Raw genomic sequence first — 144,179 nt, 5'->3', positions numbered from 1 at the left:
TTCGGAAAATATGGAATAACCAAAACTGTAAGTTATAAAGGTGGTCCAGTGGTTAAGAATCTGCTTGCCAATACAGGAGATGCAGGAGACCAAGGTTCAATCTCTAGTTCTGGAAGATCCCCTGGAGAAGGGAATGGCAACCCACTCCAGTATTCTTGCTTGGAAAATTCCATGGGCAGAGGAGACTGGTGGGCTACAGTCCATGGGGTTGCAAAGTGTAGAACACAACTGTGCAACTGAACACGTACAAGCTCTAAAGGAGTTAAAAGATAATTTGGTCCACTGTTCTCATTCTACCTGTTTATAGAAAAGTAGCATGAAGGGGAAATTATCTGCTACTTCAGAGTATGATTAACTTCTTCATGATAGGATTGCTCAAGTTTTTTGAGTACCAGTCAATGAGCATTTGGCTCCTCATGCTACATAAGCTAAGTCTCTGATGTGTGTGTGTGTGTGAGTGTGTATGTGTGTGTGTGAGTGTATGTGTGTGTGTAGGCATGTATTCTTTGGTATATAGAATAACTTCCCCCATATGTTTTTGAAGTTTTGTGTTCAAAATAATAAGTTCCATTTTGTTTTGGTTCAGAACAGTATCACTTGAATTTTATAGCTAAGAAACAAAAACTAATAAGGACATCTCTTTTTATAACTACAACTTAGAGTAACTTTCCACGGCATTTAGTTATATAGTTTATATATTGTGAGTTTGTCTAAAAGATATTCAGATATCTATTATTAATATATTCACAAGCTAATTACTTGTGAGCCTAAAATTGGTGACCCAAGTCAAATGGATCACATATTGAAAATAATGTAAAGGCTTCTGATTGGAGAGGTCTTAAAAGGTCGAGCTCCCCTTGAGACTAGAAGCATTGTGATTTTCTTCAGGTTGCATAGTATCTAATAACTACCTCTCAATCAGAACTCATGAGGCAGCTTGTCTACCTAAACATTTTACTTTCTACTATGCAACCTGACCTTTCATATTCCAGAAGGATGCAATATAAGAAGTGAGAGGGAATTCCTTAACTATTCATACAACATTAGGACTGGGAATGAGACTAATTTATTCTTGTATTTATACAATGCATATTTATTTAATATTATGTACCATACTATATGTTTGGCTCACCTCTCTGAGGACACGACAATGGAAAGGACACAATCTCTATATTAGTTGCAATAAGACATTTATTAGAAAAGGAACACATGCAAACAAATTTTAAAAGAAAAGTTGTGTAAGCATTCTAAAAAGATAAGGATAACGATTTTTGTCCTACATAAAATGAATCATCAGTGAAGGGATCACAGAAGAGAAAAATTTTAAGCTTGGTCTTCTAAAGACTTCATACAAATGATTTAAGTTTCTAAACAGCAGAATGGGTAAGGTAAGTTAGGCAAAAAGAAAAACTTGGTCAAAGTCGGAAAACTTTGGAAGAGTATGACACAAATGAGAAATAATTAGAAATTAAATTATAGATTGACCTCCTGGAAGAAATGTCAATAGACACTTCTAGAATCCTTTGGCATGACATTGACATTATTTGGGACAAATTGTCTAGTGCCCCATGTATAATACTTGGTCACTCAGCCATGTCTGACTCTTTGTGACCCCGTGGACTGCAACCTGCCAGGATCCTCTGTCCATGGAATTATCCAGGCAAGAATACTAGAGTGGGTTACCATTCTCTGTTCCAGGGGAATCCTCCTGACTCAGGGATTGAACCTGAGTCTTCTATATCTCCTCCATTGGCAGGCAGATTCTTTACCACTGAGTCACCTGGGAAGCCCTCTGGTGCCCCATATACCTCCTTAAAAAGTATAGAATACTTAACAAAATTTTTAATGACTGATAAGTGATAGTATGAGTTAAGTCTACTTAGGTTAATTTTCTCAGAACTTTTGGTTTAAATATCCCATGTTTCATATTAGAAACATGAGGGAGTTTTCTAGGAATGAGGTCTTAATCACATTCACTTCTTTGTGTAGATTTCTTCCCTTCCCAGTGAAGTGACTCTCATATGCTACACTGTATCTGCATATGTACTGTGAGACAGCTCTTCTGATAACACTGACATTACTCAGTTTTGCTACTTCATTAACTTATTCAGCTATTCTGGCTCAAAGATTCTCTACTCAGACTTGTGGTTCTTTGATGGTTACACAATGTGAGCCCACACAGTGTATTCAATTGTATTCTGCTCCTTTGTTAGAAAAATCCCACTCCTTCTCTGACTCCATCTGTTTCACCATCTTTTGTCACCTGTAATTCATTGCCGATAGATGAGAGACTTCAAGTAAAAAATAATAATAATAAAATGAACATAATTCTCTCCCTCACTGTGCTTCATCCACAGTATAAGGATATATGATGTGTCTAAGGTTATAGATTTCAAAATGATGGACAAATAAACTAGTATCACAAATATAAATTGCTGGAGGGCTGGGATGGGGAGGGAGAAGGGAGGGAGGTTCAAAAGGGAGGGGATATATGTATACTTATGTTTGATTCATGTTGAGGTTTGACAGAAAACAGCAAAATTCTGTAAAGAAATTATCCTTTAATAAAAAAGTACATTAATTTAAAAAACAAATATAAAATGCGGATAGCATGATCCTTCCTGAAAATTGCTTTTTATATACTGTCATGCTCATTTTGGTTGATATTGCTAGAAGAACCTTGAAAATACAATACTTCTTGGGAAATGCACACATATACTTCAGTCATTTGTTCTTTTCCACACATCAAAATGATCTCCATGAGGCCAAATCACCTGGATATTTAGCACAATTTAGTCAATAGTCTGTCTGTGGGTAGAAGTAGCCTTTTGCTTAAGTATAGATGTTTATAAGAAGTATATTTTTACTTTCAGCAATAAGGAATATTTTAGGCAGCAAGTAATTTCTACTCAATGGCTTATTTCTTCAATGGCTTATACTAGCTACTAACATAGACAGTATATCTGGGGAAGCCCTTCAAGGAAAGTTGTTTCATACGTAGCACTGTTTTCTTGGAACTCATGCGCCAGGGAAAACATGTCACTTTTCTAAACAGCTAAGATATAAATAGAACATTAAAAAAAAATGATTGCAGTCATACTCATGTATCAGGCACTACCTTTTCATAATTCTACATGTTAACTATTTCCTGTTTCATCACTCCATTAATTCAACTCTGCTACTAAAGACTTTTATATTACTTTTTCTACTTTCAATCAGTCATTCTGGATAAAGTACATTCACAGTTAATATTGCAGTTCATATTAATTCAATTTAAGACGTGCCCTCCAGATATGCTTTGCAACTAAAAGTGGTGACAGTCATTTCAAAAATGTTAAGAACTCATATTAGGTGAAAGAAGTTATCTTTGAAATCTCAATTCTTTCCCTTGTTACCTGCCTCTCTTCTCACATAACTTCTCTTGTTACAATCTTTTCTTCCAACTCTACTGGGTAATACATGTCTCTTAGTTTAGGAATCATGTATGAAATAATTAATTTCTCCACCAGAGTATAGCTCTAGATGAAAGACTAGCATCTGGGCTCTAATGCACCTCATGGCCACTTCCTCCAATTAATAGCAGTAAATGTTCATAGACTGTGTTCTAAAGAACTCTCAGAAGGTATATTTCTTGTAAATAATCTCTTATCTTCTTATTATGTTTATTATTTGTATTATTAAACCTCTTGAATGGAGAAGGCACTGGCACCCCACTCCAGTACCCTTGCCTGGAAAATCCCATGGACGGAGGAGCCTGGAAGGCTGCAGTCCATGGGGTGGCTGAGGGTCGGACACGACAGCGACTTCACTTTCACTTTTCACTTTCATGCGTTGGAGAAGGAAATGGCAACCCACTCCAGTGTTCTTGCCTGGAGAGTCCCAGGGACGCGGAAGCCTGGTGGGCTGCGATCTATGGGATCGCACAGAGTCGAACATGACTGAAGTGACTTAGCAGCAGCAAACCTTTTGAAAAGTCCTCAATCAAAATTCAAAAGCCTCTGTGAATAAAACTTAGATTAAATACCTTAAAGGACATTTTTTTTTTTTATTCTTCCAATTTTATTTTATTTTTAAACTTTACATAATTGTATTAGTTTTGCCAAATATCAAAATGAATCCGCCACAGGTATACATGTGTTCCCCATCCCGAACCCTCCTCCCTCCTCCCTAAGGACATTTTTTATAAGGTTTCAGAGAAAAGATTCTGTTCAAATAAGCATACTGTGTAGGTCTGAAGAGATTAGGCCATCTGAGAATTAATGGGAGGCTGAAGAACTTTGATGATATACACAGTGCAGCTTAAGCCACTCCCTCTGTTTATTAAACCTGAGATACTGAGTTGAAAATTACATACGTGTCAATAAAAATGACTTTGGTGTTTTATTGAATAATACTGATGTAAACTATGGAAATTTTGTTACCACATACAAGGTATACATATAAATATAGTGTCAAACATTGTTAGTTGTCTTAATTTTAGAAGTTGTCAATGGTCAAATTATGACTTATTTTAGGACAAAACAAACAAACAAACTTAAAAACAGAGAAAATGGATAAAAAACAAAAATTAGAATCAGGAGCATAATTTGAAATGTCTGATCATAACATAAGAATGACTGTTGAATATTCTATTTTCCTATTTCCAGGCCATATGAGATTTAGTCTAGTGATATACCCATAGCCCAGGTAAATGGTAAGTTAAACTACTGGAACTAAATAATCCACCATTTAGATTTCATTGTTGTTCAGTCATTGTGTCTGACTCTTTACGACCTCGATATTCTGTAGCTTGTAAGGCTTCCCTGACTTACACCATCTCCCAGAGTTTGAGCAAGTTTATGTCCATTGAGTTGGTGATGCTATCTAACCATCTCATCCTCTGCTGTAATCTTCTTCTGCCTTCATTTTTTTTCCCAGAATTATGAGTCTTTTCCAGTGAGTTGACTCTTCACGTCAGGTGGCCAAAGTGTTAAAGCTTCAGCTTCAGTATTAGTCCTTCCAAATGAATATTCAATGTTGATTTTCTTTAAGATTGACTGGTTTGATCTCCTTACTGTCTAAGGGATTCTCAAGAGTCTTCTCCACCACCACAGTTTGAAAGCAATAATTCTTCAGCACTCAGCTTTTTTTATTGTCCAAACCTCACATCTCTACATGACTGCTGGAAAAACCATAGCTTTGACTATATGGACATTTGTTGTCAAAGTGATACATTTGCTTTTTAATATGCTGTCCAGGTTTGTCATAGCTTTCCATCCAAGAAGCAAGAATTTTCTAATTTTATGGCTGTGTCATTATCTGCAGTGATTTTGGAACCCAAGAAAAGAAAATATGTCACTGTTTCCACTTATTTCTTTTGTTAGCCACGGAGTGATGGGACCAGGTGTCATGATCTTAGTTTTTTGAATGTTGAGTTTTAAACCAGATTTTTCACTCCTCTTTCATTCCCATCAAGAGGGTCTTTAGTTCCTCTTCACTTTCTGCTATTAGGGTGGTATCATCTGCACATCTGAGGTTACTGATATTTCTCCCAGCAATCTTGATTCCAGCTTCTGCTTTATCCAGCCTGGCATTTCGCATGATGCATTCTGCATATAAGTTAAATAAACAAGGTGACAATATACAGCCTTGTCGTACTCCTTTCCAAATTTTGAACTAACCTACTATTTCATGTCAAGTTTTAACAGGAGACAGGTTTCTCAGGAGATAGGTTACTTGATCTGGTATTCCCATTTCTTTAAGAATTTTCTACAGTTTGTTGTGATCCACACAGTCAAATGCTTTCTCATAGTCAAAAAAGAAAAGTAGATGCTTTTATGGAATTTTCTTGCTTTCTCTATTTAAATTACATTATATAGCACTTAGATAACCATTTGGATAACATTTCTCCAAACTTTTTCTTTACTAACATTTTCTGGTAATAAATTCATCTATAAGATATTAGCATGCATGCATACATATTTATACATATATACACACAAATATAAACACTGAGAAATAATTCTAGGAGGTTGTCAAGGCACTTCATGCAACTAATGAGGAGGAAGGTGAAACAAATGTTAATTTGAGATAATCTATGACCATTAGAAGCTCAGAGTCTTCTTACAGAGGGTTACACATAAAGGAGGTACAAAATATGAGATCACTTAAATAAACTGAGGGAATTTTTTTAGCTAGTTGAATTATACTGTCATTATCTATAAATATTAATTAATACTCACTTTGATATTAAGGATATTAATACTCACTTTGTTATGGGATATCCCTTGGTTGTCTGGTGGTTAGGGTTCCTGGCTTTCACTGTCGTGGCCTGGGTTCAATCGCTTCTCAGGGAACTGAGATCCCATAGACTCAGTAGCCAAAAAAAAAGAAAAAAAAAAAAATTACTGGTACAGCATGCTAGAGTTAAAATAGATAACCAACAGGGACCCAATTTATAGTACAGGGACCTCCGCTTAATACTCTGTAATAACCTAAATGGGAAAATAAATGGAAGAAAAATAGATAGATGTATATGTATAACTGAATCACTTTGATGTACAATATATATGACTGTACACCTGAAATTAATACAACAATCAATCCTCCTCCAACATAAAATAATATTTTTTAGAAAAGAGATTGTTATGAAAATCTGATCAATTCCAAGTGAAGTACTACTACTAAATAATGTGTTATAAAGTTATCATGAATGACTGTAGGCAAGGCATACTATAGAATTTAAACATGGTACAAATATACAAACAAGCAAAGGATGTTGAGATGACTTCTTTGGTACAGGGTCTTTGAAGATAGATATGAAGAAAGTTCTAAAGTAGTTACCACATTTCTGTTGTAACTTCATCTAGCGCAGTGTTTCCCAAAGTGAGTTTTGTGAACCACTACCTTCCCAGTGTCTATTTACAGATAAATATTTATCTATCTATATGCTTCAAGTCTTCTTTGAACACAGAAGTTGGATAGCACTGAAATAAATAACACACAACAGATATCTTCATAGCAGGTCTTTGAGACTTTAATTTGCATTTGGGGACTAGGAATGTGTGTGGTGGTGGAAAACAAGGCTGGAAGAGAAAGTATGCAGGTTTCACCACTTAAAAAAAAATGGTTCCCTAAAGTGATACCCTGGTAAAATTGAATGGCACAACATAAGTTTTCAGTTTAGAAAATGCTTGTCTACACCTTTGCTTCTGGAAAATTTGGCTATGTAGCAAAGGACTTTGAGTTCATGATTTTTTTGGGAGGGGGCATTTGAAGATGGCGTTTCTGGTACACAACAGGTAGGTAAAGAGATTTAAAATGTTGCAATGAATTATTTAAACCCTTGCTCAAGTCCCTCTGTACAGCAGTAAATAAATCTAAGACATTAGTTTGGGGTGGGTAAAGCCCTATTTGAGAATGAAGCTTTAAAAGTAAGCTAAACTACCAGAATCAAAGATTAACATTAGGTCCCTTATTTGAAAGCTAAAAAATGGAATGTAAATCAGTGGTAAGGTCTTGCTATGACTGTTACTGAAAGGTAGGGTGGAGTAGGTAGGCAGCTAGTAGTGGCTCGTGTGCCACATAATTGTCAACCTACCAAAGATCTTCGCAAAAGGAACCGCCAACCATAAGCCCCACCTTAAGGGATACTGACACACTTTTTTTCCTGAAGTAGGTATTCGTTTAAATGTTATCCATAAATCTCCAGTGGCTCAGGCAGGTAAAGAAACTGCTTGTAATGAAGGAGATACGGGAGATGCAGATTCTATTAGTTTGTCAAGAAGATCCTGTGGAGAAGAAACTGGCAACCCATTCCAGTGTACCTGCCTGAAAAATCCAATGGACAGAGGAGCCTGGTGGGCTACAGTCCAAAGGGTGGAAAAAGGTTAGACACAACTGAATGAGTAAGCACACATATATGTCATACAAACAAAGCTGACACTTCTCTGAGCCAATAAGTGCTCACTAACACATGATTGTTCCTATGGGTTTTGTCCCCTCACTTTTAATTTAGATGTTTTTCATGCTACCTTGTAGAATTACAAACATATGTTTTTTCTTAAAAAATTAATCAGGGTGGTATTTAAGTTGCTTTTTCTAGGTATTTTAATTATTTCCTAGTGATCTGTGACACACACACAAACACACACATAAATATACACAATGAAACAAATTAAAATATTTTAAAACATGAAGGCAATGAAGGGGATATATCCAGAGCTAAGGAATGTGTGTTTTATATAGTATTTTGGGTTTTTTTCAGGCTTTTATGGTGAAAACTATTTGACAGTAATGTTTAAAATAAGACAAGAAAACTCTAAGAACATTACAGGAGGTCACAAATAGAGAAAGACAGGCAAAGGGGAGAGAGACAATCTTTCTGATGATGCAAAGTACTACTGATGTATCCATATGACTAGATTGCCTTGCTTTGGTTCTTTGATTCTGGTAATCAAAGAGGTGATTTATCCATTGCAATTATTTGGCAATACTAATACAAATAATAATTTGAATTCACTTTCTAACTCAGTCAATTTATGTTCAACATGCCATTCACTAATTGTTTTATTTTATCTTCTAAGGAATGAAATGATCTGGATACCATAATGTTGCTTCTATTTAATTACTTCATTTATTTATCTTATAGGTGAATATTCACTCTCAGGCAATATATTAAGTATTGGACATAGTAAGCAACAGAAAAATTACTTTTCCTCGTTTTACCCAGCATAATGGGAGAAATATTGTACTAGATTATAATCCTTGTGGCCCTTTGAGATTCCGATCACTTCTCATCTTCTTGTTCTCTTGGAATCCACCTTCACCAAGTGGAGCGTTGTTCTTTCAGATTTTCATAAACAACACACCCCTGCAGTGTGTGACCACACTTATACAGTGTTACCAAAGAGTCAGATGATTCAGCACAATGTGGCAACCAAGACAAATAGGGAGGGGGTTCAGGAAGGATCCAGGTACATAAATATCCTGGTAAAAGACTACCTCAAGTAGTGCTTTTCTCAACCCATCCTGTCTTGAACATTGATCCATCTGCTGTATCTCATCCTTACACAATATGAAATGGTAATCAGAACAAGAAGGAATTGCTTGCATTGATTGCATCATGTCTTCTGTTCTTCACTACTCCTTTTCCCTCACTTGCATCATCCTGGGCTTGCACCTCCCAGGTATTATTTAGTCCTTCTTTCTTATTTTATTTCTAATGAGCATGGGGTACTGTACAAACATAGAAGCAAACAGATCGACTATAAAAATAGGAAGAAAACAATTAACAAGTGGGAAAACTAACTAGTAATGAAAAGATGACCAATTATTGAGTGATGAATATTTTAGGCCTAGAGTTTATAATTTTTCAAATGACCTTGCAAGAGAAATATTCTTCACATTAGACATTTCAGGAGAATGCAGTTCAGGTAAAAAGAACCTGACAAGGTCTTGCAGCTAATGTTGATAAAAGAAAATTCAAAAGTGTGGTTTTCTTTCCTCACAGACCATGTTCTTTCAGCCCAGTGTTTAAGAGATTGGGGTAGACTTCTATAAATATGCAGCTTTATGTAGTTAAGGAGTTCATAAAGGGAAAAAAATGACCTTCCATTCTGAGAGAATAATACAATACTAGCAAAAGGGCATATATTATGTATCACAACCCAAGTGCTTAAATCATAAAGCTGGAGGTTTCTCTTTGCAACTCTGCTTGCAAATTGAGCAATTCAACAGATCACTCCACAACAAGCAACATCTTTCAGGGAAAATAAAATGCATCTAAATTGAGCAGTGAATCCCAATTTTGGCAATAAATAATAAATATAGAATAAGGAATGGCTTACAACCACCTGCTGATTTCATAAACTTTTGCTCAGTGTTTATTTTCATTTTCCTAATAATGTAAGAGAATGTACAAAAATGTAACCCAGAAAGATTATGTAACCTTTTAATTAAGTTTCTCCTTAGATTTAAATTTGCTCTATAACATGGATATTGACCTAATGGACTAGTATGTTGTTCTGGGAATGCCAAGGTCACTGCTGAAAAGATATTTACATGCTGATGAATGATCTGTAGATTGCTGAGCTCAGAAAGTCTCAAAATTGTCAATGCTTGAATAAATAAATAAATGAATGAATAACACGACTCAGAGGCAATGATTCAGAAAAAATGGAGCTGGGGTGAGTGTAGTAGGACAAGAATAGAATTAAACTGAGGGGAAATAGAAGAGGAAGAAAAAGAAACTTCTGGTAGAGCCATTCTTTGCTTAAAATTTCACTTACTGTGTTATTTTTTACTTATTTTGATTTATTGTTGGAGTGGAAGAATACTTGTCTTTTGGAAAGTGTTTTCCATCATAGAACAATTTTTTATTATGTTTATGTTATGGAAATACCCTTTCTCTCTCTTGTTATTTTTTAAAATTTTCATGTCATCATTTTATTTTTGGACCTTTGCTTTGCAAATCCATTATCTATAAAATATAACAATAGTTTATTAGCATCTAATACATGAGGCTGTATTATGTTTATCAGTTAAAATATAGTCATATATGCATTCCCAGACTTTAAAAGAAGATTGTGATTCATAAATGAGTCTGCTGAGTAGGAGAGATCTAATGGGAGCAGCCAAAGATTTACAGGTGTACAAGTTGCTCATAGGAAAGCAAAATCAGTAGGCTTTACAAATGTTTGAACTATCTAGGGGAAGGATATCTGGCCTCGGGCTGCTCCACTTATTTTTGGAAAAAAAAAAATATAGAAATAATAAAGGTTAAAAGGAATAAAGAAGGAAAGGAAGAGGTAGAAAGTGTAAATGTCTTCATGCTGCTGCTCATAGTAATTCTATAACTATTACATAATAGGTCTATGATTTTGGAAAAATCACTAGCACTCTTTATCTCTCATTTTCTCACCTGAAAAATGGAAATGTAATGTCATATAAATTAGAGCAGAGTACTGATGTAGTTGATTCTCAATTCTATAACTCTTTGAAAGTTCCTAGAGATAGCATGCTGTATTTGGAAAAGCAGAGAAGTGAATTTGAAGAAAAGCAGATATGAGTGTGAATCTTCTCTGAATTTCTTGCTGAATTAACATGAAAAAGTTATTTAGATGTGTTAGGATGTTTTGATTCTATTAAAAATTGAACCAACTGCTATAGAAGGCATTAGGATACTGTTTTGAAAACCTTTCAATAAATAAAACTTTGACTTACTTTTTACACCTGACATTAATCTTCTTAATTTTATATTTTTAGAAACTCCATTTTGACAATCACATAGTCTTTCTGGCCTGCTCTTTTACCCTTTTCCAAGATTTAAGTACTTTTAATTTTCTTCCATCACTTCATGGAAAATAGATGGGGAAACAATGGAAAAAGTGGCAGACTTTATTTTCTTGGGCTCCAAAATCACTGTGACACTACCTGAAGCCATGAAATTAAAAGATGCTTGCTTCTTGGAAGAAAAGTTATGACAAATCTAGACAGCATATTAAAAGCAGAGACATCACTTTGCTGACAAAGGTCTGTCTAGTCAAACCTATGGTTTTTCTTGTAGTCATGTATGGATGTGAGAGTTGGACCATGAAGAAGGTTGAGTGCCAAAAAATTGATGGTTTTGAACTGTGGTGCTGGAGAAGACTCTTGAGAGTCCTTTGGACAGCAAGATCAAACTGGTTAATCCTAAAGGAAATCAATCCTGAATATTCATTGGAAGGACTGATGCTAAAGCTAAAGCTCCAATACTTTGACCATCTGATGCGAAGAGCTGACTTGTTGGAAAAGACCCTGATGCTTGGAATGATTAAGGACAAGAGGAAAAGGGGGTGACAGAAGATGAGATGGTTGGATGGCATCACTGACTCAATGAATATGAATTTGAGAAAACTCTGGGAGATAGTAAAGGAAAGGGAAGGCTGACGTGCTGCAATCCATGGGGTTGCAAAGAGTCAAACAGGACTCAGTGACTGAACAACAGCAATTTTCTTTCAGCATGCTGGGGATTCAGATGAATAAACTTGCAATAGAAACTGTCTTTTACCAAGATATGATAAAACTAATTTATTAAAAAAAATGCCAGAACTACCAATCGGTCACACACTTTCTGAATAATTTTGGTCCCATGCTATCTTGTCGACTTGTCCTTGGCACATGGAACCTTATGGGAGCTACTACAGAACAAGTCCCAGCAGCCTTGCAAAGGCAAGAGAGGCCTTCAGGAAATGATCTTAACCAAAGTTATTGTTGTTGTTGTTATTCAGTCACGAAGTCATGGCCAACTCTTTGCAACACCATGGACTGCAGCATGCCAGGCTCCCCTATCCTTCACTATCTCCTGGAGTTACTACTGTATGATCCTTACTATGTTATGGCCCAACTCCTCTCGGTTACCACCATGACTAATGAATAATATTCACATAATCTCATTCTTAAAATTTGAAGTTACTATTCACTTATGAAGAATTTATCGCTGCCTTTGACCTCCTTAACTTCAGCCATTCTAATTCTCTATGATTAAGCATAATGATGAATGGTAACCATGAAGCTGATATTGTAGGAAGGTCTAATTATTGATACCCTTCGTAGTTAAGAAAGTCTTAGAGAATTAATCTTAGAGGAAAGGAAGTGTAGTGTAGATTCTAGAGAGGAACAGACAAAACTAAATTCATATTTTAGGAAGATTTCTCTTTGAGCCAAGATAATTATCAATTGAATGTGAGAGGAATTAGGTTTTGAAAGAAGCAAAGATACCAGCTATACAACTTTTGGACTAACATAAGTGAAGAATTTATAGAACACCATGCTAAAGTAGTGGAGAAGGAAATTGCAACCCATTCCAGTATTCTTGCCTAGGAAATCCCATGGACAGAGAAGCCTGACAGACTACAGTCCATGTAGTCACAAAGTGTTGGACACGACTTAAAAACTAAACCACCACCATGCTAAGACAGTGGGTAGGGAAAGAAACAAGATTAAACAAAACACTGAAGTAGTATAATCAGCATGAAGTGGAATTTAATTAAATATAAGAAATGAGGGACAAAAACAAACTAAGTATGAGTCCCAGGTTTTTGGATTGAGATATTTGGTAAATAAGGAAAACACAGATTTGAACAGAATTTTAAATTTGGTTTTATGTATAAGGAATGTGATGTTTCTATGAGTAATACAGAACACACTGACAGTGTTATGGAAACCAAGATTGGAAAGGGTTGAAGAATGGAGACGTTAATAGTTTCATAGCTTCAAGAGTGTCTGCGTCTGAGATAATACAGGGAGGTCAAGTCCATGAGGACTGACCATTTCTAATTATAATGCATTTCTGTTCATATCCATGTTTACTCTTTTTTAAGCATTTAGTTTAACAACTTGTTAGATCAAGAGAAGACAGTAGGACACTGTGAACTAATGCCATGCAATATCTTCACAAATTAGCTTATTCCCAATAACTAACATTTTCATTTCTCACTGGACCCACAAACTATGTAGCCAGTTCTTGCATTGAGGATGTGTGTGTGTGTAGATGTATGTGTATGTATATGTATGTGTATTTACTTCATGGAATTTAGTAATGTGCTACCTTATAATGGAAAGTCATATACCTAGGATAGTTTTTTAACAAGTAGACACAAATTAAAGAAGATTTTACTTTTAAAAAATTGACATATTAGGTCAAAGTAATTGAACCTGAATAGCCTGTGTGATTTGAAAGGAACACCAATGAGGTTACCAAGAACTTAATCACAACTAAGGAGCCATAGGGAGAAACTGAATTTCGGTCTTTGCACATTCTCTTTCATTTTGCAGAATAAATGATGTCCCAAAGGACAAATTGCTCATTGGGATTCTTGTAAAATATCATTTATTAACTCAGAAATTGCTTAGCATTAGCTCTTAAAAGGAGTTGTCCTTTTTTTTTTTTTTCCTTGAAAGTATCATTTTTATCTAGAAAGGAAAAATAAGTCAATAATAATTTTTTTAGCTACAGTCCAAATAGCAGCGTGAATAAAAACAATATACAACCATTTGGGGCTTCTCTGGTAGCTTAGCTGGTAAAGAATCTGCCTACTATGCAGGAGACCCCAGTTCAATTCCTGTGTCAGGCAGATCCACCGGAGAAGAGATAGGATACCCACTCTAGGATTCCAGCATGGAGAATTCCGCGGACTGTATAGTCCATGGAGTCGCAAAGAGTTAGATACCACTGAGTCCCTTTCATTTTCACAACCATTTAGTTAATTGCCCCAGGATGGTACCTGTTTAAAAGACAGTGTCTGTGCCTTTGCTATCATGTAAGGCCAATGGTTAAGAAGGAGATCCAGATTTGGACAGTTAAACTTTTATTTAATAATTAGCCAGAAGAGGGTTCACAAGGAGATTAGGTGTTAAAAATCTGCCCTGTATTCATTGTCAGCCTTTCTATTTCTAGGTTCAATCTCTGGTCAACATATCCTTACTCTTTACTTGCTTTGTTTCTATATACTTTTCTCTAAGTTTGCTGCTGCTCTTGTTGTTACTGTCATTTTTAAATTTCAGTATCTATTAGACACAGGTATGTACCTTCATCCTCCTGTTCCCAGCCATTTATCCCTCCCACAACTCCATTTGGGGGCCAATCAGTAAGGTTCATTTTCATGAGATTAAATCTCCTTTTTCTGTAACTTGTTTCATTAGGATTATTGTGGGAAAGTGGAATCTAACATGTTCACATATTAACTTTTAAACGCTGTTATTGGTGTGGTTACCAGTCCAAACTACCACTGCTCACAGCACAACAGACCAATAAATCAAGAGACAATTTGTTGGGGCAAAGGATAGTGACTTTCTTTGGAAAGTCAGCAGACTGAGAAGATGGTGGACTAATATCCCAAATAACCATTTTACCCAAGTTAGAACTCAGGCTTTGTGTAACTAAAAGGGGAGAGGGGAGTGGCTGGTTGTTACAAACTTCTTGGTGCAGGAATCTTTTGTTCTTGTAGTTGCCCAAGTAGGTCTGTTTATGGTCCTATAAAACTCCAACAAGACAAATGCTGTTCTCTGTTCCAAAATTTTTAATCTCTATATGAATGGAAACATTTTCAAACTGTAAAAGTCAGAACTTTGAGAATAGGTTACTTTTAATGTTTCAGGCTATAGGCAACATTCCTAAGCAAAAGTGGAGAACCAGCATGACTAACCACAGGCAATAGAGCAAGGGTTAAAATTAAAAGAATTTATCCAATATAGACTCATGTTTGCTCGCTATTACAGCACTATGTTTCATAGTGCCTGATATTGAAGACTTTTCTGAGTCTGCAATTGTCCACCTCATTCTATAGGCACCTTAAATTAAGTTTTCATTCACAAAGACTGTTACTATTGCTCTATTTGATTTTTTTAAAGTTTGATCTCATGTTCATTACTATTTCTTGTTTTTATTTGTTTTTGTTTCATATTTTTTTTGTTCCACTTTATCTTTCCTGATTCCATAAGGAAGTGAATGCATGTAGCTATTTTACTGTGTTTAGGTTGTCATTGTGCAGCTACACCCTGAACTTGCACATTTTTTCACCCTAAGTCAGTAATCTTTTTCACCCTAAATCAGTAAACTCTTTCTGGCATGGGAAAGAAATATAATTTATGTGGTGATCAGTCTGACACTCTCTCTCTCACTCTACCCTACCCCCATATATGGATGTGTGTGTATGTGTGTGTTACAGTCCCAGCCTAAAGAATGTCACCTGATCTCAATTTTTTTTTGTTTGTTTGTTTAGTTTTGCTATTCTTGATCTTGTGTTAATTAGATATGCCAATATTACCATGATTATAACAATTACCACCTTTGGATTCATTATCATCATTTTCACATTATCAACTATCCAACACTAGAACAAAATAGTTTAAGCTTACTGTTTACCACATACTAGGCTGTATGATTCATATTGGAAACTCAGAAAAACACAATAAGGTACAGATAGTTATCACAGCTAAATTACAATTGAGAAAAATAAGGCAGGAAGGCAAAAATAAAATTCCCATGAATATATAACTAGAAAGTGCCAGTGCTGGTGTGGGAGCGATGGATTGAGATTTGAGGATTAGCAGATGCAAACTATTATATATAGAATGGATAAGCAACAAGGTCCTACTATATAGCATAAAGAATTATATTTGATATTCTGTAATAAGCCGTAATGGAAAAGAATATGAAAAAATATATCTATATGTATAACTGAATCATTTTTGTTGCATAGTAGAAATTAAAACAATGTTGTAATCAACTATACTTCAATAAAATAATTGAATGAAACAAAGTGGCAGTGCTTGTATACAGATCTGGGTCTGTTTGTATATTGTATTTTGTTTTTAAATATATACTTTATTTTTGTCATGATAATACATTATTTTGATGGAAAAAAACACATCAATTGATTTTGATACAGATTTTTATAGAAATAAAATGCATCATTTTAAGTCTTTAAATCTTTCTATTACAATTAGTATTTCCTTAATAAAAAAGAAGTTATAGAGGTGTTCACTTGGCACAAAACTAGTACATACATCCATTAATCTTAGGTATTACCTTAACAGAGATTTTAAATTAGGATAAACTTGAAGGCAAGCTTCCCAAATTAGTTCTATTTGGTTTTATGGATGCATTTATTTATTTATAGTTCTCAGCATGGTTTACACATGAACGCATCTAAAATGGCAGCTGATTGTCGAAGAAGGAAGTTTAATCAGTAGTCTGTTCCTTCTGTGGACAAAGATAAGTTGAAAAGACGACTGCCTGTAGTAACACTAATAACCACAGAACAGACGGCCTGTAGTTGAAATGTTAGAGAGATCAGTAAGGAATCTGTTGTTTTTCTTTTGCTTATTATAGTCTCAACATGTATTTGTGAGTCAGCTTCTCACCATACCATATGTAAACTGATTATTGTTTCACAGGATCTGAGTATGAGATTTTATGAGAAGAAGTAGAAAGAAAATTGGTTTTTAAGCATGAAACTCAGTAAAGTAAATAAGGTCATGTTTGTATTCTTCGACAGTTGTGAAAAGACTGTGGTTTGCAATAGACAATGAAAACACAACCAGCAGATTGACCTGGAAGACATATTTGGGGTAAAATCAGAAAGAAATGACTGAGATTCCCAGAATTCAAATTATCTCTCCATGACAGAAAGTATCAAGAGGAAACTGCATAGTCATTTGTTAGAGATATTTGAGTATGGATACTTCCTTTGGGTGGATAAATAGACTAGAGTCTCTCAGAGGCTTCCACAAACACTAAGACCCTATGATCTTATTATCTCCTTGTTCCCGCAGTGTTCCAAGGGCAGGCTACCATTACAAGGCTGGGATCTCAACTCCTCCAGCGGCTCTGTGTGCTGAGAGCATAGCAAAAGGAGACGTGCTGGGAATCTGTGGGGTCTGAAACATGGTATATTTCAGGGAAAGTCTGAAGGGCAGATGTGCCCTGAATATGAAATTACCAAAATCAGTTTCAAGCCTTTTTCTATGCTCAAGTCCCAGCTACTTTTGTGAGCCTAGTGCACTGTTTGCAGGCAGGCCATTTTACTCTGCATGCACTTACTTTTTGGAAAATTGTTTCTTTCTTTTAAAGCAGCAGCCACTGTTAAGAATCAAAGTCCATTTTCATGGTACAGTGCCAGTACAATGTAGTTTATTGGACAATAAGCCTTGCTGACACATCCATTTGAAATCTTAATCCAGGAGCTCTGCTGCATTTCTAATGTTATGACAACAGGGCTAAAGTAAGGGATTTTATTCAATCATGATTTTAAATTTATCACTCATTACTTAGGATAACTGAATGGAGAATTAATTTGAATAAAATAGTAAAAGCACTCCAAGTGTTATGAAAGTTTTGACACTGCCAGAACAAAACACTTCTCTTGATCTGCTAAACATTGCTTACACCATAAAAGTACTCTTATTACACTGCTCAAACTAGTTGGAAGTACACTATTATTTTCTCCAAAGCTGGATCTGGATCTCTGCCTAGAGTATATACAAATGCCTTTATCATTGGAGTGCTTAAGAAAGAATGTTCCTTAGGAGGAAAAAAAAAATTATCACTGAATACAAACAAATAAAAACTGCAGTTCACATTGGGTGTGGGCGGAACAAAGTAAATAGACTAAAACCTGGAAAAGCACACATTTAAAAATAAGACGAACATCTGACAATGACACCTGGAATATGACTGACATGTCAATAAGGAATTGAGTATAAATTATACTATTTAAAGTGAAATATTTTCCAATTAGAGGGTTTAGAATAGGGAAGAAATGAGGTAGAATTAAGAAAGATAAAAGAAGTTTTTTTCCTAGCTGATTGGATATAAAACAACAATAGAGCTTCAATAGAGCTATTTATTTATAACTTTAGTTTGTTGAATTGTTTATTAAAATTATAGACTTCTAGGTCTTGGGTCAATTTTAAAGAACATAGTAATAGAAGATAGAGGAGTTGGAAAGAATACTACAATTCACTAAGATCTAAATCTTCATCCTTAGGGTAAGAAACAAAAAGGCAAGATGTGTGAGTAATGTGCCCCAGTTCATGCAGCTAGTAGATGGCCATGATCTGGTAATCTCTCCACCCCACACCATTCTGCCATTATCTCTACCACCTCATTGATTCTCATTCCTCCTTACACTTTTAAAACCCGGAAGGTATGTAATATGCTCTGCTAGTAACACTAACGGTAACACTTGACATATGTGTGCATATGCTTGAGGGGGAAGATATAGCAGGGTGGAAGAGCAGAGAGGTATGCTTTGAAAAGTATCCAGAGAAATCCTGGTATTTCTGCACACAAACCTCTCTTACTACTTCTCCTCCACTAATAACCCCTTTCATTTCAAAGTAAAAATTCCTTTCTAGAATTCAGTGTATGTCCATATAATATACTGATTACATAGGCTGTTCACTAACCTACTATAAATCAGTTTCACTGTCTTTCAGAATCACATAAAATTGCTGAATATGGATCTTTCTTTAAAAGAATGTGGAACAGTCGAACAGTGGGAGCACTAAGTCACTTCAGTCATGTCTGACTCTTTGTGACCCTATGGACTGTAGCCTGCCAAGCTCCTCAATCCATGGGATTCTCCAAGCAAGAATACTGCAGTGGGTATTGCCCTTCTCCAGGAAACCTTTGGTACATTGTATTAAAGAGCCCTGAAAACAACTCTTCAGACTATTCATTTCAGCCATATAATTAATTGGTTTGTTTATTTTCCTAGTTTTTACAAAGCCAAATTTTCATTTGAATGATTTGACCAATTATATGGTCAAATTATGTAGACATTGAGGTCTTCTCTGTAGCTCAAACAATAAAGAATCTGCCTGTAATGCAGAAGACCCAGGTTCGATCCCTGGGGCCAGGAAGATCCTCTGGAGAAGGGACTGGCAGTCCACTCCAGTATTCTTGCCTGGAGAATCCCATGGACAGAGGAGCCTGGCAGGCTACAGTCTATGGGATTGCAAAGAGTCAGACATGACTGAGCAACTAACACTACTACTATACTCTATAAACATAGGCTTAGGACAAGATCTCAAAAGTAGATAGAACACTGTCAATTACCACATACGAATAGAACAACAGTAACAACATAGGAAGAACACCATGATACAAATAGGCCAAATGTCCAGATACCTAATTTTTTTCAAACTCTTACTTATAACTGGGAACACTCATGGTCACTGATTTAAGATATTTTCACTTATTTATTTTTGACTTTACAATAATGTGAAAGTGATACCAATTCAATAGAAACTGTAGTTCAGTTTTGATTTTTGATCTTTCCCCAGAGATACATATTCTTTTGTGATATGAGGCAACATCTGTGAACCAGAGTTCCCTGTCAGTCACACATCCTTTAGGTAAACAACTGCTACACTTAGAACCATTTTGTACACAGACAATTATTCCTTTTTTTTTTTTCTTTCAGTACCATATTCAATAAAATACATGGGATAGTCAACACTTTATTATAAAATAAGCTTTGTGTTAAATGATACTCAAACATATGTAGGCTACTTTAAATGTTGTGAGCACATTTAAGGTAGGCTCACCTAAGTGGTGATGTTTAGGAATTTATTAAATACATTTTTAACTTATGCTATGCTCAACTTAGGATGTAACTGTTGGAACATAACTCCATTGCAAGTTGAGAAATATATATACTGCAAAATGTGTCAGTCTCTTTATTATCTGCAGGTTCCAGTCATTAAAATTGAAATATTTTATCTGATACACAAATCTGTCTATATTACAATCATTTTCAAGAGTTTGTATTACTAAAAAAGTAACAATATCTCAAAATATATAAATATTCAATTCTTCACATCATAGTTTTTATAAGATAAATTCATCTATCTAGTATATAAGTAAATTTAATATGATATTTTAAGGAAGAAAATGCATTTCGGGTAAAACTAGCATAGAAGTATGAATTGCAAGTACTTTACAGAGAAAGGGGAAAATTATAGAAACTCTGGAATCATAAAAATCTGAGATTTAATTTCTGCATTCATTACTTTGATGATTGTGTGGCTTCGAGCATATATTTTATCCTCATTCTCAGTTTCTTCTTCTATAGAGTAGTAGCAATAATATACTTTTATCACAGGGATCTGAGAACAGAAATGGGGAGCCTTGCACAAAGGCCACAGAAGTGGAACCCAGAACCAAGATCACCTCTGAGTCTGACTGAGCCCCTATCTTACTATTGCTGAAACCCACTTGATCATCACTGGAAGGCTTCTTGACACCAAATTAGGCAAAAAAAATGCCCACCCTATTCTCATCCTATAGCACACTAACCAGTTGACAAATGCGAGCCTTCCAGCAGGCATTTTCTTTGTTTTGAGGCTATGAAAACTGGCTATTAGATGAGTCTAGCTATGGCTTGTGCATTTTATCTTCTGAAAGAACCAACATTTAGTTTTATTAATTATTGCTGTTGCTTCCTTCATTTCTGTTCCATTTATTTCTGCTCTAATCTTTATTTTTTCTTTCCTTTTACTAATTTTGGGTTTTTGTTGTTGTGTTCTTCTTCTTCTTCTAGTTGCTTTAGGTGTAAATTTAGGTTGCTTATCTGATATTTTTCTTGTTTTTTGAGGTAGGCTTGTATTGCTATAAATTTTCCTCTTCAGTCCTCAGTTCAGTCACCCAGTCATGTTCGACTCTTTGCGGCCCCATGAACCACAGCACGCCAGGACTCTCTGTCCATCACCAACTCCCGTAGTCCACCCAAACCCATGTGCATCAAGTAAGTAATGCCATCCAACCATCTCATCCTCTGTCGTCCCCTTCTCCTCTTGCCATCAATCTTTCCAGCAACAGGGACTTTTCCAATGAGTCAGTTCTTCTCATCAGGTGGCCAGAGTATTGGAGATTCAGCTTCAACATCAGTCCTTCAAATGAACACCCAAGACTGATTTCCTTTAGGACGGACTGGTTGGATCTCCTTGCAGTTCAAGGGACTCCCAAGAGTCTTCTCCAACACCACAGTTCAAAAGCATCAATTTTTTGGTGCTCAGCTTTCTTTATAGTCCAACACTCACATCCATACATGACCACTGGAAAAACCATAGCCTTGACTAGACGGACCTTTGTTGGCAAAGTAATATCTCTGCTTTTTAATATGCTGTCTAGGTTGGTCATAACTTTCCTTTGAAGCAGCAAGTGTCTTTTAATTTCATAGCTGCAATCACCATCTTCTGTGATTGTGGAGCCCAGAAAAATAAAGTCAGCCACTGTTTCCACTGTTTCCCCATCTATTTGCCATGAAATGATGGGACCAGATGCTATGATCTTAGTTTTCTGAATGTTGAGCTTTAAGCCAACTTTTCAACTCTCCTCTGTCACTTTCCTCAAGAGGCTCTTTAGTTCCTCTTCACTTTCTGCCATAAGGGTGGTGTCATCAGCATATCTGAGGTGATTGATATTTCTCCCACAATCTTGATTCCAGCTTGTGCTTCTTCTAGCCCAGCATTTCTCATGATATACTCTGCATATAAGTTCAATAAGGAGGGTGACAATAAACAGCCTTGGCATACTCCTTTTCCTCTTTGGAACCAGTCTGTTGTTCCATGTCCAGTTCTAACTGTTGCTTCCTGACCTGCATATAGGTTTCTCAAGATGTAGGTCATGTGGTGTGGTATTCCCATCTCTTTCAGAATTTTCCACAGTTTATTGTGATCCACACAATCAAAAGCTTTGGCATAATCAATAAAGCAGAACTAGATGTTTTTCTGGAACTCTCTTGCTTTTTTGATGATCCAGCAGATGGTGGCAATTTGAACTCTGGTTCCTCTGCCTTTTCTAAAACCGGCTTGAACATCTGGAAATTCTCGGTTCACATATTGCTGAAGCCTGGCTTGGAGAATTTTAGGCATTACTTTACTAGCGTGTGAGATGAGTGCAATTGTGCCATAGTTTGAGCATTCTTTGGCATTGCCTTTCTTTGGGATTGGAATGAAAACTGACCTTTTCTAGTCCTGTGGCCACACTGAGTTTTCCAAATTTGTTGGCATATTGAGTGTAGCACTTTCACAGCATCATCTTTCAGTATTTGAAAGAGCTCAACTGGAATTCCATCACCTCCACTAGCTTTGTTCATAGTGATGCTTCCTAAGGCCCACTTGACTTCACATTCCAGGATGTCTGGCTCTAGGTGAATGATCACACCATCATGATTATCTGTGTCATGAAGTTCTTTTTTGTAAAGTTCTTCTGTGTATTTTTGCCACCTCTTCTTAATATCTTCTGCTTCTGTTAGGTCCATACAATTTCTGTTCTTTCTTGAGCCCATCTTTGTGTGAAATGTTCCCTTGGTATCTCTAATTTTCTTGAAGAGATCTCTAGTCTTTCCCATTCTATTGTTTTCCTCTATTTCTTTGCATGGACTGTTGGGAAAGGCTTTCTTATCTCTCCTTGCTATTCTTTGGAACTCTGCATTCAAATAGGTATATCTTTCCTTTTCTCCTTTGTTTTTCACTTCCCTTCTTTTCACAGCTATTTGTAAGGCCTCCTTAGACAGTCATTTTGCTTTTTTGCATTTCTTTTTCTTGAGGATGGTCTTGATTCCTGTCTCCTGTACAATGTCATGAACCTCCATCCATACTTCATCAGGCACTCTGTCGATCAGATCTAGTCCCTTAATCTATTTCTCACTTCCACTGTATAGGCATAAGGGATTTGATTTAGACCACTGAATGGTCTAGTGGTTTTCTCCGTTGAGCGTGGAGTTTCGATGGTGCAGGAGTGTGGCAGCCGCGATGGTGCACTAGTGCAGCCAAGAGGAGCTACCCGGCGCCTGAGGTCAGGAGCAGTGGCTGAGAGGAGCTACCCCACATCTGAGGTAAGAAGCAGCGGCTGCGCTTTGCTGGAGCATCCATGAAGAGAGACCCCACGTCCAAGGTAAGAGAAACCCAAGTAACACTGAGAGAGGGGATCAGAGGGCAGACAGACTGAAACTACAATCCCAGACAAGTAGCCCATCTGATCACATGGACCACAGCCTTGTCTAACTCAATGAAACTTAATCATACCGTGTGGGGCCACCCAAGATGGGCAGGTTACGGTGGAGAGTCTGACAGAATGTGGTCCACTGGAGAAGGGAGTGGCAAACCACTTCAGTATTCTTGCCTTGAGAACCCCATGAACAGTATGAAAAGGCAAAAAGATAGGACACTGAAAGATGAACTCCCCAGGTCGGTAGGTGCCCAGTATGCTACTGGAGATCAGTGGAAAAATAACTCCAGAAAGAATTAAGGGAGAGAGCCAAAGCGAAAACAACACTCAGTTGTGAATGAATGGGACTGGTGATGGAAGCAGGGTTTGATGCTGTAAAGAACAATGCATAGGAACCTGGAATGTTAGGTCCATGAATCAAGGAAAGTGGTCAAACTTTCTTCATAGCACTGCTTTTACTACATCCTATAGGTTTTGAGTTGTGGTTTTGCTGTCACTTATTTCTACTTTTTTTTTTTTTTTTCTCTTTGATTTCTTCAGTGACTCTTGGTTACATTGCAACATTGTTTAGCCTCTTTGTGCTTGTGTCTTTTTAGTTTTTTTTTTTCCCCCTGTAAACACGTTTAGGTCAATAAAAAATATATATATGATATAATTTCAATTTTCCTAAATTTACTAAGGCTTGATTTGTGATGCAAGAAGTGATCTATTCTAATGAATGTTTCATGTGCACTTGAGAAAAAAGTGTATTCTGCCATTTTTGAATAGAATATCCTATAGATAGAAATTAGGTCAATCTCATCCAATGAGTGGGGTGTTAAAGACCCCCACTATTATCCTGTTACTATTCATTTGCCTTTTATAATATTAGCATTTGCTGTATGTATTCAGGTGCTCCAATGTTGGGTGCATATATATTTATAATTGTTATTTCTTCTTGGATTGAACCTTTAATCAAAAATGTAAAGAAAACCTAAACAGACATTTCTCCAAAGAAGACATACAGATGGCCAAATAATGTTGTGAAAAGACGATCAACATCATTCATTATTAGATAAATGCAAATTAAAACTACAATGAGTTATCATCTCACACCAGTCAGAATGACCATCAATAAAAAACATATAAACAGTTAATGTTGGAGGGGATGTGGAGAAAAGGGAACACTCTTGCACTGTTAGTAGTACCGTAAACTGATACAGCCACTGTAGAAAACAGTGTGAAGATTCCTTTAAAAATTAGGCATAAATCTACCATGTGACCCAGCAACCACACTAGTGAGCATATGCCTTGAGAATATCACAATTTTAAAGACACATGTATTCCAATTTTCATTGCAATACTTACAATAGCCAGGATGTAGAAGCAAACTAGATATCCATCAACAGCTTAATGGATAAAGAAGTTGTAATACATTTATACAATGGAATATTACCCAGACATGTAACTAGGTGGAGCTAGTGGTAAAGAACCTGCCTGACAATGCAGGAGACAAGAGATGGGTTCAATCCCTGGGTTGGGAAGATCCCCTGAAGGAGGGCAAGTATTCTTGCCTGGAGAAATCTATGGACATAGGAACATGGTGGGCTACAGTCCATAGGGTTGCAAAGAATTGGACATGACTGAAGTGACTTAGAATGAACAAATGCATAAAGAAATGAATTTGAGCCAGTTGTAGTGAGGTAGATGAACTCAGAGCCTCATATACAGAGAGAGGTAAGTTAGAAAAAGGAAAAGCAAGCATTGTATATTAACACACATATATGGAATCTAGAAAAATATTACTAATCAACCTACTAGAGAACAGATTGTGCATTCAGAAGGAGAAGATGAAGGCAGGACTTACTGAGAAAATAGCATTGATATACATACACTATCATGTGTAAAATAGATAGTGGGAAGATACTAAATAACCCAGGGGCCCAGCCTAGTGCTCTGAGATGACCTAGAAGGGTTGAATGTGGGGAGGGAAGGGAGGCTCAGGGGGAAATGATGTACATACAATTATGACTGATTCACTTTGCTGTATGGCAGAAACCAACAAAAATTTGAAAGCAATTTTCTACCAATTACAAAAACAATCATGTAAACATGTATAATATCATAAGAAATGAATCGCCAGTGCAGGTTTGATACAGGATCCTTGTGGCTGGTGCACTGGGATGACCCAGAGGAATGGTACGGGGAGGGAGGTAGGTGGAGGATTCAGGATTGAGAACACGTGTACACCCGTGGTGGATTCATGTTGATGTGTGGCAGAACCAATACAATATTGTAAAGTAATTAGCCTCCAATTAAAATAAATAAATTAAAAAATGTATATTTAAAAATGGCTACTAACCCATAAAAAGTGTCAGCTCTCCTTGGCCTGTCAGGAGGTCAGGCTGCTACATTTGCAGTGCCTTCATTATCTCTGCTTCTTGTCTTCAATAAACTCACTCCCTTCTGAAATGAAATGTGTTTGGAAGTTATTTTCCAACCCACACCCAGACTGCAACAAGAAGGAATTTTTATATATATACTTAAAAATATATATATATATATATTTTATTTCTTTATCCAGAGTGTTCTAAACAATATATAAACAAAAGTACTGATGATTATTGTTGATTCTGGTCACAAAGTTAGAATAATTCCAATGAATAAAATGTGTCCATTGCATTTCCATAAAGATTTTAAGTTTCACATCTTAGAAGTGATTATTTGCGTATGGCTTTTCAGAACCTGGCCTGTGTGAGTCTGTGTGTGTGTGTCTGTGTGTGTGTGTGTGTGTGTGTATGTGTGTGTGTCTAAGCAAGTGCATATGTTAGGCCCCAATTTCTAACATATCTATTTAAGTTCCACTGTCCCTACTTCATTTATGTTATTTTTTTCTCAAAGTCATTTTAAAGATTATTGGAAACCAGACAACATAATGACCTCTTTCATATTCACCAGACATATTATCTCTTATTTATCGAGTATGAGTTTTCCATTTTTAGTATAACACCTTTTTCATCTTACTCTATGTCTTAGGTAAATCATCCAGCTTTTATCTACTCAGGAATATTGGAAGGTGTTGCAAAGTCATTATCTGGTAAATTGGATCCATATAAATAACTCATCAGGATCATTCAGGTCAACAAAGTAAGCATTTTGCTCAAAAGATCTGTGTAATTGCCTTAACTATTTTATTTTTTAATGTAAATATATTATGTGTTTCTTACCAAAGTAAAGTCTTTTTGAGTTCTGAGTTTTTAGTCATATACCCCACAAAAATTGCAAATATGTGGAGACACAATATAGTTATCCACAGTTTATTCAATACAGTGGACTAATGGATATGTATGCTCAGTCTCTCAGTTGTGTCTGACTCTTTGTGAACTTATGGACTGTATTCCACTATGCTCCTCTGTTAATGGTATTTTCCAGGCAAGAATACTGGAGTGGGTTGCCATTTCCTTCTCCTAGAGATCTTCCTGACCCAGGGATTGAACCTGTGTCTCCTTTACTGGCAGGCAGATTTTTTACCACTGTACCACCTGGGAAGCCCAAAGAATATATTTAACATTTATTAAATGAGGAATGAGGTAAAGACTCAGTATTTAATCAGAATAGATGGTTGTTGAACAATGCTCAGACACACATGAGATGTGCTTATCCTATTATTCAATCAGAATGAAACAGCTAAAGTGAACTATAAATTGTCCATAAACATTAGTAGATTGTTTTATCATTTGAATGTTAAATTCAGTGACATTTAAAATAGCCTACTTGTCATGAACTAATCATCTAACAGGGAAAATAAGATGTGTTTCTTCCTATACTTACAGGTTATATTTAGATAACATTAAAAAAATAATAAAAAATCCAAAAGACTGTTCTAATCCAGCATCAAGTGTGGGTCTTTCTAAAAACAAGCAAAAAGACTGTAATGTCAATCACCTCCCTACTACAACCCAACTTAAAACATTCCAATGTCTTTCTGTTAGTCTTAAAATAGACCAGATATTTTTATGAGGTTTAATAACTCTCAACATAATCTGACCTTGCCTTTCTCTCCAGTGTCATTTCATGCCCTTTCCTTCTCAAAACTCCTCATATTTTCTCAATCACTTATAGTCAACACTCTCCTTCTTTCTCGGGGCATACTTTGTTCCTTCTCTCTGATCCCTTTTGCTCTTTGACTCATTAGCTTCTATTCTTTATTTATTTTTTTCCTTTTTTTTAAATTTTATTTTTAAACTTTATAATATTGTATCGGTTTTGCCAAATATCGAAATGAGTCCACCTCAGGTATACATGTGTTCCCTATCCTGAACCCTCCTCCCTCCTTCCTCCCCATACCATCCCTCTGGGTCTTCCCAGTGCACCAGCCCCAAGCATCCACTATCGTGCATCAAACCTGGACTGGTGACTCATTTCATATATGATATTATACGTATTTCAATGCCATTCTCCCAAATCATCCCACCCTCTCCCTCTCCCACAGAGTCCAAAAGACTGTTCTATACATCAGTGTCTCTTTTGCTGTCTCGTATACAGGGTATTGTTACCATCTTTCTAAATTCCGTATATATGCGTTAGTATTCTGTATTGGTGTTTTTCTTTCTGGCTTACTTCACTCTGTATAATAGGCTCCAGTTTCATCCACCTCATTAGAACTGATTCAAATGTATTCTTTTTAATGGCTGAGTAATATTCCATTGTGTATATGTACCACTGCTTTCTTATCCATTCATCTGCTGATGGCCATCTAGGTTGCTTCCATGTCCTGGCTATTATAAACAGTGCTGCGATGAACGTTGGGGTACACGTGTCTCTTTCCCTTCTGGTTTCCTCAGTGTGTATGTCCTGCAGTGGGATTGCTGGATCATAAGGCAGTTCTATTTCCAGTTTTTTAAGGAATCTCCACACTGTTCTCCATAGTGGCTGTACTAGTTTGCATTCCCACCAACAGTGTAAGAGGCTTCCCTTTTCTCCACACCCTCTCCAACATTTATTGCTTGTAGACTTTTGGATCACAGCCATTCTGACTGGCGTGAAATGGTACCTCATAGTGGTTTTGATTTGCATTTCTCTGATAATGAGTGATGTTGAGCATCTTTTCATGTGTTTGTTAGCCATCTGTATGTCTTCTTTGGAGAAAAGGGAAGGCTTTCCTTAGCTCCCATTCACATTTCCAGAGCATCATAAAACCTACTTGAAATTGTATTTATTTTGTATGATTGATTACTGTCCATTTTCTTTACTAGAATATAGAATATGCACATGACTCTTTTTGGTCCTCAGTGTTTACAATAATGTCTGGTAATATAATTCCTCAGTAAAATTAGTTGAATAGATTATATTAAATTTAATACCAAAAAAAAAAAAAAAAGAAAACAAACACATGTTTCTCAATTTTATTTATGAAATATCCAGAAAAGACAAAATCTATATAGAGAAAGTAGATTAGGGTTAAGAGTAGGAGAAGGTGATGGACCCCACTCCAGTACTCTTGCCTGGAAAATCCCATGGATGGAGAAGCCTGGTAGGCTGCAGTCCATGGGGTCGCTAAGAGTCGGGCACAACTGAGCGACTCCACTTTCACTTTTCACTTTCATGCATTGGAGAAAGAAATGGCAACCCACTCCAGTGTTCTTGCCTGGAGAATCCCAGGGACGGAGGATGCTGGTGGGCTGCCATCTATAGGGTCGCACAGAGTCAGACATGACTAAAGTGACTTAGCAGCAGCAGCAGCAGCAGGGTTAAGAGTGGAAATGGGGATTAACTATTAATATAAACTGAAATGAGGAATTTTACTGGAAGAATGAAAATGTTCTAAAATGGGATTATGGAGGAAGTTGTACAACTCATTAAATTTATTTAAAAAAAATTGAATTGTACTTTTAAAATAAGTGATTTTATGGTACGTAAATCTGCCCATGTAATTCTCCAAGCAAGAATACAGGAGTGGATAGCCATTTCCTTCTCCAGAGGATCTTCCTTAATCAGGGATCAAACCCAGGTCTCCTGCATTGCAATCGGACTTTTCACTGTCTGAGCCACCAGAGAAGCCCCATATTATACTCCAATAAAGATGTTTTTAAAAAATGTTCAATGTGGCTTGACTTTTCCGTTAGCTGTGATATAATTCCAGGTAATAGTTTAACTTGTGTTTATCTGTGAAGAAAAACATGTCATCATTCTTCATGGATTCTTGTAAATATTTTTATTTGTTTTTATTTGTCTCTTCACAGCTTTTCCAGGCCTTTGCTTTAACAGTTTGTATCTGAAGCTTTCTCTGGAAGATTGTCCGGGGTTAATGCAAACACCTGGCAGGAGCCTGGAGTGCTACAGTTCTCATGGAGGACCTTAGCCAATCACTGACTGATAAAGGAGGGCGCATGGACAGATGAGTCTTGTGGGTTACAGTCCATGGGATAGCAAAGAGTCAGACGTGACTGAGCAACTGAGCATGCACAAAGGAAATGAGGTCTACTCTGGTGGCTAGGTGGTAGAGAAAACTATTGCTTGCCAATGCAGAAAACCTGCTTGCCGATGCAGAAGATGGTAGTTCAGTTCCTGGGTCAGGAAGCTCTCCTGGAGAAAGAAATGGTGACCCACTCCAGTATTCTTGGCTGGTAAATCTCATGGAGAGATGAGACTGCCAGGCTACAGTCCATGGGGTCGCTAGAGTTGGATATGATTTAACGACTAAACAACAACAAAGGAGGATAGAAACTGAGCTTCCTTGCCTCCACTGAGGGCACACTCTGAGCTGTAACTTATGTCTCCTATAAGGCTGAAGTCAACTTTCTAGGACCTGTGTCTGAATATGTAGCCTCCCTAGTATTAGCATGTTTCCCTTTCCTCTCCTAGTTCCTGAATATAAGATGTGTCAAGTTCTCAAATCTCTTTCTTAAAGTCCTTGCACATAAACCCACCAGAACCCAAGACACGGACTCCACTGAAGTTTTAAAATATCAGAAATAATGTGGGACAACTTACAATTAACCTTATACATCATATTCTGATATGAGCCCCAGACTTATTCCATCTTCTAGGGGTGCCCTGAAGTGCTTATCTTTCTCTTCTTCTTACAGATACATTTCAGATCCAGTTAATCATTATTATAATGTAGGGAGAAAGAAACTCAAAGGGTGGGTTTAATTAAGAACTTATAGGCATTACATGTGGCCAAAATGTTGTTGTCATTGGTGATGATTTTGTGTGTTAGGGGAGAAACAAGGCTATAATCAGGACAAGTTTTATCTGAATATGAAAGAAAATGCCTTCTCAGCTTAATCATAAGGCTGACATTATAATACGTATTTTAGTTATCATTAAAGATATAGATGAATAAAATCAATTTTTAAAAATGTTTCAGACAATTGCTATAAGTTTTCACTGGCCAGGATCTTATCAAAGTGTTAGAATGACTATGGAAATTTTACTTTCTTTTTCCAGGCTTTATAAAATAGGCCATTTAGCACTAATTCAGAGATGTGTTTGTGACTGTAGGTATGTGTGTGCGTGTGTGTGTGTGTGCGTGTGCTGCTGCTTATATGTATGTGCAATATCAATTTATAAATATTTAAAATTATTGGTAATTTGATGAGTCAAATTAATTGTAATATAAGTAATCATTGTTTTGAAATATTTCTATTATATTTGGTAAACAACTGAGTGAAAGAAGCTAACACAGAATCACAAAATGCCATAAAGCTAAGTATTAGAATAGCATAACCTGTGTGCTGAGTATTGAAATCGCAAAATCTCCAGGGTTCACTTGAGTAAATTGTGCCTAAAAAGACCATTCTTGTGAAATGTTCTCTTTCAGAACATTTCCACTGGGACATATATGGTTTCACAAGCAAGCATTTATATTTTACCCTTTGGACTGTCAATTCACAAATGTCACATTTCCAATATCACTGAACTTCTGGAAAATAGTAATAATAATAAAAAAAAAGATAGAGGAAAATAGTATGTCATTTCTACCTACTATAATAACATGTGTTAATAGGTATCAAGCAGTTGGTGTAGAAGATTTTTTTCTTGAAAACTAACTGACGCATAAGAGAGTAATGAACAAATCATTGAATGGATTTTGTAGTTTCCTGCTTTTCTTTCTTTTCCTTGTTTAACTTCTCTGTTTAAACTTACCAAGTCTTAAAGTTGCCTTAAAACTCAACATTCATAAAACTAAGATCATGGCATCCAGTCCCATCACTTCATGGCAAATAGATGGGAAACAGTGGCTGACTTTGTTCTCTTGGGCTCCAAACCACTGCAGATGGTGACTGCAGCCATGAAATTAAAAGACACTTGCTCTTTGGAAGAAAAGCTATGATAAACCTAGAAAGATATTAAAAAGCAGAGACATTACTTTGCCAACAAAAGTCCGTCTAGTAAAAGCTATGGTTTTTCCAGTAGTCAGGTATGGATATGAGAGCTGGACTATAAAGAAAGCTGAGCACAGAAGAATCAAAGCTTCTGAACTGTGGTGCTGGAGAAGACTCTTGAGAGTCCCTTGGACTGCAAGGAGATCCAACCAGTCCATCCTAAAGGAGATCAGTCCTGGGTGTTCATTGGAAGGACTGATGTTGAAACTGAGACTACAATACTTTGGCCACCTGATGTGAAGAGCTGACTCATTTGAAAAGACCCTGCTGCTGGGAAAGATTGAATGCAGGAGGAGGAGATGACAGAGAATGAGGTGGTTGGATGGCATCACCATTTCGGATTATGTAATGGCATAACATCGTCATTATGGACATGAATTCCAGTAAGCTCCTGGAGTTGGTTATGGACAGAGAAATCAGGTGTGCTGCAGTCTATGGGGTTGGAAAGATTTGGACATAACTCAGCAATTGAACTGAACTGAACTGAACCTTTCTCTTAGTCCTTTTCTGTTTTTTCTTCTCTTTCATTTTCTCTCCTCTCCATTTTTTTCTTCATCTGGTTTCTCTTTTTCTTATTTTTCTCATCCCATCTATTTCTTCCATTTTTCTTCCCTTCTCTGTTTCTTTTCCTTCCTTCTTCCTTTTTCTTTTTTTCCCCTTCCTTCCTCCTTTTCTTTTTTCCTCCATGAGACAATGGACTGATTCAAAAATGGGAAAGGAGTATATCAGGCTGTATATTGTCACCCTGCTTATTTAACTTAAATACAGAGTACATCATACGAAATGCTAGGCTGGATGAAGCTCAAGCTGGAATCAAGATTTCCAGGATAAATATCAATAATCTTGGATATACAAATGACATCATCCTAATGGCAGAAATTGAAGAGGAACTAAATAAACTCTTTATGAAAATGAAAGAAGGAACTAAAAAGCCTCTTGATGAAAGTGAAAGAGGAGTGGGAAAAGCTGGTTTAAAACTCAACATTCAAAAACTATGATCATGGCATCTGGTCCCATCACTTCATGGCAAATAGATGGGGAAGAAATCAAAACAGTGACAGATTTCATTTTCTTGGGCTCCAAAATTACTGTGGATGGTGACTGCAGCCTTGAGATTAAAAGATGCTTGCTCCTTGAAAGGAAAGCTATGACAAAACTAGACAGCATATCAAAAAGCAGAGATATCATTTTACCAAAAAAGGTCCATCTAGTCAAAGCTATAATTTTTTCTGGTAGTACTGTTTGGATGTGAGAATAGGACCTAAAAGAAAGCTGAGTGCTGAATAATTGATTCTTTTGAACTGTGGTGCTGGAGAAGCCTCTTGAGAGTCTCTTTTACAGCAAGAAAATCAAACCAGTAAATCCTAAAGAAAATCATCCCTGAATATTCATTGGAAGGACTGATGCTGAGACTGAAACTCCAATATTTTGGCCACCTGATGCACAAAGCTGACTTGTGGGAAAAGACCCTGATGCTGGGAAAGATTGAAGGCAAAAGAAGGGGATGGTAAAGGATGAGATGGTTAGATAGCATCATGGACTCAATGCACATGAATCTGAACAAGCTCTGGGTGTTGGTGATGGACAGGAAGCCTGGCATGCTGCAATCCATGGGGTTACAAAGAGTTGGACATGACTTAGCGACTGAACAACAACAATATGATAAAAGTAATATATACTCAGGAAGACCCTAGTCTACATTGAGCTTTAATCACAAAGAAAGTAAATATAAAGTTACTGATAATATTCTGTATTTGAAGAAGATAAAGAATTTGAAAGATTTGTACTCTTATATGAGGAAAACCTTTTTTTTTTTTAACATTCCATGGTAATTTTAGTAAAGCTCTTAAATAACCATCATATTAGATTTGATGTATTTATTTAATATCCCTGTCTAGTTGTTTATAACTCAGAGGAAATGGAACTTTGTCTAATACAGCAGTGTGTGTCACACTCTATACAGCAAGGTTGATCATGATCAGTTGGTACTTTTTTTCCTGTTAATATTTTTTTAATTTACAAATTTATAGTAAGATTGCACACATATTTTTATATAGTAGTTCAAAGAAGCCCATGATTGTAATATTAATTGTTTTGATAAAATTTGGTTAATGCTTATGCATCAATTAATTTCCAATACCAATAATATTAACAGAATATATAATTACACAAGCTGTTGCCCAAGTGTGACATAAATCTCAAAGAATTTAAGCTTCAGAAACATTTGATAACTCACTGTGATATAAAGCCTAAATTTAAACCTAAATAGTATGTCCTGCCTTGTTGTTTTTGTTCAGTCACTAAGTCAAGTCCAACTCTTTGCAACCCCATGGACTGCACCATGCCAGGCTTTCCTGTCCTTCACTATCTCCCAGAATTTTCTCACATGTATGTCCATTAAGTCAGTGATGATGCTATATAACCATATTCTCTGCTGCCACCTTTTCTTTTTGCCTTCAATTTTTCCCAACATCAGGGTCTTATCAATGAGTCTGCTCTTCTCATCAGATGACCAAAGTATTGGAGCTTCAGCTTCAGCATCGATCATTCCAATGAATATTCAGGGTTGATTTCCTTAAAGATTGACTGGTTTAATCTCCTTGTTGTCCAGGGATCTCACAAGAGTCTTCTCCAACCTCACAATTCAAAAGCATCAATTGTTTGACGTGCAGCCTTCTTTATGGTCCAACTCTCACATTCATATGTGACTTGCCTTGGAACCTAATAAAATCAAAAGGGCTTCAAATGTCTGAGCCAAAGCCTCTCATCTCCACTCTGGTCTCATGGATAAGTTCTCCAGCCAAACCACATTTTAACAAAGTGACTAGAAATAGTCCCAGATTATTCCTAAGAAGCAGCCCTCAGTTCCCTGCAAGTTTGTGAGATTATTTAACCAGCCAATCACATCCTCCCATAGCAGTCAGAGGGTACCTCCCAAAGCTTGTTCACTCTGTCCCAAAGAGCAGTCCTGATGAGGAAGTGTGTGGTCTGCAGTCTTCTCCTCCCCAGGCTGAGAGTGTGATGAATTAAACTATTGTCAATTTCTTTTTTCCAGTGTCAAGTACAATCTGTTGGGCTGTCCTTCCCTAACTTACAAGTTGAAAAGGAAGAGATTAAAGTGCTCATGCGATTTAAGTTGCCTCAGTCATGTCCAACTCTTTGTGACCCTATGGAATGTAGCCTGCCTGGCTCCTCTGTCCATGGGATTCTCCATGCAACTGTACTGGGTGGGTTACCATGCCTTCCGTAGGATCTTCCCAACCAAGGGATCAAAGTCTTACATCTCCCGCAGTGGCAGGAGGGTTCTTTACCCCTAGTACCATCTTAGAAGCCCTAAAATACTCATAACAAGTCAAATGTCATACCCAATCTGCAATTTAAGAAAAGAGTAGGTGAAGTCCATTCTGGGTATAGGCAAGAATGAGTGCATTGTAAAAAATTTAAACATAATAATAAAACTAAGTAAAAGCTGATATTTTTATTATCATTGTGCAGTAGTAGTACTAGTCACATAATTCTCTTTCCTGATGGAATAAGCCATCCTCTTTCCCTCCCCCACTCACCATTATACACAGAAATAGTTAATGCATTATAAGATTATCATTTCATCACAAAAGGCCCATGGTAAAGGAAAAGTGATCATGGAAGATTTGACAATGTTGGAGAACATGTTTAAAGTCAAAAAATCTGAAAATCTTCAGGAATATATACATCATATTGGTGCTCATAGAAATGCCATGTATTGTATTAAGAATTAAATGTGTTTTAGTGGAGATTACACTCTAGTTGAAACAGGGTTACTAAAAGTAGAATACAAGCTCTATGACAAATATTGTCAATGAAATCCTCAAAACCTTTGGAAAGAAGAGTGCATGCAAGGACTATATACATCCATCATCCAAAAACTAACAGATAAAAAAACTTTCAACAAACTTGAGAGAAAATGTACCTGAAATGAAAGCTACACAAATGTCTTAAAAATAGAAAGACAAATGTTTCTCCAGCATTTAAATGCAAGCAGTGACTTTAAAGACTTAGACTTTTGAATCCCAAAAGTCCCAGGATGGGAACAAGAATGCCATCTTGATTACATGTCAGCTGATCATTAGAAAAATGAGGAAACTAACACTGAGTAAAATCACTGTGAAAAAGAGAGATGTTTGATTTTATATATATAAAGGCAGCAGTGGTGGTAAAGAACACACTTGAAAATGAAGGAGACATAAGAGACGCTGGTTCAATCCCTGGGTTGGGTAGATACCCTGGAGAAGAGCATGGCAACTCACTCCAGTATTCTTACCTGGAGAATCCCATGGACAGAGGAGCTGGAAGGGCTACAGTCTTAAAGAGTTGGACACGACTGAAGCTGCTGAGCACACCCACATATATATCTATATCTATCTATCTATATGCACACGCATATAGCATCCACTATAAAATAAGCAAGGTTTGTAAAAAATAAAAAAGAACATTATTATGCAAGATGCTGTAGGGTGGGGGAAAATTGCATTATTTGTGCAACCACTGTGGAGACTCTGGAAAGCAGTCTTTAAATTTGTAAAGGACAGTGACGTATAAGAGAGACTTGACTACCTTGCCCTGAATTTTTATTATGCTATATAAAATGTAAAGGGCAAAGTCAAACATGAATTTGAAGTCTATGGTAGTCTTGTAAGTGACAGATAAAGAGAGCTTGACTTACTCTAATTACAGCAGAACTACAATGAAGGGGCAAATCTGAAATGTATCTTACTTCTGATTTTGACTGAACTTGGTCACAGTTCAGAATAAGGCTTGAGGAACAAGGTAAATTGTCCTATTAGAAGTAACGTATCAAGAATATCAAATGGTTTAAAAGTCACTGTTAGGCAACAGAGAAATATGAGGAAATGGCAGGAGGATGGAAATTACTAGTATGACAAGACAGATATTATACATTTGGCTTACATATTTTAAAAATTTCACAAGCAGAAAGATAAAACTTTATTTATGTATTTATTTTAATTGAAGGCTAATTATTTCACCATATTGCTTTGGTTTTTGCCATACCTTGACATGAATCAGCCGTGAGTGTACCTGTGGAAAGATAAAACATTTAAAATACGAATCTGTGTTTAAGTTCAAGTTCTAACAAGAACAAAAAAAAAATCTGAAGTATGATATCCTATGCCAGTTAAGAGGGACTATATATAATCAATTTCAGCAAGATATGTTTAACTTCCAGGTTGCATATTTGAATGTTAATACCATTTTTCACATGGATCAAATTAACTTAATTAGCTGGCATTTAATAAGACTGATATTTTCAACTACTTTTCCATATGTAAAATAAACAGAAATAGGGAGCTGAAAATGTAGTCTGGCAGGTTTTGCAATAAGAATTGAGTTTGCTGGGAGAAGATAAGGGATTTGAGGCAGGGATGGAAGAGACATTTTTCTTAAGAGAAGTTTGGGGACAGAAGTCTCTGTATGTATTTGACATTAGAGAAGAATAAAGTAATTTGAGGAAAAGTTTTCTATGAATTCTTCTAGTATCATATGACAGAAATAGAGATTAAAATAGTAAGTGGATAAGCCAATTAATAAAAGTCATTCTGAATTTGACTAAAATACAAGCATCTCACAGGAATCACTACATCAATAGATTTTATATCTCTATTTATTTATTTATTTATTTTAAAATTTTATTTTATTTTTAAACTTTACAATATTGTATTAGTTTTGCCAAATATCGAAATGAGTCCGCCACAGGTATACCCGCATTCCCCATCCTGAACCCTCCACCCTCCTCCCTCTCCTCCCCTCCCTCTGGGTCGTCCCAGTGCACCAGCCCCAAGCATCCAGTACCGTGCATCAAATGAACTAACTCTAAGTTATGGAAAGAAAAAGAGAGAAATAGAATGACTAGTTATGCACAGTGAATACTGAATATTGAAGTGAATATTTAAATGATTTATTCACTTTTATAAGATTTTCTTGAGTTCCATCTCAGTACCAGGGATGTTTTTTTATTGTTTGGATATGGAGGAAAATAATATACCATGGCCTCTACAACCGACTCAGAGTGTACAGGAAAACTTCAATTACTTATGATTCACTCAGCATCATTTAGGGGGGAAAAACTTGTAGTTCAAGGGAATGTCTTAACTTCCCCATAAACTAGGAAGTGGGGAAGCGTAAGAGAGAGGAGGGGAAGATTGGCATTTAAAGAAGATAGTAAAGAAAACAGGACTTCCCAGATGGCACCAGTGGTAAAGAACCAGCCTGCCAATGTAGGAAATGCAGGAGACCTGGGTTCAATTCCTGGGTCAGGAAGATCTCCTGGAGGAGGAAATGGCAACCCACTCAGTATTCTTGCCTGGACAATCCCATGGACAGGGGAATCTGGCAGGCTATAGCCCATAGAGTCACAAAGACTTGGGTACAATTGAAGCAATTTAGCATGCATGGTCACACAGTAAGGAAAACTACACACACACAAAAAAAAAGATGGATGATGTATACAGGGAAGTTTTCCGGGTAGCATTTTCCCTGCAAAACCTTATTTTCCTTAAAGATGACATATAGAGAGATATCTTAAAATATAACATGATTTGAAAACAGTATTATAGTAGAAATAAGGTTTATACAGTTTCTGATGTGTTGAGTTTCATTCCATAATTTCTAATAGTTATTAGAAAAATGATAAAATTACATACTATGTGGATCTCTATGTGTGGTCATGTATAAAAGATACAGACAGAAACATATCTCCTGGAGAAGGAAATGGCAATCCACTCCAGTTTTCTTGCCTGGAGAATCCCATGGATAGAGGAGCCTGGTGGGCTACAGTCTTTGGGGTTGCAAAGAGTTGGTCATGACTGAGCCACTAAGCATAGCACAGCACATATATATTTTTATATATGGTTATATAAATATTATATCTAAAGAGATGATCAACTATAGAGGTTATTTAAGTATTAATAAACTATTTTCTGGCAGAACACAATAGTGACAAATTAGCTGTAGGGTAAGACATGCTAAAATATGTATAAAAGGACCATATAATGAGAATAAAAGATCAAAAAATAGAAAAGACAATCAGCAAATTCAGTTATTTTAGGAGGAAATATATATTGTTTGGAATTATATCTTTACTAATAAATATTTTCAGCAGGACTGGCTTCATGAAATGAAACCAGAGCCACACAGGAAGGCCCACACTTGATGTCGGATTCTCTGTAGCTGCCAGTTTGAAATTCTTAATAATTTCCTTTTTTACTTTAAGTGAAGTTCAATGGAACAATAAATTCTTGGCTGTCTGTTTCCTGACTCTACCCAGCACTGTAGCATGTGCAACCCGGGGTCTTGGGTTCAGTGCAGGAACATTAAGGTGGAGACTCTGAGCATCTACTTACCTGCAGAGTGGAACTCAGGATGCCTATGAGGACCTACAATTGCCCATGATTATTCTCATGGCCAGGGAAGTGCAAGATTGAATAGCAAATACAAAAATATCAGGAGAGCTCAAAAAAGAAAAAAACTTTTGTTTCCATTTAAAGTGTCCCTTTTTATAATTATTATTTTTTAATTTTAATTGAGGTATAGTTGATTTATAGTGTTGTGTTAGCTTCTGATATATAGCAAAATGATTGAGTTATACATATATAAATATGCATGTATATAAATATATAAATGTTCTTTTTCAGATTCTTTTCAAATATTGTTGTGTTTAGTCACTAAGTTATGTCCGACTCTTTTGGAACCCCATGGACTGTAGCCCACCAGGCTCCTCTGTCCATGTGATTTCCCAGGTACAACCCACAAGAGTAGGTTGCCATTTCCCTCTCCAAGGGATCGACCTGACCCAGGAATCAAAATCTCATCTCCTACACTGCAGACAGATTCACCCTTGAGCCACCTGGGACACACTTTTTCATATATAGGTTGTTACAACTATTGATTATAGTTCCCTGTGCTACGCAGTAAGTCCTTGTTGCTTATCTATATTATATACAGCAGTGTGTATATGTTGTTCCCAAATTCCTAATTTATCACTCCCCTCACCTTTACCCTTTGGTATCCATAAGTTTGTTTTCTATGTCTGTGAGTCTGTTTCTCTTTTGTAAATAAGTTCATTTGTATCATCTTTTTGATTCCTCATAAAAGTGATATAATATGATATTTATCTTTCTCTGTCTGACACACTTCACTTAGTGTGGTACTCTCTAGGTCCATCCATGTTGCTGTAAATGGCATTATTATATTTAAAAAAAATTATAACTATTTTCCTACTCATGCATCTTTAAGTTATTTATTAATGCATTGAGCCCATTAATAATTTATGTTTATTTATCTTTTATAGTTATATTTATTTTAATTGATTGATGATTACAATATTGGTTTGATTTATATTTTTATTTTTTGAAGATTTTTTTTTCTTTTTCTATAATTATTTTTTTATATTTTATTTTTTTAACTTATTATTATTATTATTATTTACTTTACAATATTGTATTGGTTTTGCCATACATCAACATGTATTCGCCACAGGTGTAAACATGTTCCCCATCCTGAACCCCCCTCCCTCTTCCCTCCCCATACCATCCCTCTGGGTCATCCCAGTGCACCAGCCCCAAGCTTCCTGTATTCTGCATCGAACCTGGACTGACGATTCATTCCTTATATGATATTGTACATGTTTTAATGCCATTCTCCCAAATAACTTGCAATATTGTGATGGTTTTTGCCATACAGCAACATGAATCGGCATTAGGTTCCCTCCCTATTGAACCCCTCGCCCCACCTTCTTTCCCATCCCACACCTTTAGGTTGTCAGAGAACACTAGCTTTTTTCCCCTGTGTCATACATTGAACTTCCACAGGCTATCTATAATACTTTTTGTACATTAATTTTTTAATGAAGTATAGTTGCTTTACAATATTGTGTTAGATTCAGGTATAAAGCAAAGTTATTCAATTATACATATATCTATTATTTTTCATATTGTTTTCTCATATAGGTTATATAAAATATTGAGTATAGTTCCCTATGCTGTATAGTAGGTCCTTGCAGTTTATCTAAAGTTATAAAAACAACAGACATTAAAAAAAGGGAAAAAGAAAGTTCATCTCTTTCAAAAATTAATTAATAATGTGCCTGATACATTAATGGACAGTTTAAAAGTATGTGAGTGGAAAATAATCTTATTTCCTAACTAAATAAATAAAAGGTCCTGGCATTTTTATTTTGTACTCAATCTCACAAAGTATGTTCCCAGCCCTGGCCAATAGTGATTATCAACCTTTCAGAATGACTCCTTGTCTTAACAATAAAGCCCAGTTTTATTTTTTGCTCCCCCAGTGCCAGTCTATTGTGGGTTGCTCATTCAAGCAAGAGACAGTGCTCCAGATACAGCTACATTTTCAGGGTCTAAAGTAGCTTTCTCATACCGCCCCTTTTTTTTTTTTTTTTTTTTTTTCTGGGTGTTTACTGTTTTTTTCTGGGTGTTTGCTGTTTCAGTTTGTAGTTTTGCTTTCAACCGAAATTAGGGAACTACTGGCAGAGGGAATCAAACTTAACCATTTTACTGAAAAGATAGACCAGGACTGAAATGCCATTCTATCATTCCTTTTTTCAATCTATGGAACTATTCTTTGTAAGAAGCCATGGGGAATCTGAGAAATGGGCAGAAACAAATGTGAAGAAACTTGGATTATAGTGGGCTGTTTAATATCTGGACTGAGTGGTTTAAATCTAACACTATGTGAAATCATTAGAGGAGATGAGTAAATAAGAAACAAAAAATATTTTTATATTATTTTCACTTCTGTATATTGGATACGGGTTAATACATTTTTTATCTCTGTATTCCTCTATTATCTTCCTGAGTTAATGAGCATTTTTATCAAAATTGCTTATGTCTTCATTTATTATTTTATTTATTTATTTTATTATTTATTAAATATTTATTTATTATTTATTTTATAAATAAAGCAAATTATTCATTTCCATTGCCTTAAATTCCTTTCACCCCAGGCTTTTATCTTGTTCTTTCCTTTGAAACATATTCTTCTGTCATCTTGTTTTTTTTTTTTCTTTCTCTGCTTGTCTCTGTGAAATTATGTGAAACAGTTATCTATCCCAGTCTTTAAGGAGTGTCTTTGTGTGGGAGCTTCCCTATGTAGTCTGTGTGTGAAAGTGAAAGTGTTAGTTATTCAGTCCTTTCTGACTTTATAACCCCATGGACTGTAGCTCACCAGGCTCCTCTGCCCATGGAATTCTCCAAGAAAGAATACTGAAGTGGGTAGCCATTCCCCTCTCCAGGGGATCTTCCCAATTCAAGGATCCAATCCAGGTCTCCTGCACTGTAGGTGGCTTCTTTAACATCTGAGCCACCAGGGAAAACCCAGTGTGTGTGTATTCAATGGCTTTGGTGGGACTGCTGAATCTGAAATGAGCAGAGCCTATGTCTTCTCGCTAACTTAACTAGTCACTGCTGCCTTGGTGGAATGTAGGGCTAGAGTCAGAGGGACAGTAAGAATGGCTAAAGCAAGAGTTTGGTGTGAGCAGGGGGCACTGGCTTGCCCATCAGGAAAGTTTCAATCTGCTGCCCCTGTGCTGGGACTGGGAACAAATAAGTTCATTAGTGTGTTCTTCAAGTGTGGAGTCTCAGTTTTCCACAGCCCTTCAGAAAAGGCTCGCTCATTTTCATACCAGATGAGGGTTCATCTTCCCAATGCTGGACTCTAGAGTGGGATTGTCTAATATGGGACTCAACTTCTTGTTCCTTGGGGAGGCTCTCCAAGCCGGTGATATGCCTCTTGTCTTCTGGATCACATACTAGGTGTGTGGATCCTGACTAGATTACTTCTCTTTCTCTTCTATCAGATTTTATGTGTTTCTTTCTATACAGCCTGGTCAGAGAAGTGCTATTCTGCTGGCCAATTTTTATAATCATACACTCTGCTTTTCATAATCAATCTATTGTGGAAGATCACTTATGTGAAGGAAGGGGACTGTCTTCCTCCTTTCTAAAATCGTTTCCTTGGAAGAATAAAAACACATCTCATTGGATACCATTGTCAGAATAAACTAGGAGAGGAGCATGGATTTACTGGGAGTTTTCACTGAGTATTGAACTCAGACTAGAACTCCCTGCTTTCAGCTTTCAGGATTGGCTAGAATAAGGCTATCATCAGCAATCACTTTTGGAAGACCCTTTGAAATTCCTTTTAAGATGACATGATTCTAAGCAGTACATTCCCCTGTTTTCCAGAATCTATTATACTGCAATGCTGGAAAATTGAGCTCAAAACCAGAAGCAGGTCAACAGTGTTCCTGGTTTGACCTAATACTATGCTATAAAGTATCCCCACCAATGCTCTGAATATAGTTAAGTGGCAAAAACCAATGCATTCTAAGGAGCCGGAGCCAATACTCAAGAGGCTAACTCTATTGACTCCAGAGAGGATTGATTACCCCAGCACTCATGCAAAAATATTGATGGGGAAATGTTGCAAACTCTGCATTCATTGTTGAAATAAAAGGGATTTTAATCTGAAAGAGCCCCTACTTTGATATTCAAGATGTACGAAATGGATAATGCATATTTCAGGCTGTGTAGTAAACGCTATGGCTGCCAGGGAGAAGGATGAAGGGAAAGGATATTTAGGGAGTTTGGGGTGGAAAAGTATTTAAAATGGATAATCGACAAGGGCCTGCTGTATGGCACATGGAACTCTGCTCAATATTATGTAGAAGCCTGGATGGGAGGAAGTTTGGGGGAGAATAGAGATATGTATGTGTGTGACTGAGTCCCCATGCTATCCACCTGAAACTATCACAACATTGTTAATCAGCTATACTCCAATACAAAATAAAACATTTAGTGAAAACAAAAAATAAAAATACCCCAAAGCCTCATTGACCTTATCAGTCTACAAAAATCAAATGGCATTCATCTTGTACTTAATTAGATGATTGCAAGATACCTCTGAACTGCAGCCATACCATTTGCTCACCATTCTAGGGTGCTTCAGTTCAATTCAGTTCAGTCGCTCAGTCGTGTCAGACTCTTTGTGACCCCATGAATTGCAGCACACAGGCCTCCCTGTCCATCACCAACCCCCGGAGTTCACTCAGACTCACGTCCATCGAATCAGTGATGCCATCCAGCCATCTCATCCTCTGTCATCCCCTTCTCCTCCTGCCCCCAATCCCTCCCAGCATCACAGTCTTTTCCAATGAGTCAACTCTTCGCATGAAGTGGCCAAAGTACTGAAGTTTCAGCTTTAGCATCATTTCTTCTAAAGAAATCCCAGAGCTGATATCCTTCAGAATGGACAGGTTGGATCTCCTTACAGTCCAAGGGACTCTCAAGAGTCTTCTCCAACACCATAGTTCAAAAGCATCAATTCTTCAGTGCTCAGCTTTCTTCACAGTCCAACTCTCACATCCATACATGAACACAGGAAAAACGATAGCCTTTACTAACTGTTCCTTATCCAAATTATATTTGTTTTTCAACTCTCTCCTGAAATGACATCCTCTACAAGGATACAATATATTTCTTTTTGCTGAACACTTAAAAACTGTGTTGTATTGTTCTGTGGCAATTTAATTTTCTATTTGTAAAAATATTTAAGGAACTCACACAATTACTCAGTCACTTGGGGTGAAGACTGTGGTCTCTGGAGATAGGCGGGCATGTTGAATCCCCACCCAGTAATTAACCCATATGTATCCCTAGTAAATCACTTACTTTCTTTAAAGCCTCAGTTTCTTTATTTGGAAAATGAGGATAACAATGGTGCCTAGGTCACATATTTTTAGAAATTAAATGATATAATATACGTAAAACAAATAGTAGATTTTATGACGTAGCAGAGATTCAGTGCTATGGTTGTAACAATTTTCACTAAGAATTGCTGAAAAACATTATTTAAATTAAATTCAACTTCTCATCAGTAAATTACCTATTTCCTCCATAATTTACAATTAAAATAGGACTTTTATCCAGAATATGTAAGAATGCATACTTAAGACATCAAAAGTATCAAAGGTATTAAAAGCCATATGAATCATTTTATTTAAAAAAAATCACAAACATATCAGTATCTTTTAAACTCTGAGTCATATATTGTAAAAAGTGACTATTTTCACATTCTGGGAAGGACACATGCAGTTCCTTTCATCTTAGCAGTTTCACACCATTATGTTTCATTACACACTAAGATGTGTCAAGTAGGAAAACACTTCACTGACTTGATGAAAATTTAACGTATCATTTATGTACCTATTTCCAGTTCTTAAAATGGTTTCCCAGGCTGAAATAACATGATAAATAATACGTTGTCCCTATAAGCTTTGAAGTTTTAAAAAGGAAAAATAAAAACAAGGAAGAGACTGTCTATTCAAAACAATGATTGAAGCTTGCAAGCCATATGTCTTAATTTCTTGAAGACGTGGCTATGTGGGAAGTGATCTAACTGGAGTACTTTGAAGGACATGGGAAAAAAGTCTTATTCAACATTTTCAACTTAAGGTCTTGCAATTCCACCATCTTTTGGTTTTTGCAAGTTAGGTAAGGTTTTCATCTTCAACAAAAGAGCTTTATTGGTTGGCAGATGAACAATATTAAATAGAAAAAGATATTTAAACTAGGTAGAGGTGAGAATCAGTAAAGTTCTAGGGGAAAATAGAAGGAAGAGTTGGAAAGAAAAAAAATTGTAAATTTTGCCATAACTCATCTTAATATCGGAGAAGGCAATGGCACCCCACTCCAATACTCTTGCCTGGAAAATCCCATGGATGGAGGAGCCTGGTAGGCTGCAGTCCGTGGGGTCACGAAGAGTAGGACAGGACTGAGCGACTTCATTTTCACTTTTCACTTTGATGCATTGGAGAAGGAAATGGCAACCCACTCCAGTGTTCTTGCCTAGATAATGCGAGGGAGGGAGGAGCCTGATAGGCTGTCATCAATGGGAAAGAGTGCTGGATTTTATCATATCTTTTATTTGTTATTATTTATTATTATTAAAATAATTTTGGGCTTTTTTTTCCCACTGATATGATGTATTAGACTATGCAATTGTTGTATACTAAACCAACCTTTTATTCTTAGGTTAATAAATCTCATTTGGTGATGGCATAATTTTTTAATACCTTTCTGGATTTGACTCAATAATATTTTTGTGTGTATTTTCCATGTATATATTAATGACAGATATTGGCCTGTGGTTTATTTTCTTGTGGATTCTGATTTCAATATCAAAGTAACACTAGCTTCTTTGAAATGTGAAGCAATCTTTCCTCTAGTACTTTGTGGAAGATTTTGAGAAGAATTGTTATTATTTCTTCTTTCAATAATCAGTAGAAGAATTGCTGAAGCCATACATTCCTGGGTTTTTCTTTTTATGAGTAGTTTTGTTGGAAATATTTTCTTTGTTTGTTTTTGAAAATTCCCTTTAGTTTTTTTTTTTTAAATGGGGACATTTAGATCTTATATTTGTTCTTAAGTTGGTTTCAGTATTTTTTATCTTTCTAGAAATTTGCCTATTTCATCAAAATTGTCCAATTGTTCACTGCATAACCTAAGCTTCAGAGTATGCATAGAATCACTGCTCTATAAATATATTTATATATATTTCTGTAAGTTTATGAGAAGTATTTCTTATTTTATAGCTGATTTTAACAGTTTTACCTTTTCCTCTTCTTTTTTGTTAGTATAGATAAAAATTTGTCAATTTTGATGCTATTTTCAAAGAACAACTTCTGGCTGTACTTATTTTTCTACTTTTTTTATTTTTGAAAAATTTCTATTATATTTCTTCCTTCTATCATATTATTTCAATCTTTCTATGCTTGCTTGCTTGCTAAGCTGTTTCAGTTGTGTCTGACTCTTTGCAACCCTATGGACTGTAGCCTGCCTGACTCTTCTGTCTATAGTATTTTTCAGGCAAGAATACTGGAGTGGGTTGCTATGCTCTCTCCAGGGGATCTTTTCCACCCAATGATTCAACCCAAGTTTCTTATATCTCCTGAATTGGCATGCAGGTTCTTTACCACAAACACCACCTAGGAATCCCATAATCCTTTTGTATGATTGTGTTTTACTTTGTTCTTTTGTTTCAAGTTTGAAAAGTTGAGAAGCTAATTTATTGATTTCAGATGCTTCTTTTTGTTAGTAGAGGTGGTTTTAGCTATAAATTTCCATGTAAGCATTGCTCTTTCTGCTTCCCATAAGTTTTGGTGTATTGTATTTTCATTTTCTTCCATCTCTGAGCATTTTATTATTCCTCTTGTGATATTTTTATAATTTAGTTCTTTTAAGAATGCAGAATACATCATGAGAAACGCTGGGCTGGAGGAAGCACAAACTGGAATCAAGATTGCCAGGAGAAATATCAATAAATTCAGATATGCAGATGACATTACCTTATGGCAGAGAATGAAGAAGAACTAAAGAGCCTCTTGATGAAAGTGAAAGATGAGAGTGAAAAAGTTGGCTTAAAGCTCAACATTCAAAAAACTAAGATCATGGTATCTGGTCCCATCACTTCATGGCAAATAGATGGGGAAACAGTGGAAATAGCAGCTGACTTTATTTTTCTGGGCTCTGAAATCACTGCAGATGGTGATTGCAGCCATGAAATTAAAAGATGCTTACTCCTTGGAAGGAAAGTTATGACCAACCTAGATAGCATATTAAAAAGCAGAGACATTACTTTTTCAACAAAGGTCCATCTAGTCAAGGCTATGGTTTTTTCCAGTAGTCATATATGGATGTGAGATTTGGAGTATAAAGAAAGCTGAGCACCTAAGAAGTGATGCTTTTGAAGTGTGGTGTTGGAGAAGACTCTTGAGAGTCCCTTGGAGTGCAAGGAGATCCAACTGGTCCATCCTAAAGGAGATCAATTTTGAGTGTTCATTGGAAAAACTGATGTAGAAGCTGAAACTCCAATACTTTGGCCAGCTGATGCAAAGAGCTGACTCATTTGAAAAGACCCAGATGCTGGGAAAGATTGAGGGCAGGAGAAGAAGTGGACGACAGAGGATGAGATGGTTGGATGGCATCACCGACTCAATGGACATGAGTTTTGGTAGACTCCAGGAGTTGGTGATTGACAGGGAGGCCTGATGTAGTGCAGTTCATGGGGTCTCAAAGAGTCGGACATGACTGAGCAACTGAACTGAACTGAACTGAAAAATGTGTCATTTTATTTTCACATGGTTTTGGATATCTTATATTGTTTTTGTTGGATTTCTAATGTCATTTCATTGTGGTCAGAGAACATCCTCTGTTTTATGTCCTAGTATTGTTGTATCCTGAATAATGGCATATGTGCAATTTAGAACAACTTATACTCTGCTTTCACTGGTTTGACTGTCATATTCTATTTCCTTGGTGATTTTTTTGTCTAGTTTTGCTGACTATAATTGATAGTGAGGTATTTAAGTCTGTAACTACTATTGATGAATTATCTATTTTTGCTTTCATTTCCAACAGTTTTTGCTTCATGTATTTTGATGCTCTCTTTGTATCTTTATGTCTTTATGATTGTTATATTTTCCTGACAAATTTACCATTTTCTCATTATAAAGCATGACTATCACTAATACATTTTTTTTGCTTTGAAATTTTTGTCTGATATAACATTAGTCAAGACCTATAGATAGTAATCTACTGTGTATTCTTATCAGTGTGAGTTATTGTACCAGACACAATGTGTGACATGTTCATATCTTCTAGACAACCATGTTCCCAGGGTTGCTTCTAATCACAACCTAGCCTTTGCTTGAGGGCTAATCTTTGCATGAGGCTACAAGGTTTTTCCTCTAGTAGAACAAACCTAAAATAGTGAAAAGCATTTGTCCCCAGAAGCAGCAGTCTATTAATAACAAAAGTGTTCTCTTGCCTCTGGTGATATAACTCAACTCTGAATCATGTTTCACAGACAGGTCTGGGTTCTCTCTCTTCTCTCTCATTATCCCCCTGGTGACTAAGGCCTATATTCCTTCTGAGTAACCTTTTAGAAAATGCACATTTTATTATATTCTGCCTCTCTTTACCCCATTACAATCATGTGCTTCATAGGATTGCTGCCAAATATACCACTTGCAATCACCTCCTTGCTTCAGATTTTGCTTTGGGTGGACATAGAAATCATAACTAGTCTTATTCCTAGGTCAGAAAACTAAGGTTACAATTTCCAAAACAACATGGGTTACAGTTGTTTTAAATTGAAATGAGAAAACAATTACTCTGAGGTGTTTTTTTTTGTTTGTTTTTTTTTTTTTAGGGTATACTTCATGGAAAAAGAGGAATTTTTGAAGATACATAAATATGAGATAGCTGGAAGAGTTGCTCAGATAGAAGCAAAGTTTGAAGGCTTGGATACTGAAAATGTCTAAATAATTTTCTATTCCTGTGTGCACAGCCTTTTTGCTAATGTTAATAGAGAAACCCCCTCACACTTGACAATCCTTAATTCAATCAGATAATTTTGGGCATGTTCAGAGAACAAATTCACAGACAGATTTAATGACTGTTCCTAAAGTACAGTCAGCTTCTTTATATTTAATAGGTTTAACTGAGAGTTTTTTAATCTTGAGGAATTATAAACTCCTGGGATGATATTTATAGACTTCCAGAGCTGTATGAATATCAATGTGAATAACATTTCATTAACAATTTAAGAATTTCCCCATAAATGATTATGGCCAAATTGATTCTAAAATGTAAAAGCAAATAGAATCAATGCAAGGACAGTCCTATGTATGTAAAATATAGTAACACATTATTTATAACATGCTCAAATTCCCAATTTAAAAATTCTTAGAATTTGCTTAAGGCAATTGCATATCTCTCAGCAACCAGAGATCCTTATTTCTTATTCTAAGACATGCTGGATTAAGGTTTTGTTTTTAAGATGCTCAGTAGCCATTCACCAGTTGTTTAAGTAGATTTTATCTATTATACAGATGTGGAGTTCCTTTATAATCAAGTGAACTAACAGGCCAGATTACACAATAAAGTACTATCCTAATTTTAGCAGTGCTTTGAGCTAGTCCCACTGAACTAGTTTTTGATGATCTCAAGTAGGACCTAACTGAACCACAGTAACTTCTGATTTGTTGGCACCTCACTATTCATTATTGATCAACTGACTTACCTCAGCTTCACAACTCGGGTTATCTTTGCTTGTCTCACCACATCACTTGCCCTAGTAATAACTTTTGATGTTGTTGAAGTGGTTTCCAATCTTCTTTTTTTTTTACCCAAATAAATTATCTGACATATGGTTAGAAGGTCTGAATTTATCACTTCTACTTGGTTTTTTATAGCAAAAGTAAAAGTGTTAGCTGTTCAGTTGTGTCCTACTTATTGCAACCCCATTGTCTGTTACTCGGTAGACTTCTCCGTCCATGGAATTCTCCAGGCAAGAATACTGGAGTGGGTACTTCATTCTCTTCTCCAGGAGACCTTCCTGGCCCAGGGCTTTTTATGGTATTTGATAATATTTGATCTCTTAATATTATCCAGAAAATATTTATGTTGATGACATTACCTCCCTCCAGCAATAGTTACAACTTTCAACCATATTTTTGACTAAGCATGTGTTTTATTAAAATTTCAATTGTATTTTTTTCCTTCATTAAAATATTATCCAGGAAAAGAGGAGTATTAATATAAAGATGTAACATAACCAGTGAAAAATGGTGATGCCTTAACATGGTTTTATTTTATTTGTGTCCTAAATTAATTCATAGAAGTGTCAGATACAAGAACAGAATGTTTTTGCATTTTGTGATTTTTCATGCTTTTTTTTTTTTTAAATTAACCCATCTGACTACAAATACACACATACAGGCACACCATAAACTTACCCCAAAAACAAAATGAGGTTTCTGGCAGCTCTTTCAATTACATAAATGATGATGCTTCATTTTACTATACATATAATAATTTTTAGCAAAATATTTTCTAGTTACTAAAAAACTCTTTAATTTGAGATCATGCTATGCAGAGCTAATAAAGTAACCCAAACCATGCTGTTTCTTGATAGTGCTGTTCTAAAATCAGTAAAATGAACTTAGCACATAGGAAAGATGAAACACCCTTCTAATACCAGCTGTCTTTCATTGTTCTTTAATGTCCATATCCTGACTTTATCTAGGCAGTTTTAATTTCTCATTCCCTTTATTATAATTTCATTGTTTCATTTTTATGTTTTCTTTTACCATTTTTAGATATAAAATATTTTATAGCATATAAAAATTGGGGTTTTTTGGTATCAATTTCCAGAAATTCTTTGTGTCTGGAATACTTGTACTTCTATTTAACACTAAATTTTCCCTGTGTCTTAATAGTTGTTTGTATCTCTGTTCCCTTTGTTGATTAATAAGTCCTTGGTGGTAGAATGTGAAGTACATTTTTTGTCTGTCTCCACCAAGAAAAATATATATGAACATATTTAGTCCCTCAGATATTTGTTGAACAAATACATCAATGTTCAATTTAAGCTTCAATCTCTCAGAAGGCACTGTGATATCTTTTATTATTCAAATTTAAATGAGAGTCAATTATTTTCCCCAATCATCACATATGTGATGGTTGTGAAGTAATAGACAAAAAAAATTAATACCAACACCCACAAAGTATACAAGTTCCTTCAATTTGGTAAATTTTACAATGTGTCTACACATCTATCAACTACACTGTAACAAATTTTTTATTGTTGTTTAGTCCCTTGTTGTTTGGCTCTTTTGTAACACCATGCACTGTAGACCAGCAGGCTCCTCTGTTCATGGATTTTCCAGGCAAGAATACTTGAGCGGGTTGCCATGTCCTTCTCCAGGGGATCCCAACCCTGGGATTTCCAACCCAGGGATCAAACCCTCATCTCCTGCATTGCAGGCAGATTCTTTACCACTGAGCCACCTGGGAAGCCTGTGTAACAAATTACCCACTCCCAACTTAAAATACCTTATGTGTCTGTGAATTGAGAATCAAGGTATGTCTTACAGCTCACAAAAGGCAGCAGTCAAGATGATATCCTAAGTTACAGTCCATTGCAAAGTCATACTGGGGGAATTTCTATCCTACATTCATTCACATGGCTCTTGCTAAAGCTCAGAAGATCCAATTTCAAACTCACATGGGGCTGTTGATAGTTCTCAAGTTCTCCTGGCTTCTAGAGAGAGATATCAGTTCCTTGCTACATAATCCTCTCCATATGGTCAGTTACAACATTGCAGTTGCATCCCCCAGAGTGAATGAGAGACAGAAGCCATGATTTTTTGTAACCAAATGTGATGTATCACCACCTCTACCATGTTCTATTCATTAGAAATCATAGAAGTCATTTAGGAGATTCACCCCACACTGAGGAGGAAGAGATTGTACAAGGAGAAAAATATCAGGAGACAGAGGTTACTGGAAACTGCTTTTCACGTATCTATTTCTTTGCTTCTAAGTCCTACATGGCATTCCACAGCATGCACCTGCCACATTTTATTTATTCATTTTTGTACCAATGGCCTAGTTTGTCTTAAGTTCCTCATGACACAAACAAGAACATTCTGATAAACTTTCATGAAGATGTCCTTTTACATATCAGAAACATATACAGGCAGAAATGGAAGCAATGAGCCATAGCAAATGTATGGTTAGAAGAAAAGCATATATTAAGTCCATAGAGAAAGAAACTGTCTTGAAAGTGAATTAAACTACTAGGAATGGCAAGTTGTTTTGTCTTTGCAAATAATATTAAGTATCTTTTGATAAATGTAAATAAAAGTAGAGGTAGAGGAGAGTAATGGTTTGAAGCTACATAGCTCTTCATATTAAATAAATATTGTACTGCTTGTAAATAATGTAATGACTATTGGAGTGCATGTATATTTTCAAATTATGGTTGTCTCTGAGTATACACCCAGGAGTGGGATTGCTGGATGATATGGGAGCTCTACTTTAGCTTTTTCTAAAGGAACTTGCGTATTGTTCTCCCTAGTGGCTATTTTACCTTTCTATCAACAGTGTAAGAGGGTTCCCTTTTCTTCACATCCTCCCCAGAATTTATTGTTTGCAGATTTTTCCATTCTTACTGGTGGGAGGTAATAGTCATTGTAGTTTTGGTTTGTATCTCTTTACTAATTAATGATGCTGAACATCTTTTCATGTGCTTTTGGCCATCTGTATGTCTTCTTTGGAGAAATGTGTATTTAGCTTTTCTATCCATTTTTTGATTGGGTCACTTCCACTTTTATATATTGAGCTACATGAGCTGTTTGCATATTTTGGAGAGCAATACCTTGTCAACTATTTCATTTTTAAATAGTTTCTCCCATTCTGAGGGTTGGCTTTTTGCTTTGCTTATGGTTTCCTTTGTGTGCAAAAGCTTTTAAGTTTAATTAGAGTTCATCTCTTTATTTTTGTCTTTATATTCATTATCTTAGAAGGTGGATCAAAAACGATCTTGCTGTAATTTATGTCAGAAAGTGTTCTGCCTATGTTTTCCTCTAAGAGTTTTATAGTGTCCAGCCTTATACTTATAGCACTCTTTATAGCATCCAAGTCATGGAGGCAACCTAAATGTCCATCAACAGAGGAGTGGATAAAGAAGATGTGATACATATTAATATATATAATGAAATATTACTCAATCATAAAAAATAGCAAAATCATGCAATTTGCAGCAACATGGATGGACATAGAGACTGCCATTCTGAGTGTAGTGAGCCAGACAGAGAAACACAAATACATGATATCACTTAAAGGTGATATCTAAAAAAGGATGCAAATGAACTTATCTACAAAACATAAATAGAGTCACAGATGTAGAAAACAAACTTACAAACTTATGGTTACCAGGAGAGAAAGAGGGAAGAGGGCTAAAATGGGAGGTTGGGATTGACATATATGTACTACTATATATAAAATAGACAACTAATAAGGACCTACTGTATAGCAAAAGGAAATCTACTCAATATTCTATAATGACCTACATGGGAAAAGAACCTAAAGAAGAATGGATATGTATATGTGTATAACTGAATCATTTTGCTGAAACTAATACAACACTGTAAATCAACTGCACTCCAATAAAATTTTAAAATATATATTTCACTTTATAGAATTTTATGAAAAATAATTTTGACTGAGATAACTGTAGAATTTGGAAACATCAGTAAATATACACTTTCTTTAATTTGTTCATGTTTTCTACTTCTCTCTATTTTATTTTATTTTTTTACTTTCATTTTTTTGTCTTACAGAGTAGATATACATGGGAAGAAACTGTTGTACATCATTTCTGGGTCAGTTCTGAAAGTCAGAGAGAATAATAATTTTTGTGCAAGTTAAGATATTTGGTAAATAGTAAAGAAAAAAAAATCATCCTATTTACATTTAAATTTTCCATTTATTTCATTTAGGAATCTGAGGCCTAACTCATTTAAATGGTAAACAATCATTTATTTAACTAAGTATTTATGGAAGGTATTTCATTTGAAGTTCCAGAACATTTCAATTCAGGATATTGCCAGCTGTGACCATAATAGTCTATTAACAATCAAAAAAAAAAACCACTCCAGAACAATCATATCCCCTTCTTTGCACATCTTTGGGCCACCTGGTCCACAGAACTCTCTGGGAATGTTCGCATAACATTAGTAATATTACCCTAGACTCTTTGTACAAATTTCAGAGTTGATGATATATATATATGACATGGGAAAATCATAAAAGTAAAGAAACATCATAGACAGTCCCTGGTGGATAAAATTTTTTCATATTCAAAATTAATTTTGAATTAATAAGATTGATAAAGTGAAATTTACAATTCCAACATTAATAATATCTGAAAAAAACTATAAAGAGCTTTCATTTTGCTAGGAATAATATTACAAAAACATAAATATCTTAGAAAAAAGGAATCTTAGATTTTCCAGTTCTTTTGTTCACTGAAATAAATTGATCATTACAATGATTAAGAGCAAATTATTTTATCATTTTGTAGGTTTACACATACTGATAGCAAGATTAAATAAACGAAATGATAGCAAGATTAAATAAATGGCTATGTAAGATTAGATTTTATAGCACTATCACAGCATCTTTAAGCATTGTTATGGTGCTGTAAAGAACAATATTGCCTAGGAACCTGGAATGTTAGGTCCATGTATCAAGCAAATTGGAACTGGTCAAACAGGAGATGGCAAGAGTGGAGGTCAACATTCTAGGAATCAGTGAACTAAAATGGACTGGAATGGGTGAATTTAACTCTGATGTCCATTATATCTACTACTGTGGGCAAGAATCCCTTAGAAGAAATGGATGGAGTAGCTATCATATTCAACAAAAGAATCCAAAGTGTAATACTTGGATGCAATTTCAAAAATGACAGAATGATCTCTGTTGGTTTCCAAGGCAAATCATTCAATATCACGGTAATCCAAGTCTCTGCCCCAACCAGTAATGCTGAAGAAGCTGAAGTTGAAAGGTTCTATGAAGACCTACAAGACCTTTTAGAACTAACACCAAAAAAAGATGTCCTTTTCATTATAAGGGACTGGAATGCAAAAGTAGGGAGTCAAGAAATACCTGGAGTAACAGGCAAATTTGGCCTCGGAGTACAGAATGAAGTAGGGCTAAGGCTAATAGAGTTTTTCCAGGAGAATACACTGGTCATAGCAAACACCCTCTTTCAACAACACAAGAGAAGACTCTACACATGGACATCAACAGATGGTCAAGACAGAAATCAGACTGATATATTCTTTGCAGCCAAAGATGTAGAAGCTCTATATAATCAGCAAAAACAAAACTGGGAGCTAACTGTGGCTCAGATCATGAACTCCTTATTGCCAAATTCAGACTTAAATTGAAGAAAGTGGGGAAAATCAATATACCATTTAGGTATGACCTAAATCAAATCCCTTATCATTATACAGTGTAAGAAATAGATTTAAGGGATTGGATTTGATAGACAGAGTACCTGATGAACTATGAATGAAGGTTCATGACATTGTATAGGAGACAGGGATCAAGACCATCCCCAAGAAAAAGAAATGCAAAAAAGCAAAATGACTATCTGAGGAGGCCTTACAAATAGCTGTGAAAATAAGAGGAGTGAAAAGCAAAGGAGAAAAGGAAAGGTATACACATTTGAATGCAGAGTTCCAAAGAATAGCAAGAAGAGATAAGAAAGCCTTCCTCAGTGATTGACACAAAGAAGTAGAAGAAAATAGAATAGGAAAGACTAGAGATCTCTTTAAGAAAATTAGAGATACCAAGGGAACATTTCATGCAAAAATGTGTTCAATAAAGGACAGAAATTGTATGGACCTATCCACTCCAGTATCTTTACCTGGAAAATCTCATGGACAGAGGAGCCTGGTGGGCTGCAGTCCATGGGGTCGCAAAGAGTCGGGCATGACTGAGTGACTAATGCTTACTAACAGAAGCAGAAGATATTAAGAAGAGGTGGCAAGTATATATAGAAGAACTATTCAAAAAAGATCTTCATTACCCAGATAATCCCAATGGTCACTCACTTAGAGCCAGACATCCTGGAATGTGAAATCAAGTGGGCCTTAGGAGGCATCACTGCAAACAAACCTAGTGGAGGTGATGGAATTCCAGTTGAGCTATTTCAAATCCAAAAAGATGATGCTGTGAAAGTGCTTCACTCAATGTCAGCACATTTGGAAAACTCAGCACTGGCCACAGGACTGGAAAAGGTCAATTTTCATTCAAATCTCAAAGAAGGGTAATGCCAAGAATGCTCAAACTATGGCACAATTGCAGTCATCTCACACACTAGTAAAGTAATGCTCAAAATTCTCCAAGCCAGGCTTCAACAATATGTGAATTGTGAACTTCCAGATGTTCAAGCTAGCTTTAGAAAAGGCAGCAGAGGAACCAGAGATCAAATTGCCAACATCCGCTGGATAATGGAAAAAGCAAGAGAGTTCCAGAATAACATATGTTTCTGTTTTATTGACTATGCCAAAGCCTTTGACGGTGTGGATCACAATAAACTGGAAAATTCTGAAAGACATGGTAATACCAGATCACTTGACCTGCCTCTTGACAAACCTGTATGCAGGTCAGGAAGCAACAGTTAGAACTGGACATAGAACAACAGACTGGTTCCAAAGAGGAACAGGAGCACGTCAAGGCTGTATCTTGTCACCTTGTTTATTTAAATTATACACAGAATATATCATGAGAAATATTCGGCTGGATGAAGCACAAGCTGGAATCAAGATTGCTGGGAGAAATGTCAATAACCTCAGATATGCAGAGGACACCACCCTATGGCAGAAAATGAAGAATTTTGATGAAATTGATGAAAGTGAATTTTCATCACCTCTTGATGAAAGAGGAGAGTGAAAAAGTTGTTTTAAAGCTCAACATTCAGAAAACTAAGATCATCCGGTCCCATCACTTCATGGCAAATAGATGGGGAAACAGTGGAAATAGTGGCTGACTATTTTTCTGGTCTCTGAAATCACTGCAGATGGTGATTGCAGCCATGAAATTAGAGGACGCTTACTCTTTGGAAGGAAAGTTATGACCAACCTAGACAGCATATTGAAAATCAGAGACATTACTTTTTCAACAAAGGTCCATCTAGTCAAGGCTATGGTTTTTCCAGTAGTCATATATGGATGTGAGATTTGGAGTATAAAGAAAGCTGAGCACCAAAGAATTGATGCTTTTGAGCTGTGGTGTTGGAGAGGACTCTTGAGAGTCCCTTGGACTGCAAGGAGATCCAACTGGTCCATTCTAAAGGAGATCAATTCTGAATGTTCTTTGGAAAGACTGATGTAGAAGCTGAAACTCCAATACTTTGGTCAGCTGATGCGAAGAGCTGACTCATTTAAAAAGATCCTGATGCTGAGAAAGATTGAGGGCAGGAGAAGTGGACAACAGAGGATGAGATGGTTGGATGGCATCACTGACTCAATGGACATGAGTTTGGGTAGATTCCGGGATTTGGTGATGGACAGGGAGTCCTGGCATACTGTGATTCATGGGATCACAAGGAGTCAGACATGACTGAGTCACTGAACTGAATTGAACTGAATATTAAACTTGATGCTCTAGTAAACAGATAATATGTTACATGCTGATGATGCCATCACACAAAAAGCATTTCCCATTGTAGAAACATTTGAAATTTCCATTGTAGACACATTTATGGTTATGACAGAATACTTAAACAAATGGGGAAAATCTTTATGTATGATTAAACTAGTAGCTTTGCCTTTAGAGGACAAATTGTGTACTACAGGCACATGTAATTTGTTTGATTTTTTGTTTCTCTCTTGAAAGTGTTAAATCAATTTCATCATACTATTTTAAGATTGAATCTTACCTGTTTTGAAGTATTTAAGTGGTGAAGAGATATATTTCTTTCATGTCCAAATAATTCATTGATTATAACCCAACTTGCTTATTTATTTATTAAGCTATTTAATCATTTCGGCTTTTTCTTTCTTTCTTTCTTTTTTTGCTTTCTGCTTAGTCACTCAGTCGTGTCTGGCTCTCTGCAGCTCTGTGAACTGTAGCCTGCCAGACTCTTCTGTTCCTGAATTATTAATTCATTCTATAGTCATCTTTCACTTTCTCCTCTTCTTTCTCAGATCAGTTCTTTATATAGAACAGGTAAAGTATGCTTGGCATCAACATTTATGCTTATTTTCTAAAATGTAATTTTCTCTATGTATTCACATGAACATCTGCACTGATCTCCTTTAAATTTCCCTTTTGTCAAATAACTTTACTGATGATAAATTATCAACTGTTAATAAGATAAAACACTTAAAACTATCATTTAATATTTTCTTGATCCTTCAATTTCCTTTTACATCTTATCTCTCCACTACTTTTGAACACACACTTTGAAATCCTCTTTCTCTCATACAAGCAATTATTATTCCTTATGGTGGTTGTTTAGTGCTGTCATGTCCGACTCTTGCAACCCCATGGACTGTGGCCTGCCAGGATCCTCTGTCCATGGGATCCTCAAGGAAAGAATAGTGGAGTGGGTTGCCATTTCCTTCTCCAGGGGTTATTCCTGATACCAAACCAAATAACTGTGAAATACAAATCTGGCTCCTCTTGTCTTATCACTTGTCACCGATAAAGATTTCTCAGCAAAAATTCTTCTTTCTAATGGAATTTCACTAATACTTCCAGCATATATTTCTCATGTTTCTGAAATCATATAGAACTCAAATGTTTATTTTGGCATTTGCATTTTACTAAATGTTCATGAATAAGTCTATTGTCTTCCTAATGCACTATATATTTAAATCAGAGATCATATCATATAAATATTTTCATCATCTGCTACCCCAAAGAAAATATATTTCCTACAGTTAGAGCTTAGAGCAAGAATTAAATGTGTTTGAACTTTATCTCCATCATTTAGCAGCTTTTTGTGGATACAATATTCAGGCAAGTTTTTAAGTGTTTATAACTTTTATCTGTAAAATTGGTTAATACCAGATAGGTATTTTATGAAGGATAAATGATATAAGACAAAGGAAGTGCTTAGCTGAGCATTTAACCCATATCATAAATATCCAGTATTTAGATCTATTGCTTGATAGATCAAATGTCATAATAGTTACCTATGGCATTATGACAAATTAGCCCACATTTTAGCATTTAAAAAAAAAACAAATATTTATGTCACATAGTGTTTGAGGATTGGGATTAGAAATGGCTTAGCTAAGTGGTTTTATCTCAAGATGTCTCAGGAGTCATGGTCAAGATACTGGCCAGGGTTTCAGTTTTCTGTCTTGACTTGGCCCAGAGGATCAGATTCCAAGGTGATGCACTCATGTGTCCATGGCAGGAGGGTTTGACAGTGTTTTCTAACTATTGGAACAAGACTTTGTCCCTCTTTGCTTGGCACTACCTATAGGGTTGCTTCCACCAGAATAAACAATCCAAAGGAAGAAAAGAATCCATAAATCCTTTTTTGTTTTTTCCTAACTTTTCTTTTTATGACTTCATGCTCTGTAATATCTACAATATCTTATTGGTCACAAATGTTAGTTCTATTCAAAGTGAGTTCAGCTACAGGAAGGACAAAGAGACACGATTCCTTGAGACAATCTAGTGGGTTGAATTTTTATGCCTTTACACCCAGATAATTTAATAGTTCTTAGAAGTACTTTGCTGTTTTTACTGTTCAGTAGCTCAGTGTTGTCTGACTATTTGTGACCCCATAGACTGTACTAGGCCAAACTTCCTTTTTCCTCACCATCTTCCAGAGAGCTTGCTCAAAGTCATGTCCATTGAGTCAGTGATGTCCTCCAACCATCTCATCCTCTGCTCCTGCCTTCAATCTTTCCCAGCATCAGGGTATTTTCTAATGAGTCAGCTCATCACATCAGATGGCCAAAGCATTGGAGCTTCAGCCTCAGCACCAGCCCTTCCAAGGAATATTCAGGGTTAATTTACTTTAGGTTTGACTAGTTGGATCTCCTTGCAGTCCACAGGACTCTCAAGAGTCTTCTCCAACACCATGGTTCAAAAGCATCAGTTCTATGCTTACCTTTCTTTATGGTTCAAATCTCACAGCCATATATGAATACTGGAAAAAGGATAGCTTTGACTAGATGAACAATTGACAGAAAAGTAATGTCTCTGCTTTTTAATTTGCTGTCTAGTTTGTCAAAGCTTTTCTTCCAAGGAGCAAGTGTTTTTAATTTCATGGCTACAGTCAATATTGGCAGTGATTCTGGAGCCAAAGAAAATAAAGTGTGTCACTGTTTCCATTGTTTCCCCATCTATTTGCCATGAAGTGAGGGACCAGATGCCATGATCTTCATTTTTTGAATGCTGAGTTTTAAGTCAGCTTTTTCACTCTCCTTTTTACCCTTCATCAAGATGCCATTTATTTCCCCTTACTTTCTACCATAAGGGTAGTGTCAATCTGCATATCTGAGGTTACTGATATTTCTCCCAGCAAACTAGATTCCAGCTTGTGGTTTACCAGCCCAGTATTTCACATGATGTACTTTTCATGTAAGTTAAATAAGCAGGGTGACAACATACAGCCTTGATGTACCCCTTTCCTAATATGGAGACAATCTATTGTTCCATGTCCAGTTCTAAATGTTGCTTCTTGACCTGCATTCATGTTTCTCAAGAGGCAGGTAAGGTGGTATGGTATTCCCATCTCTTGATGAATTTTCCACAGTCTTTTGTGATCCACACTGTCAAAGGATTCAGCATAGTCAATGAAGCAGAAGTATATGCTCTTCTGGAATTTTCTTGCTTGTCTATGACTCAACAGATGTTGGCAATTTGATCTCTGGTGCCTCTGCATTTTGTAAATCCAATGTATGCATATGGAAGTATTCGATTTATGTACTGTTGAAGCATGGCAAGGGGAAATTTGAGCATTAATTTGCTAGTTTGTGAAATGAGTGCAATTGTCTGATAGAAGGCAATGGCACCCCACTCAGTACTCTTGCCTGGAAAATCCCATGGATGAAGGAGCCTGGTAGGCTTCAGTCCATGGAGTCGTGAAGAGTTATACATGACTGAGCGACTTCACTTTCTTTCTTTTTAATTTTTTTTTAACTTTACAATATTGTATTGGTTTTGCCATACATCAACATGAATCTGCCACGGGTGTTGACTTTCAATTTTCACTTTCATGCATTGGAGAAGGAAATGGCAACCCACTCCAGTGTTGTTGCCTGGAGAATCCCAGGGACAGCGGAGCCTGGTGGGCTGCTGTCTATGGAGTCGCACAGAGTCAGACATTACTGAAGCGACTTAGCAGCAGCAGCAGCAGCAGTGTGGTAGTTTGGTACTTTGAACATGTTTTGGAATTGCCTTTGTTGGAACTGGAATGAAAACCATGGCCAGTTTTCCAGTCCAATGGATACTACTGAGTTTCCCAAATTTGTTGGTATATTGAGTGCAGCACTTTCACAGCATCATCTTTTAGGATTTGAAATAGTTCAACTGGAATTCCATCACCTCCACTAGCTTTGTTCTTAGTGATGCTTTCTGAGGCTAACTTGACTTCACACTCCAAGATGTCTGGCTCTAGGTGAGTTATCACACCATTGTGGTTGTCTGGGTCATTAAGCTCTTTTCTGTATAATTCTTCTGCATATCCTTGCCATCTCTTCTTCATCTCTTCTGCTTCTATTAGGTCCATGTCATTCTGTCCTTTATTATTCCTATCTTTGCATGAAATATTCCCTTGGAATCTCTCATTTTCCTGAAGAGATCCCTAGTCTTTCCCATTCTACTGTTTTCTTCTATTTCTTTGCATTGATCATTGAGGAAGGCTTTCTTATGCCTCCTTGGTATTCTTTGGAACTCTATATTCAGATAGGTATAGCTTTCCTTTTCTCCCTTGCCTTTTGCTTTTATTCTTTCTTAGTCATTTGTGAGCCTGCCTCAGACAACCATTTTGCCTTGATGAGTTTCTTTTTCTTGGGGATGGTTTTGATTACTGCCTCCTGTACAATGTCATGAACCTCCGTCTGTAGTTCTTTAGACACTCTATCAGATCTAATTCCTTTAATTTGTTTGTCACATCCACTGTATAATTGTAAGGGATTTGATTTATATCTTACCTGAATGGTCTAGTGGTTTTACCTACTTTCTTCAATTTACATCTGAATTTTGCTATAAAGAGTTCATGATCAGACCCACAGTCAGCTCCCAGTCTTGTTTTTGCTGACTGTATAGAGAGTCTTCATCTTTGACTACAAAGAATATAATAAATCTGATTTCAGTATTTGCCATCTGGTGATGGCCATGTGTCAAGTCATCTGTTGTGTTGTTGGAAGAGGGTGATTGCTTTGACAAGTGTGTTCTCTTGGCAAAATTCTTGTTAGTTTTTGCCCTGCTTCATTTTTCACTCCAGGGTCAAACTTCCCTCTTTCTTAAGGTATCTCTTGACTTCCTACTTTTGCACTCCAGACCCCTATGATGAAAGGAATTCTTTCTTGAGTGTTAGTTCTAGAAGGTCTTGTAGGGCTTCATAGAACTGGTCAACTTCAGCTTCTTCAGCATTAGTGGTTGGGGCATAGACTTGGAATGTTGTGATATTGAATGGTTTGCCTTGGAAACCATTCTATCATTTTTGAGATTGTACCCAAGTACTGCATTTCAGACACTTTTTGTTGACTATGAGGGCTACTCCATTTCTTCTAAGGGATTCTTGCCCACAGTAATAGATATAGTGGTCATCTGAATTAAATTTATCCATTCTGGTGCAATTAGTTCACTGATTCCTAACATGTTGATATTCACTTTTGCCATCTCCTGTTTGACCACTTCCAATTTACCTTGATTCATGGACTTAACATTCCAGGTTCCTATGCAAGATTGTTCATTCTTTCAGCATACTTTCACCCAGACATCTCCACAACTGGGCCTTGTTTCTGCTTTGGTTCAACCTCTTCATTTTTTCTGGAGCTACTTCTCTGCTCTACTACAGTAGCATATTGGGCACCTACTGACCTGGGAGTGCATATTTCAGTGTCATATCTTTTTTGCCTTTTCATACTGTTCATGGGGTTCTCAAAGCAAGAATGGTGAAGTGGTTTGCCATTACCTTCTCGAGTGGACCACATTTTGTGAGAACTCCCCACCATGGCTGTTCACCTTGCTTGGTCCTGAGCAGCATGGCTCATAGTTTCATTGAGTTAGAAAAGGTTGTGACATTCTTTATTCTCTACTAAAGGCTTTTATCACAGTTGAAGTTTGTATTAGATCCTATGTTCTAAAGATGTTATTTACGCTAAGGTCATGTTATAATTCTATTGTGTGAAATTGAGGAAGCTTACTAAAAAGCATACTGTACTGGGTTTTAGACTGCACTTTAATGTGTTTCAGTTAATGTGATTTATTTTCAAAAAATATAAATTTATTTTAATTGGAGGTTAATTACTTTACAATATTGTATTGGTTTTGCCATACAGCAACATGAATCTGCCATGGGTATACACGTGTTCCCCATCCTGAACCGCCTTCTGTCCTCCCGCCCCATACCATCCCTCTGGGTCATCCCAGTGCACCAGCCTCAAGCATCCTGTACCATGCATCGAACCTGGACTGGTGATTCGTTTCATATATGATATTATACATGTTTCAATGCCATTCTCCCAAATCATCCCACCCTCTCCCTCTCCCACAGAGTCCAAAAGACTGTTCTATACATCTGCATCTCTTTTGCTGTCTCGCATAGAAGGTTATCGTTACCATCTTTCTAAATTCCATATATATATATACGTTAGTATACTGTATTGATGTTTTTCTTTCTGGCTTGCTTCACTCTGTATAATAGGCTCCAGTTTCATCCACCTCATTAGAACTGATTCAAATGTATTCTTTTTAATGGCTGAGTAATACTCCATTGTGTATATGTACCACAGCTTTCTTGTCCATTCGTCTGCTGATGAACATCTAGGTTGCTTCCATGTCCTGGATATTATAAACAGTGCTGCTATGAACATTGGGGTACACGTGTCTCTTTCAATTCTGGTGTCCTCGGTGCATATGTCCTGCAGTGGGATTGCTGGGTCATAAGGCAGTTCTATTTCCAGTTTTTTAAGGAATCTCCACATTGTTCTCCATAGTGGCTGTACTAGTTTGCATTCCCACCAACAGTGTAAGAGGGTTCCCTTTTCTCCACACCCTCTCCAGCATTTATTGCTTGTAGGCTTTTGGATCGCAGCCATTCTGACTGGCGTGAAATGGCACCTCATTGTGGTTTTGATTTGCATTTCTCTGATAATGAGTGATGTTGAGCATCTTTTCATGTGTTTGTTAGCCATCTGTTTGTCTTCTTTGGAGAAATGTCTACTTAGTTCTTTGGCCCATTTTTTGATTGGTTTGTTTATTTTTCTGGAATTGAGCTGCAGGAGTTGCTTGTATATTTTTAAGATTAGTTGTTTGTCCGTTGCTTCATTTGCTATTATTTTCTCCCATTCTGAAGGCTGTCTTTTCACCTTGCTCAGAGTTTCCTTTGTGGTGCAGAAGCTTTTAATTTTAATTAGGTCCCATTTGTTTATTTTTGCTTTTATTTCCAATATTCTAGGAGGTGGGTCATAGAGGATCCTGCTGTGACGTATGTTGGAGAGTGTTTTGCCTATGTTCTCCTCTAGGAGTTTTATAATTTCTGGTCTTACATTTAGATCTTTAATCCATTTTGAGTTTATTTTTGTGTATGGTGTTAGAAAGTGTTCTAGTTTCATTCTTTTACAAGTGGTTGACCAGCACCACTTGTTAAAGAGATTGTCTTTAATCCATCGTATATTTTTACCTCCTTTGTCAAAGATAAGGTGTCCATAGGTGTGTGGGTTTATCTCTGGGCTTTCTATTTTGTTCCATTGATCTATATTTCTGTCTTTGTGCCAGTGCCATACTGTCTTGATGACTGTGTCTTTGAAGTAGAGCCTGAAGTCAGGCAGGTTGATTCCTCCAGTTCCATTCTTCTTTCTCAAGATTGCTTTGGCTATTTGAGGTTTTTGTATTTCCATACAAATTGTGAAATTATTTGTTCTAGCTCTGTGAAAAATACCATTGGTGGTTTGATAGGGATTGCATTGAATCTATAGATTGCTTTGGGTAGTATACTCATTTTCACCGTATTGATTCTTCCAATCCATGAACATGGTATATTTCTCCACCTATTAGTGTCCTCTTTGATTTCTCTCACCAGACATTTCAATATTCAATTTGACAATTACAAAATATATATATACTTCTGATGAGGTTTTAAATAATAAACACAAAGATTACAAAATGAAGTAAAGCAAGTACCATGAAAGGTATTAAAAATATAGTACAGCTTAAAAGAAAGATTATCTCCAACTGTAAGGTTTGAATAGGGCTTTATGGTCTAGGTAACATCAGACTTTGAGAGTATGAAAGATATAAATGCTTACAGAGAACTCAAAATGGTTGTAATCCCTCAAATATCAAAAATATAAATAGAACATACATTTACAAAGAGAAAAACAAGTTTTTGAAAATTTGTGGAATGACAAAATTATTTGACTGTTCAAGTTTGCCTGGAGCATAAAATAAATTATAATCCATATATCTCCCAGTAATTGCATCCAATAATTCTACACAATGCCAAGACAGAGAAAAGAGAAAGCATCTAGCTACTGAAAGAGATTCCAAAATTCAAACTTATTTTCCAATTTTATAGGCATTGAGGTGGCAGTGGTGCAGTTATGTGGTCATAGACAAAATATAAAAAAAAATTGAAATCTTTAGTGTTTTCTTATTATATTGTAATAAAGTACCTAATGTTATTGTCAAATTTAATTTTGCAATTAATCCTTCTATAAACTATTGCATTATTAAAGCAAGGCTTAAACCGAATCCAAATGGAAGTCACAAATTTTATTCACTGTACTTTCATTTTTGAATGTGACTTATGTCATCAAGTGTTTTTAATACAAAAATCATGAAGGGCTATTAATTATATTCTATAAAAGCTTCTTAAAAGTTTAAGAATATATATATGTGTGCATATATATAGTTGTTTGTGTGTTTGTGTATGTGAGATGCATTTATGCATTCACATGTATGTGCACACACATGATTATACACACATATACTTAATTATACACACAAGAACAAAATAATATAGTAACATAGTGAGTTAAAAAGTATAAATTATGTATCATAGTCTCAGATCATCTTATCTTGTTAGTTTATCTCTATTTTTTTCCTCCCTGTTTTGGAGTGATCTTTGTTAATAATTATTCAATAACTTCTCTATTACCATATTTCTTCATGATATTTTCTAAATTTTCAAGTATATTTTGTTAATTATCTCCTACTTTTCACCTAATTTGGGAGGTTTTTTTTTTTTTTTTATGACTATCCTTTTTTGACAGAGCTCTCAGTGAAATTCTTTATTTTCACAGCAATTGTCACATTTGGACATTTACATTTATATGATTTTAGATTAAAGTTTGTAACCTGTTCCAAGTGTCAATAAAGGCAAAAGTACTTCTGTAGAGCCACCTAGAAAATGGAAAATACTTGATAAATATTTGTCAAATGTGGAAAAGTAAAGGGATAAATATAAACTGTGAAAATTCACAAAAAACAAAAATATATGTTAAAAGATAAGGCTTAATGGACTACTAAAGTGAAGAATATCTGAAAAAAATTCACCTGGAATATATATTTACTTTTGAAATATTTTATTTCAATCAATATGTTTTCAGTTGGTATCTTTACAACTAATGGTTTCTACTATGCTTATATACTGAAGATCTTTAATGCATAGGAAAGAATTTCTAAGCAATTCAATCAAATATTGGATAGATATGCATATATACTGGTGACAGAATATTTTAATAGGAATACTAATGGCTATTTTAATTTTTAGCCAGTTTTTGGATAAGATGATTTCAAAACTCAGAAAATTCATATACTTGTTATTCATCCTGTTATGTTTTATAATTGAGTCTCTTCTTTTCATGTGTCATCTCTTGAAAGTACCATTTCTGTATGTGATATGAGGAACAAGGTTGCTAAGTTGCCAGGTGACTAAAATGTCTTTACCATTTTTGACAATCAAGGCTGACCAAAAACCCAATCTGAGCACCTCTCCCTCTGCAACATATTAATTCAGGATGACAAGTTTCCTCTAACACCACCAAAAAGCTGGGTTCTTAAAAGGCCAAACAGCACAAAGTTGCATAAAGCTACATTTGCTTCTTGATTCATAACACTTATTAGAACTAAAGTTTATGGCCACAGATTGCAGCTTTCAAGTCCAGAATATGTCTTTCAATTTCACATCCATAAGCTGTTTTCAGTGTAAAAGAAAAGGTCAATAATTACAAGACTGAAAGTGATATGTGAGTACAGCCATATGTCATTGATCCTTTTCTTTTCTTCCCCCTTATTTAGATGCTGTCTCAACATTTCTCAACTTGAGAAAATAACCCTGCCACTGTTTCTAATTAAATTAATTAGGCCTTCCTGGAGTCTTTTTCAGGGTTTTTAACAATCATTTTTAGTAACTGTTTGTACAACTTTGAAAAAGGTTTCTGCCTTCTAGCACAGAATTTTTAAGGAGCTAAATATTCTGGCATTGGATATGAGGGGAAAAAAATCCCACAATAACCTTCCATGTATAACCACAGTAACGGTCACAAGCTTTCATTACTGAAAATATGCTCAAATGATGTTCAGAATTTTTCAAAAAAGTAAAGTGGAGAAATTGGGAATAAAACTTGGTTAAGAATATGATAATTTAAGAACAGAAAATACTTATTAAAAATTCAAAGCTGTGAAGATAAAGTTTGCAGAGAGCTCTTGAGAATTAGAGAGCCTCATTATTCCTATATTAAATGCTAAACTTGAAGAGACCTAATTCATACACAGACAAAGATTTGCCAGCCAAAGCTCATGTTCTATAAACATGATTAACAATTCATGTTTCTTCCTTAGAATCTCATTCTGTACCCTAAAATTTCAAGTTGTAAATATTATGTGAGGGGCTTAATAATCATTTAGGGTAACTATAGTAGAGGTGCAAGACGGAGGAGCAAGTGGGAAGACTTGTTCTTCTCTAGACAATGAAGAAGGAGAATAAGCCCCAATATTTTGAATTGAAGGTGTTAAAGGCAACATGTCTGACCTTTGAACATATACCAACATATTCATTTTTTTCTGTACTGTGGTATAGAGTAGATTAATAAAGCTTTATGAAATAAATTAGCAATATGCATTTTCAAAGTGTTTTGAACACTTTAATAGTCATATAATTTTAAAATGGGACTGATGATTAAAATTTTCTTTCAGCATAGATACTACTTTCTACTACTTTCCCTGTATTTTGGCACTACTGATTATCTCATTATCTCTGAATCTGTCTTTTTCTTTCATTTATCCCCTTATTGAAATAATCTCTCATAACTCAATAATATCTCCCAATTGTCTAAATTTTCTCCATAATAACTTTTATTAGTTTTTCTCATCATTTAATATATTGATCAGTCAGCCTCATACTTGTTGAAATTTCCAACTTTCTTAATTATATTTCCATAGAATTACAATATAATTGAATATCTCCTCTTCCTCTAAGCATCCTTTCCTTTTCTGCTTTCCTTGCATCCATTCTTTCTCTTTTAAATACTAAGGATAGAGCACAAGGACCAATGCACTAATCTCCATTCTCCTCTTCATCATTCTTGCTTCAAAGCACATAAATACATCCATGGTTACACAATTTCTCTCTCTTCAAGTAGCAGCCAAAAGAATTTTTTATGGCTTTGCAATCCTATTGTTCTAGTTATGAGTAATCATTTACTTTTCATATCTTCAACAAAATGTCATGTGGTCATCAGTTATGCAGGTGAACTAAATCTATATAGTAACTATCTTCCTCTTAAATTCCACTTTTACTGATTAAAAATATTTTGGCCACCTTATACAAAGAGCTGACTCATTCAAAAAGACCCTGAAGCTGGGAAAGATTGAGGGCAGGAAGAAAAGGAGGCATTAGAGGATGAGATAATTGGATGGCATAATTGACTCAATGGACGTGCGTTTGAGTAAACTTCAGGAGATGGTGAAAGACAGAGAAGCCTGACATGCTGCAGTCCATGGAGTCACAAAGAGTCAGATATGATTGAGCAACTGAACACCAACAACCAATTGAAAAATAGTGTTAACTGTGCCTTCAGTTTTTGCATTATACAGACAATACTGTAAATCTAATTTTCACTGTTTATTCATTGTTGTTGTTCCTTTGCTAAATTGTGTCTGACTTTTTGCGGCATCATGGACTGCAGCAAGATGGCCTCCTCCGTCCTCTATCTCCTGAACATCGCTCAAATTCATGTCCATTAAATTAATGTTGATATCTAACCATCTCAGCCTGTTTTCCCCTTCTTTTGCCTTCAGTCTGTCCCTGTATAAGGGATTTCGCCAATGCATCTGCTTTTCACATCAGGTGGTCAAAATATTGGAACTTCAGCTTAGGTTGATTTACTTTAGGACTGACTAGTTTGATCTCCTTGCAATCCAAGGGACTCTCAAAAATCTTCTCCTGTACCACAACTCAAAAGCATCAATTCTTCGGTGCTCAGCCTTCTTTATGGTCCAACTCTCACATCTGTAGATCACTAATGAAAAAACCATACCTTGGCTGTATGGACTTTTCTGAGCAAAGTGATGTCTTTACTTTTTAATATGCTCTCTAGGTTTCTCAAAGCTTTCCTACCAAGGAGCAAGTATCTTTTAATTTCATGTGTGCATTAACTGTCCACAGTGAATTTGGAGCCTGAGAACATAAAATCTGCCACTGCTTACACTTTTTCCTTCCATTTGCCATGAAGGATGGAACCATATGCAATGACCATAGATTTTTTAATGTTGAGTTTCAAACCAGTTTTTTCACTCTCTTCTTTCACCTTCATCAATATTCTCTTTAGTTCCTCTTTACTTTCTGCCATTAGAGTGCTATCATCTGCATATATGAGGTTGCTGATATTTCTCCTGGCAATGTTGTTTCCAGCTTATGATTCATCCAACCGTGCATTTTGAATGATGTATTCTACATAGACATTAAATAAGCAGGGTGGCAATGTATAGCTTTTTTGTACTCCTTTTCCAATTTGGAACCAGCCAATTGTTCCATGCCCAGTTCTAACTTTTTTCCTGACCCTGAACACAAATTTCTCAAGAGACAAGTAAGGTGGTCTGGTACGTCCATCTCTAAGAATATTCCAGTTTGTTGTGATCCATATGGTCAAAGGCTTTAGGGTAGTCAATGAAGCAGAAGTAGATGTTTTGTTTTTTTTTTCTGGAATTCCCTTACTTATCCCATGATCCAGAGAATGTTAGCAAATTGGTCTCTTGTTCCTCTGTCTCTTTGAAACCCAGCTTCTACATCTTGAATTTCTCAGTTCACATAATGCTGAAGCCTAGTTTGAAGGATTCTGAACATAACCTTTACTAGATGTGAAATAAGTGCAGTTGTATAGTAGTTTGTACATTCTATGGTATTGCCCTTTTTTGGGATTGGAATGAAAACCTAGCTTTTCCAGTTGTGGCCACCACTGAGTTTTCCAAATTTGCTGACATATTGAGTGCAACACTTTAATAGAATCATATTTTAGGATTTTTAAGTAGCTTGACTGGAACTCCATTACCTCCAATAGCTTTGTTCATAGTAATGCTTCCTAAGCCCCACTTGACTTCACACTCCAGGATGTCCAGCTCTAGATGAGTGACAACACCATCAACATTTTTTATATAGTTCTTCTGTGTTTTCTTTCTGTATCTTCTTAATCTATTCTGCTTCTCTTTGATCCTTGCTCTTTTTGTCCTTTTTCATGCCCATCCTTGTATGAAATGTTCCCTTGATATATCCAGTCTTCTTGAAGAGATCTCTAATCTTACCCAGTCTATTATTTTCCTCTATTTCTTTGCATTGTTCAATTAAGAGGACCTTTCCTCTCTTCACTGTTCTCTGGAACTCTGCATTTATTTGAGTATATATTTTCCTTTCTTAGATGTCTTTTGCTTCTCTTCCTACCACAGATATTTGTAAAGCCTCCTCAGACAAATCATTTTGCCTTCTTTCCTTCTGTTTACCTATATGAAGTCCTAAAATCTGATTTCATCACAACCCCCTGCAGATCTTTCTCACATCGTCTTCTATTATCACATGCTTATTTTATTAATAAATAGTGGAAACTATTCTCATTATCCTATGCTATGGTACAACTGATCTATTTCTAATGCTTCAACATACACATTCAGCACAAAAGGAAAAACAAATGCTTATCCTAAGATTCAAGATTTTTCCACAGAAAGATCCTAGGCTATCTATCCAAGTTTTTTTTTGTTTTTTGTTTTGTTTTTGTATTAACCTGTTTTATCTATTTCTCTGTGTGTTTCTTTATTTTTAATTATGAGAGGTGTGCATTGATTCATGTTTTTACTTTGATATTCTCATAAAAAAACATCCAAATGGTCTATGGAACATTTATTATATATATATACATAACAATTGTCTCTTCACATTAGAAAAACCAGATGGCCATCATCTTAATTAAGAAATTCAATTCAATGTTAGCTATTATGTGCAAAATACACAATATGAATATTTTGATTAAGGTCACTGAGAAGAAAAAAAGCACCACGATGCTATATTGGTGTTGATATATGGCAAAACCAATACAATATTGTAAAGTTAAAAAATTTAAAAAAAAGCACCACTCTACACCATAACTACCAAAGTGTTCAATTTATACATAGTCATGAAGAAAACATAGGAAAATCCAAACTTAGTGATTTCAAAGAACAAATTGGCTTGACTTATTTTAAAATATCAATGTAATAAAAGAGAAAAAATAAATAAGGAATAAGTAAAAAGCCCCCTAGATTAATGAAGATAAAGAGGTTCATGGCAAATAAATGAAATTATTAAATATTAATTGGTCCTAAATTTTATAAAGTAGCTCTGAAGACCTTTACTAGGGAAATTTATAAAATTTAAATGTGGCCAGAAATTTATTGAATGAATTAAAGTTTTCCCTGGAAACCATCAATTCTTCACAATCTTACAATCATTCTTAACAACACATACTTTCAATAGTAGTATAAATCTTGGCATGCTTCCCAAGTGGAACTAGTGGTAAAGGAACCCATCTGCCAATGCAGGAAGCATAAAACACTTGAGTTCGATCTCTGGGTTGGGAAGATCCCCTTGAGGAGGGCACAAAAAGCCACTCCAATATACTTGTCTGGAGAATACCATGGACAGAAGATCCTGACAGCCAACAGTCCACAGGGTTGCAAAGAGTCTGACATGACTGAAGCTACTTACATGTACACACACATCAATCGGGGACTATGTTTTTATATTCCCCAAATATAAGAAGATTGTTGCTTGGCATAGATTTTTTCATTAATTCCAAAGAGTAAAAGTGCTATGGACTTCTTTCAAGGAATCTACTTATATGTTATTAGCATGGCACTTTATGCTTGCCAAAGGACTTTTATATGTTATCTTACATATGCTATACTTCAGCTGGTAACAGTTCTGTGAATTTGGCAGAACAGAACTTATTACCATTACATTACACAAAGTAAGAATGGAAATACATAGCATGTAGAACTGTTACATTGCTCTTTGAATAAACTTAATCAAATTTTAGAATTTAATAGTCACATAATATATAATTATATAATATGAAGAATTGACACACTGAAGTCTACTTTCTCACTTGAAGATAACCCTTTTTAGATGAATTTTCTTTCAATAACCTAGTAAATATAGTGACATATATTATGTAGACATTTTTTTTCTTTTCTTAAATAAAACTTGTGTATATTATCTACAGTATTATACAGATTTTCAGGTATTACATTTCTTTTAGAATTTTATCATGGGCATTTCTTTATGTCAGGACATAAAGGCTTCCCTGTCAGCTCAGTGGAAAAGAATTCTGACAATGCAGGAGTTGCAAGTTCAATTCCTGAGTCAGGAAGATCCCCTGGAGAAGGAAATGGCAACCCACTTCAATATTCTTTCCTGGAAAAGTCCATGGACAAAGGAATTTGGAGGAATACAGTCCATGGGGTCCCAAAAGGAGTCAGACATGACACAGTGACTAAACAACAAAAACATAAAAAGTTTATGTCAAAGTTCCACATTAATGAGCTTTTAATTTGTTCTCAATGGTTAGCTAAGATATGCTAAGTAGTTTAATGGTTATGGTATATCAGTTTAGTTCAGTTCAGTCGCTCAGTCATGCCCAACTCTTTGCGACACCATGAATCGCAGCACCCCAGGCCTCCCTGTCCATCACCAACTCCCGGAGTTTACCCAAACTCATGTCCATCGAGTCAGAGATGCCATCCGCCATCTCATCCTCTGTCATCCCCTTCTCCTCCTGCCCTCAATCCCTCCCAGCATCAGAGTTTTTTTCCAATGAGTCAACTTTTCACATGAGGTGGCCAAAGTATTGGAGTTTCAGCTTCCAATGAACACCCAGGACTGATCTCCTTTAGAATGGACTGGTTGGATCTCCTTGCAGTCCAAGGAACTCACAGAAGTCTTCTCCAACACCATAGTTCAAAAGCATCTATTCTTGGGCGCTCAGCTTTCTTCACAGTCCAACTCTCACATCCATACATGACCACTGGAAAAACCATAGCCTTGACTAGACACACCTTTGTTGGCAAAGTAATGTCTCTGCTTTTCAACATGCTATCTAGGTTGGTCATAACTTTCCTTCCAAGGAATAAACATCTTTTAATTTCATGGCTGCAGTCACCATCTGCAGGGATTTTGGAGCCTCAAAAAATAAAGTCTGACACTGTTTCCACTGTTTCCCCATCTATTTCCCATGAAGTGATGGGACCAGATGCCATGATCTTAGTTTTCTGAATGTTGAGCTTTAAGCCAACTTTTTCACTCTTCTCTTTCACTTTCATCAAGAGGCATTTTAGTTCCTCTTCACTTTCTGCCATAAGGGTAGTGTCATCTGCATATCTGAGGTTATTGATATTTCTGCCAGGAATCTTGATTCCAGCTTGTGCTTCTTCCAGCCCAACGTTTCTCATGATGTATTCTGCATAGAAGTTAAATAAGCAGGGTGACAATATACAGCCTTGACATACTCCTTTTCTTATTTGGGACCACTCTGTTGTTCCATGTCCAGTTCTAATTGTTGCTTCAACTCTTTCCAAATTTGTGTGACTATTTCTGTAGATAAATTTTAGGAAAAAGTCTCATTAAATCTAAGGTCATAAATACATATTTTCTGATTTTCTTCATTTTGCGTCATGTATAGATACATATTTGTCATTAAAAAAATGTCTTCAGTCCAGTTCAGTTCAGTCCCTCAGTCGTGTCCGACTCTTTGCAACCCCATGGACAAAGGATGCAAGGCCTGCCTGCCCATTGCCAATGCCTGGAGTTACTCAAACTCCAGGTGATGAGTCGGTGATGCCATTCAGCCATCTCATTCTTTGTCATCCCCTTCTTCTCCTGCCTTCAATGTTTCCCAGCAACAGGATCTTTTTCAATGGGTCAGTTCTTCACATCAGGTGGCCAAAGAATTGGAGCTTCAGCTTCAGCATCCGTCCTTCCAATGAATATTCAGTACTGAATTCCTTTAGGATTTACTTGCTGGATCTCCTTGCAGTCCAAGGGACTCTCAAGAGTCTTCTCCAACATGACAGTTCAAAGGCATCAATTCTTCAGTGCTCAGCTTTCTTTATAGTCCAACTCTCACATCCATACATGACGACTGGAAAAACTATGGCTTTGACTACACAGACCTTTGCTGACAAAGTAATGTCTCTGCTTTTTAATATCCTGTCTAGTTTTATCATAATTTTTCTTCCAAGTAGAAAGTGTCTTTTAATTTGGTGGCTGCAGTCACCATCTGCAGTGATTTTGGAGCCTAAAAAAATAAAGTCTGACACTGTTTCCATTATCTCCCCATTTATTTGCCAAGAAGTGATGGAACCAGATGCCATGATCTTAGTTTTTTGAATGTTGAGTTTTAAGCCAACTTTTTCACTCTCCTCTTTAACTTTCATCAAGAGGCTTTTTACTTCTTCTTTGCTTTCTGCCATAAGGGTCGTGTCATCTGCATATCTGAGGTTATTGGTATTTCTCCCAGTGATCTTGATTCTAGCTTGTGCTTCATCCAGCTCAGCATTTCTCATGATGTACTCTGCCTATAAGTTAAACAAGCAGGGTGACAATATACAGCCTTGTCATACTCCTTTCCCAATTTTGAATCTGTCTGTTGTTCCATATCCAGAATACAATGTGATGAGTTTACAGATATATATATATATATATATATATATATATATATATATATATGCATATGTGTATTTATGTTTACATTGTAACAGGATTCTCAATTATAGAGCTGGTGAGTTTAAACATCCATTACTTCACATATTTAAAATTCACAGTTTTATAAAAACACAAATTATAGTATTTAAGTAATTCTAATTTACACAGCACAATTATCAATCATCGTGGTATACTTCAGAATCTTAGACCTAATGAAGATCATCTAATAACTGAAAGCATCGCTCCTTTTAACAGACTCTCATTATATTGTTTTCAGCCCCTAATTCCTTGAAACCTCAAATTTACTATTTCTGTGAGTTATCAGTTCAATGTTATTTATTTGTTTAATTCAATATATAATTGATATCATGTAGTATTTGTCTTTCTCTGGCTTATTTCATTTAGAATAGAGACCTACAAACTCACTCATGCAAATCATCACACATATTAGAATTCTCTTAATTTTTAAGATTTAGTAAATTATTTTTTATTTATTTACACCGTTTTTATCCATGTATCTATTTACAAACTTTTAGATTGCTTCCAATGTGTTGGCTAATGTGTATAATTCAGCAATAAGCATGGGCCTACATATCTCCTTAATATAATGAGTTTGTATTCTTTAAATATATATGAATAAATGAGAGTGCTGGATCATGCTATAGTTATATTTTTAAGGCTTCTAAGTAAAGTTTATACTGTTTTCTATGTCTGTACTGGTTTACATTCCCAACAACAGTGTATATAGGTTCCCATTTTCTTTATTTTCTCACCAACATTTGTTTTCTGTAGACTTTTTAGTGGTGGTCCTTCTGATAGGTATGAGATGATATATTGCTGTGGTTTTGATTTGCATTTCTCTAATGATTAGTGATGTTGAGCAGCCTTTCATGTGCTTATCTGCATTTGTATATCTTCAACATAAGAAAAAGACAATAAGAGACAGCTATAATTACTTATTAAAATGTGTGTATCCAATGCATGCGTGTGAAGTTGCTTGTGTTTGAATCTTTGCGACACCATGGACTGTAGCCTGTCAGGGTCCTCTGTCCATGGGATTTCCCAGGCAAGAATAATAGAGTGGGTTGCCGTTTCCTCTTTCAGGGATTCTTCCCAATCCAAGGATTGAACCTGCATCTCTTATGTCTCCTGCATTTGGCAGGCAGGTTTTTTTTTTTTTTTCTTAACACTAGCACCACCTGGGAAGCCAGTGTATCCACAACATGGAGCTAAAGAGAAAAATGACATGCCATTATTGTTTCATTGATATCTAGGGAATTATTTTTTTTTCATTCTAGACTATAAACTCCTGAATTGCAGAAATGATTTCTTAAACATTTTTTGCACACTTAGAGTAACCAATGCCTGCCACAGAGTAAATAAATAATATCTCTTTATTAAAGGATTAAACATCAAACCAGTCAATCCTACAGGAAACCAATCCTGAATATTCATTGGAAGGCCTGAGGCTGAAACTGAAGTTCCAATACTTTGGCCACCTGATGTGAAGAGCTGACTTATTAGAAAAGGCCCTCATGCTGGGAAAGATTGAAGGCAGGAGAAAAAGGGACGACAGAGGATGGCATCTGTCATCAGAGTGGTTGGATGGCATCACTGACTCACTGAACATGAGTTTATTCAAGCTCAGGGAGATGGTGAAGGGCAAAGAAGTCTGTGTGCTGCAGTCTACGGAGTTGCAAAGAATCAGATACGACTGAGAGACTGAACAACAACAAATAAAAGCAATAAATGATATGAATAGATAGTTCACTTAGTTTGCAGTTGGTGTTGTGTATTGTACGTGATATAAATGAGTAGACAGGAACTAACTGGTAGATATATTTCCAATATTGTCTGTCAAGCTAGGGCATTACCATATGTACTGTATATATAAATAAGTAAATATCTTCTTTAAATAAAGCTGTCAGAAAAATCTCTCTTTTCTATAAATGATGTCCTAGTAAAATGTGTTGACTAATATTTTTCAAATAAAAGAAGCAGCAAGAGAGCAGGAATAGAAGGAACATACCTCAACATAATAAAGACTATATATGACAAACCCAGAGCAAACATTATCCTCAATGGTGAAAAATTGAAAGCATTTCCCCTAAAGTCAGGAACAAGACAAGGGTGCCCACGTTCACCTCTACTATTCAACATAGTTTTGGAAGCTGTGGCCATAGCAATCAGAGCAGAAAATAAATAAATAAATAAAAGGAATCCAAATTGGAAAAGAAGAAGTAAAACTTTCACTGTTTGCAGATGACATGATTCTTTACATAGAAAATCCTAAAGACTCCACCAGAAAATTACTAGAGCTAATTAATGAATATAGTAAAGTTGCAGGATAGAAAATCAACACACAGAAATCCCTTGCATTCCTATACACTAATAATGAGAAAATAGAAAGAGAAATTAAGGAAACAATTCCATTAACTATTGCAACGAAAAGAATAAAATACTTAGGAATATATTTACCTAAAGAAACTAAAGATCTATATATATAGAAAACTATAAAACACTGGTGAAAGAAATCAAAGAGGACACTAATAGTTGGAGAAATATACCATGTTCACGGATCAGAAGAATCAATATAGTGAAAATAAGTATACTACCCAAAGCAATCTATAGATTCAATGCAATCCCTATCAAGCTACCAATGGTATTTTTCACAGAGCTAGAACAAATAATTTCACAATTTGTATAGAAATACAAAAACCTCGAATAGCCAAAGCAATCTTGAGAAAGAAGAATGGAACTGGAGGAATCAACCTGCCTGACTTCAGGCTCTACTTCAAAGACACAGTCATCAAGACAGTATGACACTTGCACAAAGACAGAAATATAGATCAGTGGAACAAAATGGAAAGCCCAGAGATAAATCCACGCATCTATGGACACCTTATCTTTGACAAAGGAGGCAAGAATATACGATGGATTAAAGACAATCTCTTTAACAAGTGGTGCTGGTCAACCACTTGTAAAAGAATGAAACTAGAACACTTTCTAACACCATACACAAAAATAAACTCAAAATGGATTAAAGATCTAAATGTAAGACCAGAAATTATAAAACTCCTAGAGGAGAACATAGGCAAAACACTCTCCAACATACATCACAGCAGGATCCTCTATGACCCACCTCCCAGAATATTGGAAATGAAAGCAAAAATAAACAAATGGGACCTAATTAAAATTAAAAGCTTCTGCACAACAAAGGAAATTCTAAGCAAGGTGAAAAGACAGCCTTCAGAATGGGAGAAAATAATAGCAAATGAAGCAACGGACAAACAACTAATCTCAAAAATATACAAGCAACTCCTGCAGCTCAATTCGAGAAAAATAAATGACCCAATCAAAAAATGGGCTAAAGAACTAAATAGACATTTCTCCAACGAAGACAGATGGCTAACAAACACATGAAAAGATGCTTAACATCACTCATTATCAGAGAAATGCAAATCAAAACCACAATGAAGTACCATTTCACGCCAGTCAGAACAGCTGCTATCCAAAAGTCTACAAGCAATAAATGCTGGAGAGGGTGTGGAGACAAGGGAACCCTCTTCCACTGTTGGTGGGAATGCAAACTAGTACAGCTACTGTGGAGAACAATGTGTAGATTCCTTAAAAAACTGGAAATAGAACTGCCTTATGATCCAGCAATCCCACTGCAGGACATACACACCTAGGGAACCAGAATTTAAAGAGACACGTGTACCCCAGTGTTCATCGCAGCACTGTTTGTAATAGCCAGGACATGGAAGCAACCTAGATGTCCATCAGCAGACGAATGGACAAGAAAGCTGTGGTACATATACACAACGGAGTATTACTCAGCTATTAAAAAGAATACATTTGAATCAATTCTAATGAGGTGGATGAAACTGGAGCCTATTATACAGAGTGAAGTAAGCCAGAAAGAAAAACACCAATACAGTATATTAATTCATATATATGGAATTTAGAAAGATGGTAACGATAACCTTGTATGCAAGACAGCAAAAGAGACACAAATGTATAGAACAGTCTTTTGGACTCTGTGGGAGAGGGAGAGGGTGGGATGATTTGGGAGAATGGCATTGAAACATGTATAATATCATATATGAAACGAATCGCCAGTCCAGGTTCGATGCATGATACAGGATGCTTGGGGCTGGTGCACTGAGATGACCCAGAGGGATGGTGTGGGGAGTGAGGTGGGAGGGGGGTTCAGGATGGAGAACACGTGGCAGATTCATGTTGGTGTATGGAAAAACCAAAACAATATTGTAAAGTAATTAACCTCCAATTAAAATAAATAAATTTATATTTTAAAAAAATCCCTAAGTACTAGAGATCTGATGCTGAAAATTTCAATACTTCCTTAATTGTACCACAAAGTAATTAGAGAAAATTCTCTTAAAGGGTATAGAGATCAAGGTCTGTAACTCCAGGTACATTCAGATTGTCACCATAATTTCACTGAGAAGTTCCAGGGCTGGAGACAATTGGAACCAGCAGAAAAGTGGAATTATAAGCTGACAGGCTCAATGATCTTAATTGTTTACTTAAGGAAGTAATGACTATGTAGAACACAAAAAGAGACACATGCCTTGAAATTTTGTGAAATCTGACAAAAGTACCTCATAGTAATATCAATGTTATATATTATTTTACTATTTTTAAAGCACTCTGTAAGTTTTAAAATTCCTTTCTGTTTTAAGTATAAATTGATGATGTGTATAACAGGAAGCATGAGGTACATTCACTTTTATTTTGGTGGAAAGCAAGTGAGAAAACATTTAGGGTAAGACCCTGTAGTAAGAAAATGGCACCTATATTTTGAAATATCAGATTTTTGTTTGATCAATTAAATAGATATTTAAATGGACAACCATCCTATTTATATCAAAACAAGATTTTAGGACATGCATGCTGCTGCTGCTGTTGCTGCTGCTTCTAAGTCACTTCAGTCGTGTCTGACTCTGTGCGACCCCATAGACGGCATCCCACCAGGCTCCCCCATCCCTGGGATTCTCCAGGCAAGAACACTGGAGTGGGTTGCCATTTCCTTCTCCAATGCATGAAAGGGAAAAGTGAAAGTGAAGTCGCTCAGTCATATGAGACTCTTAGCGACCCTATGGACTGCAGCCTACCTGGCTCCTCTGTCCATGGGATTTTCCAGGCAAGAGTACTGGAGTGGGGTGGCACTGTCTTTTCCAAGGACATGCATATGTTGTACTAAAATTATGCTCTGTGATTTCACAGTGATAGTCCTGTCTCTATACTATGCAACATAAAATTAGAAATGTTAAAATCCTCTGAGCCCTTTCTTTTATAACTATATATTCTTGTAGTTGGAGAAGGCAATGGCACCCCACTCCATTACTCTTGCCTGGAAAATCCCATGGACGGATGAGCCAGGTAAGCTGTAGTCCATGGGGTCGCTGAGAGTCTGACACGACTGAGCAACTTCACTTTCACTTTTCACTTTCCTGCATTGGAGAAGGAAATGGCAACCCCCTCCAGTGTTCTTGCCTGGAGAATCCCAGGGACAGGGGAGCCTGGTGGGCTGCCGTCTACAGGATCGCACAGAGTTGGACACGACTGAAGTGACAGCAGCAGTAGCAATATCCTTGTAGTTCACATAGAGAATAATTGAATTAAAAATTGTTACATGATGAAGATGTCAGTGACAATCTCCCATCAGTAATACATGTGCTTTCACCTGACATTTGAAATTTCAGTGAGTCTGTTTCTTTTTAAATAAATTTATTTATTTTAATTGGAGGCTAATTACTTTACAATATTGTATTAGTTTTGCCATACACCAACATGAATCTGCCACGTGTTCTCCATCCTGAACCCACCTCCCACCTCCCTCCCCGTACCATCCCTCTGGGTCATCCCAGTGCACCAGCCCCAAGCATCCTGTACCATGCATCGAACCTGGACTGGTGATTCATTTCATATATGATATTATACATGTTTCAATGCCATTCTCCCAAATCATCCCACCCTTTCCCTCTCCCCCAGAGTCCAAAAGACTGTTCTATACATCTGTGTCTCTTTTGCTGGCTCGCATACAGGGTTATCGTTACCATCTTTTTAAATTCCATATATATGCATTAGTATACTGTATTGGTGTTTTTCTTTCTGGCTTCCTTCACTCTCTATAATAGGCTCCAGTTTCTTCCACCTCATTAGAACTGATTCAAATGTATTCTTCAGTGAGCCATCCAGTTCCTCCTGGCCAGTGGATGTCCTGGAATGCATGGAGGTAGGTATATACCTGTGAATATTAGGAAATCTTATGAATGTTAGAATTTTGTTTGGTTTGGATTTTTAACCTTGCCCTGGGTCATCATTTTATATCAATATAGTCTCTAACTTCTTTTATTTGGTGACCAGGAAATATCTGGTAATTTTCTATTCAATGGCTGAAGCTATTATACATTTCAGAGAAGGTTTCTGCAAAGCATATTCTGCATGGCAATTGACAATATCCTTATAGTCCAGCACACTGGACAAATCACACTAATAGTCTCAGGCTGATTTTCCCAGAGGAGTCATTCAACAGGGCCATCTGAAGTCATCTTATTTTTAATCTATTTTGAAAATCAAAGATCCCACCGTTTCTGAATTTCTTAAGGTCATTGGTCTACTTTATGTTTCCTGTGATATATAGACTAATTTAGCTTGGAGGTGAAAGATGCAGTTAAGAAGACAAAGTGAATAAAAGAACTTTGAGATGCAGAACTTTCAGTTTAAAAGGCTATGAATGACCGTAAAAGATGCAGCAACAACAAGAGTGTTCCTTTTCATTCTTTCAAGGACTATAGATTTCTAATAGAGGATTAATGGAATGTAGTTCTCTAGTTTTATGTTAATAGTATATCTGTTTTTATTTTCTATTTCTCAAATGTTTTCAGAAAAACTTTTTCAATGGTGGAAATTAACTTTATTTTGTGTGAGTGTGTGTATGTGTATGTGTGTGTGTGTGTGTGTGTGTGTGTGTGTGTCTGTGTGGCCCTGTCTGTATTAAAACTATTCAATATTTTATTTGTTACAAAAGATATTTTGTACTGTGTCACTGCTGTTAATTTCATATGAATCTCCTCTCCATACTATAAATAACAAAAGGAGAAAAAATCAACACTAGACAGAAAATCATACCTGCCTCTCACCTAGTCCTGTGATATTTGAAATTTCTCTTCAACACTTCAGTTCAGACTTCCTAAACCATGATGTCTTTATATCCCTTGACACTGCACTCAGTACCTTCCAAGAACATGGAGCATATTCCACGTTTGAACATTTAAGGATTTTGGAAGATTCTTTTTTAACTGAACTGAAACATTCTCTATTTTAACTTGTGTGCATTCATCTTGGTACCATTCTCTGGGGACACATAAAACACGTCTGGATCACTTTTCCACATGATGTTTATCTTTCCAAATCCTTCAAAAGTTTCATGTTTGTAAATGTGTATCCTACTTAGTTTTCAACTCAAGTCCAATAATGATCAACACATTCTCCAAGAGTCACTGTTGTTAATTTTTCATTGTGTTCTCCTTCATTTGATTTTGTTTAATCACTAAGTCTTGGCTGACTCTTGAGATCCCATGGACTGTAGGCCTCTAGGCTCCTCTATCTTCTGTCCATGGGATTTCCTAGGGAAGAATACTGGAGTAGGTTACCATTTCCTTCTCCAGGGGATCTTCCTGACCCAGGGATTGAACCCAAGTCTCCTGCATTACACACGATCTCCTGCATTGCAGGCAGATTTATAACCAACTGATCCACCGGGGAAGCCTACATATACACACACACATATATAGGTGCATTTAGATGTTATCCATTCCAGGAAAATAAAGTATAAATACAGTTGTGAGTGGAAGGGAGGAAAGATCATTCTGCTCCTTCTATTTTTACCAAACATGTATATTCTGCTTCTTTCTCACATAGGAATCTTTCCAGTTTTCCCCACTATTCATTTATTGGCTTCTTTTCTAAGAAATATTAATTCTGTCCAAGAGATATTATACTGGACTATGTCAAGTTAAATAAATGCACAATATGAGAGTTGCAAGTTAAGTTTTATTTGGAGCAAAATAAAGACTGCAGCCTGAGAGACATTGCTTCCAATAGCTCTGAAAAACTGCTCTGAGGAGGTAGTGGTGGTAGTTTAGCTGCTAAGTTGTGTCTCATGCTTGCAACCCCATGGACTGTAGCCTGCCAGACTCCTCTATTCATGGGATTTTCCAGGCAAGAATACTGGAGTGGTTTGTCATTTTGTTGTCCAGGGTATAATCCCAACCTAGGGATCAAACATGGGTCTTGTACACTGCAGGGAGATTCTTTACCAACTGAGCTCCCAGAGGAGAAGACTGAGGAGATAAGGGGAGAATGAGACTGAGGAGGTAAGGGGAGACTATATAGGAAATTTTCCAACAAGGTAGAGATAATTGGGAGAATCAAAAGATTATTGTTAAATTAAAATTAAAAAAAAAAAGAAAGAAAGAAATAGATGTACCAAGTTAAAGAATTAACTGCTTTACTATGTGTGGGAAGATGCAAGAGTATGGGCTCACTGAAAATCAACCCTTTGATATGCACCAACAGCTTTCTGGGGTCAATATACTGTGTTTTCACATCCTGAGTATACTCAGAGCTCACCTTAGGGAGTGCCTGTAGTCCAATGACAGGTATTCTTTTCAGCTCTGAGTTTCTGAGGCTCACTGACTCATGTCGGAGGTTTGCAATCCTTGATGATTATGATATCCACTGTTTACTGATATGGAAAGAAATATTCCATTTCTTAACTCTTTTAATAGTGTAGAGTGAGCTCCACTCCACTGAAATAAAAAGGCAGAATTTTTAGGTGCTTGGGGTTGAGATGAGCTAGTGGGAAAATATTTCCTGACATTAAAGGGGAGATTGTTCAGTGTGATCATGTCATCTGTGTTTGCTAATTAGCTAGACTCCTATCCACCTATCTATAGATAATGGAATATAGCAATATCTTTCTCCATAGTTACATTTCAAAAAGATACTTTTCAGATATTTGAGAAGGTCATTCCACATTATAAAATGATTAGGAGTCTGGGATAACATTTATATCTCAAAGGAACAAAAAATATATAATTATATGTTAAATGTTTTAAGACAAAAGATACCATGGGCCTATGGTCAGGAATAAATCTATCTAAAGTTTAGTCAAGCTAAAGGGCACATCAAGGATAGTTTGGTCAATATTTACCTTTTTTTTTTTTTTCTTTTTTTGGTAAATTTGACTTTTATGGACATCTTTATTAAGGCAAAAACATATTATGTTGAGAAAGCAGTAACTGGCTTTCTCTGTATTATAGTTTTTCTGCTACCAAGGATAATTCTTAGAAGTGAAATCTTTTGGACTAAAGAAAGCTTGATGAATGTGAATCAGTAGTTCTCTGAAAGTTCATATATCTTTCAAGTGGGTCTAAATATCTTGACTTTGTAGAAAGTAGAGGAAAGTTCAACTTGGACTTAAAGTAACATTTTTTTTTTTTCCCTTCAATCTATTGTACCTTACACAAATTCTGTACTTTGGCAATTATTGGATATCACTTAATAAAAGAAACACCTTGATCTCTTTCTTCTACTTGTGGCTACCCTCTGGGTACTTTTATTTTCTTATTTAGAAACCAGAGAATATGAGAAATAATAATTATGACCCTAACATATATGAAATGGATCAGAGCAAGCAGAAACTCTAGGAATTAAAGACCTGAAGAGAAGATGAAATAGATGAGACAGTTGAAATTGCCTGTGTCTTGGGAACAACTACTGAAAAGGGGGAAATGCCTCTCATGGACACAGGATACTGAACAGAGAAGGATTGTGATGACATTGGAAACACAATAGACTGACTAAAACTGAGAGGAAAAAAGTGAGGGAGGACAAAATGGGTGTCCCGAATGTGAGTCAGAAATCTAAATCATACAAGGTGAGTTGTTACTATGCTATACAAAAAAGACGATTTAGTATAAACCCATATTTGACATATAAGCTACAGGGCAAGGAAACTGGAAACCCAGATGGTAGTCAGGGGACTGAATATTGACTTTGGTAAAACTTATCTGACATTCAGTAGAAGAGCATTTCCCACTCCTCTTGTTATGATATGAGTTATTCAACTAGAAGCAGAAGGAGGAGAGATGATTTAATTTGAAGCATAGAAACAAACACTGACTCAATACCAGTCATAGTCCATAAAGCTGAATAACCTTTAAACAGACTCTTGGAGGGCACCACGAAAACTTGTTCACAACAAGATCCAGGAGAAAAGAGCAGTGATCCCACAAGAGATGGAGCAGACGTGCCTGTGAGTGTCCAGGAGTCTCTGGCAGAGGCAAGGGTCAACAGTGGCCTGCGCTGGGTCAGGGCTACTGACTCCAACAGTTCTGGAAGCTGTGGTGTGCTGGCTTACCCCTAACTCAAGCTAAACTACATGGAGGGAACATAGCCATGCCCATCAGAGTAAAATTGGATTAAAGATTTACTGAGCATGGCCTGCTCACCAGAGCAAGACCCAGTTTTCCCCATAACCAGTACCTAACATTAGGAAGCTTCCACAAGCCTCTAATCCTTGATGGAATGAAAACCGCAATCATCGGAAACTAACAAAACGGACCACATGAATCATGGCCTTGTCTAATTCAATGAAACTATGAGCCACACCGTGTAGAGCCATCCAAGGTGGATGGGTCATGGTAGAGAGTTCTAACAAAACCTGCTCACTGGAGAAGGGAATGACAAAGCATTTCAACATTCTTACCTTGAGAAGCCCATGAACAGTATGAAAAGGCAAAAAAGATATGACACTGAAAGATGAACTCCCCAGATTTGTAGGTGACCAATATGGTACTGGAGTAGAGCAGAGAAATAGCTCCAGAAGAAATGAAGAGGATGAGCCAAAGCAGAAACTTTGCCCAGTTGTGTATGTGTCTGGTGGTGAAAGTAAAGTCTCAAACTGTAAAGAATTTTGCCTAACAATCTGAATGTTAAGTCCATGAATCAAGGTAAATTGGAAATGGTCAAACAGGAGATGGCAAGAGAGAACACTGACATTTTAAGAACCAGTGAACAAAAATGGACCAGAATGGGTTAATTTAATTCAGATGACCACTACATTTACTATTGTGGGCAAGAATCCATTAGAAGAAATGGTAATACTAAAGAGTCTGAAATGCATCACTTGGGTACAGTCTCAAAAAAAAAGAAGAATGCTCTCTGTCCATTTCCTAAGCAAACCATTCAATATCACAGTAGTCCAAGTCTATGTCCCGATGACTAATGCTGAAGAAGCTGAAGTTGAACAGTTCTAAGAAGATCTACAAGACCTTTTAGAGCCAACACCCCAAAAAAGATGTCCTTTTTATCATAGGGGACTGACATGCAAAAGTAGGAAGTCAAGAGGTACCTGGAGTAACAGGCAAGTTGGGCCTTGGAGTACAAAATAAAACAGGGCAAGGGTTAACATAGTTTTGTCAAGAGAACACACTGGTTATAGAAAACATCCTTTTCAACAACACAAGAGAAGAGACAAACGCTATATATGGGCATTACCAGATGGTCAATACCATGATCAGATTAATTACATTTTTGCAGCCAAAGATGGAGAAGCTCTATATAGTCAGCAAAAATAACACTGGGATCTGATTGTGGCTCAGATCATGAACTCCTTATTGTAAAGCTCAGACTTAAATTGAAAAAAAGTATGGAAAAACACTAGGCCATTCAGGTATGACATAAATCAAATCCCTTATGATAGAACTATGGATGAAGGTTCATACATTATACAGGAGTCAGTGATCAAAACCATCTTCAAGAAAAATGCAAAAAGGGAAATAGTTGTTTGAGGAGGAACTATAAATAGCTGAGAAAGCAAGAGAAGTAAAAGGCAAAAGAGAAAAGGAAAGATATACCCATCTGACTGCAGAATTCCAAAGAATAGCAAGGAGAGATAAGGAAGCCTTCCTAAGTGAACAATGCAAAGAAATACAGGAGAACAATATAATGAGAAAGACTAGAGATCTCTTCTAGAAAATTAGAAATAGCAAGAGAATATTTCATGCAAAGATGGGCACAATAAAGGACAAAAATGGTATGGACCTAACAGAAGCAGTAGATATTAAGAGGAAGTGGCAAGAATACACAGAAGAACTATACAAAAAAGATCTTAATGACCCAGATGACCACAAAGGTGTGCTCACTCACCTAGAGCCAGACATCTTGGAGTGTGAAGTCAAATGGGCCTTAGGATGCATCACTGTGAACAAAGCTAGTGGAGGTTATGGAATTCCAGTCAATCTATTTTAAATCCTAAAAGATGAGTCTATAAAAGAGCTGCACTCAATATGACAGCAAATTTGGAAAACTAAGCAGTGGCCACAGGACTGGAAAAGATCAATTTTAATTCCATTCCCAAAGAAAGGCAGTGCCAAAGAATGTTCAAACTATTACACGATTGCACTTATATCACATGCTAGCAAAGTAATGCTCACAATTCTCCAAGCTAGCCTTCAATAGTAAATGAACTGAGAATACCCAGATGTTCAAGCTGGATTTAGAAAAGGCAGAGGAACCAGAGATCAAATTACCAATACCGATTGGATCATAGAAAAAGCAAGAGATTTCCAGAACAACACCTATTTTTGCTTCATTGACTACACTAAAGCTACGGAAACAACAAACTGTGGAAAATTCTTCACAACTGTGGAAAATTCTTCAAAAAATGGGAATATCAGACTGTCTTACCTACCTCCTTAGAAATTTTTATGCAGATCAAGAAGCAACAGTTAGAAGTGGACATGAAACAAAGAATTGGTTTCAAATTGGGAAAGAAGTATGTCAAGACTGTATAATGTCACCTTGCTTATTTAGCTCTTATGCAGAGTACATCATGTGAAAGGCTGGGCCAGATGAAGCAAAGCTGGAATAAAGATTGCTGTGACATATATCAATAACCACAGATACGCAGATGACACCACCCTTCTGCCAGAAAGTGAAGAGAAACTAAAAAACCTCTTGATGATGGTTAAATAGGAGAGTGAAAAAGCTGGCTTAAAACTCAAAATTCAAGAAACAAAGATGATGGCATCCTGTCCCATCACTTCATGGTAAATAGATGGGAAAGAACAGAAACAGTGACACACTTTATTTTCTTGGGGTCTAAAATCACTGCAGATGGTGACTGTAGCCATGAAATTAAAAGATGCTTGCTCCTTGGAAGAAAAGCTATGACCAATCTAGACAACATATTAAAAAGCAGAGATATTACTTTGCTGACCAAGGTCTGTCTAGTCAATGCTATGGTTTTTCCAGTAGTCATGTATGGATGTGAGAGTTGGACTATAAAGGAAACTGAACACCAAAGAATTGATGCTTTTGAGCTGTGGTCTTGGAGAAGACTCTTGAGAGCCCCTTGCACTGCAAGGAGTTCAAACTAGTCCATCCTAAAGGAAATCAGTCCTGAATATTCATTGGAAGGACTGATGCTGAAGCTCCAATAATTTGGCTACCTGTTGCAAAGAACTGACTCATTAGAAAAGGCCTCGATGATGGAAAAGATTAAAGGCAGGAGGAGAAGGGGATGACAGAGGATGAGATAGTGGATAGCATCACTGACGCAATGGACATGAATTTGAGCAAACTCTGGGAGAAGGTGAAGGACAGTGAAGCCTCATGTGCTGCAGTCTATGGGGTTGCAAAGTGTTGGACATGGCTGAGCAACTGAACAACAACTTTTTTTTTTTTTTTTTTTAATATAGCCGAGAGAGCTTCCCAGTTGGTTCAGAGGTAGAGAACATGCTTGCCCATGCAGGAGACTCTAGTTTAATCCCTGGATCAGGAAGATCCCTTGCTGAAGGAAATGACAACCCACTGCAGTATTCTTGCCTAGGAAATCATGGACAGAGAAGAGTGACCGACTGCAGTCCATGTGTTCACAAAAGAGATGGACATGACCTAGAGACTAAAACACAAACCATGTCACAAACTGTGTGAACAAGATAATATCTAAAGAAAAAACACAAGAAGTCGACAAGTCTGCACACAAGCCTGCACACCATGGGAGATAGTGAGGACTATGACTCCTTATCCCAATGATTAACAGAAATCACTCCCTTTTTCCTTTTAAAAACTTCCATGACTGAACAAAATCTTCAGAGATGGTTTTGGGGTCAGCTTAGTCCACCATCTCCCCAAATTGCTAGCATTCTGATTAAAAATAACTTTCACCTCTACTAACATTTCTCTCTTACACACAGATATTGATTTTTAAGCAGCAACAAATGGACTCGTTTTTTTTTTTTTTCAAATTCTTTTTTTTTTTGTATTGTAACATTTTATTTTATTTTTAATTTTATTTTATTTTTAAACTTTACATAATTGTATTAGTTTTGCCAAATATCAAAATGAATCTGCCACAGGTATACATGTGTTCCCCATCCTGAACTCTCCTCCCTCCTCCCTCCCCATACCATCCCTCTGGGTCGTCCCAGTGCACTAGCCCCAAGCATCCAGTATCGTGCATCGAACCTGGACTGGCAACTCGTTTCATACATGATATTTTACATGTTTCAATGCCATTCTCTGAAATCTTCCCACCCTCTCCCTCTCCCACAGAGTGGACTCAAGTTTTGTAACACCATATATTTATTTCTGTATATGAAAGTCTATACCCCAACTTAAAGTAACCTAGTGTTAGAGCTTCAAATAGCCTTAGAAATAATCTATTAAAGCCAAATCAATTTAGAGATAAATAAAATGTCCAGATAATATAGTTCAATGTCCAACAGTTAAAATGTACATAATGTACACAGTAAGTGCTTCAAACCTATTGTTGAAGTTTTGCATTTCTCTGATAGACTTTAAGAAGGCAAATCTAAGTTCTATACTGAGCATGAGAAATGCAATGGAGATAGAAGGACATGTCTGTCAGATCTTTGAAGGCTAAATTTTCTTCACTTTATTTTCATTGAACCACTAAGGTTGGGGTGACCTTTTATTGGAGTGCCTCATACTTATATGAGAAAGTTCAAAATCAGCATAATGACTGAGCTTAGAAAGTGTTCTGATCATAACAAAACAAAATTTAGAGAATGGAAAATAAGTAAAGTAGCAGAATAATATTGGGGATGCACATCCCAAGTCACTTTAAAATGCATTTAAATTATTCAAGCAGCACAACACAATTTTCAATTGGAAGACATTTGATATAAGAAATTGAGATACTACTGCACGCATAATAAAAGATTTTGCATAGATCTGTTTATCCTTAGGTACTCCTTCCTAATTCCTTTGCAATATATATTTTCATAGTATATTTGAGTTAAAATTTGAATAATAAAGGCTTGCTGAAGTTACTCACCTGTCAAAGCCGTGACATTGGAATGGAACTTATTTATATGGGAATCTAGCCTTTGACTGATTTTATATGATAAAATTATTGAAAATTCCATCAAATTTTGTCAGGAAATTCAACGGCCAGTTACAGCTACTTCATTTTTGTTCTTAATAACTGAGGATAAAAACATTTCCCATTAGGGATTTTCTAGTAAATATTAATAAAAGTAATTAATATCTCTATGAATAGCATGTAATAACTACAAATTGGTATGAAAATATTAACTGGTCTCACACTATTTGAAACATAGAATCAGAACTATATATAAAATATTAAATAAAATCCCTGCTCTTAAGAAACTTAAATTCTCATGACAGTTAAGTAAAACTACAATTATAATATGATGTGTGATACAGTGGAACTTCAAAAAGGGGCCACTGAATGAAGTTTTAGGGTATAGAAATTTTGTTAGAAGCTAGGATTCCATTTTGTGATGAAATATCTGAAGATATTAGCTAAATGAAAAATCGGAAGAATATTCTGTGGAGAAGGGCAATAATAGGGAAGGACAAGCCAGACCTGAAAACAAAAGAGAGATGTCTGTGTCAGCTTAGGAGTTTGCATTTGATTTTGAATGGTTTTAGGTACGTTGTTGTTCAGTCACTGAGTTGTGTCTGACTTGCGACCATATGAACTGTAACCCTATGGACTGCATGCTGCAGGCTGTCAGGCTTCCCTGTCCTTCATTATCTCCTGAAGTTTGCTCAAACTCATGCCCATTGAGTCAGTTATGTCATCCAACCATTTCATCCTCTGTCACTCCCTTCTTCTCTTGCCCTCAATCTTTCCCAGTGTCGGAGTCTTCCAATGAGTTGGCTCTTCACATAGGGGGCCAAAGTATTAGAGCTTCAGCTTCAACGTCAGTCCTTCCAATGAAGGTATGTTAAACTATATATATATATATATATATATATATATATATATATATATATATATTTGAAAGTTTGTTCTTGCTGTGTTACAGGGAATAGGGAATTCCAGGAAGGAAAGATTGGAGATTTGTGGGAAATTTTGCAGTAATTTAGAAAAGGGATATTGCTGAATTAGTTGTATAGAAAACAGGGTACAAAAATTTTGAGAATGAACAAGGAAGATACTGACAACAAATGGGAGTAGACTTTCTCCAATATTGGAGATAACACAGAAGATCAAAATCTTAGAGGATGGAGGAGGAGACACATTCAATCAAATCTGTTAGTGGAATAACCAGGTTGGGGTTGGCAGTAAACAGTGAACTACAGGCAAAAGAAGGTGAACTGGGCAAGTATATTCATTTAGTGAATGATGATCTCAGAGACATTTAAATCATCAACAAAGAGTGAGTAAAGTAAAAGAGCTTCTGAAGACTTCATGGAAAACAAAAATATTTAGATACAGCATATGGGAAAGTGGTGAAGTCCTCAAATATCTTACCCTTGGCAATGGAAACATACAATGACTAGAAACAGATATTATACTAATCACTGTTGAGAGCCACTGTTACTGACATCTCCTATGTAAAGTTTTTTTTTTTGTTTGTTTGTTTGTTTCTATTTATGTGCTACCCTCAGAAGAGTCAGTAGCTTGAACTAGAAAAGGCAGTGTGATTGTTTTACATACTTTTGAACAAGCATTATTGTGCCAGAGGCTTCCTTGATGGCTCAGTGGTAAAGAATCCTCCTGCTAATGCAGGAGATTCAAGAGATGTGGGTCAGGAAAACCCACTGGAGAAGGAAATGACAACCCACTTGAGTATTCCTGCCTGGAAAAACCCCATGGACAGGAGCCTAGCCGGCTTACAGTCCACGAGGTTGCAAAGAGTGGGACACAACTTAGCGACTGAATAATAACAACAATTGCAAGAAGATGACAAGAAGTCTACGTGTTGAGAATCTAGACCAGAAGATAATTGAAATGTTGACTACATGCCAGGGACCAGCCCCGGCTGATCCAGGGTATTCAAAGCGGGGACGGCGTCAGCGACCTATTTATTTAAATATTTTATCAAAGATATAAAGAGTAATAGGAGGAGGATAGCTCAGTAGGAAAATTCAGTGGAGAAAAGAGGCTGAGTAGCTTGATTTACGTGGGAGACCAATAAAACTTCAAGACAAGAAGTTTGCACCACTTACGTAGGCCGCAGGCGTCCTTCCATTCTCCCGAAGGAGAGGAGACACTGAGGCCTCCCTGGTCGGATCTTAGAAGCCCAGGCATAATTAGCAAGCATGGCCGGTTCCGCGCTCCAGATGGAGACTCAGCCAGAATTTGGGAGAGAGAGCGACATGGGGAGACCAAGTTTCGGTGAACAAGGCCCGCACTTTATTTTCCAAAGTAGTTTTTATACCTTAAGTTGTGCATAGAGGATAATGGGGGAAGGGGTGGAGTCATGCAAGGACAGCAGTTCCTGGTCCTAATCGAAGCCAGGCTTTCAAACTTATCATATGCAAAAGTTCAGGTGAATTACATCATCTTCTGGTCAGGAGGCCTGTTAACATTTTAAGAAACTTTATCTTTCTCTAAAGGTGATTTTTCCAAAGTCAGGCACCAGCCTCCAAAAAATCATTGGACAAAGCTGCATTCCTATAGGGCAAAGGTGAGGTGGGCTCAATCAAGAAAAGAATTAACTCAAGGGTCCAAGGTTACAAACATTGAGCTACTACTTACATTTCTATACACCCATTATATCAATCAATACACTGCCAAGGACACAGTAGGTAAGGAGTATGGAGACTTAGCAGCAAACATTGTCTCAATAAGTGAAAAACCCTTCACCAATACAATTTCTAATCAATCTTTTAACTACTCAAAGGAATCTGTGTTTAGACAGTTTAGAACATCTCCTGCCTCTCACAGTTGGGAGGCTCTGAACAATCACATGTGGCCGGAAAAACCTATTCAGGCAGGCTAGAGGATTTCCAAAGGAGTTTGTAGGTTAAACACTGTCACACACAGGAATTATTAACTGGAGCTGTAAGCTAACTCTTTTTTCAGAGAGAGGTAGTGGGGGACAGCCCCTGGTAAAGTCAGAGGTGTAGGTGAAAGCACAAAGCAGAAAGTAGGCAAACTCTGGTGATGGGGGTAGATGCTCGAGAATTTCCAGGGGGACTCCTGAAGCTCGATCCCGCCTTTGCGTATGCCGAGCCTCCTTCCTCATGACCTTTGCCACGGGCGGAGCTCGCTCCCCGCAACTACAGACTTTTGTCAAGAGGTAAAAGTCATAGAGAATAGACTTATGGACATGGGGAGGGGGGATGGGAGGATGAGCTGTATGTATAGAAAGAGTAACATGGAAACTTACATTACCATATGTAAAATAGATAGCCAATGGATATTTGCTGTATGGCTCAGGAAACTCAAACAGGGGCTCTGTATCAACCTAGAGGGGTGGTATGGGAGGGAGTTTCAAAAGGGAGGGGATATGTATACGTATTGATGATTCATGTTGAGTTTGACAGAAAACAGAAAAATTCTGTAAAGCAATTATCCTTCAATTAAAAATAAATTAATTTACCCTCCCCCCAATAAAAAAGGAGATGATCAACGACTTGGGTAGTGAGGTTGAGATAAAATAGCACATTGTCAGTACGGAGGTTTGGATGAGTTCAAAGAATACAAACAATAGAAAATGATATATGCCTTACTGTAATATTGGGCATTTTCACTGGGATATAAGGAGTGTCAACAAGGCTGAACAGAGAAGTTCATGATTGTGAAATTTTAATAGAATTAGCATTCCCCTAGCTTATTCTGTGTAATATCAGTTAGGTGGGTTGTTATTAAGTATTATGAAAAAGAAATGTTTAGTAGCCTAAGTAATGTTAAATTAATTTTAAATAACCACTCAGGAATTGTTTGAACTTTTAATATTTGACTTTTTGGTATGAGCTTCCAAAATTATTTGGCTTTTGTATACATTTTAGCTAAATATGTTATAGTGATAATGGTCTATGAAGCTTATTTTGAGAAATACCAAAGTAGATAATATAGGTCAGGTATCAGTGTGATGCCTGGAATAATACATCTTCAATAATTGCTGCTTTTAAAATCAGTAGCATATTTTGATCTGACCTTCTTTTACATAATCCCATAGACTCATAAAGACAATATTAGAAACTGGCTGTTTTACAGTTCCCATCACGCTTTCATTGTCTTGTATATTATTGAACTTAAGAAGTGCTTCATGTGTAATTCAGCTGTGGTGACTGAAGTGAAAATAGGGGGCAGAGATATGCATTCAATGAAATTTTGGCATTTAAAAGCAGAAGGAAATAACTTTAAGTTAATGTCCATAAAATGTGTCCAGTTAATGTATACATGTATACACCAGGGCCACTGTATAAAGGACCAGCACAGCTGACACTCTAGGAGAAGTATTAACAGCATACACTGGGTTTGCTCAAAGTCTTTAATATATTTTAGAATAGATCTGAGATAGGTGATACTTGATCATGCTCCCTCTGGCCTCATCCTCAACCTCCAATCACAAAAATAAAAAAATATTTCTTTTTTTTGTCATTAATATCTCCCACTTTTTATATTCTAACAATTCTTCATGTCAGTCTCATATCTAGCACTGATGAAGGATGCTATAAACTAGGGCAATACTGAAATATCTTGGATTTCTAAAATGAACTTCTTTTTAATCTCCTCATTTTTATGATTTCTCTCCCCAGCCTTTTCTTTCTACAACACAGTGTGATATTTTTAAAGGATACATTTTAGTGTTTAAAGGGTTTCCATGGCTTTGCTTTACTCATAAGATTAACTCTCAAATCATTAATATGTTGTATATAAGCATGACTAGACTACTACTGGAGTTTCATTCCCACACATTTCATCTCCCATGCAGTCCCACAAGAAGATGAAAGACAGGAAGATCTTAAGCCTTTTTTTTTTTTAAACAAATTTATTTATTTTTATTTATTTAATTTTAATTTTATTTTATTTTCAAACTTTTCAAAATTGTATTAGTTTTGCCAAATATCGAAATGAATCCGCCACAAGTATACATGTGTTCCCCATCCTGAACCGTCATCCCTCCTTCCTCCCCATACCATCCCTCTGGGTCGTCCCAGTGCACCAGCCCCAAGCATCCAGTATCATGCGTCGAACCTGGACTGGCGACTCGTTTCATACATGATATTATACACGTTTAAATGCCATTCTCTCAAATCTTCCCACCCTTTCCCTCTCCAACAGAGTCCATAAGACTGTTCTATACATCAGGGTCTCTTTTGCTGTCTTGTACACAGGGTTACTGTTACCATCTTTCTAAATTCCATATATATGCGTTAGTATACTGTATTGGTGTTTTTCTTTCTGGCTTACTTCACTCTGTATAATAGGCTCCAGTTTCATTCACCTCATTAGAACTGATTCAAATGTATTCTTTTTAATGGCTGAGTAATACTCCATTGTGTATATGTACCACTGCTTTCTTATCCATTCATCTGCTGATGGACCTCTAGGTTACTTCCATGTCCTGGCAATTGTAAACAGTGCTGCAATGAACACTGGGGTACACGTGTCTCTTTCCCTTCTGGTTTCCTCAGTGTGTATGCCCAGCAGTGGGATTGCTGGGTCATAAGGCAGTTCTATTTCCAGTTTTTTAAGGAATCTCCACACTGTTCTCCATAGTGGCTGTACTAGTTTGCATTCCCACCAACAGTGTAAGAGGGTTCCCTTTTCTCCACACCCTCTCCAGCATTTATTGCTTGTAGGCTTTTGGATCGCAGCCATTCTGACTGGTGTGAAATGGTACCTCATAGTGGTTTTGATTTGCATTTCTCTGGTAATGAGTGATGTTGAGCATCTTTCCATGCTTTTTTTAATTAGAGGATATTAAAAAATTAAAAAACATATTTTTAATTAGAGGATAATCACTTTACAATACTGTGTGGGTTTCTGTCATATATCAATATGAATCAGCCACAGGTATACATATATTGTCCCTTCTTGAACCTCTCTCCCACCATCAACTCCATTCCACCCCTCTAGGTTGTCACAGAGCACTAGAATTGAGCTCCCTGCATCACACAGAAAATTTCTACTGCCTACCTACCTAATGTTATATATGGTAATTACGTGTTTCAATGCTACCCTCTCAATTCTCTCCACCTTCTCCCTCCTTCACTGTGTCCACAAGTTTATTCTTTATGTTTGAATCTCTTTTGTTGCCCTGCAATAGGTTTATCAGTATTATGTTTCTAAATTCCATATATATGTGTTGATATAAGATGTTTGTTTTTCTATTTCTGATTTACTTCGCTCTGTATAATAGTTTCTAGGTTCATGCACCTCATTAGAACTGACTCAAATTCATTCCTTTTTATAACTGAGTAATATTTCATTGTAAATATGTACCACCACTTTCATTATCCATTCATCTGTTAATGGACATCTAGGTTGCTTCCATGTCCTAGCCATTGTAAATAATGTTGTAATGAACTTTGGAGTACATGAGTCTTTCAATTAAGGTTTCCTCAGGGTGTATGCCCAGTCATGGGATTGACCCATATGATTGGATCATGTGGTAGTTTTATTTTTGTTAAATTTTTTTTTTAAGGAAAACTATGTTCTCCATGGTTGCTGTATCAATTTACATTTCCACCAACAGTGCAAGAGGGTTTCCTTTTCTCAACATCCTCTCCATCATTTTTTTTATTGTTTATATATATACATACATATATATATATATATATTTTTTTTTTTTTTTTTTGATGGCCATTCTTACCAGTGTGAGGTGATACCTCATTGTAGGTGTTATTCACATTTCTCTAATAGGCAGAAGAACCAAATAGACATTTCTCCAAAGAAGACAAACAGAGGGCTAATAAATACATGAAATGATTTTAAGCCTTTTAATGCACCAGACTCCTTCATTACTCATGACTACTTTACCTATTGTCTTTTCCAGTTAACATTTTCCCTCCCTCTTTTACTCAGTGAACTCCTACTCATTCTTCAGATTTCTATAGAAATTTTATGTCATCAGAAAAGCGTTCTCTAATTTTCTCATATTAATTAGGGTAATAAAAGCTCATATCCCATCCAATTGATCATTTATAGTTATTATTTCTAAATACACCAAATGAATATTTTATTTTATTCTTCTATAATATTGAAATAATTTGAGGACAAGAACCATGTCTCTTTTGAACTTCCTTGTGTTTCCAATACCAAATAAAGTTCATGGGTGTAGAACTGAAGAGCTTCTTAGTAATATATTGCACAGTATTTGATGGATAAATGAATAAATACATATATTTAATTGAGTAAAGTATTATGGCTGGGGTTACTGTCACAAAGAAAATAATATGCTCGCCCTAACCTTTCTCTTTGGGTTTATCACCACTACTTATTGAAAAAGATGGGAGCAAAATGTCATGTAAACCTAAGCAGCAGAATGAATACTAGAAAAAGTTTGTATGGATGGAAATTCCAGACAAGGACCAAGTGAAATATAGATTTAGCAAATTAGTTTATGTTACTGGTTTCTAGTTATCTTTATATAGCACTTTTGTGTGAATAGGATGAGTTTATTTAAAATGATGAGGAAGGTTCTGCAATGTCCACTTGAGTGGGTAAATCTATTTTGTTCACTGAATTAATTACAAAGCTATTTGAAAATGGGGTAAAAAGAGAACATTTGCCCATGTGTTAAATGGCAACCCACACCAGTATTCTTGCCTGGAGAATCCCATGGATGGAGGAGCTTGGTGGGCTACAGTCCCTGGGTTGCAAAGAGTCAGACACGACTGAGCGACTTCACTTTCACTTTCACTTTAATGTCATTGAGAATCAATTATGTTTCTAGACTGTACAAAATACTGGATAATGTGAAGTGTGTGTGTGTGTGTGTGTGTGTGGCAGCATGCTAAGATATGAGGAAGAGCTCTTATGAAGTAGAAAACACACAATTTTGTAGAAAGTGAGTCTGCTCAGTCATGACTTTCAAAAGTAGAAAGTGATGATTTTCATTCTTGAATCTATTTCATTAGGCTTTCAGGTTTGAATCACTGATAAAATAATTTAAGTTTTATTCATAAAATGCATTTGCTATATATGACTTTTATGTCCTGTGTACCTTTTAGATAATGAAAAACATACTGAAATTCATGTTAGAAATACCTATCATTTCCTAAAATGATTTATTGTCCCTGAAAAATAAACTATAATACTATCAAGTAGCACTTACTGTGAACTTATTAAGTCCTCACATCAACTCAATAAATTAGGATTTCTATTATGTCTATTATATAGATGAGGAAACTGAGACTTAAGGAAATTATGTGACTGTTTAAGCCTCCACAGTTAATACATAAAGGAGTTGGAGATTCAATTTGGAAAGACTGATTTCAAATAATCCTTCCTATAGATTGTGGGAACTGAAGCTCAGACATTTTCCAAAACATTCATAATATCAGCAAGCTTGTACACTGCTTAAGTACTATGTTAAGCTTAAGCACTATGTTAAGCACTAGGAATTCTAACTTCTCAAAAGGGGCTCATCTCCATCCCCATGGAAAAGAAATGCAAAAAAGCAAAATGGCTGCCTGGGAAGGACTTACAAATAGCTGTGGAAAGAAGAGAAGTGAAAAACAAAGGAGAAAAGGAAAGATATAAGCATCTGAATGCAGAGTTCCAAAGAATAGCAAGAAGAGATAAGAAAGCATTCCTCAGTTATCTATGCAAAGAAATAGAGGAAAACAACAGAATGGGAAAGACTAGAGATCTCTTCAAGAAAGTCAGAGATTTCAAGGGAACATTTCATGCAAAGATGGGCTCAATAAAGGACAGAAATGGTATGGACCTAACAGAAGCAGAAGATATTAAGAATAGGTGGCAGGAATACACAAAAGAACTGTGCAAAAAAGATCTACACGACCCAGATAATCATGATGGTGTGATCACTGACCTAGAGCCAGACATCCTGGAATGTGAAGTCAAGTGGGCCTTAAAAAGCATCACTATGAACAAAGCTAGTGGAGGTGATGGAATTCCAGTTGAGCTATTTCAAATCCTGAAAGATGATGCTGTGAAAGTGCTGCACTCAATTTGCCAGCAAATATGGAAAACTCAGCAGTGGCCATAGGACTGGAAAAAGTCAGTTTTCATTCCAATCTCAAAGAAAGGCAATGCCAAAGAATGCTCAAACTACCACACAATTGCACTCATCTCACAAGCTAGTAAAGTAATGCTCAAAATTCTCCAAGCCAGGCTTAAGCAATATGTGAACCGTGAACTTCCTGATGTTCAAGCTGGTTTTAGAAAAGGCAGAGGAACCAGAGATCAAATTGCCAACATCCGCTGGATCATGGAAAGGCAAGAGAGTTCCAGAAAAACATCTATTTCTGCTTTATTGACTATGCCAAAGCCTTTGACTGTGTGGATCACAATAAACTGTGGAAAATTCTGAAAGAGATGGGAATACCAGACCACCTCACCTGCCTCTTGAGAAATCTGTATGCGGGTCAGGAAGCAACAGTTAGAACTGGACATGGAACAGACTGGTTCCAAATAGGAAAAGTAGTACGTCAAGGCTGTATATTGTCACCCTGCTTATTTAAATGATATGCAGAGTACATCATGAGAAACTCTGGACTGGAAGAAGCACAAGCTGGAATCAAGATTGCCAGGAGGAATATCAATAACCTCAGCTATGCAGATGACACCACCCTTATGGCAGAAAGTGAAGAGGAACTAAAAAGCCTGTTCATCACAGTGAAAGTGCAGAGTGAAAAAGTTTGCTTAAAGCTCAACATTCAGAAAATGAAGATCATGGCATCCAGTCCCATCACTTCATGGGAAATAGATGGGGAAACAGTGGAAACAGTGTCAGAGTTTATTTTTTGGGGCTCCAAAATCACTGCAGATGGTGACTGTGGCCATGAAATTAAAAGACGCTTACTCCTTGGAAGGAAAGTTATGACCAAACTAGATAGCATATTGAAAAGCAGAGACATTACTTTGCCAACAAAGGTCCATCTAGTCAAGGCCAAAGTTTTTCCTGTGGTCATGTATGGATGTGCGAGTTGGACTGTGAAGAAGGCTGAGCGCCAAAGAATTGATGCTTTTGAACTGTGGTGTTGGAGAAGACTCAGAAGACTCTTGAGAGTCCCTTGGACTGCAAGGAGATCCAACCAGTCCATTCTGAAGGAGGTCAGCCCTGGGATTTCTCTGGAAGGAATGATGCTAAAGCCGAAACTCCAGTACTTTGGCCACCTCATGCAAAGAGTTGACTCATTGGAAAAGACTCCGATGCTGCGAGGGATTGGGGGCAGGTGGAGCAGGGGACGACAGAGGATGAGATGAATGGATGGCATCACTGACTCGATGGACGTGAGTCTGAGTGAACTCCGGGAGTTTGTGATGGATAGGGAGGCCTGGCATGCTGCAATTCATGGGGTCGCAAAGAGTCGGACATGACTGAGCGACTGAACTGAACTGAAGAAAGGAGTATTCAGGTAAAGAGATAAGTATGGATCTTTAAGGCAAAGGGAGCAAAATGAAAGAAAACATGAGAAACAGTGTGGTATATTGAGGAATGAAAGTAGTTCACTTAAGCTATAAAAAAAGAGGAGAAGACTCTTGAGAATCCCTTGGACTGCAAGGAGATCCAACCAGTCAATCCTAAAGGAAATTATCCCTGAATATTCATTGGAAGAACTGATGCTGAAGTTAAACCTTCAATATTTTGTCCACCTGATGCAAAGAGTCTCAGTTCAGTTCAGTCACTCACACGTGTCCGACTCTTTGCGACCCCATGAATCGCAGCACGCCAGGCCTCCCTGTCCATCATCAACTTCCGGAGTTCACTCAAACTCATGTCCATCAAGTCGGTGATGCCATCTAGCCATCTCATCCTCTGTCATCTCCTTCTCCTCCTTCCCCCAATCCCTCCCAGTATCAAAGTGTTTTCCAATAAGTCAGCTCTTTGCAGGAGGTGGCCAAAGTACTGGAGTTTCAAGCTTTAGCATCATTCCTTCCAAAGAACACCCAGGACTGAGCCTACTCATTAGAAAAAACCCTGATGCTGGGGAAGATTGAAGGCAGGAGGAGAAGAGGACAACAGAGGACGAGATGGTTGGATGGCATCAATGACTCAATGGACATGAGTTTGAGCAAGCTCTGGGAGATGGTTAAGGACAAGAAAGACTTGTATGCTGCAGTCCATGGGGTTGCAAAGAGTTGGACACAACTGACTGACTGAAGAATAGCAACATAATTCAGGAAGTGATTAGTGAGTGCTACAATTGATAATCAGTTCAGTTCAAGTAATATAGTTGTCAAAACTTAAACTCCCTTATACTACATGCAAGCAAATGAATTTGGATTTTATTCCAAGGACAATAGGAGATTTAGCATACATATATATTTTAAATTTTCAACCATCAATTTGAAGAATTATGTGTGTGTGTGTATATATATAGATATAGATATAATTTAGGAGGTCTATTTCTATGCTATCAGGATAAATCATGCAATAAGAAATTGTTTTCATATGTTCCTATGAAAAGTTTTGAGAGTTTTGATAATAAAAGCCAAAATAGTGTGAAAAATAATAGAAGTCTTTTTTGGGAAACACTCAGAAACTCAATGCTGGGAAAGACTGAAGGCAGGAGGAAGAGAAGACAACAGAGAATTACATGGTTGGATGGCATCACCAACTCGATGGGCATGAGTTTGAGCAAGCTGCAGGAGTTGGTGATGGATAGTGAAGCCTGACGTGCTGCGGTCCATGCGGTTGCAAATATTTGGACACAACTGAATGACTGAACTGAACTGAACTGAAGAAACTTGTAGTTAATTATATTAGAACTTAATTGGTGAGGGTTTTCTTGGGGATAAAAACATCATTTTATCAACTTATTTGCATTTATTAACATATTCAGATTGATGCATGTATTTTAAAAAATTTTAAATAATAGTTGGAAACTCATCTAAAACATTCTTCTAATCAGTTATTGTCATTTTTTGATTTTGTTAACCATTTGATAGCTGAAGATAATTTAGGTGTTGTCTAACTTTTCCAGGCTACCCCAAAACTTTGTTGTGTCTCCTGAGAAATCTATTTGTTCATAAAAAAATGACTTTAATTTTTGCAATATTTAGATAAACCTTTGAACAAATACATGTAGAATGATGCTGATAAACTAAGGTTCATAAATATTCACCAATTCTGAACCAATCATCTCCTTCCAGAAACATGCAATATCATTCAAAGATGTCTGTTTTGCCATCTCTGTATTTCATCAATATCTTGCTATCTGCATAACGGCCAGGAGAGGAATTCAATTACTCTGCTAGCCATGGCTTGATTTCTGATTTCTGTGGAGCTCAAGCTTTACCAGACAAACCTTATTTATTTTGTTGGGCATAATACAGCATAGGATAAGCTCTTATTTTCTTCCTGGAGTTGCAAACTCCAGAAAGTTGAAGTGAATTTATTGTAGAGATCTGACATTTCTTCAAAATTAATATATTTTCAGTTTAATTTTGTCGTTCATTAGTACGTGCTTGAAATGCCTGTTCAGTTCAGTTCAGTTCAGTCGCTCAGTAGTGTCCGACTCTTTGCGACCCCATGAATTGCAGCACGCCAGGCCTCCCTGTCCATCACCAACTCCTGGAGTTCACTCAGACTCACGTCCATCGAGTCTATATTGCCATACAGCCATCTCATCCTCTGTCATCCCCTTCTCCTTCTGCCCCCAATCACTCCCAGCATCAGTCTTTTCCAATGAGTTAACTCTTTGCATGAGGTGGCCAAAGTACTGGAGTTTCAGCTTTAGCATTATTCCTTCCAAAGAACACCCAGCTGCGCCCTTATTGTTGTTCCCAGATTTAAGTTAAGTTTGCATTGCCTGGTTTTGGTTTAGTTGCTAAGCTGTGTTTGGCCCATTGAAACTCCATGGACTGTAGCCCACCAAGCTCCTGTATCCATGGTATTTCCTAGGTAAGAATACTAGAGTGAGGTGCCATCTTCTTTTCCATTGCATTGCTTAGTGTTTGCTAAAGAGTGAATGCCTTATGCCTTGCTAATTTTATTTTTTTATTTTAGTTTACTTAATTAAACATAACAGCAATACTTTAGATGAGCAACCTTAGTGGTCTAAGATACCAAGGATAGAGAAAGGTGAATATTAAAGTTCTCAGATGACATTTAGGTTTTAACCTTGAGCACTCAACTGTAATTTAAATATATTTCCAAATATCTCAAGAGCAAAATTATTTCAAAAACTGATATTAGCCTGTATGCAAATACTGGGAAAATATCTTTTCATAGTCAATTTATGTATTAAAATATTCTTGTTTAGGGTTTTTTTTTTTTCAAAAAAAAAAGCAGATGTCAAAAACTGCACTCTCTTATAGATTAAATTTTCAAGTGAAAATAGCTTAAATTTTATTATAACTATCTGTAAGTTTCTTTTTTTTTCTGTTTTATGATCTGAGATCATGTTTGTTTTACTTTGTTTATTTTTCAATTTGAGGAAAATTGCTTTAAAATGCTGTGCTCTTTTCTGCCATACAACAACCATAATATATATCTCCTCCTTCTTAAGTCTCCCTTCCTTCCCCTCATCCCACTCCTCTAGTTCAGCAGAAGTCCAGTCTGGCACTCTGTGATGTAAGTCTGCATTTTGGAAGTTATTTTTTATCAGCATGATTTGATTAATCATTAATATTTTATTATTATTAAATATAATAAGAAAAATTAGTTTTGATGAAATTTTTAACGTTTTAATCTAAGAAACTTAATATCTGAGACACATCAAGGTGAAATAAGACATATCTTTCCATAATTGCACCAGGAAATTGGTTGAATGACTTACTTTGAAAATAATTTTATTCTTTTGTATTTATACACAAAACCAATATTGATGCTAGAAGAGAGAATAAAGGTTTTCAAGCCATCAAACCTAGCCATCTTATATGAATAAACAAGGAGCCACTGTATACCTAAGAGAATAATGAATGGAATTAAGAAAAACAAAATTGTCAAATCCTAAATATACTTGAAATACAAATAGTCGATTTGTTTAACTAAAACTAAAAATGAAAAGGCAGCAAAATAGTAAATACATGATGTAAATAGTGTTTTAATATAAAAGGGGACAAATATGATAGAGAAGTGCACTTCTTATTAGATACATGTTACTTGTAATGAACTAGGTTAGTAGATTGAGTGGTTCGTAAATTGAGTGGTTTGTTCACTAAACTTCATTAAATTATTAAGAAAAGCTTTTGATTCTTACCTCAGATAAGAAGATAAAAACAACAACAACAGTAAAAACTTTGTGCTAACCCTTATAACAAGGAAGAAGCTTGCTGGAATACAATTTAATAACTTTCTGGAACACATTAGTGAACTGACCTCATGTCTTTTAACTAAACCAAGATCTGGAAGAGCCAGGCATCTGTACAGAGAGATACAGTAGGAACATCTTGAATTGAGCAAATGTTGCTGTTGGACATGGAATAAGTTAATAAGAATTCTTCTGCCTTATTGACTATGCCAAAGCCTTTGACTGTGTGAATCACAATAAACTATGGAAAATTCTGAAAGAGAAGGAAATACCAGACCACCTGACCTGCCTCTTGAGAAATCTGTATGCAGGTCAGGAAGCAACAGTTAGAACTGGACATGGAACAACAGACTGGTTCCAAATAGGAAAAGGAGTACATCAAGGCTGTATATTGTCACCCTGCTAATTTAATTTATATGCAGAGTACATCATGAGAAATTCTGGGCTGGATGAAGCACAAGGTAGAATCAAAATTTCTGGGAGAAATATCAATAACCACAGATGACACCATCCTTATGGCTGTAAGTGAAGAACTAAAGAGCCTCTTGATGAAAGAGGAGAGTGAAAAAGTTGGCTTAAAACTCAACATTCAGTAAACTAAGATTATGATGTCTGGTCCCATCATTTCATGGCAAATAGATGGGGAAACAGTGGAAACAGTGGCAGACTTTATTTTCTTGTGCTCCAAAATCACTGCAGATGGTGATTGCAGCCATGAAATAAAAAGATGCTCACTCCTTGGAAGAAAAGTTATGACCAACCTAGACTGCATATTAAAAAGCAGAGACATTGCTTTGTCGACAAAGGTCCATCTAGTCAAGGTTATGGTATTTCCAGTAGTCATGCATGGATGTGAGAGTTGGACTATAAAGACAGCTGAGTGCCAGAGAACTGATGCTTTTGAACTGTGGTGTTGGAGAAGACTCTTGAGAGTCCTTTGGACTGCAAGGACATCCAACCAGTCCACCCTAAAGGAGATCAGTCCTGAGTGTTCATTGGAAGGACTGATGTTGAAGCTGAAATCCCAGTACTTTGGCCACCTGATGCGAAGAGCTGACTCATTAGAAAAGACCCTGATGCTGGGAAAGACTGAGGGCAGGAGGAGAAGGGGATGTCAGAGGAGAGAGATGGCTGAATTGCATCACTGACTCAATGGACATGAGTTTGAGTAAATTCTAGGAGTTGGTGATGGACAGGGAGGCCTGATGTGCTGCAGTTCATGGGGTCGCAAAGCATTGGACATGACTGAGAGACTGAACTGAACTTAACTGAATAAGAATTGAGCTGAAATGTCTTTTTGTTGTTGTTGTTGTTATAAGCCAAGTATGGACTATGTGAAAGTGTAAATCCCTCTTGGATTACAGATTTAGAAAATGTTTGGACCAGTTATAGACTTTCTCCATGAGTTTAATGAGTTTCTTACAAGGAAGGCTGGGGAGAATCCTGAGAAATCTTTCCTTGTGATCCTGGCTACAGGACTGGGGTAGCTTAAGGTACTGACACTTTGCTGAGACCTACCTCATATTTCTTCTCCATAAAACAAAAATCTTGCACTCCAGGTAAAAGGATAATGACCATTGGCTTTTTAGGAAACTGTGTAACCCTTGATACTGGAGAAAGAGTAAAGGAGCAAAAAATAAATTCTGTGTCTCAGAGGAGATACAGAAATAGTTCTAACACTATCATTACAAGTGGAAAAGAGGCAAAGTGATTATTTCCACCATGCTCCTGGGAACTTTGGACACTCTGCCTGCATAGGATGGTGACTGTTAGAACATCAGAAGAGAGTTTTTCTCATTGATTTCCACTTCCAAAATGATAAGAATTTGATAAAAATGTAGAGCATAATTAAGAGAGCATCAGGAAATGTATTCTTTTTCAGGTATAATGAAAAATGAAAAATAAATAAAAGTGAACAAATATTGAGAACATAACTTCTGGCCAATCTATACCCTAAACATCAAGAAAAATTTGAAATATGTGGTACACTTGCAACAACAGGCCAGCCCAATTTTGAATTAAATTGACATAAGCCCCAACATTAAAATAACAGCAGAAATAAAGCAACACTAATCTCCATGCATAAGAACTATTTATCTCAGCCTCTACCATTTTACATAACATGTCCATTTTTTGACTAAAAATTAGGGTACATAGGAAAAAACAAGAAGATATTAACTTCAGAAACACAAAACAACTATTAGATCCTACTTATATGACAAAGATGATGAAAATACATGACAGAAAATTTAAAAAATAATAATATGTTAAATATGTTTGGAGTCAAAACTGAATGGGTAGACAATACATAAAATGAGGTACATAAAATATTTTAAAAAGTAACACAAGTGAAGACTCCTTTGATAAACTCATCAGTTGACTCAACAATCAATGAAAGAGTATGTGACTCTGAAAACAGAGCAATAATAATTAACAAAATACAAACAGAAAATTTTAAAATGTAAAGAAAATAAAGGAATATTACCTCAAGAGAGTTTTGGGAGAACTGTGGGGCAATATCTATTGGGCTAACAATATCTATTGAGCTAACAATATCTATTGTGCTAACATATAAGTAAATGGGCTTTCCTGGTGGCTTGAACAGTAAAGAATCTGCCTGCAATGAAGGATACCTGGGTTTGATGGGTTGGGAAGATCCCCTGGAGAAAGAAAAGGCTATACACTCCAGTATTCTTCCTGGAGAATCCCATAGACAGAGGACCCTGACAGGCTACAGTGCACAGGGTCACAAAGAGTCAGATATGACTGAGTGACTAACACTTTACATTTTCATAAGTGAGCAGAATCTGAAAAGAAGAATGAACAAAATAAATATTTGAAGAAATAATGACTATTTTTTTTAAACATGAGAGTAAACTAAAACAAAAACAAAACATCCAAATATGTCATATTTAATGTGATAAAAATGAAGACAGTGAGTCAGAAAAGAAAACAAACATAATATGCATAAGTACAATGATAAGAATTGGAAATTTATTTTGGGAAACCATGCAATGTATAAAGAAATAGTGACTCTTTTAGAATGAAGAAAGAAAAGAGTAGCCTAGATACTCTTTATAAGAGTAAATTAAATACAAATAAATAAAATATTCTCAACTGTGAATTCTAAACTTAGTGAAATATTCTATAAAAAGGAGACCAAATTTAAAATTCTCACATAAAAACTGTGACAGTTTGCCCTCAGTAGGCCAATTCTGTAAGAAATATTTAAGATTTTTTTGAATAGAAAGAAGTTCTGCCTGATAGAAATAAATAAACTTTTGAAAGCAGAATAAATATAAAATAAAATTCACAAGACTGTTCTACACATCAATGTCTCTTTTGCTGTCTCGTATACAGGGTTATTGTTACCTACTTTCTAAATTCCATATATATGCGTTAGTATACTGTATTGGTGTTTTTCTTTCTGGCTTACTTCACTCTGCACTGGGACGACTCAGAGGGATGGTACGGGGAGGGAGGAGGGAGGAGGGTTCAGGATGGGGAACACATGTATACCTGTGGCAGATTCATGTTGATATATGACAAAACCAATGCAATATTGTAAAGTTAAAAAATAAAAAAAATTTTAAAAATAAAATAAAATTCATTTTTTAGTTTAAATTGCTCTAAAATATAGCTGGGATTTTAAGTTCAGACAATATGATACAGACCTTTTTCTCCTTACTCCTCTCTGCTAAGCACAACTAAAAACCCTGGGAAAAACACAAGAGACAACTAATGAAGAAATGTGAAAGGTGTAAGACAAAGACAAACTTGCTGTAGACTTTAGGATTGGAGTGGCAAGTGGAGTAACAAGATGCTTTATTTACCTCCAACCAAACAGATAGGCTTCCCAGGTGGCTCAGTGGTAATGAATCCACCTGCCAATACAGGAGACACGGGTTTGATCCCTGGGTTCTGAAGATCCCCTGGAGAAGGCAGCCACTTGGAGAATCACTACCCCCTCCAGTATTCTTGCCTGGGTAATCCCATGGACAGAGAAGCCTGGTGGGCTACAGTTCATGGGCTCACAAAAAAGTTGGACATGACTGGGCAACTAAAATAAAAACCAAACAGACAACCCAGACCTAGTGTTTCTGATTTACAGTTTAATAACAGAAGGCAACACAGACAGGTTTTACTTCTCCTTTAGGCCTAACAAGTATCTTTCAACATCAGTTGAACCAGACATCCACCTGCAAAAGGCATCTCTCAGTAGACTTGCCATCAGTAAGTGGCCAGAGGAAGTGTTCTCCTTCCCCTCCATGACTGAGATTCCTTCAAGAGAGATACTGAAGTAGAGTGAAACCTGAAGGAAGAACTCAGCCACAGCAACCTGCTTGGTCTTGGTCTTGGGATATTGTGTGTCTTTTTGTTCCAGGGCTTTGAAACTTTTCTTACCTTGCCAGAGACTTGGTGCATTTCAGAGTCATGGGCAAGGAGACACCAACACAAAATCTGTCTAGCTGAAGAAGTCTCTTTTTCTCCTCAGATCAAAGACTTCTCTCCCTGACTGTAAAACACCCAGAGTCCATCCTTGGGACTTCTTTCTTATCCTCAGGCAGCAACATCAGAAGTAGGAGCCCCAGCAGCACCACATAAGCCAAGCAGACCATTATACAAAGGTTCAGAAAATTAAACTGCCATTGGAACCACAGCCCATAAATATAGGCCAAACCTACATGTTAAATCTAATTAAGCTGAGTGTTAGAATAAATGATTTAAGCTGAAACTAGGGTCAACTAACAAAACAAACAAAATATCTGGGGTCCTTAAAAAAAATCATCCACCTTACTAAGAACAAATAAAATAATAATCTACATGAGAAAAGTTAATCAAATGAAACTAAGACAGATGATTCAGATGTTATTTTCAGCAGTCATCATAAAAATGTTTTAACAAGCAATTAAAATTCTTTTGAAATAAAAGCAGAAAGTTTCAGAAAATTAAAGGAAATTGAATATCAACAAAATGGAGAAAAAAATGACAACTTGGACTTCCTTTGTAGCTGGTTGAATGGAAGTGTTGTTTCTGGCCGGACAGATTTTGTGTTGAGATATATATATATATATATATAGGCTTTCCTGGTGGCACAGTGAAGAATCTGCTTGCAATGCAGGAGACCCAGGTTTAATTCCTGGGTCAGGAATAAACCTGGAGAAGGCAATGGCTACTCACTACAGTATTTATATATACATATTTGCAGATATAGTTAAGAATACTGACATAAGGCCATCTTCGGTTATATAGATGGGTCTTAAATCTGATGAGAATGGGTTCTTAAAATTGGCAAGATGATAGACACTGGAAGAAAGAGAAGAGGCCATATGAAGACAGAGGCCATGACTAAAGTTGTGAGCTACCCAAAAGGAAGGCCTGAGCTACTAGAAGACCTATAAGCAAGAAAGAGACAAGAATGGATTCTCCCTTACAGCCTTCAGAGGGTACATAGCTTTGCCAGCACTTTGATTTTGAACTTCTGGACTCTAGAACTCTGACAGACTCAATTTCTGTTGGTTTAAGCCACTGCATTTGTGATACTTTGTCATAATACTCCTATTTGACAATGAATTAGTCAAAACAAAGAAAAATTTTGCTCTACAAAAGACCTCCTTCAGAGGCTGTAAATGCAAAATATAGGTGAGAGAAATATCTCCATATCATATATCTGACAAAGAATTAGTATCTGGAGTATTTAAATGTGATGGGTAATTTTATGTGTTAACTTGGCTGAGCTGAGGGAAGCCATGGTAGCTGGTAAACTAATACTTCAGGGTGTGTCTGTAAGGGTGTTCCCAGCACAGTTAGTCTTTAAATCCACGGACTGAGTAAAGAAGATCACCCCCATCAATGCGGGCTGAATAGAACAAAAAAGTGAAGGACAGATTGGTGGAGTTGGGTGTCCATGTTCACATGCCCTTAGAAATCATTACTCCTGATTCCCAGGTGATTTACACCATTGGCTTCTCTGGTTCTAATACCTTCAAATTTTAATTGGGACTGTATCACTGACTTCCCTGGGCTTCCAGCTTGTAGACAACAGATCATAGAACTTCTCAGCCACCATAATTGTGTGAGCTAATCTCTCACCATAAATTTATTTAAATAAATATTCATACATATTTTCATACAATATTACAGCATGTTTATGGAATCTAAAAACACAGGCATATAAAACTCAATTTTTCAAGGTTGCAAATATACAAGCATACTAGCCTATGACAAGGGTTGGGGTGGGGCAGAGTGAAGATAGTAGAGTTGAAGGGCAAAGAGAAAAAAATTAAGGTGAGAACAAATAATAAATTGAAGTGACTTGAATAGACTGTGTGCTTTGACCTGAATAATAGTGAGCAATTTACATTTGATACTCTTTAAAATTTTTTAAATAATATATATGTACATATCTATCTACATATATCAGATAAGATCACTTGCTCAGTCATGTCCAACTCTTTGCCACCCCATGAATCGCAGCACACCAGGCCTCCCTGTCCATCACCAACTCCTGGAGTTTACTCAGACTCACGTCCATCAAGTCAGTGATGCCATCCAGCCATCTCATACTCTGTCGTCCCCTTCTCCTCCTGCCCCCAATCCCTCCCAGCATCAGAGTCCTTTCCAATGAGTCAACTCTTCACATGAGGTGGCCAAAGTACTGGAGTTTCAGCTTTAGCATCATTCCTTCCAAAGAAATCCCAGGGCTGATCTCCTTCAGAATGGATCTCCTTGCAGTCCAAGGGACTCTCAAGAGTCTTCTCCTGCATCACAGTTGAAAAGCATCAATTCTTCGGCGCTCAGCCTTCTTCACAGTCCAACTCTCACATCCATACATGACCACAGGAAAAATCATAGCCTTGACTAGATGAACCTTTGTTGGCAAAGTAATGTCTCTGCTTTTGAATATGCTATCTAGGTTGGTCATAACTTTCCTTCCAAGGAGTAAGTGTCTTTTAATTTCATGGCTGCAGTCACCATCTGCAGTGATTTTGGAGCCCGAAAAAATAAAGTCTGACACTGTTTCCACTGTTTCCCCATCTATTTCCCATGAAGTGATGAGACCAGATGCCATGATCTTCGTTTTCTGAATGTTGAGCTTTAAGCCAACTTTTTCACTCTCCACTTTCACTTTCATCAAGAGGCTTTTGAGTTCCTCTTCACTTTCTGCCATAAGGGTGGTGTCATCTGCATATCTGAGTTTATTGATATTTCTCCCAGCAATCTTGATTCCAGCTTGTGTTTCTTCCAGTCCAGCATTTTCATGATGTACTCTGCATATAAGTTATTTGGCAAAACTAATACAACTATGTAAAGTTTAAAAATAAAATAAAATTAAAAAAAATAAGAAAAAAAAAATAAACAGTGTGACAATATACAGCCTTGATGTACTCCTTTTCCTATTTGGAACCAGTCTGTTGTTTCATGTCCAGTTCTAACTGTTGCTTCCTGACCTGCATACAAATTTCTCAAGAGGCAGATCAGGTGGTCTGGTATTCCCATCTCTTTCAGAATTTTCCACAGTTTATTGTGATCCACACAGTCAAAGTCTTTGGCATAGTAAATAAAGCAGAAATAGATGCCTTCTGGAACTCTCTTGCTTTTTCGATGATCCAGCGGATGTTGGCAATTTGATCTCTGGTTCCTCTGCCTTTTCTAAAACCAGCTTGAACATCAGGAAGTTCACGGTTCACATATTGCTGAAGCCTGGCTTGGAGAATTTTGAGCATTACTTTACTAGCGTGTGAGATGAGTGCAATTGTGTGGTAGTTTGAGCATTCTTTGGCATTGCCTTTCTTTGGGCTTGGAATGAAAACTGACCTTTTCCAGTCCCGTGGCCACTGCTGAGTTTTCCAAATTTGCTGGTGGCTGCAACGGGCGCGCTAAGCGCGGCCGAGAGGAGCCACCCCACGTCCGAGGTCAGGGGCAGAAGCTGGGAGGACCCCATGCCCAAAGGGCAGTGGCCAAGAGGAGTTACCCCATGGTCGAGGTCAGGGGCAGTGGCTGAGAGTATCAGACTGTGACGGCGCAGGAATGGTGGCAAGGAGATACCCAGCATCTGAGGTCAGGGGCAGCGACGAGAGGGGTTACCCCACGTCCCAGGTCAGGGGCGGCAGCCGGGAGGAGATACCCCATGCCCCAAGCCAGAGGCCGGGGCAGTGGGTGGGAGGAGCTACCCCACGCCGGAGGCCAGGGACGGTGGCCGAGAGGACCAACGCCACATCCTAGGAGCCGTGGCTGCGCAGGCGCAGGAAGGCCTAGAGGAGCTATCCCGTTGAAGGTTAGGAAGGGCAGCGGTGAGGAGATACCCCTCGTCCAAGGTAAGGAGCAATGGATGCACTTTGCTGGAGCAGCCGTGAAGAGATCTACATATATAGAAACACATAAATATACTCCTATTTGTTCTGTTTCTCTGAAGAACTCTAATGTAATAAAAATTTCCCAAAAGATAACAGTAAAAAAGCAAGCAATTCAATAAGAAATTGGGCTAAAACATAAACAGACATTGAAGTGAAGAGGACATACATTATTAGATGATGAGTAAGCACATGGAAAGAATTGCAATATCATTACCTATCAGATTATATATGCATATTGCTTATGGAATCTGAAAACACAGGCATACAAAACCTGTGGTTTTATATATTTTATATACACACACACACACACACACACACACACATATATATATACACCACAATGAAATATCACTATGTACCCATCAGAGTGGCTGAAATAAAACGTGAATATTGACAACACTAAATGATTATAAGGATGTGAAAAAAATGGATCACCCATATACTGCTGATGGGATTGCAAAATGGTAAAAACATTCTGGAAAACGTTGGCAGTTTCTTGTAAAGTTAAACTTGCAATTACCAAATTAACAAGCAATTGTGTTCATGGACATTTAGCCCAGAAAATGAAAATGTTCACACAACAATCTATACATGAATGCTCATTGCAGGTTTATTTATAACCCAAAGTGGTTTAAAAAAAAAAAAAAAAAGTGCAATATCCTTCAACAGGTGAATGATAAAATAAACTGGCAAAACATACAATGGAATACTACTTAGCAATATAAAAAGAGTGAAATATTGATAAAGAGGAAGCAGATGGATCTCTAGACAATTATGCTAAATGAGAAAAGACAGCCGCTCAAATTTACATATTGTATGGTTCATTTGTAAGACATTTTTGAGATGAGAAAACTTGAGTAAAGAAGAGATTAGTGATTTCCACGATTTTGGAAAATGGAGTAGGAGACAGGAAGGGAACAGTGATGATGGGATCGTTTAGTATGTTGTTTAGTATGTTGCCTGTGATGGTGCATATACAAACTTACACCCATTGTAAAACAGTTTAAAACTTACATTACCATATGTAAAATAGATGGCCAATGGGAATTTGCCTTATGGCTCAGGAAACTCAAACAGGGCCTTTGAATCAACCTAGAGGGGTGAGATGGGGAGGGAGATGGGAGCGAGTTTCAAAAGGGAGGGGAATATATGTATACCTATGACTGATTCATGTGGAGGTTTGACAGAAAACAGCAAACTTCTGTAAAGCAATCATCCTTCAATAAAAAATGAATTAAAAAAACTAAATACATGCACACACAGCTTAGTGCAAGTAAAGCTGGTGAAATCTGAACAAGATTTGTGGGCTTTATCAATTCTAGCAAACTCAATTTGATATTATACTATAGTTTTCACAAACCTTAAAATTGATGAAAATGGATAGAGTTCACACAGGATTTATACTCACACTAATTTCAAAATAATTTTTATTAAAAATAAAATATTTGAAGATAATTCAAAGAAGTGTAAAATGACTTTTGAAAGATGTTTAATATTATTAGAAATCAAAGAAATGCAAATTAAAACTCTGATAGTGTGTGTGTATATATGTATATATACACAAAGTGAAAGTATTAGTTGTTCAGTCATGCCCAACTCTTTGTGATCCCATGGATTATAGCCTGCCAAGATCCTCTGTCCATGGAATTCTCCAGGCAAGATGGAGTGGGTTGCCATTTCTTTCTCCAGGGGATCTTCTCAAAAGGGTGATTGAACCTGGGTTTCCTGCATTGCAGGAGGAATCTTTACCATCTGAGCCACAAGAGAAGCCTTTGTGACTAGAATTAAGTCTAACAGTAAGGATGTGACACAGCATATATTATTGGCAGAAACATTTCAAGAATTATGCAGTGTTTTCTCATTAAACAAGCCAGAAATTATCAACTGTTTCAGTAATTCTCTGCAAAGACCTGGATTCGATCCCCGGGTTGGGAAGATCCTCTGGAGAAGGAAATGGCAATCCACTCCAGTATTCTTGCTTAGAGAATCCCATAGAAAAAGAAGCCTGAAGGGCTATAGTTCATGGGGTGGCAGAGTCAGACATGACTTAACGATTAACACACACTTCAGTAATTCTCTACTTCTGCTTCCTTTACTCTCCTAAAGCCTTTGTGTGAATCACAACAAACTGTGGAAAATTCTTAAACAGATGGGGAATACCAGACCACTTTACCTGTCTTCTGAAAAAATCTACTTCTGATTTATGACTATGCCAAACACTTTGACTGTTGGATCACAGCAAACTGTCAAAAATTTTAAAGAGATGGGAATACCAGACCACATGACCTGCCTCCTGAGAAATACGTATGCAAGTCAAGAAGCAACAGTTAGAACTGGACATGGAACAATAGACTGGCTCCAAATCGAGAAAGGAGTATGCCAAGGCTGCGTATGGTCAGCGTGCTTATTTAACTTCTATGCAGAGTACGTCATGCTGAATGTCAGGCTGGATGAAGCACAAGTTGGAATCAAGATTGCCGGTTCAAAAACTTCAGATATGAAGATGACACCACCCTTATGGCAGAAAGCAAAGAAGAACTAAGATCCTTTTGATAAAAGTGAAAAAGGAGAGTGAAAAAGCTGGCTTAAAACTCAACATTCAGAAAATTAAGATCACGGCATCCAGTCCAAACACTTCATGGCAAATAGATGGGGAAACAATGGAAACAGTGACACATTTTATTTTCTTGGGGTCCAAAATCACTGCAGGTGGTGACTACAGCCATGAAATAAAAAGACGCTTGCTTGATCCTTGGAAGAACTATGACCAACCAAAACAGCATGTTAAAAAGCAAAAACATTACTTTGCCGGCAAAGTCCATCTAGTCAAAGCTATGTTTTTTCCAGTAGTCTGGATGCATATAAGAGTTGGACTATAAGGAAAGCTGAGCCCTGAAAACTGACCCTTTTGAACTGTGGTGTTGGAGTAGGCTCTTGAGAGTCCCTTGGACTGCAAGGAGATCCAACCAGTCTATTCTAAAGGGAGTCAGTCCTGAATATTCATTGGAAGGACTGATGCTGAAGCTGAAACTCCAATACTTTGGCCACCTGATGCGAAGTTCTGACTCATTGAAAAAGACCCTGATTCTGGGAAAGATTGAAGGCAGGAGGAGAAGGGTAAGACAGATGATGAGATGGTTGTTTGGCATCCCTAACTCAATGGACATGAGTTTGAGTAAGCTCCAGAAGTTGGTAATGGACAGGAAAGACTCTTGACCTGCAGTCCCATGGGGTTGCAAAAATTCAGACATGATGAGTGACTGAACTGAACTGAACTGAACTGAAATTTTAAAGCATATTGAGTGCAACACTTTCACAGCATCATCTTTTAGAATTTGAAATAGCTCAACTGGAATTCCATTACCTCCACTAGCTTTGTTCATAGTGATGCTTCCTAAGGCCCACTTGACTTCACATTCCAGGATGACTGGCTCTAGGTGAATGATCACACCATTGTGGTTATTTGAGGCATGTGGTGGCTGTGTGGTGCAGGAACAGCCAAGAAGAGATACCCCAATACCAAGGTATGGGGTAGTGGCTGAGAGGAGCTATCCCATGTCCAAGGTAAGAAGCAGTGGCTGTGCTTTGCTGGAGCAGCAGTGAAGAGATACCACACATCCAAGGTAAGAGAAACCCAAATAAGACAGTAGGCACTGAGAGAGGGCATCAGAGGGCAGACAGACTGAAATCACAATCCCAGACAACTAGCCAATATGATCACATGGGCACAGCTTGTCTAACTCAATGAAACTAAGCCATGCCATTTGGGGCCACCCAAGATGGATGGGTCATTGTGGAGAGGTCTGACAGAATGTGGTCCACTGGAGAAGGGAATGGCAAACCATTTCAGTATTCTTGCTTTGAGAACCCCATGAACAGCATGAAAAGGCAAAAAAAAATAAGACACTGAAAGATGAGCTCCCCAGGTCAGTAAGTGCCCAATAAGCTATTGGAGATCAGGGGAGAAATAACTCCAGAAAGAATGAAGGGATGGAACTAAAGCAAAAACAACACACAGTTGTGGATGTGACTGGTGATTGAAGCAAGGTCCGATGATGTAAACAGCAATATTGCATAGGAACCTGGAATGTTAGGTCCATGAATCAAAGCAAATTGGAAGTGGTCAAACAAGTGATGGCAAGAGTGAACATCAGCATTCTAGGAACCAGTGAACTAAGATGGACTGGAATAGGTGAATTTAACTCAGAAGACCATTATATCTACTACTGTGGGCATGAATCCCTTAGAAGAAATGGAGTAGCCATCATAGTCAACAAAAGAGTCCTAAATGCAGTACTTGGATGCAATCTCAAAAACGGCAGAATGATCTCTGTTCATTTAGAAAGAAAACCATTCACTCTCACGGTAATCCAAGTCTATGCCCCAACCAGTAATGCTGAAGAAGCTGAATGATTCTATGAAGACCTATAAGACCTTTTAGAACTAAATCCCAAAAAAGATGTCTTTTTCATTATAGGGGACTGAAATGCAAAAGTAGGGAGTCAAGAAATACCTGGAATAACAGGTAAATTTGGCCTTGGAGTACAGAATGAAGCAGGGCAAAGACTAATAGAGTTTTGCCAAGAGAATGCACTGGTCATAGCAAACACCCTCTTCCAACAACACAAAAGAAGGCTCTACACATGGACATCATCTGATGATCAACATTGAAATCAGATTGATTATATACTTTGCAGCCAAAGATGGGGAAGCTATATACAGTCAGCAAAAAAAAAGACTGGGAGATGACTGTGGCTCAGATCATGAACTCCTTATTGCCAAATACAGACTGAAATTGAAGAAAGTGGGGAAAACCACTAGACCATTCAGGTATGACCTAAATCAAATCCCTTATGATTATACAATGGAAGTGAGAAATAGATTAAGGGACTAGATTTGACAGAGTTCAAAGATGGAATGACTGATGAATGATGGACTGAGGTTCATGACATTGTACAGGATACAGGGATCAAGACAATCCCCAAGAAAAAGAAATGGATAAAAGAAAAATTGCCATCTGAAGAGGCCTTACAAATAGCTGTGAAAGAAGAGAAGTGAAAAGCAAATGAGAAAAGGAAAGATATACCCATTTGAATGCAGAGTTCCAAAGAATAGCAAGGCGAGATAAGAAAGACTTCTTCAGCAATCAATGCAAAGAAGTAGAGGAAAACCATAGAATGGGAAAGACTAGAGATCTCTTTCAGAAAATTAGAGATACCAAGGGAACATTTCATGCAAAGATGGGCTCAATAAAGCACAGAAATTGTATGGACCTAACTAAAGAACCTCTTGATGAAAGTGAAAGCAGAGAGTGAAAAAGTTGGCTTAAGGATAAACATTCTGAAAACTAAGATCAGTGCATCCGGTCCCATCACTTCAAGGCAAATTGATGGGAAACAGTGGGGACTTTATTTTTCTGGGCTCCAAAATCACTGCAGATGGTGATTGCAGCCATGAAATTAAAAGATGCTTACTCCTTGTAAGGAAACGTATGACCAACCTAGATAGCATATTAAAAAGCAGAGACATTACTTTGCCAACAAAGGTCCATCTAGTCAAGGCTATGGTTTTTCCTATAGTCATGTATGGATGTGAGAGTTGGACTATAAAGAAAGCTGAGCACAGATTAATTGATGTTTTTGAGCTGTTTTGTTGGAGAGGACTCTTGAGAATCCTTTGGACTGCAAGAAGATCCAACCAGTCCATCCTAAAGGAGATCAGTCCTGAGCGTTCATTGGAAGGACTGATGTTGAAGCTGAAATTCCAATACTTTGGCCACCTGATGCGAAGAGCTGACTTATTTGCAAAGACCCTGATGCTGGGAAAGATTGAGGGCAAGAGGAGAAGGGGATATCAGAGGATGAGATGGTTGAATGGCATCACTGACTCAATGGGCATGAGTTTGGGTAAACTCTGGGAGTTGTTGATGGATAGGGAGGCCTAGTGTGCTGCGGTTCATGTGGTCACAATGAATCAGACACGACTGAGCAACTGAACCTAACTGAACTGGGTCATGAAGGTCTTTTTTATATAATTCTTCTGCATATTCTTGCCACCTCTTCTTAGTGTCTTCTGCTTCTGTTAGCTCCGTCCCATTTCTGTCCTTTATTGTGCCCATCTTTGCCTAAAATGTTCCCTTGGTATCTCTAAGCTTCTTGAAGAGATCTTTGGTCTTTCCCATTCTGTTGTTTTCTTCTATTTCCTTGCATTGATCACTGTTGTTTAGACTTAGCAACTAAATAACAGAAAAATTCTCAACAGTGATATGATTTTGCCTCACCAGAGACCTTTGTAAATATCTAATTTTTGGCTGTCCCAACTGGCAGTGACTGTTACTCGCATTTAGATGGTTAAGACCATAATTCTGCTGAATATTCTACAAAGTATGGAACAACCTTCCACAATAATTATCTGGTCCAAAATGGCAACATAACTGAGGTTCAAAAATCCTGATTTACATGTTTACATATGACCCAGCTGTTCCAATCCTAGATGTCATCCAAGAGAAAGAAAACATGTGGCAATATAAGATTGATACACACTGATACTCCTGCAACATGGGAGACCTGGGTTCAACCCCTGGGTTGAGAAGATCACCTGGAGGAGGGCATGACAACCCACTCCAGTATTCTTGCCTGGAGAATCCACATGGATGGAGGAGCCTTGCAGGCTACAATCCATGGGGTCACAAAGAGTCAGACACAACTGAGCCATTAAGCACTACAAACATGTAATGTACTTATTGCTCTGTGGACCATAATTTTGGAAGTGTAGAGAGAAATATTAAGTAGACATATATTGGTATTTTCTTTGTGACAGACACAATGCTCAGGGCTTTGTATAAATTTTCTTACTCAGTTCCTTCAAGGTCCTTGAGACAAGTTTTGTTTCCTCCACTTTGAGATAATGAGATGGAAGCCTGTGTGTGTGTATGCTCAGCGACTCAGTCATGTCCAACTCTTTGTGACCCTGTGAACTGTAGCCCACCAGCCTCCTCTGTCCTGAAATTTTCCAGGGAAGAATACTGAAGCAGGTTTCTATTTCCTACTCCAGGGAATCTTCCTGACCCTTGGATCGAACCTACATCTCTTGCATCTCCTGCACTGACAGGTGAATTCTTTACCATTGTGTCACTTAGGGAAACCCCTGAAATGGAAGCCTAGCAAATTTAAATTGAATATAGTCACAAATAAAAGGGAAACCATGAGTTAATTTTAATATGCTCTATTTTAAATGTATGCCTTTCTATTTTATTCTAACTTCCAAAGGTGACATGTCAGCAACATTAATAATACATTAACTAGTTGTAAAAAAGAAGTATTTGTAAATAGTGCTGCGATGAATGTTTGGGTACATGTGTATTTTAGAATTGTGGCTTAGAAGGCGATGGCACCCCACTCCAGTACTCTTGCCTGGAAAATCCCATGGACAGAGGAGCCTGGTGGTCTGCAGTCCATGGGATCACCAGGGATCGGACACGACTGAAGTGACTTAGCATCAGCAGGGTTTATGCCTAGTAATAGAATTGCTGGGTCATATGGTGGATTTATTCCTGGTTTTTATTTTTTATTTATACCTATATTTTTTTTTTCCAGTGGGATGAAACTTCAGATCTAGAAATACTCTTTCAAAAGAAACATACATTTATAAATGAACAGGTCTTGCCATATTACCACCCCAAACCAGAGGAGACATATCTACACGGGTAATGATGAACAGCCTCCTGTTTTCCACACTGATATAGGTACCACATATTAATCAGGTTAGATTTTTATGCATCTGAGAGTCAAGATTTGTTATACATTTGTAATTGTCTGACCAATGAGGTTAAGAACCTAGTACATTTTCTTTATTTGAGTTCTAGAATGACACACCTGTTGGTGACCCACCTATTTCCCCAATTGCTTTGTATGTGTCATAGGACTCTCTGTTCATAAATGACATGTTTGTTTATATGCACTGTGATTTTTTGCCAGTTGTCTATTATATTGTTTTGGCATATATTGCTATGCTGAAGTTTATTTAAATCTTTGTACAAGCTGGCTTACTCTCTTCATGTCTTCCATGCCTCTTTTCCTACTCAGTAAAGCCTTCCTCCTTCCTGTGCTTTCCTCTAACATATTATTTCATAATTAAACCTGTTAAATACAATTGTCTCATATTTCTTTGTAAGGTCTGTGTATGTTTTCTTTATTTTTGGAGAGTTGATAATCTATAGTTAAAACATCATTTCCCCAATGATGAAAAACTAATCTTATTATATGTTGTTCTTTACTCGTTAAGTTTTGTCTGACTCTTTGGGACCACATGGACTGTAGCAGCTAGGTCCCTCTATCTGTGGGATTTACCAGGCAAGAATACTGGAGTGTATTGCTATTTTCTTCTCCGTATTTCTAGTTTTTATGGGAATTGCCATACTGTTTTCCACAGTGGTTGTATCATTTATATTTCCACTGAGTGTACAAAGGTTCCCTTTCCCTCACATCCTCTTCAGCATTTATTGTTTGTAGATATTTTGATAATTGTCATTCTGACTGGTATGAGGAGATACTTCATTATAGTTTTGATTTGAATTTCTCTAATAATTGATGATGCTGAGTGCATTCTTGTACAGCAGAAACCAACACAACATTGTAGAGCGATTCTCACCCAATTAAAATACTAAAAATTGATTAAAATTTTAAAAATAAACCCTTCAAAACAGCAAAAAAAAAATAAAAAGCAAACAAGCATTTGGATGTTCCCACAATTTAAAAAATTAATATTTGAAATTTCCAATAAAATTCTAGTTTTAAAATATGTGTACTTCAGAAAACATTGACCTATGGAAAGGGCTTCAAATTCTCTTAGTCTCATAGTCATCGACACTTGTAACATAAAATCATCTCTATTCCTGTGCTGAAGATTGTTCCCCAGACGTCTTTTCAGTCACTTTTTTGACTAAACCTTTTAGCACTTAGAACTTATACTTCATTGTTTTAGCTTATCTTTTGTAATAGGGCTTACCTTATGGCTCAGATGGCAAAATAATCTGCCTGTAATGCAAGAGACCTGGGGTCATCCCTGGGTTGGGAAGATCCCCTGAAGAAGGGAATAGCCACCCACTCCACTATTACTCTTTCCTGGAAAATCCCATGGGTGGAGGAGCCTGGTAGGCTGCAGTCCATGGGGTTGCAAAGAGTTGGACACGACTGAGCGACTTCACTTTCACTTTTCACTTTCATGCATTGGAGAAGGATATGGCAACCCAAATAAATATTATGAATTTTTCCTTTTTTACTTGTTTATGAAATAATAGTGATTTGAACAATTCTCAGAATAAAGGTGTTCATTGATACTGGATAAATCAATGACTTCCATTAACCAGAGGTGATAGGAGTTTTAAGAAAACAATCCCTTATTACAGCATTTCTCCTTTACTATTTATATTCTGTCTTTATCCTATCACACTGATATGAGCAATCTGAGTAATGTACAAGGTATCTTTAGCTTTTTGTGTGTGAAAGTTTGGGTGAGGTTGAGATTAAGAATTTAGCAGAGTGAATTTGTAAGCAAGTGATTCTCTCCAGTGATGATGTTGAAGGAAAATGTAGACATCTTCTATGGTGTTTTAAAGTCATGCCAGTAAAAATTCTTGCAGGAAGTCTGAGATTGAAAAAAAAAAAAAGCAAGAACAGGGAAAAGAGTGAATTGCAAAAATAAAGTAAATTGGCAGAGTAATGAATAGGCAAGTCAAATCAGACTTCAATTTATATAAACAGCTTTACCAAAGGTGGTTTAAAAGGGTAGATATTTGTACCTGCATTAATTGTTGTGACTCATCTCCTTTGACTTTTGACTTCTTGGATCAGAGATAAAGAAATAAATTTTTTTCAAGGACTCATATGAGATTCATCCACTACATTTTCAAAGTAGATAAAGGCAAACTATGCATCTTTCATGTTTTATAGAAATTATATCTCAAAATATGTGTAGGAAGGCTTCCATAAACTTGAGATAACTTGCATAAAGCTACCTTTTATCAGAAATAAGGCATTACATATTCATAAATATTAGTGTAATAAAAAGAAACAGCTCCATATTCACATGTATTAGGAAAAAACCTGTTTTTTCCTGTCCCAGTTAGTTACAATTACCTGCTCCAGTTCTTTTCTGAGAGGAATCCTGGACACAAACTTTTCTTTCTGCTAGGCAACATGTAACAAAGACTAAATTCTCCACATCTGATATAACTCTATAATCTATTCTCTTGGTTTTATTTTTTTTTTAATTTTCACTTCCTTTGTGGTTCCATCAAATTCTCCCATCAAGCTCTTCAGTTCTCTCATGAAATATTGCACTATCTTCCTATACAAATTGCTTCCTCCTTCCTTCCTAACTTGGATGCTTATATAAGGGTTATATATTGATTACAAACACAATAAAATGTCTCTACAACTTACACAGGGTCCAGTGCCTTCTCAAGGGCTGCTGAAAAAAGTCCAAAATAAAGTCCATTCTCTAGAGTTGTTTCTTAAAACCCAGTCATTCATAGAATCCTACTCTAAGGACCCACAGTCTAGTATCATTGAATTATTGCTTTTCTCCTTGCTTGGAATATTATTTCTCACTCTGTGTAGTACTACAAGGCCAAATTTACTTTTTGACACAATTAAAAGTACTACACTAATTAATCTGAATATTGTGTTTGTAATTTGTAACAGCCATTTTTAAAAGAATTATTACTCTTGGCCTGGCATTACGATGGAGTGTTGCAACTGACAATATGTAATTTATTTCCCTTACATTTGAAGCAAAATAAAACAGGGCATTAGTGATCAAGAAGCCAACTGCCAATAAGGAGACATAAGAGACACAGGTTTTATCCCTGAGTTGGTAACATCCCCTGGAGGAGGGCATGGCAACCCACTCCTGTATTCTTGCCTGGAGAATCCTGTGGACAGAGAAGCATGGTGGGCTACAGTCCATAGGGTCGCAAAGAGTTAGACATGACTGAGCCACTCAGCATGCGAAGCACACACTAATAAAAAGCAGATAGAGTCAGTCTCTCTCTCCAAGGTATATAGGAGTTTGAAAGTTCAGGCACCAGTTCTTATCTTCAATCCCACATCCATTTACTAAGGAGAGCAGATCTGTCTTTTGCAGGACTACCTTACAGTAGTAATATTATGGTCAGTTATGCTCTTTCTTCATATCCCTTTCTTCAGAGATAATGGCACCCATCCTCCTGGAGACCAAGGGAATCCAAACAGAATCCCACATAAAGACTGAAGAGTATCTTGAAAATCAAAGGGCCATCATTTTATGACTCAACTGAACTATGCTCAGCCAGGAAATCTGTTGATTCATACTCGTACTTTTTAGAACAGGAAATAAAGAACCCAAAGAGAAATAGCAATTAGAGGTCTTTAGGGCTGTAATTGGGGCACCAGGATATGACTAGCCATGGCATCTTGCTCAGGAGTGAGCCTTTTGTCTTTAAGACTCTGAATTTCCCCTGCATTAGTGTGTGCTAAGTCACTTCAGTTCAGTTCAGTTCAGTCGCTCAGTCGTGTCTAACTCTTTGCTACCCCATGAATCGCAGCACACCAGGCCTCCCTGTCCATTACCAACTCCCGGAGAGTTGACTCAGACTCACGTCCATCGAGTCAGTGATGCCATCCAGCCATCTCATCCTCTGTTGTCCCCTTCTCCTCCTGCCCCCAATCCCTCCCAGCATCAGAGTCTTTTCCAATGAGTAAACTCTTCGCATGAGGTAGCCAAAGTATTGGAGTTTCAGCTTTAGCATCATTCCTTCCAAAGAAATCCCAGGGCTGATCTCCTTCAGAACGGACTCACTGGATCTCCTTGCAGTCCAAGGGACTCTCAAGAGTCTTCTCCAACACCACAGTTCAAAAGCATCAATTCTTCGGCACTCAGCCTTCTTCAGTCATGTCTAACTCTTTTCTTAGTGGCTCAGATGGTAAAGAATTTCCCCTACTCCTCTGTCAAATCCACATGAAGTACAAAAGTTACATTGAATGGTGTGCATTAGTCACCTCCAAGGGGAGAAGTATAACCTAATATTCAAGCAAAATAACTCTGTCTACTTCTTTTGCCCTTTTCCTTGTTTTGCCCCACCAAACACCCTTGGTCTACTTTGTACTGTGGGAAACAGATAAAAATAATTTTGAATTGGGTATAATATCACAGCTCTGAATATAATCAGAACATACTTTCAGGAAGCAAAATGAGACCATTTATTATTTAGATATGTAAAAAAATAAATAAATAATGATACTGAGAAGGTAATAACTAAGTAGATGAAATTGGGTCTGATACAGTTGGAGACTTAAAAAGAATACAACCATGTATTGTTTATAACCCAGTGACTTCATTATTTGAAAACTGGTCTCAGATTAGTTTACCCAACAAGCATTTATTGATCAGTTACCAAATACTTGACATATACACCCCAAGGTATATAACATGGGATAAGACAGAGAAGAACAGTCATTCTGAGTTTGAAGGCTGATAGATATTGTCTTATCTGTATAGGCTTCTCTTATGCTCACCCTAGCACAGAATTAACTTCTCCACTTTGATACTTCAAACTGCATCTGCATACAATGATATAAGGGAAATAATTTTTATAAGTTTCAACCTATCATAATTCTTTATTTTAAAGATACTCTCAATCCACTGTGGGACAGATCTGTTTCATGTCTAAGACTGAAAGTTGAAATGATTTATCATACAGAGTGAAGTCAGTCAGACTGAGGAAGACAAGTATCATATGATGTCATTTATATGTGGAAACTAAAAAAAAAAAAAAAGGTACAAATGAACTTATTCACAAAACAGAAATATAATAACAGATATAGAACAAACTTACAGTTTCCAAGGGGAAAAAGGGAGGAGAAATAAACTGGGAAACTCTGATTCACATATACTCACTACTATATATAAAATAGATAACTAATGAAGACCTACCATATGGCACAGGGAACTGTACTCAATACTCTATAGTGACCTATATGGGAAAAGAATCTAGAAAGTGGTTATATGTATAAGTAAAAATGATTCACTTGATGAGCAACATAAACTAACACAGCATTGTAAATCAACTATATTTCAGTAAAAATTAACTTAAATAATTAAATCCCTTATTCTGTTAAAAAAGTAAAACAAAATGAAAATGAGTTCAGGGTCAATTCTCCAAACTGTGTGACCTGGAAAATTAAGTGACTCAAATACCTGTCTCCTAGATGAAAATAATAATATCCTCCATGGCTGTTGTGAGAAAAAAATATATATACACATAGAGAGCATAGATTATGTGTACATATAATATATATTAAAATATAGGTATTCAATATACATAATATAAACACTTGTTGTACAGTATCTGATCCCTAATGACTAATCCCTTTGCATGTGTCTTTCATTTGTTTATCTCCTGTATCCAAATCACTCAAATAAAATTTTGACATATGATAATATCATGCTATATGCTTCAAATAGTGTTCCTATATCTCATTTGTATTGATTTACCTTCTTTCAAAGGTTTCCTTTTTTCCTTCATCAGTTTTCACAGGGCTTATCCTATTCTCAGTTTAGGTTTTCCAGTCAGAGCCCTGAGATAGTCATGCAATTTTGCCTTTCTCCACAAATATGTGATTCTCAGTTTGCCTTATAAACTTCTCAGTTTAATTACCAAGTTGGCAGAGGCATTTTTAGGCTATCCACTTGAGTTTGTATTTTTTCTCCATTTTTTCCCATCTGTCATTTATTTACATTTCTGTAGTCATCTTCACAGCTGTAGCACTTACCATCCTCTTGGAGCTACATTCCTTATGGTATCATAAGGTCTGTGTGTATCTGTTTAAATATTTGGAAGTCTATTGTTCTGAAGCCTAAATAATTATCTGAATTAAATCCAGTTTAAAAAATGTTATGAATGGTGATAGCACATGACATTTTTAAATTTATTTTGCAAAGTTTGAACATTGCTGAAGTATTCTTCTTAGTCAATAAAAATTAAGCCTCTTTCTCTATTTAATAATTATAAAAGAAAGTCATTCATGCTAGGGCAAGGAATTCTTTACTAGACTTTCTGCTCTTAAAGGAGACTTCTTTTTTTTTTTTTTTTCATAGACACAATGTATTTTATTATATCATTGTAAAATGTTATTACAGACATTTTTAATTTAGAAAAATACCACCTTTAATGCAATTTTTTAAAATCCTCTTTGCTCTTAAGGAAGCTAACAAATGCAGGCATTCAATGTTTTTAGCATTTAATTGGGTGCCTATGATGTGCCCAGATTAGTTCCTGTGGGAAATTCTAAGGAGCATGAAGCATGTCTTCTGTCTTCTGGGAGCTTACAATACTCGCACTTAGACAACAATTAGCAAACAGTTCCAGCACTTAATTAAGTATTAGTGCTTTGCAGTGTATAAGTCAGAGAAGGCAATGGCAACCCACTCCAGTACTCTTGCCTGGAAAATCCCATGGACGGAGGAGTCTGGTGGGCTGCAGTCTATGGGGTTTCGAAGAGTCGGACACAACTGAGCGACTTCACTTTCACTTTTCACTTTCATGCATTGGAGAAGGAAATGGCAACCCACTCCAATGTTCTTGCCTGGAGAATCCAAGGGATGGGGCAGCCTGGTGGGCTGCCGTCCATGGGGTCGCACAGAGTCGCACACGACTGAAGCGACTTAGCAGCAGCAGCAGCAGCAGTGTATAAGTACTATGGAAAATGCATAAAGGAAGAGGAGCAAGGGCTAATTGTTGAGGAATGCCATATACTTTTTCTAGTAGTGTTTGTGTTTTATGCTGTCAAAAAATTATCTAAAATATAGTATATCCATACCACTTAACATAATCTTTTTCTGAAATCATGGGGCTGAATACTTTATAGTAGTATGTTAGACATACTATCCTTTTGCTGTTCTAGGTCTTTTAAGTGAAAGAGCTCAAATGGTAGATATTTGAATTCCTGTACTCAACTGCCTAAATAAATCGTGTTGTTGTCGTTGTTGTTCAGTCACTAGGTTGTGTCCTACTCTTTGCAACCACATGAACTGCAGCTCACCAGGCCTCCCTGCCCCTCATTATCTCCTGGCGTTTGCCCAAGTTCATGTCCATTGAGTCCATGATGCTATTCAATCATAAAAATAGATCATGAGTTCCTAGAAAATAGAGATTTTTTTTTTTTATAGAATACCAAAGACTGCCTAGCATGGTGCCTTTATGGCAGGTTATTCTGTATATGTCTGTTGGTTGACCAAGTGAATAAATATACGCCTTTCTTATTGGGATTCATTATCTTCAATCATTCAGAGGTTAGTATCATTGAAATCAATGGGTTTGATTCTTATATTGTCCAGTAGCTTTACATAGGAAACCCCATTTCATAACCCATGGAGTTTCAAAGTTGAGCAATTATGTGTACTTGGAGAGGATGTGCTACACCAGAAGATAAGGGAAGTTTTTGTTTTTTTAAAGGATGTTTTAAATTTCCATATCTTTCTCCTGCTGTCCTACTGAACACCTAAATTTTGTCAGCTTGTCAGCTTTGTGTGTTGGTCAGGGTTCTCCAGAGAAAATATTATATGTATTATACACACACACATATATATATATATATATATATATATATACACATATACACATATGTGTGTGTATATATATATATATATAGAGAGAGAGAGAGAGAGAGAGACACAGAGAGAGAGAGAGAGAGGTTTGCTATATTTGTTATAGGAATTGGTTCCTGTGGTTATGGAAGATAAGAAGTTCCATGGTCTGTTGTCTGTAAGCTGGAGAATGAGTGATGTACTTAAGTCCAAAAGGTAAGGTCTGATCAGGCCCCATCAGGAGCATCACCAATATCAAAGGGCAAAAGGCAGACATCACAGCTGAAGGAGAGAGAGTAAATTTGCCCTTCGTCTACATTTGTTGGTCTTTCCAGGTGGCTCAGTGGTAAAGAATCCACCCATCAATAATGGAGCTGCAGGAGATATGGGTTCTATCCCTGGATCGGAAAGATCCCCTGGAGGAAGAAATTGCAACTAACTCAAGTATACTTACCAGGATAATCCTATGGACAGAGAACACTAGAGGGCTACAGTTCATGGGGTCAAAAAGAGTCAGATAAGACTGAGCATGCAAACATGCCACATTTTTCTTCTATTCATATCCTCAACAGTAAGGGTGATGCCCACCCTCCTTGGAGAGAAGAATCGTCTTTATTAAGTCTTCAGATTCAAAATGATAATCTCTTTTGGAGATACCTTCACAGAAGTTCCTAGAAATTTTTGACCAACCATCCGTGCATACCTTAGTCCAGTAAAGTTGACCCATCATGCTCTTTGAGAAGGAATATAACAGAAAGATTACATGTGTCAAAACTTTAGAGTCAGATGAATCTGGTTCTATTTCTACATTTTGTCATTTATTAGCTGTGTGATGTAAAAAATATTATTTACCCTCAAATTTTATAGATTTGTGAAACAAAAATAACAATTGTACTTATCTAAAACTGACTAGAAGAGATCCATGCATATTGTCTGGCAATATTATTTGATAATTAGGTGCTTTATATACATCATCACATTTACTCTTAATAACAGCTAAACAAGTAAGGTATTATTATCTTTCTCATTATATGTAATAGAAAACTGATTTTCAAAGAATTCAGGCAACTTGTAAATATTTAGGGTGAATGAGTAGCATATGAGAAATTATATTTCACTTTTATCTCAGTTGAATTTCTAGGTTCATGTTATTTCTATTATAATTTCATAAAAGATGCATACAGAAAAATATGGTATACCAGGTAGTTCCTAGCGGTAATCTTATTATCCATCTTATCTAGCATCATTCCCTAAGATTCTTCTCTCTAAGGCTAATCAGTCTGATAACACTTCTGTTAATATTATTCACAAATTAATTTTGAACCCATAAAAATTATTACTCTTACAAAAATACTGGTGTAAAAAGTCTGGTAAAATCAGATTTTATGTAAGTCATGAAGTGAGTGCATTTGGCAAGTGCAAACCTTTGACCCTTTTAAAATCATATTACCTAGATGTCAATATTTTCTATTTACACATGAGTGACTCAAATCAAGTGATTTGGCATTATTAAGGAAGGAACATATTATTAGTATTGACTCTTAATAGGCAATCTACTATGAGCTTCTAGAGTGACTCAGCATTAAAGAATCCATCTACAAGGCAGGGGATGCAGGATACACACAGGTTCGATCTCTGGTTTGGGATGATCCCCTGAAGGAGGGTATGGCAACCCACTCCAGTATTCTTGCCTGGAGAATTCTATGAACAGAGGAGCCTGACAGGCTGAGGTCTATGGGGTTGCAGAGTTGGACATGACTGAAGCAACTAAGCACAGCACAACACAGAGCAGGCAATCTACCACCACTTGAAAACATGGTTATATACAATTTCAATTTTGTTATAAAGTTTTGTGATAAAAAGAGTGAGGACTTAGGTTGGCGTCCAAGGAACTTGGTTTTCATTTGAATCTCTGGTCTGTTATCAACTCACTATTGTTTAGACAAATCACTTCTCTCTGCAAATAAAGTTTACTAACAAGTGGGGAGCCCAAAGTGTTCTAACCTCTTTCTTTAAAAGATAATGATCCATTATTTACCAAAAACAGTATGCATTTATCTCTTCCCACTTTATTGTATATTCTAATTGTATCTCATTCCTGCCTTAAAGATTTTCATTAGTAGTAATTATATATAAAAAAGGAAGTAACCATTTTTATATCATCTTCCTTCAGGTGCTTGAAATGGAGTGTTATCACTTTCTCAAACTCAAAAATCACCTGATTGTTCTCAGACGCCAGGCAAAGAGTGTGGAAATTTTTATTGTCAGATTTGTAAACCAAACAAATTCTGTTTCAGAAATATTTTATCACATTATAAATCAACACCAAGCAAATGATATAATCTTACTATAGTAATAAGTAAATTATTTAAATTCATTAATCAATAATATTTAGAATAATAAGCATATGAATAGTGTGTTTCTTGGCATATACTTCTCTTTCTAAAGAATAACACCCACATATTCTAAAGTGTGATTTTCTTATATTTAGGTCAGAATACTAGAGTGGTTTGTCATTTCTTCCTCCAGGGCATCTTCCCAACCCGGGGGTTGAACCCAGGTCTCTGGCATTGCAGGAGGATTCTTTACCAGCTGAGCCACAAGGGAAACCCCAAAGACCATCACAGACAATGCCATTGTCATTTTTTCTGAATGAGTCTATTATTCTGAAAAATAATTGCACATTCAGCAATCGCATATCAGATCCTCCAATTTCATTTTTTATTTTTTGCAGCAGAGCTGAGGATAGAAGAGGGCTTTAAATTTTCTTTATATTCTCCTTGCTAGTTTTAGTTATTCACAATAATTTAGGAATTGTGGTAAAAACTTCATTTTGTTCATTTCAGCATTTTCAATGGGACTAAGTTTGTGAGTTAACAGATTAAATTACCCATGGAATTACAATAGTCCAGTGATATCAGTTTCTATATGAGACTTTCTCAGTCCAGATTTTTCATAAACAATATCTGCTATGGTATTATTCTCCCTTCTTAAATTACTCAAAGTCACTTTCCCTTTTCATGTAATAAAGAAGAAAATAGTCATGTATGTTGGGCTTCCTGAGTGGCTCCAGTGATAAAGAATCCTCCTGCCAATGCAGGAGACATGGGTTTGATCCCTAGGTCAGGAAAATCCCCTGGAGGAGGAAATGGCAAACCACTCCAGTATTCTTGCCTAGAAAACCGAATGGAACCTGCATGTTCCACGGGGTCATAAAGAGTCAAACACTACTTAGTGACCAAACAACTGTCATATATATTAGTTCTAGTAAAAACTCTAATAGTTGTCTAGTTCAGTGATCTTTTTTTTTTTTTTTTTGTTAGTGATCTTTTATTTGTCGGTAAAATGTGTAACTACAGGGGTAAGTAACTGGTCTCAAGATCACAGAGTGAATTTGTTCTTTAGATTTGACTCTGACTTCAGTGAAGATACTCAATATCTATTTGGGAATAAGATACTCATTTTCAAAAGCTTTCACATCTGTTAGTGTTAATTGACCTATAACCACAAAGTAGGCTCAAACAATTTAGAATATTTTCAAAAGAGTTAATGTCAACAAATAATTTTATATAAACTCCTAGTCATCTGGTGAATTAAACTCACGCTGTTGTGCCCATTGAAATTTTTTCTGACCTATAATATAGAAGTTTGACTTCTATCTTCTCTTGAAAGAAATGCCTTTAAGGTCATAAAGTCAGATTCTTTCATTGACTCCCAGTGGATTCAGAGAGTCATTCCTATTTAAATTCCTCACAAAAATAGTGAGCATAAGAGTGTATGCTCATGAATTCTTCATTGTTTTTAGTTGTACTTTAAATAATAAATATGCTTTGTTTGGTGAATTTTGTTTTTTAAACATGAGGCCCATTTTTTCCATTAAAATAGCTTTAAAAGACTTTTTCTTTTCTAGTATTCATCTAGAATTTCTTACTTATTAAGAATATCCAGTTTAAACTGATGAAATGAGAGCAAACAAATTTAAATCAAAACTGAATTTTAGGTTCATAACAAGTGCTCTAAAAATGGCCCATGGCAGGTGTATAAAACTGATTCTTATATTCAGTCATGGGAATGATCTGCAAGTTCACATAATTATGAAAATTTCTGTTCATAGAGTTTTGTTTGAGGTATTAGTAGACATTGATGTTGGACCTCAATAGAGTTTCTTCTAGTTTAGAACTCAGGCTTTCTGTTGGACTATAGCAAAGTGAATATATTTTCTTATATGTACATCTAAAAGGGATGTTAATTCAAATCCTAAAAGATGATGCTGTTAAAGTGCTGCACTCAGTATACCAACAAATTTGGGGAAGTCAGCAGTGGCCACAGGACTGGAAAATGTCAGTTTTTATTCCAATCTCAAAGTAAAGCAATGCCAAAGAATGTTCAAACTACCAGACAATTGTAAAGTAGTAAGTACTGCTTGCATACTAGTAAAGTAATGCTCAAAATTATCCAAGCCAGGCTTCAGCAGTACATTAACTGTGAAATTTCAGATGGTCAAGCTGGATTTAGAAAAGGCAGAGGAACCCAGAGATCAAATTGCTAACATCCACTGGATCACTGAAAACGCAAGAGAGTTCCAGAAAAACTTCTACATCTGCTTTATTGACTATGCCAAAGCCTTTGACTGTGTAGATCACAACAAGCTGTGGAAAATTCTTCAAGAGATGGGAATACCATATCACCTGACCAGCCTCCAGAGAAATCTGTATGCAGGTCAAGAAGCAACAGTTAGAACTGGACATTGGACAACAGATTGGTTCCAAATCGGGAAAGGAGTACATCACGACTGTATATTGTCACCCAGCTTATTTAACTTATATGCAGAGTACATCATGCGACATACCAGGCTGAATGAAGCATAAGCTAGAATCAAGATTACTAGGAGAAATATCAATAACCTCAGATTTGCAGATGACACCACCCTTATGGCAGAAAGTGAAAAAGAACTAAAGCACTTCTTGATGAAAGTGAAAGAAGAGAGTGAAAAAGGTGAGTTAAAACTCAACATTTGAAAAATGAAGATCATGGCATCTGGTCCCATCACTTTAAGGCAAATAGATGAGGAAACAATGGGAACAGTGACAGACTCTACTTTTTTGGGCTCCAAAATCACTGTAGATAGTGACTGCAGCCATGAAATTAGAAGACGCTTACTCTTTGGAAGAAAAGCTATGACCAACTTAGAGAACATATTAAAAAGCAGAGATATTGCTTTTTAATTGCCGACAAAGGTCCATCTAGTCAAAGTTATGGTTTCTCCAGTAGTCATGTATGGATGTGAGAGTTGGACTAAAGAAAACTGAGGGCTGAAGAATTGATGCTTTTGAACTGTGTTATTGGAGGAAACTCTTGAGAGTTTTTTATCCTTGGACTGCAAGGGGATAAAACCAGTCCATGCTAAAGGAAATCAGTCTTGAATGTTCATTTGAAGGACTGATGCTGAAGCTGAAACTCCAATCCTTTGGCCACCTGATGTGAAGATCTGACTCCTTGGAAAAGACCTTCATGCTGGCAAAGATTGAAGCAGGAGGAAGAGCCTGACGCCTTGGAAAAGACCTTCATGCTGGCAAAGATTGAAGCAGGAGGAGGAGATGACAGAGAATGAAATGGCTAGATGGCATCATCAACTCGATGGACATGAGTTTGAGCAAGCTCTGAAAGTTACAGATGGACAGGGAGGTCTGGTGTGCTGCAGTCCATGGAGCCACATAGAGTTGGACATGACTGAACTGAAAAGTGATGATAATAATATTGATTTTTTTATATGAGAATCTTAGGGGTAAAGTTGTATACAGGAGAATGACAGTATTGATATATAAGAAAAATAATCAGCCTCTTTTGTTGCTCAGTTGATAATGAATCCTTCTGCAATGTGGGAAACCTGGCTTTGATCCCTGGGTTGGGTCCCTTTGAGAAGGGAACAGCTATCCACTTCAGTATTTTGGCCTGGAGAATTCCATGGACTGGATAGTCTATGGGTTCACTAAGAGTCAGACACAACAGAGTCACCTCACTTCATTATTTATATTAATAATAAAAGCAAAATATTAGTAAAATTTTATGCTGCTATATGTTGTCAATAATTTATGTTTAAACTCATATATTCATAAGAAGTGAATGAAAAAGCTTAAAATGTCTATATCGATAATATATGTATATGCTCATACATGTGCGTTTTGTCTATTTACTATATAAGTGTGTATACAATGTATTATACATATTTTGATATATGTGTGTGCATGCATTATTTGCACTGTAAATAATCCATATGCATGTATATAAACATACATTTATACTTGCAAACATATGCAAGAATGCTAAGTGGTGTAAGGATATTTCAGAATTACAAAGAGCTCTTTGAAACAGAAACATTCAGAAAATTTGGTGAAATTATTTGAGCAGTATTGCTGTGATTTATGGGGTCGCAAAGAGTCAGACACGACTGAGCTACTGAACTGAACTGAACTATTGAAAAAGAGAAAAAATAGAAAAGAAAAGTGATTTAAATTAAGAATGTAGTTTATAGACAACTTTCAAACAGTAAAAATGAAAGTCTAGATTGAATATCCTAGATAAGAATTTATATTAGAAGCATATAAGGGAGAAAAAAAAAATTAAGGGATAAAAAAATCAATATTTAACAATATTAAAATATTTTAGAAAATGTAAAGGAATGGCAATGTCATTTATTCAGTTAATGAATACAGTTTCACCAATTATTTAGACTAGAAACAAAATTCACTTTATAGCTTCCACTAAGCAAATGGTTCAAAACAGTGTTTATGAAGGATTTGGTTATACTGTTTGTCCTCTGTTAAATCCTGCAATGGCAAACAGACAAATTATCATTTCTATTCAGGTTTACACATTAGTATCATAAGTTCTGCTAAAATCATCCCTTTTTATCCCTTTATGTGATATAGCTATATCGAACGCATTTAGACTCAGAAAAAGAGAAAGAAAAACAATACAGGTATCAGAGCATTGTTCAACTAGCATCTAAGCATGTTTCAGACAGAGCATCAGCAACTTTTATTTTTTCCTTGCTTTTTGAGAGATCATGTGTGCTAACAATGACTTGTTTCTCTGAGGAACAATTTTTTTTGTGTGTGATGGTGATGCTATTATTCAATTTTCCCATAATTCTCTGGATGTATGCTTTTAAACTATAAAATAATTAATTATAATTTATTTGTCAAATGTCTCATTGAGAATAATGTATTTTAAGATAGCTTGAAAAAGCACCTTTCAAACTATTATACAAAGGTAAATTTACAGCTATGAAATGTGTCCTTACATCATAATTCCCTTAGCTTATAGGTGCCATTTTTTGTATTAAATAGACTTGGATGAACCATTCAAAAATATATTTTCAATATTATTCAACTCATGGAGAGTATTTTCACTAAATTTTAAAAAGAAAGATGTTACTAAATGTAACTTCAGTTTTAATCAAAGGCAGAATCTTTTTGGTAACAAAATTTGATCAAAAAGCATTTCAGTGTTTTCCTCTAGCTTCTGCTTGAATAGTCTTGGTGACTTTAAGACACCTCAGTCTTAACATGAGTCATTTACATGGTCTTCTACATTATCATGGCTTAATTAACTAGATTTTAAATTTTGTAGTTTGAGCAAAAACTCAGGCAACAAAACTACAAATTATTAATAATTTATTTTTAACTTTTTATTTTGTATTGAGGTATTACTGATTAACAATATTGTGATATTTTCATGTGAACAGTGAAGAAATTCAGCCAACATATACATGTATCCATTCTCCCCCAAACTCCCTTTCTATTCAGGCTGCCACATATATTGAGCAGAGATCCATGTACTTTACAGTGAGTCTTGGTTTACATTTTAAATACAGCAATGTGTACATGTCCATCCTTTACACCCATTCTTCCCCCTGGCATCCATAAGTTCATTCTCTGTGTCTGTGAGTCTCTTTCTGTTTTGTAATTTCATCAAATTATTAACAATTTTAACCTTCTAATTCCCAAAGTTGACAAATGCCACCCTACATGTTGCTTAAGTATTTAAATGCTTCCATACAAGTTGTAACCATCTTTGTTCAAATTCTCACCCACTCTGGTGCTACCTGTGTTCGCCCCTCCCCAGAAATGCCCCAACCATCAAGACTAATCCAACAGGTTTTTCTTCAGCAATACCTGCAGCTTCAGTTCTGATTTGCCTGTACTCATTCTTCACAAATTGTCAAATATTATAAATATCAGTCAATTACCTCCAACCTATACCACTTCCTTCAAACAGTCCATGAAAGGAAAGATGAAGAAAGGAAAAAGCTATGTTACTGTCAATAGTTAGAGTCATCCTGCTTCAGTTATATATAGAAAATAAGCTCAGTGAGTCACTATGTCTGTTTCTCCAGCAGACACACACCACTCAAAGATAAGTGGAAGGAAGAGGTGACAGACTATGCAGATAGACAGCTGGGTGACATGGATTGCTGAGCCTTTACAACAGTCACCCTTGAGTTGTGTACAGTGAACATAGCAAATTTCATCTTATTATTTCCCAGATTATTATATTTTGACCAACCATCAGTCAGTCAGTTGATACTGGAGTCACAAATATTTACCAAATATCAAAGCACCTTCAAATAAGTGGACAAGGTTATTTAAAATGTAATGAGAGAACTATACATTTTAAATAATGTTCATTTTAAATTTTTAAAAAGAAAAGTGCAAGAGAAATGCACCCATTGTTAACTCAGTCAAGTTAAAAACTCTTACTTTAACAGAGATGTGTTACATCAGGCAGGTGGCGCTAGTGGTAAAGAACCTGCCTGCAAATGCATGAGACAAGAGATCCCTGCGTCGGGAAGATCCCCTGGAGGAGGACATGGGAACCCACTTCAGTATTCCTGACTGGGAAATCCAATGGACAGAGGACCCTGGTGGGCTTAAGTCCACAGGGTCGTCAGACATGACTGAACCGATTTAGCATGCACCTCAGGCAGAGTGTGAAGTTAACCCAGAAAATCGCTTTTGAACAAAAATAAAAACTATACAGCACAAGACATTTGGAATTCATTAACTCAGGTCTTATGACAAGAGGACTAAAATATACTTTTGCAGTATTTGTGTATAAGGGGATTGCTATGCTGATTTTTGGTATAAACAACTTTGATGGACTATGTCAGGGATATAAATTGGGAGTTAAGTTCTTGAAGAGGACACATGACTTTCATGTGCAAAATTAAAGATTATTAATGTTATACTACTTAAATTTAAGTTTTAAGTGAAAGTCGCTCAGTCGTGTCCAACTCTTTGTGACTCCATGGACTATGGAGTCCATGGAATTATCCAGGCCAGAATACTGGAATGGGTAGCCATTCCCCTCTCCAGGGATCTTCCCAGCCCCAGGGATCAAACCCAGGTTTCCCATATTGAAAGCAAGTTCTTTACCAGTTGAGCCACCAGGGAAGTCCCACTTAATACTACTAAAATAGTACCCAATCCATATTCCAAATTTTACAAGTGAATAAAGCCCAAAGAAAAGAACTAACTTATGCAGTGTGCAGTGAGTTAATTTAAGAGTACATATTTACTTACAATGTGTCATTCTGAGTTTTAGCAATAACTCAGACACATTAATTGTGCCTTCTGTGTTTAGCAAGTCAGAGGACTTCCTGGATTGGGTGACTGAATTGTCTTACTAAGAATTATTTCTAATTACAAATACTATTACAAAACCAATTTTAAGTCTTTAGTGTAAAATGTGAAAGTTTTAGTCTCTCGGTCGTTTCTGACTCTGTGGCCCTGTAAACTGTAGCTTGCTAGGCTCCTCTGTCCATGGGATTCTCCAGGCAAGAATACTGGAGTTGCCATGCACTCCTCTAGGGCATCTTCCCTTTCCAGGAATCGAACTCACATCTCTTACGTCTCTTGCATGGGCAGGTGTGTTCTTTACAACTAGCATTGCCACAGTTTTAGTTATTTCTTTCATGTGAAATTCAGCTTGTTTTTACTGAGAAAAACACGCAGTAGCTAGCTGAGACTTATTTGAGAACAGTTAGTATTTGCAGATTATTTTAATCTTTATTTCCTGTTAGAAAGGGTTAAAAATAAATGTGTGGTGAGTTTAGTTAAGAGGTTCTAAATTTGTAAAAAAAGAATTGATAGAAGCATCTCTCGGAGAAAAAGAAATGCCATTTAATCATCATTTTCCTCAGTGTTCTCATTTGCAAATATAAAGATAAGAAAATTCATGTTTTAAGACAATTTAATATATCAAAGCTTTTATTGGTCTTAATGATTTAGAAAATTATTAGAGCATGATAAATGCTTACAAATAGTTAACAATGCTTTAAATTCATAATCCTATATCTATTAATTAATTGATGCTTATGTTTTAAAGCATGTTAGGTTATTATATGTGTTTAGTAAGACAATAAAGCTGCATCACTTAATATATAGTACATAATTCAATTGACATACTAATTTGAAATATCTTCCCATACTTATTTCTTCTAGTTTATCCTTGATTAAGCAGCATACTATAGTCAATAAAAATGTAAGTCCTAGCATTAGAGTGCTTGTGATGAAGTCCTTCTCCATCACTAACCAACTCTGTGATTGCAGAACTTACATAGCTTCTTTGCACTAGTATTCCTCTTCAGTGAAATCATGAGGAGAAAGAAAAAAGATAGAATTTTTTGTAGACTTCAATGTGTTTCTTGGACAATTAAATGAGTTATTATACTATTGTATTCAGAATAAAATCTGTCCTGCCTTACACATTCAATATATGTGCTTGATTTCTTTATTATTTTGTTGTTGTTATTGTGATGAGTCTTATCAGCAGAAAAAAAATAAAGGAAAAACACTTACCATGAGAAGGATAGTTTGAAATTTGAGGAAGAAATTTGGCCAGAAGATCAATTCTACATGTAGAGAGAAACTGGACAAAGGTGGAGCACTGTGCAAATGTCTTGGAACCTTAATTCTAAGACTGCTTCTTGTTTGTGCATTTCAGACAAAGTTTGATATTGATGTAGAAACTGTATTGAATATAAAGCCTAAAAGCTTCCTAGTGTTTACACTAGTTTAAGTATACAGACCACATGACTTGCCTCCTGAGAAATCTGTATGCAGGTCAAGAAGCAACAGTTAGAACTTGACATGGAACAACAGACTGGCTCCAAATCGAGAAAGGAGTACCTCAAGGCTGTATATTGTCACCCTGCTTGTTTAACTACTATGCAGACTACATCATGGGACATGCCAGGCTGGAAGAAGCACAGCTGTAATCAAGATAGCAAGGAGGAATATCAATAACCTCAGATATGCAGATGACACCATCCTTATGGCAGAAAGTGAAGAAGAACTAAAAGAGCCCTTAATGAAAGTGAAAGAAGAGAGTGAAAAAGTTGGCTTAAAGCACAGCATAGAGAAAACTATGATCATGGCATCTGGTCCCATCACATCATGGTAAATAGGTGGAGAAACAGTGGAAATGGTGAGAGATTTTATTTTTTCATGCTCCAAAATCACTGCAGATGGTGACTGTAGCCATGAAATTAAAAGACACTTGCTCCTTGGTAGAAAAGCTATGACAAACCTCTTTTTTTTTTTTTTAAGTCAGTCATGTCTGATGCCTTGCCACCCTACAGACTATACAGTCCATGGAATTCTCCAGGCCAGAATACTGGAATGGGTAGCCTTTCCCTTCTACAGGGGATCATCCCAACACAGGGATCGAACCCAGGTTTCCCACCTAAACAGCATATTTAAAAGCAGAGACATTACTTTGTCAACAAAGGTCAGTCTAGTCAAAGTTATCGTTTTTCCAGTGGTCATGTATGAATGTGAGAGTTGGACTATAAAGAAAGCTGAGTGTTGAAGAATTGATGCTTTTGAAATGTGACATTTGAGAAGATTCTTGACAGTCCCGTGGACTGCAAGGAGACCCAACCAGTCAATCCTAAAGGAAGTCAGTCCTGAGTGTTCCATTGAAAGGAATGATGCTGAAGCTGAACTCCAGTACTTTGATCACCTGATGCAAAGAGCTGACTCATTGGAAAAAATCCTGATGCTGGGAAATTTTGAAGATGGGAGGAGAAGGGGACGACAGAGAATGAGGTGGCTGGATGGCATTATGGACACGATGGACATGAGTTTGAGTAGGCTCCAGGAGTTGGTGATGGACAGGGAAGCCTGGTGTGCTACAGTCTATGGGGTCACAAAGAGTTGGACATAACTTAGCGACTGAATAACAACAGCAATAATCTATATTACAATAAATTGAATGTAGATTATAAAGGCAGAAGAAAGTCAAGGTCTACACTGTCTACACTTAAAAAATCCAGCCACAAGGGAATATAATGTGAAAAATATACCACCATTTCCTGATTACTACCTAGATTACATATTTGCCTTTAAATGATACAAATTCTAGTCAACCAAAAAACAGAATCCTTAAAAATTTAAATGTCTTTAAAATAGAATTACGCCCATATCACAAGAGAAGCATAAATGCTTTTGACTTAAGGCCATTTTATATAATGTGAAGTTTGTCAGCAGTTTATAATTTTACTGCTGTTGTATATGGGATATATTTTTAATTATACTTCCTGAATTTTTTTATGAAAAATAAGCATCCATTTTAATGATGCAATAAGATTTTTACACTGTGGTAACATTTAACTTTATTTTTTAATATTTGTGATTTTATTCTAGTAAGCAAGTTATTTCCACTTTTCTAATGAGTACACTACTTGCTCTTCTTGTCAAGTTGTATTTTAATCCTTAGAATGATGCTAAATATTAATGGAAAAGATGAGCATATTTGCTTCATTTTTACTATATCAGTGATTTTTTAATGTTTCATATTTAAAACTTGATTCATGTAGGTATTCATGTAAAAATATAGTATTCTTCTGTGTATATTTATATTCAAATATTCTGTATCATTTTTTGTATTATTGTACTGATCAAGGCTGAATCTGTACTTCATTAAGTGTCTCATATATTCTTACCATCTATGAATAGATAACACTGGTGTTATTTTTAATGCATATTTACAGAAGTTTGGTATTTAAGTGTATCAACATTGATAATGGATGTTTTGAAGTTTTAGTCATACATTAAAAGAATGTTAAGAGTAGTTCCTTTATATTGACTGTAAGACAGTGAATTTTATATATGCAAAATGTCCAGACTTCCTATGTAGTCCTGGTTAAGCTTCACACGTAGATTTTCATTGTATAATCTCTATAAATGAGGTTACTATAAAGGCAGTCATCTGAAGCAGAACTGAAAAAAAAAAATCAGTTAAGGGCATTTGATGCCTAAGAGATAATCTAAAAATCTGTATGAGCCTTGAACAGGGATAAGTATTTCCCTAGAGCTCAATGATTGCCTGCAACCTTTGCTTCTATGGATGAAAGAAACACCTATATGATGAGTCATGTGACACGAATTCTACCTTTGACCAGCCTGAAAATCTTAAAATGGAGAAAAGTCATTGAATTCCTGGATGGTGACCAATGTTAAAAAATATAGACATACCTCAAAGATATTGTAGGTTCAGTTCAGGACCACTAGAATAAAGTCAATACACCATAAAGCAAGTTACAAGGTTTTGTGTGTGTGTGTGTGTGTGTGTGTGTGTTTTAGTTTTCCAGTACATGTTAAAGTTATGTTTAAAGTATACAGTAATCTATTAAGTGTGCAGTAGCTTTGTGTCTAAAAATATAATGTAAATACCTTAACTAAAACGTGAAAATGCTAAAAATCAACTGACATTTTGGCTAGTCATAATCTTTCTGCAACAAGAATATGCAAAAATCTTTTTGTAATATCAAGATCTCTGATCGCTGATCACAGATCACCATGAAAGTGAAAGTGTTAGTCTTTCAGTCCTGTTCAACTCTTTGCCACCCCATGCACTGTAGTCCTCCAGATTTTGTGTCCATGGAATTCTCCAGACAAGAATACTGAAGCAGGTTGCCATTCTTTACTTCAGGGGATCTTCTAGACCCAGAGATCAAACCCAGGTCCCCCACATAGCAGATCACTATAATAAATACAATTATAATGAAAAAGTTGAAATATTGTTAAGAATTGCCATAATGTGGTATGTGAACATGAAGTAAGCAAATGCTATTGTAAAAAAAAAAAAAAAAAAGCTGCCAATACATTTGTTTGACACCAGGTTGCCACAAATCTTCAATTTGTAAAATATTCAACATCTGCAAAGCTCAAAAAAGCAAAGTGTAATAAAACAAGGCATACCTATAAATAAATGCAAGTAATAAAATAGTGGATGGTCTCTACATTAATATAATTTAGAAAGTTGAAGAAAACAGTGTAAAAATTACTGCTAGATTTTACAGCCCTACCAAAACATGAATTTTTACATTTGAGATAATACATGATTGTAGACAGTGATATCATCAAGAATGTGGATTAGGAAACTCTGGCTCTTGTTTCTTCACAGAACCACTGATACAATAACAATTTAGAGCAAAATACCTTAAAAGGAATTTTAGAATGCAGATAAAAAGTCAAGGAAAAAGAGCACAAACTGAGTGCAGTCCCTATATCAGTCCCTCCCTCAAACCAGCTTAGCTCAGCACCAAGAAGACCATAGGCTTCCCTGGTGGCTTAGAAGTAAAGAATCCCCCCACAAGGCAGGAGACACAGGTTCAATTCCTAGGTTGGTACAATCTCTTGGATACAAAAATGGCAACACAAAATTCTTGCCTGGGAGCTCCCATGGACAGAGGAGCCTCATGGGCTACATTCC

The sequence above is a fragment of the Bos indicus genome, chromosome 11 (genome assembly GCF_029378745.1).
Source record: "Bos indicus isolate NIAB-ARS_2022 breed Sahiwal x Tharparkar chromosome 11, NIAB-ARS_B.indTharparkar_mat_pri_1.0, whole genome shotgun sequence".
Classification (NCBI taxonomy): domain Eukaryota; kingdom Metazoa; phylum Chordata; class Mammalia; order Artiodactyla; family Bovidae; genus Bos; species Bos indicus.
This window is presented reverse-complemented; position numbering follows the sequence as displayed.